The sequence below is a fragment of the Astatotilapia calliptera genome, chromosome 23, assembly GCF_964374335.1.
Source record: "Astatotilapia calliptera chromosome 23, fAstCal68.1, whole genome shotgun sequence".
NCBI lineage: Eukaryota > Metazoa > Chordata > Actinopteri > Cichliformes > Cichlidae > Astatotilapia > Astatotilapia calliptera.
Window position 1 is genome coordinate 24,853,557 of NC_137443.1, and position 130,335 is coordinate 24,983,891.

The window sequence follows — 130,335 nt, forward strand, 5'->3', positions numbered from 1 at the left end:
CTTGAAGCAGTCTGGCCAGTCTGCTCTGACCTCTGACATCAACATGGTATTTTCACACAGAGAACTGCTGCTCACTGCTCACTTTTTTCAGATCATTCTCTGTAAACTCTAGAGATGGTAGTGTGCGAAAATCCCAGAAGATCAGCAGTTAGTTCATCTTGACTGTGTCTACGTGACTAAATGCACTGAGTTACTGCTATGTGATTGGCTGATTACACATTTGCCTTTTTTAAGCAGATGAACACCTATTAAGTGGCCAGTGAGTCTATATTAGCATTTTGTGGAGCAGATAACCAGAAAACATTGTTAAAATTTGCATAAAATTTTAATGGGAATCTGGTTAATGTTATGAAGTGTGTAACTAAGGTACTGGACTTGCACCAGATCTTCCACATTAACTTTATACCTCATCATACTTCTTTGTTTTTGCCTATACATGAACTCTTAAAGACATTTGATGACCTCCCCTGTACCTTCAATAATCTCTAATAATTAATTATGGTTTTGACACCTAGGTCTATGTCAATAAAGTCATATTTCAGCAACCATGAGAACAGTTTACTGATTTTTCCAAGGGTAGCTACATAGGCTGAAACCACTGTCCCAACTTGTAATGCACATCCAGTCATTTTGTTCTATTAGCAGGACTGAAATATGATAAAAACTTAGTTTAGGAAAGAGCTTCAATGGTTACTGCAAGTAAGCTTTCAATGGGCAAAGAGTGAAAACCTGAACTCACTGTAGAAGCTTTACTGGCATTAAACTTTAAACACAGGTTCATTTGTTTTGTTTGTTGTTGTTGTTTTGGAGAGAGCTCATTGCGGTCCAGCCAAGCATACATTAAACTTCATACATCCACACAGGTTTTTAATACACCCCTCGTTGATCGTAATTTATCCCAAGAGATCTCTCATCCCGTTGAGTTATGATTTTATCTTACCGTCTTTGTAGGTGGAACAAAAGGAGACTGTGATTAAGATAATATTTTAATTCATTCTTTAATTAGGATGAATTAAAATCAAATTATAGTCAATGGTCATTAAGAAATTACAGTTATCCCTCATTTGGCTGCAGAACTGTAAGAAGACCTCACAGGGTCCCTCTAACCTTACTTTAGAACCATTTCTCTAAACAATAAGCATGCTGCAGCTTTGGTAATAATTAGGTGACTTTCTTTAATCTGATTTATGCAAAACCTAACCTTCAAAAAAGGACAGATGAGCTTCCCATTAAGATCTCATCATCTAATTATCGTAATTTCATTGTGGCACAATAATTAACTTCATTCAAGAACTTTCAAAATGTCTCTATGGGATTTTTATCAGCTGTTGTAGAAAAAAATAATTGAGAAAGACGTCAAAAGGCAAGTCACAGAAAGAAAAAAATGAAACTTTATTTGTTTGTATACTTACCAACACTGTAAAATTAAAACCTATGTAATTACTCACAACTAATATAGATCTGCACATAGCAAATAAATCAATTGAAAATAGTTACAAAGTTCTATCATTTTGTTCCCCCCCAAACTGCAATACACACAAAGAAAAGCTGAAAAACGAACAAACCCCCCAAAAAATATGTCTAGCCATTCTTTTTTCCCCGCTGTTGCCACCAAACGAAAAGTGGATAAAACTCAAAAAAACATTTTTTTAAACAAGCTACACCACTCTTCTGTATCTATACTAATAATAAACTGAATAAATAATTGCACATTGCACCCTATTATTGCATTAGTTGCAGTTTGTTTCAAAGTCGCAGTATACTCAGGCATATACACAAATGTAAATACAGTTTTCAAACACTGAGTAACACATGAAAATTGATGTTATTGAAGTCACACTGCCATCACTTACAAGTCAATATTCCTGCTTATTAATCAAATTCATAAAACACAACAAGATTAAATTTGTAAAATGCACACTCCGGCTGTCTAGTCATTGATTATTCACGTTTTAAGCAAACATTTCAGCATGCACTGATAACTGTTTTATAAGAGCCACAATACCCTTGAGGATATTTTTTCACCATTACAGTGTTGTGGGCAATTTTAGAAAGAATATCCTCTTAACAGGTATTAGCTAACAGTTCTAAAAAAAAAACCCCAAAAAAACCAAGTTTGCCAAAAAACAAAATTTCTTGTAATTTGACAAACATTCCCATTAGAATACAAGCTATGACAAGTGAAAACAAAAAGAAACACGAATCCCAAATGTCATTTCTATCACTACTACTTGAGTTCACATCAAAATGTAAGAATTATTGCAGAATTATCACTGACTATGCCTCCTTCAGTATATTGATACAGCATTTGGTCCATTTATGTCATCAACACACCTAAAAGTCTTAGGAATAGACACTTCTGGTAAATATGCTTATTTGTGTACTTATAGCTAGGCTAAGTTAGCAGTAAGCTTACTTAACCTAGCATGAAAAACAGAGACAACTAGATTGTCTATGGTTTCTTGTGGGATGAACTACAGGAACCACTGGTACATAAAAAAAAGAAAAGGGGATCTGAAACTTTAGCTTGGAGCCAGTTAGCTTAGCTTAGCAAAAAGATTTGACCATTTCTAATAGTATAAATAAGGTGCTGCATACAATTTAAAAGTCTTTATGTGCTTATAAGCTTCATAGACTTGTGCTAGTCAGTGTTTAGCATGCAAACATCAATTGTTCAATGTAAAAAGGCAGAAATAAGCATATTTCCCTAAAAGCTTTCCCCCAAACTGTTAAACTTCTCCTTTAAGCTCAGTGTAGGCTACTGGCAATAAAACAAACGTTCTGTGAATGCAGAAAGTTTCTGTGTTGGATGGCAGATAATGTGAGTCGACAATAACATTCAACAGCTGTTTGTTAGCGTCAACGCTGAAAAGAGCTTAGCTGAAACTCAGAAGTAAAGATGACCCAAAGCTGTCTATTATCTTTAGCGCATCTTCAGCAGAAGATGGTGGGAGAAGTTGAATTACTGAATCATACCAAATATCACCCACACCTCCCTCTCATATTAAGTACAATACAACAAAACTAACTTAGCTTAATGTTCATGATCAATGAATGAAAATTCATAAGTGCATCAACACACCATAAATAAATACATGCTGGCTTTACTAGAAAACAGCAAAGCAGGAATTGTCATCCAACCTGTCCTCTTTTTACTTTTAAAATAAAAACAATTATGTTGCTGACACAGTCGCGACAATAAAATGACATTCAAACCTAAAGCGTTAAAATCAACCGCATGACAATGAAAAGAACATGACGAGATGAACAATCGTGAAAAAGAGACTGAGTGGTCACGTCCGCCCAGGCCCCACGGGTTCCCCCCAATGAACCCCTGAACATTCCTTGGCCCAAAAAATACCATCTGGCTTCGTCCAAACGTCTAGGCCTCTGTGCCATTAAAATTCGGCTTCTTTCCCTCCAATTTCTTAGTTTTAATTTTTTAGAAACCTCTCTCAGCCTAGCAAGTTTTTTCCAAAACAAGGGAAAGAAGCCGAAAGGTTTGGACGCAACGCTTGGCTTTTAAGTCCAACTAATCCTCCCTACATCAGAGGCAGTCCAGAGTAAAGTGTTGAGTGGTCTATTGCATGAGCGCCGCGTAGTCGACTAATGTGCTAAGTCACAAGAGTCCTCATACAAAAACAAATACAGTAGAATAATAAGTTAGTAAACAATCATTTTAAATTTCAGTCAGTGTTTTAGCCACTGGTTATTCACTAATTCCCATTCATGCATCTATATACTAATATTCGGTGTTGATAGAAGGAGGCTGTGTCGGAAGGTTTTTTGTCTGGACAGGGAGTAGAACTAGACGTGAGTGGCCAAAAATGCTGAAAACAGTTTGCGGAAAAGAACAGGAAAACAAAGATATAATAATAACATCTGAAGTACACGGAACAGGCTTACTGAAATACGCGACAATACAACACTGAAAACATGCAATATAATGCAAACCTAGGAAATTAACATGAGAAGGGAGGCTCTAGGAGTGATACCATTGGCTTGAAAGGGTCATGTGATGCAGCAAAGAGTCATGGGTAGAGATTCGACAGAGATGCAAATTAGGACAAAAGCAGAACAGTCCAATTTTTTTGTCTTTTCAGAAATACATTATCAAAATTTGATAATTTGGCTACATCCCACCACGCACTCTACCGATAGCATCACTGAGCAGCTATTATATGCAAATAACTATGTCCTACAAAAAACGTTCAGTCTTTTACTAGTACTTTTTTTTTACTTTTAAATGATGTTCTATGACGCAGCACTGACAGAGAGAAAGCAAAAGCAAGAGATAGAGAGAAAAAGAAGAAAGAGTAACACAAGTTGTTCCTAATAAACATTCAACATGCTTCAACAGTTCTCTAAAAAATCTAAGCAACAGAGAATTTCTTTTTTGTTATCCATTTTCTTTTTTTCTTTTTTTGTTAATTTAATGTGGCTCTCTGAAACAAAAGTGAGCACCCAATCCTCCCTGAGGTGCTTTGAACCAGGGTGGGGAGGTGGTCAGGGTTTTCGGAGAGCCAGAGCCAGAGTCCGAAGGGCTTCATCAGGGTTGTCTGCAGTAGTCAGTCATTGGAAAGGGCCAAACGGAGGAGCCAGTCAGGGATCTCAGGATGTGGTCATGGAAGTTGGGTCAGTCCACATAGCCGCCACGTCTCTGAACCTAAAGGAGAATGATTGGAAATGATTTTCAGTCCAGTTCTTGTGTAATTCAGCATACCTCACCCCATTTCCCCGTTTCCTTTCCTTAAAAATGGCTTATTGACTGCCACCCTTCAACTGAGACCATTTCTAAAGGTCCAAATGTATCGCTCAGGTCCTGTATCAGGTGTTTACTGGATTTTTTACAGTTTCTTAAGGACATGATTTTCAGATATTGTTCATCTGCTGTAGATAGTTTTTAAAATTTTTACAGATGTATTTGAAGTTCGGTAACTCAAAAGTACTATTTTATGCATTTTTATGTTTTAAAATACCATTTTATATTTATCTTTGGTATTTTTCATAGATTGAGTTATAGAAATATTTGCCTTTGTTATAGGCTGCTAGAAACAAAGAGCCTAAATATACAATTTAAAATATAAAGAAATGGGGGATGGCTCAAAACTCTTGCACATTACTATTTATTTATGATGTAATTTTAAACAGTTATGGTAGTAAAACATGTGATGTTACAAAGCAAAACATTGATGGAAAGGCAATTAAAAACAAAGAATAAAATAAACAAACAACACTCACTGAGAGCTCATTAAGAGAAGAAAAAAGTGCTTTTGCAAAATCTTGACAAAGTGAGAGCAGCTAATTAGGCACTAATTCAAAAGATATCATCCATGTTCACAAGGAGGAAGTTTTTCACATTTTTCTCTTTGTTTGGACTATTTTTGCAGTCAAACAGTCACTGATCTCTGACCTTGCATTGATGAGATACTGGGCCAGGCTGATGTTGGCGGGAGTCCCTGTGATGGTAATCTGGCGTTCCGATGACCCTTCCATGGCGTTAGCTATTTTGATCTGCGCCCCAGACATCTGACGGATCTCGTTGATTTTGGTTCCCTGGCGTCCGATTATGCAGCCTATTAGCTGGGAAGAAAAGAGGATGGGACATAAAAGAGACATTTGATTGATTCTCAGTGGAGCGTGTGAGTACTGGCCAGTCTTTGACAGCTTTTCAACTATAACTTAGATGCTCCTTATTTAGGTCCAACAAGTCTTTTCCATTAAGGACATTCACTTTGCAAAGCTAACTGCCTTTGGCTGCACTTTGTCTATAATTGTTGCAGTTGAATTGCTGTCACATTGCATAGCTGGAAACTTCAGCAGGAAGCTATGTGAAAAGATGATAAAACAGAGCATGTCTGGGAGTTTGTGCTTTGATAACCAGTTTTACCAGTTTAATTCAGACTTTCTGTTGTTTTATTTATTCCTTTGTAGCAGTTTTGAGCATTCACCCCGATTATAGCTTTAGGGAGTGACAAAACAGCAGAAAGTGGGCCCAAATTACCCAAACTGCTGAATAAGTGTGACTGAAGAAGACAACAGTATTTCTGCAACAGCATTCACAATATTGACTTGCCTGAAGCCTGATAATGGATAACCTGATTCTCTGTCAGATTTCGTGAAAAATGTCTCATTTTAAACCACTGCTGTTTGCAAGTTTCGTTAAACCTTTTCGTCAGGAAAAAATGAAAGTGACGAATGGTGAGTGAAAGCGCATTGTTGGGTGTCTGCATATCATGACAAATGTACTCACATCATTGGGAATGGTGAGTTCATGAGTACTGGCCTGGTTACTGGCATCCAGACCTGCTGCTGAACACAGGAAGCAGACAGAAAGAGTGGAGGAAAGGGAAAGGACATAAAGTACAGTTTGGCACGTTAAGGAGGCAAACTGCGATTATCTACTATAAAATACTATGTTATCTATAAACCAGCAGCAAACGCATGTCACTGGGAATGTGGCTCAGCCCTATGCAGAGCCTATGCAATACACAAATTTGAGTTCTAACTTTTGAAGAAGAAAAATCCAAGACAACTGCAATTCTATACAATAAGGAAACTAAGGGAAAAACAAAAAACAAAAGAAGCCTCAACATCAACAAGAGCAGACCACCAGCAGGCCATGTCAATGGCAGTGAACCACAGAGACCATTAGGAGGAGAACAACGAGAAGAAGAAAGAAAGGACAGAGACAGGAAAAGAAGCGAAAGAGAAAAAAAGGAGGAAGAGAATGTGTTCGTCTCTACAGGTAAAAACGAGAGAAGGATCTTTGGTGAAGAGGGTCATTGTGTAGGTGGGTACGTACCGGGGAAGGCAGGGGTGGTCTGTCCGAGGGGGGTAAAGGGGGTTTGCTGCATAGCCAACTGGTGGAGCTTGCTCAACTGCTGAGGGGGGGAGGAGGAGGACAGCAGAGCTATGAGGTCATCGTTAAAAACGCACTCTGACACGCACACGCTCACCAGACACATACACGCACGCACAAAGGTCAGTCCGAAATGCTACAAGAGTAAAGTAAGGATCTGAGGAGAAGTAACAACACTGACAGGTGAAGGACAAAGACAGAAAGAAAAGAGAGAGACCATGAAAGAAAGACAGAAGAAGAAGAGGAGAACCTCATGAAGGACTTGGCCTGAGATTGGAGCATTTGGGAGGATTTCATAAGCCCCGCCCCTCATTGTTACTGTTGCTACACATGGAACAGTCTATGTTGAAACTGCAGTTTAGGGAATAAAATGTCACTGTGCTGTTCTGGCCTGGAATCCTGCACTTGCTAAAATAATTGCTGCAGTTCTGAAATAGACCTTTGCAGTTGTTAAACTAAACTCTTGAAACTCTGCATTTCTAGAATAGAACTCTGCAATCAATCAATCACTCTGCACAGGTTCACATTCAGAATCTGGTGACCACAGATGAGAGTTTTAGTAGCAGAAGCATTCTGGTTGCCATATGTAATGTGCTTCTTGTCTGATTTTTATTTGCCTTTTTTTTTTTAAAGCAGGTGTTGTTTGAATGCAGATAAACAGTCTGTGTGGAGAGCAAAAGAGGGTATGAAATTATGAAACTAGTGACTATCACTTAAAGCCATACAAACTGAAAGTGATTTGCAGCAACTTGCTGAGCAGAAACTGCAGAATTTGAATGACATTCCACGACTTCAAGCACCTGCCAACGACACTACTGGTGACGCGAAGTGGACAGGACCTGGGATAAGCTTTTCTCAACTTCCAAGTGAGTGATTAAAGCTACAAGCAATGAGAGAGAAAAATACCTTTGAGATATGACCTGGTGGTAACAACATTAGAGGATTATCTAGGCAACTGAAGCCTTGAATGTCCACAAGCGAACAACCAACCAGCTGAGTTGGGGATCTTGTTAGGATGCCAGTAAATGATCCATTTACTGGCAACGCATTACAGGAAGTATCCCCTCCTGTAATGCGTTGCCAGTAAATGGATATCTGGAATAGGCTGCATAGGTAACTGTGATCCAACTTTAGATAGTCGAGGATAGTGGATGGATGGGTGGATGTTTGCCAATGTAATCCCCTGATGTCACCTTCCCCTAATGCCTAATATCACCTTTTCATATGTCAGTCAATGATATTGTTCACGCTCACTGACTGTCAGTAAATCAATCATGCTCATGAGTTTACATTTTCTAACAGCTGTAACTTTACATTTTGAATGTTTACCACCAACTGGTCATGACAGATGGCTGCTGCTCCTTGAACCTGAATCTGCTGGAGGTTTCTTCCTTTTAAAAGGGAGCTTTTTCCTCCCACTCTCACCAAGTGCTTGCCCACAGGGGATTATCTTTAAGATAAATAACTCAAATTGGAGGTGAGTTGAACACTGAGAGTTTCAAAACCTTCTTGTATTCAAAGTCATCTTTACCATCAAAGCAGCCGTTTTAATCAATGAAAATTCCTCATTTTGGGATTCCATACAGTTTCCTTTCTACTTGCAAAAACAGCATTTTTCCTCTTCTTCGTCTTGAGCTTGTTTGAAGATGCCAACAAATGGAAAGTTTAATTAAAGTTAGTTAGTTTAATTAAAATTAAATTGTAAAAAGAAATGGAGTGGAGGTCAGGAGCCGATCTGAAGTCCATCAAGAACTTCAAGACTAATCTGATAACTTCTTCAGGCCAAGCCCCATGAGGTTTAATGCCAATCAGAGGGCACAGAGGCAAGAATAAGAAAAGTTAGAAACATAGGAAATAACATATCAGAATAAAAGCTGTATTAATATTAACAATTAATATTAATAAGGGTGGAAAGAAAGTAAGAAAATCTGGATGCAGCGAGACAGAGTTATAGAGGGTGCAAGGTTGACTGCCTCGCGGGGCACTCACATCTGGATGTGGGATGGCATACTGTCCTTGAATGGTATACGCCTGCAAACATGAGGAGAAGAGCTCACTGTTATGATCCCACAAGACACATTATTCAATAAGTTCTGAAAAGCTAAATAAACAAAAGTGGACTGAAACAAAATATAAATCAAGAAAAAAATGAACTGTCGACATTTCTACAGCTCAAGGACAACATAGACTTAAATGTTTTTTTATATCTCATGAGTCATATTACATGTAAGACATGCATTACAGATTTCCTGTCAAGTTCTCCTACAATTCATCAATCAAATCCAGTTGAACTAAATAAAAAAGGGACAAATCAGACAGCAGGAAGGTGATTGGGAGGGTGTGGAGTAAACCAGAGGAGCGACCCTGAGGGGAGTAAGGTGTCGTGTCCTATTGGACATGTGGTTTATAAGAGCCACAGAGGTCAGAACTGAGCAAAATTGAATTTTATCCCACAAGATACAAACCTGATTTTTAATATAAGAATAAAAACACACCAAGTCTGTGGCTTCTGCTTTAGATATTTTACTGCCTTTCTCAATAGTCTGACATCAACCACTAAAATCTAAAAACAAACAAACAAATTATAGATGCTATACAGGAATGTAGTTAAAGTGATTAATCAGTTAGTCAATCCACAAGAACTTTGCCTGCAACTATTTGAATAACTGAATATTTTAATTAAAAATCTGCCTCCGGACTCCTGTTATGGGTTCCTGTATTAAGTTTTTCCACTCTTAAAGGTAATTAAAGGGAAGTATTGAATCTTTTGACTCAAACCTGACCTGAATAACATAGAGCTGAAGCAGTTTTTTTATTCATAGACTTGTCAACCAGCAGTAATTTGCACAGCTGAATATAAATATAGCCAAGTTTCCACAAATTCAAGCTTTTTGGATGTGAATATTTATTAATTTAGATGACTCTGAAGATTTTTCCTTCACAATTTTGCCCTGTTTTATAATTGATGTAACCACCAAGCAGGGGTGCCAGTTTAACTCACAGTGTTTCTCAAGTGATTCATATACCTAAGGCTGTTGCAGAGGTACAGGTGTGAATCTGCCCCAGGCCATTTGCTGGGTGTTTTCACCATTGTCCTGTTATAGCAGAGGATAGAAAGCCTCCAACCTACTGATCAGCAAAGCTGAGGGGAACATAGCCTATAGTAAAAAATAAGCTCTAGTTAATTGGAGCTAAAGTAAAGAAAAGCAAGACCTGTGTTTGTGCGCGTGTGTCTTAATAATAATAATACTATTAACAAATATCAATATACATTTTTTTTGCTTTAAACAGACAGATTTCTAAATTATTGGTGTTTTCTTCCTTTTGTTATAGATGATCTAAAAATGTGTTTAGCACTCTACAAGTGAGCCAGACACACCTCACTTGTAGCCAAAACCTACAGCTCAAAAGCAGTTTTTGGATTACTCTAAAAACAAAAAAACTTGCTTTCCATTAGCCGCCTCTGAGCAGAGAAGCCCCACCCTACTGTTTTTTAATGAGGAGCGGCCAATCACAAGATAGCTTGCTTGACCAATGGATTTCCATAAAAGGAAAGGAGCTGCACGTGTCTCAGTATAAGATAAACTGGGATTATTTTTAACTGTGAATCATACAAAGCTGCTCTATTAGAGTCCAAAAATAAAAAATTGTACTTTGAAATGAATAAAATATAATTAATATAAGCTGCTGCTTCATTTGTTGTCCTGCCATACTACTCCTATCCACTAGCTGCTGCCACTGAGTTTCCCTTCCCCTGCAGACCACCTTATATAGCAACACACCTTGCTCCTGTGAGCCTCCCCATTGTGGCTGGCTCTGTTGCTATGAGCTCCTTTACTCCCTATGTCTGTTTATGGCTGAAGTAGAATTACAGTAGTATATTTGTGTATTTTTACTGCTGTTGGTTCCAAACTAAGAAAAAGCTGTGTTTCCAAGAGTATCTACTCTAGAGGATTTTTCCTGTCTTGGTCACTTGGTTACTGTTTTAGGCTTTAGAGTAAAGTTTAATTTCCCCAAGCTTCATCAAGCTTAACATTTGTTTTTCCTGATTTTCTTTTAGACTTTTAAGCAGAGTATTTTCATCTAGAAGCACCAGCATCCATTTTCACTAAATAAAAGGTAAGTCACCTGATGGATCCTCTGACTCAGATGAGCTGAACGCAATTGATCTCAGTTCTGGTTCGAGTGGCTGGGGGTGATGGATGACAGTTTTAAAACAAATAAAAGCAGTGAGGGTTTCATGCTAGTTGGGATTTGGGTGGGTGAGGGGAGTGAGGAAGGGAGGAAAAGTGAGTAAAACCTGGTGCGACACTAACAGGCAGTGGCTGGTGCTGCAGTAAGAGGCTGAGGTTGGCTGTGGACGCCCCCAGTGGGTCTGCTCTTACCTGGCCACCTGAAAAAATGACAGGGGTGGAGGCAGGCTTGGGGCGGTAGGGGATGGTGGCACCTTTCGGTGGGGACTGAGGAGAGCAAAGGAGGAGAGAGTGGGGGGAAGAAGAAGAAGGGGCGGGATGTGGAGAGAGTGTTAGAACGGGAAGACAGAAAATAATAGAGAGAGAGAAAGAAAGAAGTTGCATAAAGTGAGACCAGAAGGGAGAGTGCCTTAGGGAAGACAACCTGTGGACACCCACACAAAAAGTGCTCTTCACTGTGCGTTCATGCTGACATTACATGTCCAAATCGTGGTTCAGTGCACAACTAAACTTGGATTTACCTGGAACACCACTTTCAACTGGATAATGATGACTCAACATATTGTTATTTAACTTTTGTTTTTCTTAAGTCTAGAGACTTACAGTCATGTCACAAATGTCCTAGTATCCATGGCTGGTGCCATCATGAAGGCCCAATGGAGAACTGGCTGTGCAGATAGTTCAAATTAATGGTGCAAGAAAAAGAGAGACACCTAAATACCGTGTAGCCCTTTGATCCAAAGCATTTTTTTTTTCCATTTTCGACACAGAATTACAAGAAGGTAACAATACTTTTGTCAAAAACATCAAATATATGCCTCCTGCTTTGATCTTTTGGGTGAATTTTTCTTACTGATACATCAGGCTTTAACCCTGTCATGCATGAATTATGACAACCTCAATCAGGATGACACATCAGTGTCCAGTGTAGTGGTTAATGTGTAAGTACACACTGACACAAATACAAGAAAACAGTCTTTGAATAGCTGTCCACTGTAGTGACCACTGTGCGTGAAAGGGTTAATGCTATTTATGCTGTTCACAGGTAAGTCCAACACTTAATTATCTCAGCAACTATGAGACAGATTGCTGTGAAAGTTTGCACCAACATCCACCTTCATTAGAAGATGATATAAATATCACAAGTTAAAGCTTTCAGTGATCCAAACTAGCTTAAACACAATCCTGAGTTTAATCTTGGATTTAATAAACTACACTTCATGGCTATAAAAATTAAATCTGTAATTGTAATATCTTTAGGCTGACTCTAAAACTGAGGTTGGGTGGGATTTTAACACTTGACTTGTAATAAGGGGTAAATGTGAGATAGTGATCGATTGAGCTCAGCAGTGACTGCCCACTTTTTTAAGAAGTCCGGTTCCAGGAGTGAACTTTCTCTGTTAATGTTTCATAAGATCCTTACATAAAGAGTTTTAAGCCTTGATCTAAGCCATGACCACTGTAAAGCCATGCTGACCATTAGAAAATTAGATTTGGATAAAAAAAAAAAAACCCAGGAAAATAATAATAATAAAAATAGACAGAGGTACAAGACTATGTACATAATTACTTTTTAGGGTTAGGAAACAACTTATCCCATAATGCACTAGAAATGGGATTGGCTTCCAGCCTGTCTAAATCCCCTCCTTTTCATTGTCACAGCTTTCAGAGTTTGTAAGGTTGTAGTATTGTTTTTGATGGTGCTTAGTTCTTGGCTGCAGTCACCGCAAGTTTTACACTCACTAACCAACCTGATGTTCGTAGGTTTAAACAGTGACTTTCACAAAACAGAGAAATTGCTGTTTCAGTTCAGGAAAGTGGAAGAGTATTCTTTCCCCCCAAAGTTACGACTAAACTGTGTTTTTGCTAAAACAAAGTTGATCTCATATGTCAGTACTGGCATTTCTAAAGGCCTATACAGAACAGATGGGAGAAACACCCTTCAGCTCTGTTATGAGTGTTGCTGTTGCATAGTTTGTCCACCAGAGGGCACTCCACAACTTCCCTCTTGGCAACACATGTTTGGAACACCACAAAGAGATCAACCAGCTGACGAGCAGAATCAGACCAAGCATAATAATTCATGACTTGTTGTGACAATGACGCATGGTAACTTTTGAACTATACTGTCATATTATCTCAGTAAGGATTCATAAATAACGACACATAACTTCATAACTCTGTTTGAGTTTCATATCTGTGAAAGAAAATTTATTGTCCAATATACTGGGTTTCTACCAAATACAGTATCGGCATTGGTACTGGTATCAATATCACTACTGGTATTGGCCTTAAAAATCCTGTATTTATGGACTATAGGTGTAATGCCGAGTTATGGTTTCTAAAGGAGAGATTATCATCGTTTCACAGTGTCGCAGGTTGTAGTAAGTTGACTCACAGCATTATGGTAATAATCGAAATCCCTATGAACAATATGAATGGGAATGGGATTTTTGGAAGCTCACTGTTGAGCTCTATAAGGTTTCTTCACTGTCGGCTTTACCATACAATTCAAGTGAAGTAAACCTTTCCATTGTGACTGTGGTATTACTAGATTGATGTGTGGTTTATTTTCTGGTTTGGAGGAAGTCTGTACTTCAGTTTTTCCTGAGTGAAATTTTAGTGTTTTATCCTCAAGTTAGCATTTATTTAAAGCTATCCATATTTAAGTCCCCGGTCTTTGTATGAACTGTAATAACCCAGCTAATTAGCATTAGTTCACAAATTGGCACTACACCCCAAATTTGAGGCTTCAGAATAGGAGTTCACAAAAACAAAGAGTTTCTTTATGATGACTGTGTACATCTTTTATGTACAGCTTATGGCCTGAACCTATTTACAGATGTGTCAGTTCGTTATCTGTAAACAAAAATCACCCAAAAGTCCACACACGAGGTCTTAAGGCTGCTGTTTTCGACCTATGGAAACCTGCTTTCCTCCCGACTGTGCAAACATTAAGTCAGTGCAGGACATTTGCACGTCTCTGGCGTCATGTACTGAGTACTTGGTGTCGCATTTGCCATCTAAAAGGCAAAGAAATGTGTCTGCAGCAGTGCAGTAATGTTAATAATCCAGACTTGCAAACATAAACAATATAAAAACATGCGGATACATTAAATGTGAAAAATTACATTTAGAAACAAATCTTTGGATACAGCAGAAACTCTAGGAGTAAATTACTTTAAAAAGTGTAGTCAAGCCTCTGAATTCTCCGTATCAAACTAATTTTCAGCTACATAACATTTCTTTCATGTCCCCTGTGTGGCCACCCCACCCCCCTCACCGTACCTCGAGCAACACCACACATATCTGTTTGACACACTGGATGATGGCCTCGGGGGCCCCTGAGATTGTCACCGCTCTCTCAGTGGAGTTGGGGAGCATGTCTCCTGCCACCTGGACCTGAGCTCCTGTGGACTGGAGGCAAGAAAGAAACATTTTTTTAAAAATTAATATCATCTCATTACATGAGCCTGCATCCCTTCAAACTGAGCAGAAACCGATATGGGAGAGCAAAATGAGCTCTTGGAGCAGTGCACACCGGGTATTTTGCAAGACTGAACACTTAAATGGAAACTACATGAACCAGAAATGTGGGATTTGGGAAGCTTACATGGGAGCTATATGAGGGATAAATATAAGCATATCCTCTGGCAGTGTCATTATTTTAAAAAACATGATTGATTTTATGTTTATGGACATCGTTAGGATGAAAAATGTGCCGCCACCTCTCTCATTTCTTTGATTTTGGAGCCTCCTTTGCCGATGAGGGATCCACACTGGCTGGCTGGGACGACGAGCCTCAGGGTTACGGGGGGTTTGCTGGTGGCTGGGCTGTTGCTCATGGAGTTGATAATATCCTGCGGGCGAGGAAAGGCCACATTTTGTCAGATGCGATGACTTTCATAGTGTTTTTCTGTCTGTGAAGTGGAGGCTTTGTAATAAATCTACCTTCATGGTTCTTAACTCACCATCAGCGCTTTGAGAAAACTCTTTGCTTCGGCACAAAATGACCTTTAAAAAGCTAGAATGATGTTTACTTTTTGGCAATAACATCTCTTCATACTTTTAAGTTGCTGCTTTTATTAATATTGTTCTAATAAACAGGGTTAAAGCCTCTGTATTTCAGTATGATGCTACTTTAAAATTGACCATTTTATCTGTTGGCTATAATTATAATATTTTCCACCTAATCTATTTTATAAGGTACTGTACAGCCAGTGTACAGCAGTAGAAACTGACCAAAGCAGTATTATTAATATGATCCTATTTAATAATGAAGCACTAACAGAAGGTATCCTGTTGAGATGACAGTGCAAAAAGGCAAATTTGGCTGCCAGAGCCGTAAGAGAGTTTACTTAAATAAATCAGTGCCACTGAAGCATAAAATCCTGATACACTGTCCAAAAATCCTATTTCAAGAAATATAATTAAGTCTAGTTATTGCAAGAGAAAGCTCGTCCTTTGCATTTAGCTAAAATTAACTCCAAGTTGTTTATCAAGTAAAGGAAACTGAAAAAGAGTTTATCATAGAACCATGTAAATGTATGATTGCCACACATGGAAGTCTCGATTGTTTTATTTCTGCCGTCATGATCTCGTGTATTACCCCGGTTTATTATGTAATAGCATAATTAACATGCACCATTATGCCCTTGTGGCAGAGACAGCTGTGGTTGCTGTCACAGGCTGGGTCTCCGACCCAGCACTCTGAGTTTTCTTTGTATTTTTTGATATGTTATTAGTTTGTGTCATTTCCTATTTGCCTTTAGTTTAGGCAGTTATTGTTCCTGGGTTTTCTATGTTTTGGGGTTTTCTATTTATTTCATCACGTATTAGGTCTGTTAAGTTGTGTTGTCATTTCCTGTTTTATTCTGACAATGTCATGTGTTCTTTGTTCATTGTATTTAGCTTTCCTCTCCTGGTCCTGTCATTAGGTTTATGTCTGTCAGCTGTTTTCCCCCATGTGTCGCCACTTCCCCTGATCACCTCATGTCTGTATTTAAGCCTTTTGTTTTCTTCATGCCATTGTCAGTTCGTCTGTTTATCTCACCAGAGTTACAGTCATAGTCATAGTCTTAGCCTGTTTATTTTCCACCTCAATCATAGTTATAGTTTTTGGTCTTAGTACCTTTAGTGTTTTGTTTCTTAGTGTTTTGCCAGCTTAGTGTTTTGTTTCTTAGTGTTTTGCCTGTTTGCTTTGGTCTCTTGGTTCATTTCCTGTTGTCATCGCAATAAAGGTTCACTTTTCTGTTAATCATTACTATTCCTCGTCATCATCTGCTTTTGGGTCCTGTTTCCGCACACATCGGCGCACCCCGCCGTGACAGATGCAGGATTTTTACAAGTTTAATGGGCAAATGCATGTCCAAATCATGTGCATATGACTTCTTTTGAGGAGAAAAAAAGGTGAAAGGGTGAAGGTAGGGGCTTTTAATGATACAGTGGTCCCTTGTTTATTGCGGGAGTTACGTTCCAAAAATAACCTGCGATAGGTGAAATCCGCGAAGTCGCCAACTTTATTTCTTACAATTATTATAGACGTTTTAAGGCTGTAAAACCCCTCACTACAAGCTTTATACACTTTTCTCAGACAGGCATGAACATTTTCACACTTTTCTCTTTTGTTTACACACTCTCAAAGTTCAAACCTTCGTAGAAAAATAAGTCCAGTATTATAGAATGAAACCAAAGCACCCGTGGCTTCCTTTGACGGTGCAAAACGTTTCGTCGACATTGTTGTGTTTGTTGTGTTTGTTGGGGAGAAAACTTACAAACATACAGTACAGCACTTCAGAGTCACACTGCTAGCGATAGAAGATTTATGTAAATTTGACAAGCCGAACGCATTCTGTACTGTACAGGAGACACTGCACAATGGTCTACAGCCAATCAGGACGCAGAACACAATGTGCCGTAAAAAAACAAAAACAAAAACAAAACATGGAAAATTGCACAAAAAAAATCCACGAAACAGCAAGACCACGAAAAGTGAACCGGGTTATAGCGAGGGACCACTGTACCAGACTTCAAGTGTTTTGGCATTGAGAAGTCAAATTTCTGCAACTTTGAAAAGTTCTATGAAGATCTGCTGCTGGGATATGCGATTGTTGTTTTGCATATTCTTGCTGAAATAAGCAACAACGTCGGTGAAAAACACTTTGTCTGGCTGGCAGCGTTGCTCTAAAACCTGTGTGCTTTGTTTAGCATTAATGGGGCCTTCACAGATGTGCTGCATGCTAATACCACGTCCGCTGGCAGCAGTTTCAAGCCTCACCTGGCTGGAGCCTTTCTGTGTGGAGTAGATGATCTTCCTGTGCCTACATGTATTTCCCACAAGCTAGCTGTGAACAAAGTTCTGCATAATAGTGCTTTGAGTAAAGCCCTGTATAAATGCATATAAATTGCATTGTTGCAGGCACAACACTCAGTTAGCATCACAGATTCTGGCTTTTAAACTTATCATTGATAACAATACAGATCTTCTTATCTAGAGAGCGTGACATCCATGATTCCTAAAAAATAAAAAATAAAAAGCTTCTCAGTTTGCCAATTTAATATGCAGTCCGTGAAATATTTTCACTTAAATAGAGCATTTAAATGATTAACATTCTGTAGTCCCTGTTCACCTATAGTACACAGAGCAAACACAACATTTATTTTAATGGGGGTTGTAAAAGTACAAAGTACAGTGATTACTACCACCTGTCATTAAAGGAGGAAAAGATAAATATTTCAGAAATCTGTCAAAAACGCGTTTAAAACTAAACGTATCATTATTGAGCAAAGACTGTAATATTTTTTTTAAAAATGTGCTTTGCCTTTTTTCACCTTTTTTTGTAAATGGACTCCATTCATGGATAATTGATTAAGAGTGATGAAAATTCTTATTTTTAGCATTAAAACTATAATTTAAATTAAAGAGCCTGCACATGCTGGTGAATTAACCCTTACAGGGACATAAACCTTACATGGGGTGGGGTTCTAATAATTTGGTAAGCGTTGCATGTGCGTACCTTCACACTTACTATACAGTGAATTCAGGCATAATCGATAACACCTTGACTACACTAATATGTGAGTGTAGCTGAGTTGCAGAGTTAAACAAAATCAAGTGACTTGTGTTTGCGTCGTAGTACGACAACTGACCCTGAAATCTCCACACTTACTTAAAGCTGCACTTGTGTGCAGCGCCTGAATAATAAGTGGTTGAGTCTATCTATTGTATTATGGAGACACTTGGCTCGGTCGGGCTGAAAGTATGCTGATATGGCACCCAAATCAAAACACAGCACTGGCCCATTTTCAGAGGGTGTTGCAAGGTTAGATCAGCACATTTCTGTCCTACATATCAGGGCCAAAGCTGCTTTGTATTCCACCTGGAAATGAGTCAGTGCAGGTGCTAAAGCCGGCCTGTGGTGCTGGATTCTCTCATAAGTACGGTCGCACTCAGATGCACATAAAGCCTTTACGCCATTACTTTACATACAGTTGTAAGATTCTTGAATGCAACCACTAAGATGTTAAAGTAAAAATGTTGCTACATTTGCTAATTTTTCTTTTAAAATGTGCCATTTTAAAAAAATCTTATAGAGGAAAATGGTTCAAATTTGATTTGAAATCAGTGCTTAAATAATACCAAGTTTATTGTTGTTTTAAAAACAGATTCTTTGTGGTGTAAAATAATGAACGGTACCTCTTCAAACTTGTAGGCTATCATGGCAAAGGCCTTGAAAATGGCATCTGTTGGCCCGGTGATGGTGACTATCCGTTCAGGGCAGTTCCCCTCTGAGATGTTGATACGGGCGCCGCTCTTTAGAGCGAAAGAGAGAGCAAAAAAGCATTAAATACGTGATTATAGGACAAAAATAATTAACAAGAGTTTGAGAAAAATTCTTCTTACGTCTTCACGCATTTTCTTGACTGTCTCTCCTTTCTGAAAGCAAAGGGGAGAAAGAGCAGTGAGATGTTTTGTGCATTTCCCACCGGCGTTATCATGCTTTACATGCTCTGCTTGTTGTGCTTGTGATAAATACCTTTCCTATGATGCTTCCAACCTCCTGCAGAAACAACAGAAAGAAATGTTAGATGCCATGGGCTCCTTGAAATTAGTCTTTGTTTTCTTTGCTCTTTTTACAGATAATTGGAAGCAGAAGCAGAACAAGAAAAGACAAGTTTGAATTCGTGTGTTTGTACCTTGCCGTGCATCAGCAGCCTGATGGTGAGGGTCACATTCAGTCCACCTTCTGATTGGACCTTAATGGGCTCCATGTTGGGATTGGATGTGAAGGAAGGGGCGTGCTCACGTGACAGAGGAAGTCGAGGGCCAATGCGAGTGTGATGGTAGAGTCAGCCAACCGGTCACCTGCCAGGTAAAAGAAACGCAGACATGCAAAAATGCTTGATGCTTTCATTTTAATTTATTCTGCTTCAGTTAGTGTAGGGCAGCCATTCCCTAATTTAAATTTGACCTATCAGAGCACTTTCTACAACCCACACTGTAAAAGAAACAGAAAATGCCAGTAAATTCTACTTTTTTGTGTTAAAATTTGATGTGTGTTTAAAAAGTACGTAAAATCTGTAAAAATGTATTTTTTATTTGTATTTATTTATTTAAACGGGGCAATTCATGTTTAACGTGGTTTTAATACTGATGTGCTGCACGTAGAGTTTATAGCTGTAAACATGTATCCTTTGTTGGGCTCTTATATCCACAGTGAACAAACAAGATTTACAGCAGTCAGTTATTTAAAACCACAATACTCCGTAAATACAAACTGTGGTTGATACACTACATTATTCTAATATTTGTAAGATGGAAATGATGTTTTTTTAGTTGTGGAGGTAACTTTTATCCAGCCTTTGACCTTTACTGTGAAAAATTTAACATCTGTAATGAATTTGATATGTGAAATTCCTTTAAATTAAACATTACATTGTACTATATTTTTGTACTTATCATCCTTTTACGATCCTCTGAGGAGTTTTAACTCTTTCTGTGCCAATAACAGGTCAGAGAAATTAAAAATAATCCTCAGAATTATATATCTCTATCTATCTATCTATCTATCTATCTATCTATCTATCTATCTATCTATCTATCTATCTATCTATATATATATATATATATATATATATATATATATATATATATATATATATATATATATATATATATATAATAAGAAACTAAATATGTAGTAATAATATAACGAAACGACATGGCTTAGTTTTTGTGGTTTTACACTTTTTTAAAAATATTAACTCATAATTTAAAACAAGCCTAACTGCAGTGCCTTCTTGGCCCACTGGGGGCCGCTGTCGGACAGAGATTCAGTGCAGCACTTTTTTTTTTTTTTAATGGATCCAAACCATGCAAGTCTAAAGCTGTAAACATTTGCAGTCTTTGCCTTATGCTTTTATAAAAATGTAGGCCTGCATGAGAGCAGGGACCCAGCTCATTATGCAGACTGTGTAAAATCACCTGGAAATGTACATTTAAAAATACTACAAACATGGTTACATTCAGTATTTTTCTTGACTGTGTGCCTAATTTGTTCTTACTAAATTTGGGAATGTCGTAAAAGAAAAAGAAAGATGTAATTTAACAAAATGGATGTGAACTGCAGTTTATAGCAACCATCACTCAAACAGCAGCAAAACAAAACTGGATTTGTTGTTGACTATTTTTAGCTGTGGATTAATCCACTCTCAGTCTCTGTGGGACTGAGTGAAAATAAACAACAGTGTATTTGCTCATAATAATGAAGAAACAGGTCAGTGCAACGGTGTGGCTCAATCCTGTGTTTTTAATAGTCTTAGAAGTGTTATAGGAAGATTATCAGGGTTTTAATGTCGCTGCTTTGTCTTTTTTTTTTTTTTAAGAAAAACTGGATTTTGCAACTTTTTTGTGCAGGTTTTGTGACACATACCTCAACTGTATTTAAAAATGACCAGTAACCACTGCACACACAGAAGCAAAGATGGGAGAAGGGGTTAAATAATAGAGGAGCATCTTGTTATTCTCCCCTTAGGTATTAAATATATCGGTAATACCACAAATATTATAGAAGACATGGAAGTGGATGGATAAGTGGTCTCCTGATCCAATGCAATAAAAGCAGTTGAAATGTAGGTCAGCATATGTCTCCGCAGTCACGAGATGAGCCATCAAACGGCGAGCGCCATATTTATTTTTATCAAGCCCATTTCAGCCAGATCGCCTCTAATTCTGCCTGACAAGTGATGTAATGACTCAGGGAGGACTCGCAGTGATGAGAGCACGCACAAGATGGCGCTATGTACCTGAACGTGGCTCTGCAGGATTTCTTTCTTCTTCTTTTTTTCTTCTTTTTTTAAAATCCACAACTGGAAACTGTGCCTGCTAATAAATAAATCAGGAATATCTTGACGGGGAGAATTGTCTGATATAACAAGATTTAAATGATGATAATCCAATTTTTTTTCCAGAAGGGAAAGCCATTTTTGTGAGCCTGAATTATTAGGAAATCTATTAAAATAAATCAGAGGAATAGAAGTGTTACGCACTGCAGATGGAGAGAGAAAAAGGGGGGGGGGGGGGGGGAGAAGAGAGATGTCCCTTTTTTCAGATCAAATTCAGAGACAGGAAGTACAAGACGAGTTAACCTTCCCAAGTACGCTTTAGAAACCTCTGCTTTAGTCAGTATGAATATTTATTCTGGTGATTGACAATGCAGTCAAGAAAAAGACAGAAATATGGATGGGAGAGATCCTGAAGTGGCTGACCTTGAATACAGAGACAGTTAATGTCACAGTCTGCCAATCACAGTCATTATTGCTGTGTTTTATCTCTCTCTCTCTCTCATTTGTAGCTGTGAATCATTCAAATGAGTGTTGCTTGAAATGGTGACCCGACCAGCTGTGCCTGCTGGTGAGATGTTTGTCGAGGCCTTCAGTCGACCGAGTCGCAGTTGTTACGTGGCAAAAAAAATCTGCTTTTATGATGCCTCGCATTTCAGATGAGGCGGCTTTATTCGGTGCTCTGAGCTAAAGGACGGTATGTGACTCCCTTTTTAAAAATGTATGTAAAAATGTGCAAGATTTGTGTAGTTTCTTCAGGGTTTTAGCTGTTAGAGGTTGTACATTTTTCCTTTTTGGCATCACTTTATGTGGAAGATGTTATGTTGAAAAGTTTTTGTCTTTTTGTTGGCTGTGAATATGTGAAATAAAAGTCCAAGTGAGGGAGTCAGGGTGCTAGAGATTAGAGAGGTACAAAAACCAGAAGATTTTTTAGGTGATTTTCATATAAAAATTGACAAAAGCAGGAAATATTCACATTAAAAAAATGAATTAACTCCAAACCCTAAACCTTAACAACATGAAGTGCAGAACATGGCTTCACGTCTCTCATTTTGTTTGACCAGCAGTCCAGAAACTGAAATATACTGAGTTTATGATAATAAAATTAACCAAAGTATCATTTCATTTAGCATTTCATGCCTGTAAAAGCATTTATTTATTCCATTATTTATTTATTTTTTACTGTCTTAAACTGAAATTTCAAGCTTGGACCTAAGACTCATGGTTTGTGCTGGGGAAAAGAAACATGCCATGAACTGTGACCCCACAGGGTTTAATAATTGAATATATCAAAATTGATTAGTAGACTAAATGCCTCATCTTTCTTTTTGTAATGTACAGTTCTTATATCCTCTAACCTAGACAGACATATGTTGAAAATAATGCTTTTTTGTGAAACGGTAGCCGTAGATTCATCCTTTAATCTACGCTGGGATGCTGGTCGGAGGCCAGAGGAGGGTCGAGAGATAAGGACGGGGATTCTGCTGCCAGCTGTCTCTCCAATCTCCCAGAGGAGACCAGATTACATAAAAAGCTTTAATCCGGGTTTAAGACCCAAGCCAGCGGTGCAGGTCCTCTCCAGGGGCTTGGAGAGAGAGAGAAGGGAATAAAAAAAAGCAAAAACATTTAAGATTGACAACGGGATTGAAGATGAGCGAGGGAAGATCCTCATCCCTTTCTAAACTTCACATCAGGGGCAGGAAGGTGCTTAAAGAAGGGTCTTTGCTGGGAAGATTGATCTTTCAGATTAAATATCATTTTACATCCTTTCTTCTTTTTTAAATATTTCGGACAATACAGCTCCCCTCCCAGCAACAAAAAAACCCCCTCCTCGATGGAGGAGCCTCCTTCCCTGTGATTAAGACCGTGAAACCTCTCTGTAGATTTAGGTCAACAAAAATCGAGGCTGCCTGAACCTCAGAGTCGAATGGGGTCACAGCGCTAAGAGCTGCATTTCAGTAGTGGCTTTCTCAGACTGTATTCTACTCATGTTTCCTGTATAATAATAGAATTGGGTCAAGGCCTTGTGAATCATTGGTGCCAATGGGCAAAAACCTTGCAGCTTTTTAAAAAAAAAATTCCAAGCCTGATAAAAACTCTAATTTAAAGATATCCTGATAAAAGCTAAAGAAGGATTGGTCTCTGATAGGAGTCCCTCCTCCTGTGTCCATCATTTCTGCTGTTGCACTGATTTATATACTTTTATTTTTTATATATAATTCTGTTCTCCTTGTCTCCGTTGCTCAGGCAGGAAGTTGGAGAAGGGGAATGCAGAGAGGGAATTTTTCATGACATCTGATGGGGAAAGTGGGTCATGCTCGGTGTTGCAGCACTGCTAGCCTCCTCCTCTATGGCGGCTATTGAATTAATCACGCTTTACGCTCGGCTGGACAACGCAGTGCACAAAAATGCCCCCCACACACACACCTCCGCAAACACACTCTTCCCAACTCCCCTCTCCTCCCATCATCTCACGCTGCGACTGCTCGGCACTCGCCGCAGAAAAGGCTCGAGAGCTGCTCTAGAAGAACTCGAACTCCTCCTCTTTTATCTCCCGCCAACAATGAGGAGACACTGTTGTTGTGCAGAGCCGGTGTTGCGTGAATGATGGAAAAACACTCGCAGAAGTGAAGTTAAGGGGCTCTTTTTGAAAATTGTTTTAGTAAGGAGGGAAGCTAACTAACATTAACTGTATTATCTATTCTTAATTGGAAATTATTTGGCAGAGGTGGTTGCAGATCAAAGTGGACTTGGTGTGAGGGGTCAGAATATCAGATTTCTGCATAAAATGTTCAGCTTTAGGCCATTTTTTATAGATTAAAGATGCAATGTGAAACTTTATCTGGCCAGGAAACTCATGTAGTGCCTCACATACTGATTTAAAATGTAGGTTATTGAATTCAGAAGCTGTCGGTGCTTTGCATTTCAAGGGCTACATTATGGATGAAGTCACTCTCTGCGACTTTCTCTCATTCCACCCTCGGCCTCGACTGTGAGCTGTTTTTATTTTGCGGGGCTAAACTGACAGTGCAAACCGTCACCGAGACATCCGCCATAATGTGAAAGTCGAAGACAAAGAGGATAATTAATCAAACTCCTCCCTGTGGAATAGAAAAACAAGGCACTAACTGCTGCTGTTTCGTGTCACGAGAATAACAGAGGAGCAGAAAAAGAAAAATCATTAAATGGGCGGCCGGTAGTCTAATCTAGGCCAAAGCCTCTGTCATCTGTTCCATCCTAATCCACATATCTACAGATATGTCATTATGACGTTTCGACATCAAACAGAGCCTGAGCCAAAGCTGCACGGCCGAGGTTTGTGAAATTGAATCTGCAGCTTGAGACGGCAAGATTTTTACTGATTAGGTGGCAAGTTTCAAGCGAGTTGTGTGCAGTCTTCTGTCATTAAAAAGTGTTCATGGGATAGTTAATTAATTACCTTTAATATAATAATGCAAATATCTGGACATCTTTGTTCTGATTACCATCCAATTTCTTGTTTTGTGTTCATTTATGAGGTCTCCCCGAACTCTTTGGACAGCTGCACTCCCAACACTCCCAGCACTCCCATCTCTGCAACAGGTCTGATAAAGGTTAATTAATAGGGCCCGTTATTTTTACTGTACTTGTTGTAAACAGTGGCATCAGCACAGACCTGTCACCAGCTGCAGCGTTATTTTCATTGTTAGGTGTTGCCACAAATTCAAATTTTTATTTTTAACCAACATATTTTTACTATTGAATTTTACCATTTACAAAAGCTGCCGTAAAAAAGATAATGCACTTTTACAGTCTGCTGTCACTCTCGCTCTTGCCAAGGGCAACAACAACATATGCAATTGGTCCTTTAGTCGCCAGTCCTAGTTTCTCAAGCACTTGGTGGGTGGAGCTTATGTGGGTCGACCACCATATTGATAACCAAGAGAATATGACTAAAGCAGATTCTCTTTCCATTAAAATTTAGGGGTATTTTTTTTTAGTATTTTATGTCATAAAAATTAAACTGCATTTGGCTCTAAGAAATTTTGACAAGATTTGTTTAAAATTTTCTGACTTCTGTTAGCTCCACCTCCAGCACCAACCATGCTAACGTTGAGCCTGCAGCCCCATTCGTATCGTATTTGATGCATGAGTCTTTGAGACCTCTACATCAGTGTGATCTTTTCTTCCTTCTGAAAAAACAAAATTAATTTCACAACAATGCCAAACTGAACAAATATGATGCAAATTAAAATGTACATATGCTATTTAATGTTTATTGTATTAATTCATTTATATTTAATTTTTCAGAAGGTTCAGTAAACACTTGCGTTTCAGTTATGGGGTTAATTAATGCAGTGGTGCAGTATTTAATGATGCTGCAAACACCTTGACAGATGTGTGCAGGTGCATGTCAAGCAACCAAGAGAAAACGTGTATCCGTAATGTTGCCAATATGTTTGCCCAAAACCGGGTTGTTGGGCAGAGGGTGACCTCATTGATCCATATGTTTCCTGTGGATCCGCTCAAATCACTGTTTGGCAATTCTCTTCTACATTTACACCCACAAATCTCTTCTCAGTTGCAGTTTGTGATAGTTGAAGTAACAGGAAAATGGTGGTGTATAATTGCTAGCTGCTGTCAGAAATAGTAACTGTAGCAAGATCAAGTAGAAGAAATGGAGAAGAGTTGCTCTAAGTCCTGAGGTTTTCGCCCTGCGTTTCCTGGTATATGAGCAGCTCTCGTCTCGTCTGGCACAGGCTTTTGTTGTACGCGGCTGAGTGGGGGAGCGTCCGCCCAGTTAGCCTTCCTTTACGCCACTATGACAGTGCTCTCAAGAGCTGTCAGCCCACATCAGCAGCCCAGCATCCTGATACCTCAGCCCAAATCACAATCAAAACTCTGGCCACCACATCTTCACCGCGACCAGTCAAATCAGAGAACAAATTGAGCGAGGAAGACGTGAAGACCAAGTATCGCCAAGTGGCTTTAAAAATACCTCACGGCCTACTCTGCGTTCCCTTAAAATAGCCCAAGTGTCCTGGGGTGGATGGGGAGGGCGAGGAGTAAGCTTTACAATGCAGGCGCACCATGTTGTGATGTGAATGCGGTGCTAAGAGCCCAGCGTTAAGTCGGCCATTTTAGATTTGCCACAATTTGTAATGTGAGATCACTGCTTGTCACAAAGTCATGGCTTCCATACGTGGGGGCTTTCGCCGAGTGGTCGAGCAGAACGGCTTGAAATCGCATCCTCATCCAGGTCCTCATCCTCTTTTCTTTTTCGGCCTCTGTCACCTCCCAACAGAAAATTTCTGAGTGTATCAGACCTTATTAATCTGAGTGCCAAACAGAAGCTTTTCACCCAAACAAAGGAGTTATTCATCGCCGGTTTCCAAGTGCAACACAGAGAGCCGCTTCTGAAGTAATGGCAAATGACATTTTTGGTCTATGACTAGCTGCAAATAAGGCCATCAGCAGTGCTAATATCTATGTGACGATAATTGGAATAATGATCTTTTGTTGGGGGGTCGCACGGGGGCTGATGTATCAATTCCACTGAGCATCATTTCTACTATAAATTCGGGCGGTCCGGCTTCATCGTTAGCAGAATTTAAGCAGGTTTTCTTCCACTTACTATTGTTTTCGTGCTCACTGCTAATTCTCGAAACAATAAAATCGCTCATGCTTGAATCTAAACCAAGACAACGAACACCTAAACAATGTGAATCAAGAGACGCCTGAAAGCAAAATCGACTGACCATAAAATTCCCCAGGGAGAACCAAAATATTTCCTCCCGCATGGGTCATCTTATTGGCACTCACTGAGGCTAACTTACAAAAAACGTAAACTTGAAAGCATCAAATTAGGTAACAATAGGTCGATAAGTTGCACCATGTCACAGCTCATTATGTGCGTAATGATTTAATCCTGGCTGTGGGTAAGTTATGAAGTTAATTAATTATTGATGGCGATACCCAACTCGGCGAGGAGCGGCATTTTTTAAAGTTTCAACTGTTTAATGTGCCTGGAAGTCAAGCAATCAACTCAAGTATGTATTTAACTAAAGTAGAGAACAAATCATTTTTATAAGAATGCAAATTATTCATTATTATTATTGTAAAGGAAAAGGCTCACTCTGGAGCTTTAACAAGTTTTTCCTGAATAGAAGCAACAAGAAGAGGGTTTACCTTTATGCAGTGCAGGAGACAGTCGCTGACGACCACTTTCGGCGTTGGACGATTAAAAATTGCAAAGGGAAAATTATTTTTTTTGCCTTTTGCTCTGCCCAGAACAAACTCTTACACCCTATTGGTCCTTGCCGACAGGTCACATGAGCAACCAGAGGAACACGTGACGGACCTCGAAATTATATGATGAAACAAAACCGACTCCCCCGATGAGCTCAGTTTGCGTTTCTGCGCCGCTGTTTGCCGCACTGTTTGGTGTCAATTGTAAATAGGCCGTATGATGAGGCATAATCTGGGTGACCATCACCCACCACCCCATCAACCCCCAACACCCCCCACCCCCCTCTTTCCGTCAGCTGCAACAAAATAGGGACGTGCCCAGTGAGGCACACGGGCATCACCGGGGCATGTCTGGGGATGAGGCTGGTCTGAATCAGAACTGTAGCCTCCGGGGTGTTCATCTGTGCCAGGGGAGGGTCGAGCACCCACCAACCCCCCAAATCTCTGAAATCCACAAAGCCGGCGTCCTTGTCGTTGCCGATAACAATCGACACATGAATAACCCAGCTACATGTTCAAATAATCCCAACCTCAGATTAAAACAATGCTGCGGCACTGCTGCCAAAGTGCTTGTTTATGAGGGACTCAGCTCAGGACAGTTGAGGAACTTTGTCGGGGCTTGACGCAACCAGACACCTCAAAGCGATCGAGGGCAAAGCAAAATGCACCCGTGCCAAACTGTGCACGGCAGCGTGGCGGACCGACAGACTTCGTGGACTTGCGCATCCTCTGCTTTTTAATCTGCTTCTGTGAGTGTGTGTGTGCTGAATTACAGAGCTTTTGGATGGAGGCATCCCGTCCAGATTTTCAAATCCAGCACAAATCCAGCCCTCATGTCAGATGGACAGTTGTGCAGAGCTTAATCTGACATTATTAGGGTGGGACGGCAGCAGCGGCAGAACATTTAAGGGAGCTGCCAGGAGAAAGCAAAACAGTGGGGTTATACTGTCTGGATTAGGGGCAAGTGCAGACAATGAAGAACATGATTCACCTCTTTGTCTGTGTTTTTATTTGACACCGAAGCGCTCCATTGGAAAAACTGATTATGTATCAAATTACAAAAAGCGGGTTTTTGTGATGAGGCTTTTAATTTTTCTTCCTATAGACCACTAAATGGTAAACATGCCTACCCACCTACCCACCCGACTGTAAAATGGCCCATGGGATAAACTACAAATAGAGCATTAAATTTGCTCCACATTGAATCATACGAGGCAAAGAAGGAGAAAGAGTGTGGGGTAAAATGGAGCACCACGTCAGAGGAAATCTGCTCATTATTTGACACCCCCCCTCCCCCCCAAAAAATGTCTTGGCTCATCTTCAAAACTCCAAAAAGATCCAAGAGTAGTGGTAACCATCAAAAAAAGCTAGTTTATGTAACACCCTTGTATAATTAAGTCTAATCTTTGCTGGTTCTAAGTACGACAGTCCTTTGAGAATCTGTGGAATGTTTTGAGATGGAGTGTTAATGGCCACAAGGACCAAAAGGTCAAAGGTTAAACTGCTTACCGGTTAAGATGTAGGGATGCTCCTGATCAGGGCAGAGCAGGTTGGGTGCAGTCTGGGAGTTTAGGACCAAGATGGCAGATTTTGGGCACACTGAGAGTTGGGACAGCTCCCAAGGCCCTATAAGTAGAGTCAACCCCCCCGCCGCCTATGGCCTCCAGCAAGGTGATGAACCCAGGCTGATCCAGTAAATGTACCCCCACCCCTACCCCCAACACTCCTGCCAAACAGAGCCTGTCCTCATATCCACCCACATCCCCTATCAGGGTACCAGGGTCCTAATGGAGGCAGAGAGGCGTGAAGGAGAGAGTGAGAGAAGATCGCACTGACAGTCAATCCCACTGATTGTTGATGAGAGGATGAAAGTGGTCACACATGTGGGGAAAGAGATGGAAGAGCTGGCAGCATAATTCAACTTTTCCATGTTAGTTGTGAAACTCGGACTCATAAAGGGTTGTCCTGGTGGCTCAGCAGTACCAGTGTCTACCATCACTGCAATTATTAAGTCACAAAATACAGGAAATTCCAAAATGAATAGTGTTCTTTTGCTGTTTCAGTGTAAATTGCTACACCTGTTTTTCTTTTTTGGGGGGAAGAATATAAAGAAATAACAAGTGACTCGAGACTTTTGCACAACACTAAGTTGCAATATGCAGCTTATTGCCTCTCATGTTCCTTGAGTTTCCAATTCACAGACTTCAGTCTAGGCCATCTTGAGCTAAAGTAGAAAATCAGCATAAAAGACTAGAATAAAAGTGCTAAAATGACTCCGAGAAACACCACAACTTAGAAATGTAAGAATCTCTTTCATGCGGACAATAAAGAGGCAAAGTAGGAGAGTGACGATTCATATTGACTTTGAGCTACGCCTGTTATCCCTTCCTCTGCAATCAGTATTGATTTTCCGTGAGTAACAGCAACAACATGTAACCACTGACTGTCATAGACTTGGGCTACAGCCATTCAACTTTCAAAATATCCTCAAAATCTACACCGTCTGCTGATTATTGGAAATGAAACAAGTAAAGAATAAATAAATTATATCAAAATATTCTAATAAAACTTGTATGTGTCATAAAGCAATATTCTGGGCCTCCTGCATCTGTCTGTATGTGTTGTCACTTATATATAATCCTTATATGATATTTTTAAAAAGCCATATGGCTGTTTAAAGATGACTGCAGGCATGGTTTAGTCATGTTTATGAGAAATTACACAGCTGACACATCCATAGATGACCAGAATTTATTTTTTAATAAAGCTTTGGTGTAGCACGAGGAAGTATTCATGCCCCCCTGTAATTTTAGATTTTCACCTGTCTGTTATATTATATATTATTATTATTCTAATACTAGATTCTAGTGAGTTTTCAGATAAGTGTTCAAGGACACAATGTTGGTTTTACCATTAGCTAGATACAGATCTCAGTTTTTCTGCATCCCACATCAGATAATCTATATTAAGGTTAGCCTTTACCTTCTTTTTGAACTTTATGTAGGTTCTGTATCTACATTTATATCTTTTCTTGTTTCAGCTGAAGGCTGTTGTATATTGATGTTTTTATTGGACTTATTTCGAAATCAAACTGAGGTAAATTCCTCTGAGGCTTTAAATGTGATCAAGAGCTTTTTAAAAAAATACACTCAGCTTCTAATCAAAACTTTTTTACTTAAATCATTCTAGATCCAGGTTAGACTCCCTGTTGCCTTCAAACCTGTCTTGATTCTTCATGGCATAGATTCATCAATGCCACGAAGATATAGATTCATCTATGGTCTGTATTAACATGACAGCATTACACAGTTCCTGCAGATTTGTCAGTTACAGATCAAAAACCACCACATCTCAGCCCTGTTAGATTTAGATCTGGTGATTGTGGAAGCCATGTGAGTACAGTGAACTCATTGTCATGTTCAAGAAACCAGTCTGAGATGATCTGAGCTTTGTGACACCCTGCTGGAAGCAGCCATTAGAAGATGGTACACTGTGGTCGTAAAAGGGTGGTCAGCAACGACACTCAGGTAGGCTGTGGTACTTAAATGATGCTCAGTTGGTACTAAGGGACCAAAAGTGTGCATAGACCCATGCTGACCTACTATTCGAGCGTCACAGCAGAAATTAAGACTCATTAAACCAGGCAAAGTTTTCTTCTGCCTATTCTTCTCTAACCTCTGACATCATCATTTTCTCCCAGAGAACTGTTACTCACTGGATATATTTTGTTTTGCAGACTGTTTTGTGTAAACTCTACAGATGGCTGTGTGGGAAAATGCCAGAAGATCATCACTTTCTAAAATATTCAGACTAAATGCCATGCCACGTTCAGAGTCACTTTAATGACTTTTCTTCCCCATTGTGATGCTCATTTTGAACTTCAACTGGTTGTTAATACAGATATCTAATCAGACAGTCATATGGCAGCAACTCGTTGAACATGTATCTATAATGAGGTGGCTGGTGAGTGTAATTTTTAATTTGATGTTGTTGCTTTCATGAGCCCCTTTCCAAGAACTCAAATACATAAACATCAAAGCATTTCCCCCCCTGAAGTGTTAAGTTTGTCCTGCTATTGTTACCATGTGAGATTTGATACTTCTTTTTTAACCGGTGCACTTAGTGTTGGCTTTTTGTATTTCAAGCTTCTGTTGTCAGTGCTGTTAGTGCTGCTTATCAGATTCAACAGATAAACTCCATGATGAGAAGACGCAGTAATGCAGAGAAACCAGACAGGTATCTCCAAAAGAATTTCTCAATGCTGTCTGGCTGCTTGAATCTGTAAAATGTATCACTGGTCTCCTATATTGGCTCTCTGATATGAATTGAATCATTTTAGATTGCAGCCTAATGGAAGTTCTAATAAAATCGACCAACAAGCCAAACTAGGGACCAGGTCACACTACAAAAATCACAAGGCACAGTATTTACAGTTGCAAACCCAAAAGTGAAATCAACACATAACCATCACAAATATAATTAAGACACAATATTCATTTGAACATGTGAAAATCTTAGCAGGAATTGGTAATAAGCCAGTGTTGGCCAACTTTAGACTTCTCTAATCACCCTTATTGGGTGGATTGCCAGTTGGACCATCAGCACTGTAATCCATGAAACAGATTAAGATGTTGACTCAGAATCACAAATGTCAAGCTCCTCTCAATCAATCCACCCATCCATCCATCCACATATCTGTCCTTTGGCTACACATTTCAGGGTTCCTTTCAGTCACACCAAAATCAAATTACTCTGATGGTTAATCAAACATTTAATTCTGATGAAGGTGGTGCATTAATGCTGGGGATCTTTTTTTCCTCTTATAAATAGTGATTAAAGTAAATATTTGTTACAGGAACAGTTGATACACCCTCTCCGCTCTTTCTTGAAATATTTTAAATCTGGCTGAGGACATAAAAACCTCTAATAATTTCCTATTTTATTGGTATTAAAACATTATTTTTCTAAGCCTGTAGTGGGAAAAAAAAGAAGTAGATATACGGTTTGGTGATAAAGATGAAGCTTTGCTTAAACATAAATGATGACAAAAATGAAGAGCAACATATAAGCCCTTTTGAACCAATTTCCTTTTTATAACGTGCTCTTATCCTCTTTTATGTTGAGAATTTATCCCCGATAGCTCAAACCGGAGCACTCCTATGTCTTGGGAACAATAAAGCACTCATAAGTGTTCAGCATGCTCTAAAAGCCTTCGCCCTCAACTCTAAAGCTCCACGCTCCTAATGGAAAATACTGTCTGACCCTTTCTGTTCATGTGGTCAATGCGGCCCATAATGGGTACACATTGCCTCCTGGCAAAAACCGATGATGAATAGACTTTTGTTTGGTGAGGAGCTTTGAGTGTGTGCGACTCCTCTAGCCTCCAATGCTGTGGTCGTACTTTACTAGTGTTCAAAAACAACACAAATGCGAGATATGTTGGGCATTTATCTGTAAGGAAGTTTAGTTTATTTGATGGCACACAGGAGGAAAAAGAAAACATATTACACATTGATGACCAGAGTCAGGAGGGAGGCTTTGTTTCCCATCTCATTGTCCTCTGAAGGGGGATGCAATGAAATATTAACCTTGATCTCCTGGAGCGATTTTAACAATGAACACAAGTTTGTATGGAAAACAGGTCTCATAAGTTTCCGAAGTTGCACATTTCTCAACACTTGAACGTGGCCTTATCTTGACTCCAAAGCTGCAGATTACTTCAAATCTCTTATCAAAGTATATCCTCTTTAGAAAAACCAAAACGCCCTTAGGAAATGCAGATGTTGTCTACCTTGAAAGAAGAAGAGAAAAGCATGAATAAAAATAGACTTCAACATCTTAGGGGCTCGTTTCTTTCTGCTTCACAGTTGTCAGGGTCTAACTCGCTTAGAAGATAAACATTAGGATAAATTCTTGCCTCTTTTTTGAAAGAGGCAAGAATTTTTAAACTGACTGTTTAAAAAATGAAACATGAAACATCAGAACAAACATGACAGTTTGGAGGTTTTATATGAAAGAGAGTACTGTCGCCTCAGTTTTTAAGGACTTTAAAAGAAGTTGCTGTAGTTTTTCTTTGGCCTTTAAATGCTACAGAATTTATTATCAACACTGAATTAAATTTCTGGAAGAAGAAATAGTCTTTTATTTATAAAACACTTTATGTAAAAATCAAGTCGGTGCAACGGAGCTTTACATACATTGACTGACCACTTCATTAAATACACCAGTATCTAATTGGTCAATCACATGGCAGCAGCTCTGTGCATTTTGGTATGTAGCCAAACCTAAGTTCAAAGTGAGCATCAGAAGGAGGCAAAAAAGTGATTTAAGAGACTTTCAGGAAATGTCAATCTTCTGGTATTTTCCCACACAACCATCTACAGAGTGTACAGTGAAGGATCTGGAAAAGAGAAAATATCAAGTTCTCCAGGAGAAAATTCTTTTTTTTTTTTATCTCAGAGGTCACAGAGTTCAGAGTTCTTCAACAGTAACTCAAATAACCACTTGTTACACCCAAGGTATGCAGAAGAGCATCTCTGAACACACAAGATATTTAGACTTGAAGAGGAAGCAGAAGACCACATGCCACTCCTGTGAGCAACAAACTTAGGATGTTTTCACTCCTATAGTTTGTGTATTCTGGTCAAGATCAGTTGATTAGTTTGTAAACTTGTAGCATTTTTGCGTAGTTTGGTCTGTTTTTACACAGAGAAAAACCCAAGTGAACTCCAAGCAGACCAAAATGCATCCCTACAAACCATGTGACAATATTCACTCTTCTCAGTGACCAGATGTGTTTGAGGTGGGGGCAACAGCAGTAAGTACAGTAAGATGGTGTTGTGTTCTGGGCTATCGGAAAACACTGATAATTTACGTTCATTTCGCAGCTAGTTGCTAGCCTATGCAGACCATTGCACCATCCTGTATTGAGAATACAAAGCATACGTGGCTACGGGAAATCTTTTAGCTCAAACTTCTAACATACACCTGGTAGCTGGTTCAGAGTGGTGTTGGGCCACATTCACATCGTAAACGAGTCACTCTGAAGTTTGTTGGGACCGGTGTTGGTCAAGTTACTTGAAAAAAGTAATCAGTAACTAATTACTGATTACTTCCACAAAAAAGTAATCCCGTTACTTTACTGATTACTTATTTTCAAAAGTAATTAATTACTTAGTTACTTAATTACTTTTTAAAAACACGATTTACAACCTGAATAGGTGATAAAGCGATAGATCTTTCAGCCCAATTCTACTTTTTCTGCATAATCCATCATACAAAATGTAATCAAATGGAAAAGTCTCTTTTTAAAACTTGTTTTATTAGTTTTGATCTTTTAACTTTATGCATCAAGCAAAAATTAAATTATATGCAACATTCTCTGACTGGAAGAAATTTGTTAAATATTTAAACCTATTTTCTGCACATTCCAGCACATACTTTTTTTTGTGTGTGTTTACACTCACTCTTTCAAATAGATGCAAGTAAAACACAGGAGAAAATAAATAACATCAAAGACTAGCGGTCCTTTTGCTTTATTTTCACCTGTAAAGCAGGAGTAGGGTAGGCGGAGGTTTACCCTGGTGCAGGTGTGCCGCGGCGGTCAGCGGAAGAATCCGCGAGTTTCTCTGTGAATTTCCCATCACGTCGTTGCGCACTCGGTGCTTGCTTGGAAGTTTAGGGGTTTTTTTTCACTGTAAAAAGAAGTTTTCTTCCCACGCACAACGGACACTAATGTTTTTGTCACTTTTTATGGAATCAAACTCAAAGTAAGGTCAGTACTTCCACACTTTAAACGCTGCACACTCATACTCTCTCCTGCATTCGATATATGATCCATTGTTGATCTGCACACAGCTGTTGTCACAAACGTCGCACTTGCTTACGTCACTGTCGTGAGACATTCTCGCAAAAAAAATCACGGTTTTAGTAACGCAGTAACGCAGCGTTCCTACGGGAAAGTAACGGTAATCTAATTACTGTTTTTACAATAGTAATCCCTTACTTTACTCGTTACTTGAAAAAAGTAATCGGATTACAGTAACGCGTAACAAGTAACGCGTTACTGCCCATCTCTGGTTGGGACCATACAGAAAGCACCTCACCCAAAGGGGTCTCGGTGCAGTTATTTTGGTGCACACGCAAGTGCGATTACTATGTTCACGCCTGCACAAAAAAAACCGCACCAATGGTAAAAAAAAACAAGAGCTCAATTTAATAAGACCATGCTAGATTAGGATTAGGCTAAAATTCACACAAGCTCACCAAAATTGGTCAGTTGAAGATTAGAAAAACATTGCCTGCTCTGATTTGGTGTGACCATCTTTATTCTTCAGCACAGTCTGAACTCTCTTAGGCAGCCTTCTTTTCATTTCTTTAAGTCGTCTTCAGGAATAGTTCTCCAGGCTTCTTGAAGGACATTCAAAGCTCTTCTTTGGATGTTTCTGCCTTTTGTTCTGTTCTCTGTCAAGATGATCGCACACTGCTTCAATAATGTTGAGGTCCAGACTCTGGGGAGGCAATTCGTTTAGATGTCGTTTTTATGTTTTGGCCTTACTGGGGATTTACACTTCAGCATGAAATTGGTGACGTTGTTATATTGTAACCGCAAACTACTCAGAAACTCTACGTCATAACTTGACACGCACCTCCTGAGAAATGTAACCACACGTCGGGTCGATGCAGTGCTGTCAATTCATCTTGAGTATTTTTAGGTACTTTTCCACTACAGCTGTTAAATTTAGCAGTAAGAGTAATAGCATCAACTCACGAACATCAGCAATTGCTTGGAGGGAGACATCTGGGAAGTGACCTGAGGGAAATGCACAAATAAGTGGAAAAACTTCAGGGACAAATATGTTTGCCTTTGAAAAACACTGTCCCCAATAAATAGTTGTGAACCAGGAGGGGAAAAAGTCACAGTACTTTATTTGTCTCAATCGGCTGGTACCGCATATAAAACTCTGGGGCATGTCCACATGGTAATTGCTGATAATGACATCTGCCACATACATAGGTTAGAAGTCTAAATCAGACCTTATATACTTTATTTCCATGTATGTTTGCACAGGTTTGCTTAAATTGTTGCACCTTTTTCCCATTTGCCTAGCAAAACATGAAGAAATGAAGGGTGGCCCCATGATACTGGATATGACATTTCCCTCCTTTTTTTAAAAAATTTACATCAACAACATTTTGCATCAGTATATCTGCTGACTCCGTGAAATCGCGAAACAAAAGTCCTCACGCTCATTCCAAGAAAAACAAAAGGGCACAGTTTTTCTTGATGAACACTATTTTATATTTTGCTGTGTGAACAGGTTAAAATGAGCAGCAGGCCTTATTGCTGTAGCTTTTCCTGAGACTTAAAGGAAGAAAAACATCCTTTTTTTCTCAAGCATAAGATTATACATGAAATTCCTGCTTTAATTTATCACCTGTTATAACATTTATACCTTCTCGGAAATGCTAGTATCATAACATTAAACACATTTTTGCAGAGCATCAGACTTCATCAAATACCTCAAAGTCACTGTTTTAAGCTGCAAACCAGCCTTGATGGTGTTCAACTGATATTTGTCATTTCTTGAGGGCAGATTCATGAATCGTTTGCCTGTGCTGATAAAATTGTAGTATCTTATTAAAATCTTGCCCCGCTCAGCTTTAAAACCACCACGGCAGTTGTGTTGATTTTTGTGCTCCTTGCTTACATTTTCAGCGTGTGTCTCTCTGCTCCCCGCAGACACGCAGAGGCGTTGGAAGTGGCACAGTCTCTCTCTGAGGGTGTCTGCTCCAATCCGAGGATTACCTCGGTGGTAATACAGGACAGAACATTAGTATTGAGTCACGGCAAACACTCTATGACTGAAATCTATTTTAATCATCACAACTCATCGACACGTAGGCTCCTCCGGAACAGTCCCGATAGGATTTTAGACTCATGCCATTCGATGAGATCTGACGCGTTAAGATGCGGGGTATGTGCAGATGTGAAATCAGATGAGGATGATGATGTTGCAAGGGGCAACCATGTGCTGAACTGCAGTGATATGAGCCAGGGGATTATGGGTGTGGTAACTGCAGTGCAGGCAGTACAAGAATGCACATCTGGAGATGATTTAAAGCGAAGAGAACTCATGTTGGATAAATCAATGGACAGAAGGATCTATAGGTGGACGAACAGAGGATGCATGAGCAAATGGACGGATGACTGGTGCATTGCAGAGGCAGAGCAAACCATTTTTCTTAGCCCGTCCAAAGAGCACAGTGATAGAAATTGGACCTGACCATGCCAGAGGCTGGAGATGAGACACAACCACACACACACACACGAAGGAACATCACTGAACCTCAGAAGGACAGTTTTTGACGCTAGCAAAGTTAGAGGGCCTGTAATGCACAAACACTCCAGACAACCTCGGGGGCCTCAAGTACAGTCGACTGAAGCAGCCAGAGTGGCACGGATTTAAAAAAACCCCAAAAAACTCTCCTTTAATCTGCTAGTTATTTTCTTGATTATCTGCTCTGTACTTCCCAAATAAAGTCTTCGGATTTATTGCCTTTTTTCTCCATCAAATCATTCTGTTTGTTATAAATGAACACCAGGAAAAGCAGCAAATCTTCACATTAGAAGAGCAGTTTTTCAAAGGAATGATTGAAGCAAGTAATGTTTGATGAGCAAATGATCTCAATTTACTTTTTACAAACAACTCTGTAAATCTTAAGCCCCACTGAAAGACTTTGTGTGTTTGTATGTAGATGTGTGTTTGCAGAGATTATCTAGCCGTTCATTTTCTCCCACTTAAACAGTGCCAGCAAGAATGCAAGCTGTTATCAAGGCTAAAGGAGGCCATGCAAAATATTAGGTTTTTTAGATTATTATGTATTGTATAATGGATTTTTTTTTTAAATTACGGTGGAACTGTAACGAAAACCACTGATTTAACCTTAGGATGCTGGATGCTGGCGTGATGTAAGATTTGGCACTGCTCCATGACTCCAGATTATTGATAAGTGTTTTCTCAGTGGGTCTTTCTAATTAAATGTGGACGTTTCTGACATACAGCAATTGTTTTCCTTTTTTGGCTGCAGTCCCTGCCGGGAAAATGTTTTCAGGATAAGAGATTAAGTGCTGATGCATCTTGTCTCCGTTCTTGTTGCTAAGCACTAGCCGAGCAGCAGCTGTAGCTCACATGCTAATCAAACCTGGCAGCTGAGAGCACTTTTGCATTTGCATTTTATGCAGATTGGGTTTGTAGGTGTTACTGTAGACCTGCCAATCGAATACTGCACACATACAGTTATTTCACCTTCATAGTGTCTCTTATCCACAGACACACACACACGCACTCACAGACAGACACACAAACACACACACACACAGTCTGGCTGCCTTCTAGCTGAAGCTGCCATTGCAACAGAACCAGTTGCTTTGACAAAGGACACAAGTTCCCCTGGGTGTCAGTAGGACTGAAGCCTTGATGCCCTGAATATACTGGAAGTGTCACTGTTAGCGTGTGGGTGCACGTCTGAGTGTCTCCATACTGTATGCAAAGGGCCTGTGTGTGTGTGTGTGTGTGTGTGTGTGTGTGTGTGTGTACTCTTCTGCATTTACCAGAGCCAGCAGAAGGTGTACTGGGAAATACCTCAAACATGTGCACAGTTTATATGAAGTATTAAATGTTTATGGGAAGTGTTTCTCAGGGATCACAAATCCATGCAAGCACATTTAGATCAGAGCGCCTGGCAGATTTGAGGATTTTGATCAAAATCTATACAACCAAAGCAGCAGAAGGAAATCCTGATTTGAGGTATTAAACATAGATTAGACCAGATTAGGGGATGTTTGATAGTCGGACAGATATGAACAGTTTAGTGTCAGGCAAGATGAAGATGACTCACTTGGGTGAATTAGTTTGGCTTAATGAAGCTGGAGTGGCGCTGAAACTCTACTTCCAGTATGAAGGTCACGATAATAATGGGCTTAAACTCTTTGCACATTTTTTTGAGTTGAATGGAGCAAAAGCCTGTGAGCCAGCTCAGGCAGCTACATCACATCATACATGCTTCTCTCCTCATACAAAACACACCCTCCCATTTTGAAGTCTGTTTAAAGTGCAAAATGTCTCATTCATCTCTCCCTCTGGGATGTCATCACTGCTGCTTTGCATTGGTACCTGCTGTTTCGACCCCCAACATAAACCTGTAGTGAGTTTGGTCCACAATGCCACCATTGTTTGCTTCTGTACACCACCACAGTGGATTGTTTGAAGTGTAGACTTTTAGCCTTAATTTAAGGGGTTTGAGAAAACTATTGCATTAACTCAAACTTAAGGAGAAGGGACAGAATCGACTCAGCAAAGACTAGAGCTTTGGAACGGATAAAGACCTCCATCGTTGCCATTCATACTAAACCAAGTAAATGAGTAACAGATAAACAATTACATGAAAGAATAGTCATTAAAAATATAGCTCTTTTTAAACAAAGGGTCTACAGTTTTAAAAAAGGCATTTTCTGTGAATTAACAAAATCTTTTATAATTACAATAATTTACTACAGTGGCATTTCCTTATCATGAATAAAAACTGAAATGTTCTGTTGATGTTGCACTTCTCAGGGATTAAATGCGTAGTTAAAAAACTTTACACTGCCAGAAAAAGGAGTTTCACTGGTCCACCTGTATGTAGCCCACAATGTAAAAAGAGTTTGACATCCTTGCATTTACTCTTTAGGAATTACAGCCATAGTTATACACAGTCCACCGTAGTTACCCCAAAGTTGAGAGCCAGTTGAGATCATTAGCCTAATTATTCCATGACAAACTTGCATTTGGTAGCTGTTCTGTATTCTCAATATGAGGTCCAGAGAGATGCTGATGCAAGTGAGGGAGGCCATCATTAGGCTGAAAATCTGAAAGTAAAAGACAACAAAAACTTTATGTGTTCCCAAAGCAACAGGCTGGTTCCTTTTTAAAAAGGAGTGCGCTAGCACACCAAAAGGACTAAAAGACCATAGAAAAAAACTAAAGCAGATGATGACAGAATTATTTACACAGTTAATAAATACAACTTCACAACAGCTAACCAAGTCAAGAACACTGTGGAGCAGGCAGGGGTATCATTGTCGAGGCTTACAATAAACAGACGCCTTCTTGAATGGAAACACAGTGGAGTGCAAACCACTGGTTGCACTCAAGAACAAGAAGATCAGTTTAGATTTTGAAAGCCTGCATAGTTATAATCATTAATAAAGTAATAAATTATTTGGACATATTAAAAAATAAGATGAACTTGTAGCAGAATGATGGGAAGAAAACGTTTGGAGAAGAAGAGAAACGACTCAAGGTATGAAGAATATCATTTTTCCCAGTTTGATCCTAGGTGAAGAGACAAATCTCTTCAGGGTTGCATCAGAAACAGCATCTGGTATATAAAAATCTGCCAGATCAACCGTGCAGAGCTACCCACTGTGGCGACTGACCATGTTGTTTCTTTGAGAAAAAGGAAGGAAGGAAGGAAATTTTTTCTACATCTACACCATCTACAACAGGCAATCAACAAAAGTGCACAGTTAACCGATATTAAAGCTCAGCACAAGGGGGTGACATTAATGTTTGCATGAGGTAGCTGTAGCTGAGATCGGGCCAAATGAGCTGTCTGGTACTCATGCCTGTATGAAATTATAACTGGCTCCTCTATGTGTGGATAAAATGCTGCTATGGAGATAAAAGCCTCATTTATTTATATTTCTGACAACATAAAGTTCTGGGCAGTGTCTACCTCAGGTTTCCAGCCCCTCCATTGATTTCTTTTACTCTTGCAGATCATGTTGAAGCAGCGTAGTGAATCGAGCAGGACGGACACGCAGACAATTGCTGCCCACTAAAACTGACATTCCTCATGGCTGCAGCACCATATGCGGAGCTGCTCATTTAGTCCACGCATGACTGGCTTTCATCATTAGCAAAGGATAGAGGAAAAATAAATAAATTAGGCCTTGTAATTTCAAGCGTTTCTGTTCGCCCTCCAGTAAAGATCCAGCAGTTTTTTTTCCTCGAGTGGGCGGTTTCTGATTTGTGCTGGCTGCATAAATGTGTAAAATAGAGGAAAAAATAAGATAAGAAGGCAAATCAAGAAGCCAAAATCAAGTGAGGGCAATCTTTAAATAAGAGCATTAATTTCTCTATTAAACCCCAACAGGGAGGCTTTGTGATGCATAATTCTTGATGTTGTTTCTAATGTGTTATTATTATTTTTATTCACATCTCTGAGGGTTTCTTTTAGGTGGCCCGGACCGCTGAGCTGTGAAGAATGGGAATGAACCCTTCAGCACAGTGCATATCTGACAGAGGGGTATCTTTAATAAGTCATTGTCATGAACTAGTTTTGCATTTAATATGTTAAAAACATACAAACAAGCGTTTACACACCATGTTTACCTTGTATTTTATGCTGAACTTTTAGCATTTGTGTGATATTTTTAAGCAAATATTGGATAGATTTTAATCCTGAATCCTCTAGATGGCATTGCCTTGGCTTCCAGTAGCACTGTGAGAAATCTTTGAGTCATCTCTGACCAGGATATGTCCTTGTGCATAAAACAAAGAGAGAGGACTGTGTTATTTCATCTGCGCAATATCGCTAAAATTAGGAACATCCTGTCTCGGAGTTATGCTAAAAAACTAGTTCATGCATTTATTACTTGTAGGCTGGATTACTGCTATTTATTATTATCAGGCTGTTTTCAAAAACACCGCAGCAATAGTATTAACTGGGACTAGAATGATACATTCACTGGACACTTCATTAGGTACACATGTTCAACTACTCATTAATGTAAACATCTACTCAGCGAGTCACATGGTAGGGACTGTGCATTTAGGTGTCAATACATCGTCAAGATGACCTGCTGAACTTGAAACTGTGCATCAGAATGGAGAAGAAAGATCATTTAAGGGACTTTAAATGTGGCATGGTTGTTTGTCTGAGTATTTCAGAAACTCCGGGGTTTACAGAGAATGATTCAAAAAACAGAAAAATTCAATGACCGGCAGTTTTCTGTTGATATCAGAGAAGAATGGTGAGACTGCTTTGAGCTGATAGGAAGGCAACAGCCACTCAGACAATAACTTGTGACAACCAAGGTATGCAGAAGAGCATCTCAACAGTAGCAGAAGACCACACTGAGCACTACTCTTGTCAGCTAAGAACAGGAAGCTAAAGCCACAGTTCACCCAACTTCATAAAAACTGGATTAATATAAGGTTGAAAAAATTTTGCCTGGTCAACATTCAGATGGTAGGGTCACCATTTAGCATAAACAGCTTGAAAGTAATCAAATCTATATCAAACTGTATGAAGCTATTGTCTCAAAATCTCTGCAGAATATTTTCAGAACCTTGTTGAATCTATACCATGAAGAACTAAGGCAGTTCTGAAGGGCTTCAAACCAGTAGTAGCAAGTTGTACCTAATAAAGTGACCAGCGAGTGTATTTCTTTCATAATAGCTTCATTAAATCCCTTTAAATTGGAAGCCGTTTCCATAGAAGATGGGCTTCCATAGAAGGATTTCAAATAAAATGTTGGATTTTAGATTCAGGAGACAGACACTTTCTCTTCCCCTCAGATTAGGCTTAAAATGTCCTTTTTGATAAAGTATAAGGGCTGAACCATCCCCTTATTATTGCTTTATAGCCATCAGAATGTGCCTTCTCTCTCCCATGGTTTGTTTCTTGTCCTGCCTACCTATGCTCTCTTTTTCTTCCTTCTCTTTTCCCTCACCCTCTTCTGCCAGACATTTCTTTCTGTTAAAAGGGAGTTCTTGCTCCCCACTGTCACCAAGTGCTTGCTCATAGTGGTCATTTAATTATTGGACTTATCTCTCTAACACTGTAGTGTCTTGAGATGAATGTTATTGTGAACCGGATCTATATAAATTAAACTGAATTAAATGAAATAATGAAAAAAATACCTAAAAAGTAACATTAATGCTACCAGTCAAATTCATTTTTAAGCAAATTAATTAAACCAATTAAAAATACAAGTGCATGTTGATAAGAAAACAGTCTGCGAGTCTGCGCATTTTTTTTTAATATAATTATGCGTGCAATGTTGAAACAATGCTAATATTTCACTCTTAAATATAATAGTTGACAGCTATTGTGGATTAAATTGAAAATCCTCAAATCAGTTCAGATTCTTGACAAAATATCTGTAAAACTAAAGACCTTTCCTTCAGCCTCAGCTCACTTTCCCGTTGAATGATTTTGCTTTTTTTTTCAGTATTCTTCGGTCTTCGGCTCTTCTTTCTATTTCCTGCTTGTAAAGTCTCGACAAATCCTCTGGCTAATCCTATTGTGCGATGAGGCTTGGCCTTCATGAACCAGCCTCTCTTCACTGGATTTTTGTGCTGTGCTGAAGGAAAACATGATTTCAAGTTGGTTGACTCATAATCTTGGCACTGCCAAAGGACACATGATTAAGTGCAGGCTGCTAGCGCCCCTTGGTGGACAGAATGGGTACACTGAAACGCTGCAGGAGTAAACAGGAGCGTGCCACTGCTGTGCACCTTCATCTGGATTTAAAGCTCCCCCAAAATCTGCCATTAATGACCCATGGACATTAAAGTCAAAGGAGGGATGTACTCTCATTGCTATTATTCAGATTTAATTATCCCAGCACAAACACACAAAACCTGCCAACGTGATTGAGAGCTGCATGGAAATGTATTCAGGAAGCAAAATAATTAAATTCTTTGGTGCATCTTTAATTTTTAGGCCTGACTGAAAAGAAGCTTCAACAAAATTAGGTCAAATTTAAATATTCAAAGCCAAAAATCGGCTTAAAATGTGTCAAATAAGTTTACCCTGCATTGTGTAACAGTCAAACCAGAGGCATCTTTAATCCTTTTACTCTGCATACTCACTTAAGGGCTCTTTCCTTCTGCTTTTTTTCCCACGCAGCTGAAACATACATTTGCATTTTGCCATAAATAAGGAAGTAAAACTTAATTTTTGCTAGCGAGTCCTACCAGGAGCAGAGATGGAAAAGCAGAGCTCATCATTACGTCTTTAATAAAGCAGCTGTGTTTTTAATAGACTGTGATGATCACGGTTGTTACAGAACCTTTGTCACATCAGCCAACTCCAAAACATCCAAACCCATCATCTTTTATTCAATACAGAGTGGAGGAAGCAGGCCATCTACCAATCAGAAGGCTGCTGTTTTGATCCCCGGGTTCCTCCAGTCTGGATGTCAGAGTGTCTTCGGGTGAGATACTGAACCCCCAAACTGCCCCTGATGCATCCATCGGAGCGTGAATGTGTGTGACAGAAAGAGTGAATGTGGCTTATGGTAAAAAGTAGGGGTGCAACAATACACAAAATTCACGGTTCGGTTCGATACTTTGGTGTTACGGTTCGATATTTTTTCGATACAAAAAAAATGTTCATGCCTTTTTAATTTGTCATTTATTAAAATTATAAATATATATTTTAACTCAAAAGTACAGTTTTTAAATTTAACCCTAACCCTTGTGCGTGTTTTTTATTTTGACAGCGAATGCACACCTGCGGACCACTTATGTGCAGCCCTGGTTATTTAGCTCATCATATTGCAGCCACAGAAATTCTTTTGTCCATGAAACCATAAAGCTGCACTTTCTTTTTGCCTTATAGTCTGATTTGTCATAACTTCTCCGTTTTGTGGTAAGCTTTTCTTTGGCTGTCACTTCTTCACCCCGACCTGTCTTATTTGGCTCAGCAAAACTGAAATGCTTTTACACGCGCACTCACATAAGCTCAGCGATTCTCTGCGCGATCAACCTTTCACATGTTTAAGCTGCGGGAGATTTCACTTGTCATGTTTGCATAGTAAGCTAACGATTAATAAGACGATGTCAGAGGAATTGGTGCACAAATTATCATCACTCACAGATCAGTGCTGTCGCTCTCTATACACAGTTCGCACGATTGCAAAGTGAAAGCAAAAAAACAAGCGCAAATTCAAACGCGACTTCAATATGTCACATATTGACAGTGGCTCACCGATGCCAATGACATAATTACCCAGCTACATTTCTGAAAGAATGCAAAAGCATTGACATATATTTTTCCTACAATAGCCCGACGGGCAGGGCAGAGATAGATTTTGGTAGCCCGACTGGAAAGATCGCTAGCTCCGGGACGTCGGGCTAGCGATATTGCGAGCCCTGTATCTGATTGAGGAATCACTCATCTTTGGAAAAGAGAGTTTATTACAGAGAAATGGCTCTTTCCAAAATAAAAGCTATACTATCCGCTTCTTCTGGGCTATATTCTCAGCAGCATAAGGAGAATCATGTGCTAACAGCTGTCTAAATGACTCGGCTAAAGTTAGTAGCATGCTTGTTGTTTTTGTCTTTGCACTAGGATGATGTCGGCATAAATGTGCAGTCATATTCGTTGTGTTCCCACTAGTGCTTTCAGGTTAATCTCATTGAAATGACCTTAACGCCACAACACGGCAAATCTCCGTTAACGAGCTACCGCCGATCGCCCCGTGCATGGGGCTAGATGGCCAACATGTTAACGAGCTAACTGCGCTAACACACTAGCTCCCACCAATGTAATTGAGCATTGCATGGCACATCCAACATACTGTTTTACTTTAGTCCATGACTCGCTTACCTTCAGGGTCATACGTCACATGAAAACCAAAATAATTCCAAACGCCAGATCTGAATGAGGTTCAATTTGCCTGTTGCAAGGAGAGCTTAACTTCTGTCTCGCTAGCTTGCCCTGCGCTCTTCCTTCTGACTATGCTGTCTGTGTTGAGCGCTCAGTGGATCTGCGCTCGACAGTGCAGCCTAGGCGGAGTAGTCGAACACAGATTCACTGAGCGCTCAACACAGACAGCATAGTCAGAAGGAAAATTGATAAAATAAATTACAAATGTTGTATTGTTCGATACATATGCGTACCGAACCGAAAGCACTGTATCGAACGGTTCAATATCGATACGAATATCGTTGCACCCCTAGTAAAAAGGTTTGTAGATGTGTCACTTTTAAAGTAGTTTGTGCAAAAACCCTCAAAGTTGAAGCTTCTGCAGCAGCAGATTTGGGTTCTCTGCATTTTTTAGTCATGGCTCTCTCCAGAACATCACAACACAGCAATTTGAAGTGGGAAATTACAATAAAATCAGAGCCTGTAACGTTTAAAACGTGCATATGGAGTATTTCACAGAACTTTCCATTATCCCCACTGCAGCAGAGAGCCAGTTCCAGTAAAACTACGAGAAGCTGTAGTAGAAGCAAACAGACAAATTCTCAGTAGGAAACATCGTCATCATTAAAAACGTCACACAAGCATATAAAGTCGCCAGCCACTTTATTGCATGCGAATCTGATTCATTATGGAAGAATTACACCCACTGGTCACTTTATTAAGTATACCCTGGTAATACTGGGCTAGGCCCCTTCAGGACTGACTCAATCATTCGCGGCACAGATTCAGCAAGGTAATGGAAACATTCCTCAGAGATTTTGATATTTTAGCATCATGTATTTTGATGCAGATGTGCCGTAAGCACATCCCAAGGCAGGATGGATCCATGCATTCATGTTGTTTACACCAAATTGTGACACTACCATCTGAATGTAGCAGAAGAAATCAAAACTCATCAGATCAGACAATGTTTTTCCAAACTTCTGTTGTCCAAGGTTGGTGAGCCTACACCTCAGTTTGGTGTTCTTAGCTCACAGGAGTGGCACCTGGTGTGGTCTTCTGCTGTTCTTGAAATGCTCTTCTGACAAGATACTGAGGCCTTCCTGACACTTTAAAGCAGTTTTGTATTCTCCTCTGACCTCTTACATCAAAAAGACATCTTCTCCCAGAGAGAGACAAAAGTGCCAGAAAATCCCAGCTGATCTGGGAATTTCTGAAATATTCAGACCAACAACCATACCACATTCAAAGTTACTTAAATCACCTTTCTTAATCATTCAGGTCATCTTAATCTATGTACCTAAATACCCCGAGTTGTCTACATGGTTGATTGATTAGATATATACACCAGCTGAACAGGTGCTCCTAAGTGTCCAGTTGGAGTTATGAACAACTGAATAACTGGTACTATGTGCTTCTTTTGTGGGGTGAAATAATCCTTTGTAATGACATTTTATCTGTGGCTCTTTTTGCTGATTGACCTCAGATATTTTCCTCTTATGTGCTCGTCTTTGTTGCTTCTGTGGGCTCTCTCTCTCTCCCTCCCTCTCTGTCTTCTCTCACCTCTTTAGATCAAAAATCTCTCCAGCAGATGATTCAGTGTTTGCAGGGGGATCCCAGGGCGTTCCCATACCAGATGGGATATTTAAACCCTGCAGCATGCTTTTGATCTTCCCCACTTTTGTCTTCCTCCCAGTGGCTCAAAATAACCACCACAGGGAGGCGTCCTGGAGGCGTTGTAAGCAGATGTCTGAATCACCTCACCTGGCTCCTGTCAACAAAGCAAAACACTGGTTGTGTGTCAGGATAATTAGTTTAAGTTACTTTAAGACATAAAACATCTATGACTAAACTTTCACTCAATCCTCGAAAACTCCCCAAAAATTAAAGTAAAGAGATTTGTAACCCCACGTCCACACAACATACCAGCTCATTAAGACATGAGGCAAAGCACATATCTGCAATATGACAAAATTGGGAGGTACACTCAAAAAATTATCACCATCTTTTCATGTCTGGCATTACTCTGCACAGCTGGAAGTTTATTTTGCCTAAATTCCAGGCAAAACAGGGTGGTTTACTTTCATATTAACTCTTTAAACATTAGATGTTTCTTATCAATGTCTCACCGCTGAGAAAGTGACATTAATGCTACCGAATGCTTCTCCATGTGGGTCGTGCAGAAAGAGGTGAAACGGAGGCAAGACAGCACTAAACAACATATGAACGGCCTCTTGCAAGTGAGCAAGCGCACGTCTTTGCTACGTAACGACTACTTCCACCTACCCATCGCCTTGCTATCTGGCTATGCTCACTGTTTGCTGTATGACAAAAGGGGCACCATGCGTCATGCTCTCTCAACTTTGGTGCCATAAACCCTTAGCCTATCGTTTATGGCACTTCGAGATTTATATTCAGCAGATGCCACCTGGTTAGTTTATCTGTGATATATTCATCGACCTTCTAAGTTTTAGCTTTGCTGTCTAAGTCATGTTCATGGTCATAGTCCTTGTTTCACTTTGTCACTGTGCTCCCTGTTAAGCTTCAGTCTCAGTGTTAGGCATTCCTCTGGTATGTACTTCCTGTTTTACTTTGATAGTCTTTTGGTCCGTGTGCTTTGTATTTAGTTTTCATCCCCAGTCTAATTATGGCTGATTAACTTCATCTGTTTTCCTCAGTTGTGTCTTGTCCTTTGCTCTCTGTTGGTCTTTCCTCCCGTGTTTCCAGTTTGAGTTTGTCGGGTTCTGTTACTGGCTGCCTTTGGACTTTCTGCTCTCCCAAATAAAGCTTTGTTTTTGTTTAGTTCTGTTTATGAGTCTGCATCTGGGTCTAAATCTACACTCTTCATGACAACATCAAACTCAACACTACACTTACTTGTTGTCCCCACTGACGTGCCAACTTTGAAGCAGTTTGGATGAACTGCTGGAGACTGACTAAGAAGACACGAGCAGCAAGACTTCTTGAATTATTAGTAGGAAGAAGGGTTTATCTGCAGCTGAGTACATGAATTTCACTTTTCAAACAGGATGTGGCTCATTCCCAATACTGGTGAGCAGTCTGATTCTCATGCTGTTTCCCTGTATAATACACGTGTACTCTCCTTAGTTCACCCTTTCTGAGGTTTTTAAGACATTTGGCTCTGTTTGATCCCAGAAAAGCATGCGCTGCCTTTGATCTCGAATCAATAAATCATGTTGAAAATGTCAACCTGTGTAGTTTTGCAGTGAAGTTTCGCTCGCAGTGCTAAAAATCGAAATCTTCAGCTCAAGATAAATGACGAATGAAGGCTGTCAGAACAGACAGCTGCTGCCCTACAGCGTCTAAACAAGGACTTTATTAAAGAGGTATTTCACTGCTGGGTCCACAAGTATTTAGACCGTGACACAGGTTTCACGTCTTTGCCTCGGTTATTTTCCACAGTGGATTTGAACTGAAGCAATCAAGGTGTGGTCAAACAATCTAACAGCTTTAATATGCACACGTTTTCACACAGAGTGATGTAATTATGAATAAGAGCTTTGTTTGCATGTAAGTCTTTTCAAATTCTTGCTGACATTGTTTATATGTAAGTTCGAACTGTTTTTTTTTTTTTGTTTTTTTTATTGAGTTCCAAATTTCCAGCTGTTTCCAGAGGTTTGCTTCGGATGAAGCTTTTTTCCCAAATCTGTTCAATATGATTCTAGTCTTTGGTGCATTTTGCAAGTACCTGTCCCAGCAATCGACTCCAAAGCATACTTCACCACAGTGTGAGAACACTTTATGCCTACGATTGTCTCAAAGACCATCCAGCATCATGGAGTGCCTTAATACAAGTTTTTCCTTACCATTTATAGCATTTTTATCACTCTGACCTTCAGATCAATCTATCTTTCATATCCCTTAAAGGAGAGGTCAGAGGTCATATCGGATGTGGTATTTTAAACCTTTACATGGTACTTTTTATATTTTGACAACAGAGACCACACTTATAACTTAGAAACTATGATTCTTACAAGGCTTTTTGTCGATTTTCCATCAACAAATCATTAAGCTGACCTCGAAGACCTTTGTGGATATAAGCCAAAGTTTTTGAGCTCTCATATTTACAGGCAGAATGACCAATGACTTGGTGGAGGTAATAAAGACAAAGCACCAAATTTTGAACCTTCCTGATGTGCTCTGGGAGCCTGAAGCTCATAAATATTCAGTCTATGAAGGCAAAGCTTCAGTAAATACACTAAAGTTAATGTATACAAAAGAAAATTAAAATATCAGCTGAAAATATCGATTGCTTCACTTCGAGTCCAATATGAGTCTGAACAAAGTCAAGACCATGGAAATATATCGAGCTTTATTCTGACACCATCCAACATCTGGGAAGAACCATTATTGTGATATAAAGGCTTTGGAGAGGGCTGAAAGGCATGCACTCAGTTTACTGAGTAGGTTTTACAGCTTCATAGCTGCCATAACTCAAGCTTCAACGTAGGAAGTCCATATATGTCCATATACTCAGCCCTACCTCCCATAGTTAGCTTATTTAAAGGCAGCTTTTTTTCTAGTTACAGTTTTAGGATAACATTGTTATAATGAGATGGCTTTATAGTGTATTTCTATAATCATGCAACACGGAATTACAGTATTTCTATGTAGTTACGTCATTTTTTTCAGTAAATCTTTTAAAGAAAAAACTATTGTGAATTGTACATAATGTATCTCAAGAGACTTATAATTGAAATAAAGCTCTTAATAACAAACCCCAAGTAGTGGTTAAAATATTAAAGGACAATTCTGTGGCCTGTGAAAAACCAGCATATCAATGAGAAACTATATTTGCCTCACTACAGTCGGTACTGTGAGACATAATAGTGCAGTTTCATGGGTTCTGTCTTCCTCTGTGCAAGCTTTAATATGTATTCATGTGTTGAAAAGTATTTCAAGTCATTAAATCCATACCACATTTTAGAAAATCACTAAATGGTTTGTGCTATTTTTGTTCAGTATTGCTTTATAAAAGGGTTAGGGCTGTTTGCATAGCGTGTGATTCAAACATTGTGCAGCACACTTGCACGTGTACTTTTATTTTTTCTCATATTTGTTTGTCGAAACTGCTTCTAAAGTCATGAAAATGCTGAAAACCTGGTGCAAGTTATTATTACTCCATCACATTAGTGGCTGTAAGGCAGCTGGCAATAATCAACTCATCATCACTGTTCACTCTATGCTGCATGCGCGCGCAATCGCGCACTGCTGACACGGTCTCCAAGCACAGAAAATCTGTGCTACGCACAAAGAATTCCAACCTGAATTCAAATTAAAATATATACGTAACAATTCATTCTGTGCCATTTTGCAGTGTGAGTCAGTGAGTGACCGGTGACTGGCGGCTCCAGCCAAGGATTCACATTTGTATATACGCAGCTAATCAACATCATTGACAGGTTATGACACCGGTGTTTTAGGTAGCAAAGCGGAAGACACACTAATGACAACGCGTACAACCACTGGAAATGTGAGTAGGGAAGACGGAAAATTTAAGGTAAAGTTTAGGGTCTCAGTCAGATTTGTGCACATAGTGTCATTTATTTACAATTTTAATTTGTGGATACTGATCAATAAATACTGTCACTAGTTTATGAGTAGTAGAAATACAAATAATTGTGTCATTATCAGAGATGGGAATAACGGCCGTTACTTTTTTCAGTAACTAGTAATCTGAATAATTACCATTTCAATCATTACAACGCTGTTACTAACAAGAAAATGCGGTGTGGACTCTTTACTATGTTTCAACGCACAGACGCTTGAACTTATCTTCAGCTTACTGGGAGCTAGGAGGGGGAGACAATCGCACATGTGCTACTGATTAGCTGAGGAAGAATAAAGTAGTCATGGTAAACCAATCACATGACCAAATTAAGATGACATAGCAAAAAGATGTTATGTCAACCCAAGACAACCCCGATTTCCATTTTTGTCTTAAAGTGTGGACTTCAAACTATATACCAGTTTTTAAATTGTGTTGATGGGCCATGTAAAACCACAGTTGTGATTAAAATAAATATATGTGATGTTTATTCCTGAACACTATCGTTGTTTATATTTACTGCGGCAAGAAACTGTAAAAACTGCGTTTTCTAAGGAAAGCGCTCGAAAGCGTGTGAGCAAAGCCAAAAACCAAAAAAACCTCCGACCTTTCCTATTGGTGGAAAAATGTACCATGTTGACAAATCAACAAATGATATGGCAACATGGCATTTGGTTGTTTAGGAACAAGGGGACGTTGTAGGAGTGACTGCGGCAGGAGATGTGAGAGATTTGTGACGTTAAGCGTGTTTGGAGTCGAAAGGTAGTGTGTTGCGTTGTGTAATTAGTGTGTAGTGTAGTCGATAGTTTTGTGTGTGTAAATAATTTGTGTGGCATCTTATTTGATACAGACTGTAGCAAATTGGTACAGTTCAGGTTAGTTTTACTTCCAATAGTGTTAACATACTACACAGGTCATGAACAAGATTTTTTAAATTTTTCATTGTAAGTGGGATAAAGCAGTTAATTAAAAGGATTCTAAAAGAAATGTAAATACTGTAATTAGATTCTTTGATAAACCATGTAACTTAGATAAATGAGTGCAAACGTCTGCTGTTGCTCACAGTGGTCCAAGGGACCGCTCAGGGAGTTTGTGTGTTTGCTCAGACACATGAAAAATTAGAGGGAACATTGCTCATCATATAAAGAAAAATAACATTATACAACAATATTTGTTGTGTTTTATGTAAAAAAGAAGACAAACAGGCAGAGCTCACAAATTCATTTCCTGTAGAATAGTAAGAGGTTTGGTATCAGTGAGTTTCTTATACCAAAGTGCTTCTAGAAGTAAGTCTTGGCAGTAATACTTGGTAGTACAGCGTCTGTATTGGCTAATCACTTGTCATTTATGAGTCATCAGCCAGTGAGCGAGTAAAACACTCAGCTGGAGCTTCACAACTGGACTTCACTAACCAGAAGTGTTGGTCAAGTTACTTGAAAAAGTAATTAATTGCTAATTACTTCTCCAAAAACATAATCCAGTTTCTTTACTGATTACTTCTTTTCAAAAGTAATTAATTACTTTATTACTTAGTTGCTTGGGTGCTTTTTAAAAACATGATACACAACCTGAATAGGTAATAAACCATTTGAGCTGATAGGAATGCAACAGTAACTCAAATAACCACCTGTTACAATCAAGGTGTGCAGAAAAGCATCTCAACAGTAGCAGCAGACCACAGCAGATGCCACTCCTGTCAGCTAAGAACAGAAAATTGGGGCTACAATTCACACAGGCTGACCAAAGTTGGGCAACAGAAGACTATAACGACATCACCTGTTCTAATACCATCCAGATGATATGGTTAGAATTTGGCATGAACAACATGAAAACATGGATCCATCTTGCCTTGTGATGTGCAGCTGACAAATCTGCATTAAACTGTGTGATGCTACAATCTCAAAACCCCCAGGAATGTTTTCAGCACCTTGTTGAATCTATACCACAAAGAATTAAGGTGGTTCTGAAGACAAAAGAAGGTCTAACTCAGTACTAGCAAGGTGTACCTAATCAAGTGGCCAGTGAGTGTATAGCTAACCCTTTAAGACCTACCATAGAACCAAGTTCGCCAGAGCTTATATTATATTTTTACATGCTGTAGTGCCATTTATGGGAGCATTTCAAGTTGATATACATCAATACAACCATTATAGCCCAAAATTAACTATTTCCAGCAGTGCAATTTGAGTCCTCAGCATCCCAGGAACGATAAAGAAAGTCATAAAGTCAAACATAACTTTTAAAAACACCAGTATAGGCTCGTAAGGCCCTGAAGGTAAAAAAAACTGCATTTCTGCAAAATGACATCACTTCCGGTTTCGGGCAGGTCATGGCAGACATGCGATAGTTCACGCTGATGGACGTAGGAAGTGTTATGAACAGCTGATCGGATCGGCAAAGCATGTTTCTGGAATATTATGTTTTTGTTGCTGTAAGTGCTTTTTATGCCATTTTTGCAAAGCTATATGTGGAAGGAAACCGTGACATAGATCAAGCTGATGGCATAAGATGTAAGTACAACTCCTCCATTTCATAAGCAAAAAAAATTACATGGTTGCAGTTCTACCCGGATTTAAAAATAGTTACGCAAAACAGAGCGTGCCTGCTCTGACTGGCTTTAAAGGGTTAAGAGAAAAAAATAGTCCTACAAATGATATTTCTTTTCTTATTTTTTTTAATATTTTTTTTTAAATAAGTTAACAACTATTTGAAAATTCTGACAGTCCTCAGTGGTTATGTCCATCTTTTACATACAGGCTATGGCTAAAAGGTAACAAAACGGCAGCTATAGCTCAAATAGAAAACCAGTGAGTATGAGTCACAGACCACTGGGAGGCTGTGACTGGAATTGAGCGTTAAACAGCACCCAGTTTAAAACCAGTCAGAGGCAGATGGCCTCGTGGCTGTACTTGTTGATCTCTGAAGGAATGAATTCAGATCAGTGCTGCGAGGCTTATTACATAAGCAACAGTTGGCACTCAGAGCGCTCGTCTCTGGCAGCTTGCAGGTTATTCCGCGAACAGAAACGCACCTCTTTGTCCTCTCCCTCCCTCCCACCCACCTTCCCTCTCTCGCTCTCCTCTCCCCCCTCATCCTCATCATCCTCCATGCTCTGTGTAGTGACAGGATTTGTGTCGGTGCAGATCGGCTGTGTTTGCGGCTGACGTGAGGAGTTCCCGGCTGAAGCTCCTGCGCACACACACACACATATATTTTCTGATCCTCAGAGGTTCCCCGCAATCTGCCAGATTTTAAACCAGCCTGCTGTTCTCCGGATGAGACGGGACCACCTTTTGGGCTCCTGCGTCCTCCTGTGAGAGACGTCGGGAGCCTCGGCATCAGCCCCTCCGTCCTCTTATGTATCCACACGAACCCCGAATGAGCGCAGTTTCTCCTCATAAATGACCGAGCTCCGACCTTCCACCTGCTGCGACGAAATCTCCGACATTTAACCAGAAACCGCAAGACACGGAGACTACCTGTTAGCTTCTCCCACCCCCTCCACCTTCTTCTGCTCCTCCGGGCTCCGCTCTGCGCTTTTCCGTGCCCTCGGTGAGAGATCAGAGGCTGGGATTTAGGCTGCACACCTACTGACCTACTTCGCGCAAGTTGGGAGTCCGACCCGTGCGGTCTGGCAAAACGGTGCCCTCCACAGCAGCAGCACCAGCAGCAGCAGAAGATGACGGGTGATGTGGAAACAGTGGTGACCCCGTGGCGAGACCTTCAGTAAATAAGCAGCAGGGGGAGGTGGGGTAAAGGAGGTGAGAAGGTGAGGAAGAGAAGAAAGCGTGCAGAAGGAGCCAGAGGTGCTGGTGGTGGTGGTGGTGTGTGCGTATTTGTGCGTGGAGACACAGGAGGAGGTTATGACCGTGTCTCTTCACCTGGATCTCGGGCTGATGCTGCTGCTCCTGTTGGCCTGCTGGCAGACCCCGGGGATGGTCGGAGGAAGTGAGTGTCCCGTTTTCCTTCTCTGTGTGTCATATTTAATCTAAATATAAGAAACTTTAGGAAGCAGTGACAGGATTGGCACAAACAGCTGGCATAACTCACATAATTATGACATTTTTACGGCATGATGGGACACAGGTGTTTGAACACATGTCTACCACGCTGTTTCTCTCCATTTAAGCTCATTTGAAGCAGCTTTGTCTTTTTTAATCAAGCTGCGTTCAAAACTCCATTGGAAAAACATCGAATTTTTAAAAAGCCCAATGTCCTTGTTATATCTGAGCAAGGACAAGAGCCTCGTTTTGCTTTGGCTCTAGAAATACCTCCGTCTGACTGATAAGAAGTAAGAAGTGGAATGGTGATTTAAATGCAGTGTTAAAAAAACAAAAAACCCTACATATATATATATATATATATATATATATATATATATGTGTGTGTGTGTGTGTGTGTGTGTGTGTGTGTGTGTGTGTGTGTGTGTGTGTGTAGCTCTGCCAGGACGGCCTCATTATTTTCATTCTTTTGTATGATCTGAAAGCAATCATGAAAAGGCGATACTGTTCACGTGGTGTTCTGCACAGAAAATGGACAGCTGAAAGCCCACACATCATCATTTTTAAGCTGCAAAAGTTTGCAAAGATGCCAAACACAAATAACAACCATCAGTGTAAATACCATGTGGGACAAAAGAGGGAAAACCTGGATGTTAGCCTGTAAAAACTGGCGTTATATGCAGTAATAATAAGCTGTTGGCCCTGAAAGATGATCGATATTTCGTTATCATCTACAGCTTTAAGTACGTGACAGCGGCGCGACTCTACATTGACACACTGCTTTGTGTGTCCACCTGTGTGATTTGAGGTGAGTGGAGCGTATGCTGCGCTCTGTTTACGCCTCATATTTCAACTAGACTAACAGCTGTTGTAAAAGTGTCCCAACCTTAATTGAATGCTTATCGGGGGATTAGAATTTCAAAGCAATCTCTCTCTCTCTCACTCCTCCTTTGCTCTGTTTAATTAGCTGTTGCAGGAATGCACCTAAATCACCCAGACCACTGGTCACATCCCCCCTCCTCTGCACCTTCCCATGAGGTTTAATCCAAAGTAGCCTTTGGCAAATAGCACCGAATTAACATGCTTCTTTTTGGATGAATACCAAAGAGCAGCTAATCTGCGCTTACAAGCTTCTGTATCGATTTATCCAATGAGCTGCTATGTCTTTATATCCCCCCACACGGCCTTTACCTGCTCAGCTCACGTCACAGACGTCATGTCTTTATGGGAGCTCATCAACCACGCTTCGTTTTCCTGCTCTCTGCCACCCATTAATTTTAAATGCAGATTTCCAGTCATGACAAACAGCTGCGGGAGGAAGCCTTTTTTTCCCTCCTTCACCATAAATCACAGACAGCAGCACTTCAGGAAGCGACCGGCGTCTTATTTTAAAAAGATTGATTCATGACTTTGAAGCAGCAGGTGATATTACACCTGGTTATAGCTTTGTGTAAAAATATTTGTTCTATGTTTTATGAGATTGAAAATTGTGCTTTTTCAACAAAAGGCTTTGGCTAGCACAACAATCTGTGTTCAGTGTGAGTTACATTCTTAACAATGCATTACCCGTACACGGGGGATTATAATAAATGAGTTGCTTTATCCTTTATGATTATGTATGTTCTTGTTTTATAAGTATCTTCCTTTGCATGCCTTATATACCCACAAAGTCCATAAAAAGAGGTGGATGTTAGCTTATCCCAGACTCTGAGCAGGATTATAAGCAATGTTAACTGGCTGAAGAGTCTTCAGTCAAATAAAAAAGATTTTAACACTGAAACAAATGGAATTTGTTCACTGGGCGTTAAACTAGGGACCAACCTGAATCAGAAAATTAAAATTCCAACATGTGCAAATCTAAAATCTTTGCTCAACAGGCATGATCAGTCATTTTTGATCCAATTTATGTCTTTGTTTGAAAGTAAAAATGAAAAAATGCATCCCGGGGATTAGCTCTGCCAGGACGGCCTCATATTAGCTACTTGCTGATATATGAGTATTAGCCGATAGTAAAAATCTAAAAAGCAAATGATGTTGAATAGTTTCACAAAACGCATGTTTGGGAGACCACCAGCTGCCAACTCGAGCAGTTTCGGGCATAAACATGTAATCAACCACTTTTTGGGTCAGTAAAACAATTATATCATATTAGTGTTACGACATGTAAGTAAGAACTCATAAATAACTACACATATCAAAAAAATTATTAGCTAATGTATCGGATTTTTCACCAAGTATCGGTATTACGCTCAGTATTGGTATAAGGATCAATATCAGTATTAGGTATTGGTATCTGTATCGGTCTTAACTTTTCTATGTATGTTGGGCCCTACAGAGGATTATGTGGAATGAGTTACATTACCTACAGTTAATATTTTGTTGTGGTGGTGCCGTCATGTTGTCATCCTGACCACAGATTGAAGATGGACGTAGTCACTGCTACATCTCCCGACAGTTAGTGAAGTCCTGTTATGAAGGCTTGAACTGAGCATCTGGCTCTGAAGCCACACACTGCTCACAAGTCTTCATTTGAGCATGACCATCTCTTTTTGCTTTGTATGATTCTGGTCTGAAATGCTGATTTATCAGCTGCATCTCCTGATTTCAGGAATCTGCTCCCTGGTGTTGCTGCTCTAACACAGAGAGATAAAGGTCTTATTTTAGAGACCTACCGAGTCTGCCTTAGGAGGCTGCAGGTTTCTCAGCTAGGAGACAGTGCATCGTGTGTTTTCATTTTTGCTTATTTTGTTCTTCACATGCGTATTTGTTTTGTTTTTTCACTCACTTTTAACTTTTGCTTTCAGTAGTTAGCATTAGGCACTAAAACCTGACTCGGTTAGGTTTAGGAATATTGGCAAATGATGAGTTGGGAGTGCCAGATCCTTTTGCTCGATGTCACAACCCTGTCTGTCTGGGTGCACGCTCGAAAGGACACCTCATGCATGAACCTGGATGCCTGTGGTTCTGACAAAATAACGATATGCTTGGCCATAGGGGCATATTTGCATCACTGCAATGGATGCTTGACGGCCAGTACTACACAGTGATCTCCTTCTCCTACATGGTTGTATAACCATGCAGAGGAATAGCTTATGTTGATTGTGAGGTCCCAGATTTCAACAAACATTGGAGCTAATTTTCATCTTACGAATTAAGAAGATGCTTCAGCAAAATGTGTTTCTGAAAACCTCTGAGGCAAGAAATACGCATCGCTTAGCCGTCTTTTCATTTTAGCCAATTTTTTGCTTAAGTTGTCAACCTTCAAATAATATCCCACATCTAGAATGACAAACTAAAATTAGAATATGTTATCCCAAGTCTTATTTATTAAGGAAACTGAGAAAACAGTTATAGGTCAAAGAGTGTCTAGTCTAAACTAATTTGGATATTAAGAGTAAATGTGGGTGATGTGCAAGGTCAGTCTACTTACATTTTTTTCAAAAATGAAAATTTAAACACCTGCAGGTTTGTGTCCTTTGCTTGAGCCGCACATGCAAACGCTCAGCTGATATTTTGAATAGTTTGGGGTGACATTTTAGTCTTTGTACCAGCAGAGAATTCAGCAGAGGCCACTTTGTCGCTTTATTTGGCATGCACTCAGTGTCTAGTTCTGATTGGCACTACTTCAATATGAGTTTGTTATTGCATCTGTACTCTACAGTGATTACAAGCTAGGATTTCTAACAGAGGAAGGAGAGTATTAGCCACACTTTTTAATATAAGGCAGTCCACTGTGACACCACCAACAGCTCTGACCTTCATTATAAACTTATATTTAAAAGGCCAGTGTGTGTGCTCTGTAAAGGAGTCGCTATATTTGAGCTTTCTTTATCGCGTGGCAAAGCTCTTGCCAGCTTACGTGGGATGTGGCTAAAAAGTCTAGTCAAGTAACTGGACCTCGCACGACAATATTTTTAGTCCGTATGCTGTCAAAGCCAAGAATAAATTCCCAAGATTTATTTGCAGTTGTGTTTCTCTCTGTTGCATCTCGCCGCTCCCTGATGAAAACCTCGGGAGTGAGACGAAAGCTGTCCTACACGGGTCTTCAGAAAGGAGAACAAAGCAGAAAGATGAGCATAGAGCTTGTAGGGGGATCATAAAAATGCACCAACTGCAGACACAGGAGGTATTTATTTTAAAAGGAGCAGGGTAAAGTGCTGTTTTATTCCAGCAGCGAAGCCTCTCTTTATACTCAGCTCAGCCTCACATAACTGCCTCAGCTCAGTGCTGATTGTCCTTATCTTTCCATGGCAACCTGATGATTTAAATGAAAATTCACACAGAATTACCAAAATTAGACAATGTAACACTAGAAAAATGTTGCTTGGTCTGATGAGTCTCGGTTTCTGCTGCAACAGTCAGATGGATCAAAATTTGGTATAAACAAGATTAATACAAGGCAGGATGGATCCATGCTTTCAAGATTCAGGCTGCTAGTGGTGGTAGTGTTATGGTGTGGGGGATAGTACTAAGACTCGTTGCCAACCATGTCCACCCCTTTACAGTTTACAGTTGCTAGGCCAGCAAACGTAAATTGCCATTCTCATGAATGGATTCCTAATAGGACATGCAGGGCACACGCCCAGGGGTAAGGAGGACTCGTAGTGTCAGCCGCTAGGGTTCAATTAATCTTTCATAATCACGAAGAAACATAAATGTATGGAAAGCAATAAGCATAGCTCTGCCATGTAGATAGAGAAACAAAATGATCACAGAAACTATCACCTGGTCACATCCAGACATCCAGTGAATGACATTTACACAAATAGTAACAAAAAAGTCACTATTTGAAAATTTCCTCAAAGGTGACAATATAAAAGTTACACTAAACAAGAAAGTAATGCAAGAATATAATGGAAAGCACAAAATGTGTACAAAGAGGCACAAAAGTAATGGAAAACAACACAAATGCACAGTGTAAATAGAACATTTAAAATAACCACAAAAGCTGAGTGTCTCCGGATTCACTAAACAAATGAAAAAACAACAAAAAAATGAAGTGTCCTTGTAACAAATATATTGAAAATCAACACAAAAATGACCCTAAATTCATCATAACGAGACACAGAAAGCACAAAAAATATGGAAAAGAAAAACAAAATAATCACAAAAAACGTTAAAAAAAATGCACAAAGCAACAAAACAGACAGTTGTAAACAAAAACAAAAACAAATGAAAAATCATGCAAAATTATTACAAGAATGGAAAGCATCCTAAAAAATGAGTAGTGGCAAAGAATGACAACAAATAACAAACTGAGGCAAAAATGATGGAAAAATGACACAAAAGGACTGAAAAGATTTGCAAATGGTTCACAGAGAAGGAGAAAATTACGTTGCGGGAACACAAAATTATCACAAGCATAGCAGAGCCTCCATGGTACACGATGAAGACATCCGAAAACAACAGTCACAGAGTGACCAGAGAGAGTCACGGATGGATGAAAATTGGCACAAAATTACAAAAAATATTTTGAAAATGAACAGAAAGGAACACATACAATGTTGTGCAAAAGTTTTGAGCCAGCTGTCATTTCTTTATATTTTTGCTTCCAAGGGGCCAGACTTTCTGTCTCTGGACCAGTAGTTCTTAAAACTTTGTGGAGGTTTTCCAGTGTGTTTCTTTTGGCTACTTTTCCCACTCATTTTTAACCCAGTCCAGTCCCCCAAGTATTTTGGGGGGCTTTCTTTGTTGAGCCACTTAAAATTGATGAATTATGAACACAGAAAAGCGCCATCAGATTTTGATCCACTTTGTAATACCATCTGGAAAGTATCTGATGAACAAAAGCAAGATTTTTCACCATGAGAATGCAGTAAAATAATACCTGGATAGAAAAACACACTGTCAACATTATTGAAGCAGTGTGGGATCATGTTGACAGAGAACAGAACAAAAGGCAGAAACATCCAAAGAAGAGCTTTGAATGTCCTTCAAGAAGCCTGCAGAACTATTCCTGAAGACTACTTAAAGACATGACAAGAAAGCTGCCTAAGAGAGTTCAGACTTTGCTGAAGAATAAAGATGGTCAAACCAAATATTTACTTTCAGCTCATTAAAATTGCGCAAATTCTGTTGGGGTTTTTTGCCTTATATGTTTGTACGTTTCAATACATCCTAAGTTCCTGTTTTCTGAGCAAAACATAAAGAAATGAGTGGTGAATCAAGACTTTTATGGAAATCAACACAAACAGTTGCAAAGAGACACCAAAGAAAGTTAGTGCAGCACGAAATGACCTCAAAGGTAGCCAGGGACAGAAAAAAAACAAAGTGAAGCAACAACAAGTTTCATTCTGTCTCGCTCTTATGTAAGAGGAGTGAGGGGAACAATGTCTCATAATGCACTCATACTGTATATTTAATCAGTATGGAGAGGATGTTACTATATTAGATCGTGCACATCCACGGACATCCATCCATCTCAGAGAGTGGTAGGGAGCCATTAGTGAGATTAGGCTGTCTGAGTCAATCGTCAAACTGTTTCTTCGCTGTGATTTACAGCTGAACGTCCGACTCGAGTCACACGTCACAGAGTACTCCAGGACGAGCGGAGGTAAACAGCTGCCATCTCCGGACTTGTTTTTGTTTTCATCTTGTGGTCCTGCAGAGAAACACGAGGTCGGAGGCCGACGAAAAAATCCATGTTTAGTAGATTTGGCTTTCGTCCATTTCATAGTACAACACACAGATACAGCACCGTGTGGAGAGATCAAACCACAGTGTGGGAGGGTTGTTGTTGTTTTTTTTTACTTCAAATAAGGACGGGAAGATGAGGGAAATTCTCCAGAGTAAGCACATCCAGGCCGAACTTCACATCTCTGTTAAATTATCTTTTTATTTTCCTGTTAAAATCCGGATTAGGATTACTGTCTCCAAAACTCAGCACAAGCAGAGCTGTGAGAGAAACTCCAAGACCTGAAAAAGGGGTTATTATTCTGCATTCTGAGGTCTGCTTTGGAGAAATGCAATAACGTTTTGTGGCATTTATTAATTCCACGGCTGCTTTTGAAGGAACGTGCCACAAAAACTAATTACCTTCAGCCTTTAGCAGGTCAAACATGCTGCTGCAGGCTCAGAAGGACACTGTGTGCAAAAGGAGATGCCAGACATGCTTTGACAAAAGAAGGTATCTGAAACCCTGGGATTGAGAACAGGCTGCATTTTCTTGCTGATAATTGGCAGCATCAAACATGCATTTCTTTTTTACTTTTTTGAAAATCTGTAGAGGGAAAAAAAAGTTGTGCATTTTCTCCTTTGCAACAAAAACCTATTTTAAAATGTTGACTCCAGAACCAAAGAGATTTTTTTCAACTTATTTTGCTCCATACTGCAGTTTGATATGACAAGAACAATAAAAAAAACCTCCAATAAAACATAAACAAATGGCAGCAAAGCTGCGCTGCGAGGACCTGCAAGGAGGAGAGGAGGACGGCAGCAAAAAGGAAGAACCTGGATATAAGAAAGTATTTTTCAAAGAAACCTGTAAGTCACTTAAAGTCAAGTTCACTCATAAGATGTGTCATAATAACGTTACAGGCTATCCTAGGTTTTGGCCCACATCAATCTAAAAGTATATGTAACCATGAATAAGTGTTTTGGAAACTAACTGCACAACAGGCAGCACTATTAGTTATCTCAGTCTCAGAGTAGCATTTCTAATTTTGATTGAAACTGTCAGAGAGCCTCGAGCAAGCCAGGATATTAGTTTACAGAGGCTGTACCATGTCCACCAGGAGAGACTGGACAGTATAGATGTAAAACAAATATGGCAGCAGTTTATCTCAGTTAACAAGAGGAGAAGGCATGTGTTTGGCTCCTTCACATAGTGAACATTGAGTTGTGTCCATGTCTGTTGCTGTAACAGTAGTTCATGTTTAGAATAAAAAATCCAAGCTCACTGATTTGATAGTGTGCCTAAAATGTTGCATAATTTTGCTGACAGATCTTTTACTTTGTGGTAATCTTAGATGAGTAGTTTTATTGACAAAAACCACCAGATAATTCAGTTTTCCCTTAGTGCTAATGTATAAGACATGTTGGTGTACTATAACTAAAGTAATGTTGTTAAATCCTTAAAGTCATATTTTTATTGTCATGACTGTATTTGAAGCTATTTTTATTTTTGCATGATACCTGATTTGTATGGAATATGGCTGAAGTAAACTAAAGTCTAAAATACTTAGTCATTTGATTAATAGTAATTTAACATTATACACAGCAAATTCAAAAGTGTTAAATGTTTTGGTGTTAATAGTCTTCTTGCAAAAGTAGAGTTAATTTTACTCTAAGCAGAGTCACATTCTTTTAATGTAACTCTGAGGTGTAAAATGATAGTAGTTAAAATCGAGTGTTAAAAATGAGTGTTTCTCTGTCAAATCTGGAGGTGTTACAATGGAAACATTAACTCTTGACCTCTTAACTCTGAACTCCTACAGGGGCTATGACACCAACAGAGTAAATTCACAGACTCCGCCCCCAGCACGGCTCCGATCGAAGCTGAAGTGAAGCCGTTTCAGAACATTTTGCTCTACATATTTGAGTTGTTTGCCATGCTTGGTAAGTCATTTTTTCAAAGATTGTTTCAATTATTATTATGAGCTTTTACTTCTGTGGCTCTTTGGAGTTGAGACAAAGCTGTGTGAAAGGCATTAGCCATGTTGCTCGCTGATAGCATAATATTCTGTTTTAGCTAGCTGAAAGGTATTGTTTGCGGGCAAATACCACAGCCTTGAAAAAAGCTTGCATGTGAATTTTCAGTCAAACCTTTGGTCAAATACACCTAAAACAATGTCTAGAATGTGAAATGTTGGTATAATGGTGCTACTTGAAGCCTGAAAACGATCGCCCATAAAAAAAAAACGAGCAAACAGCAGTAGCAGACGTCCTGACTCGATTCTACGTTAGCATAGATCCCTCCAGAGTTTTGTGCACACGGTTTAGGTAAAAATGAAAAAGGTTGAGGTTTCACATTTAGTTCAGTATTACCTGTTGCCTGTGTCCTTGTCTTTTGGGAAAATACTTTACACAAGTAATGGCTCAAAGAGGATTCCTTTTTTTTTTTTTTACTGTGCTGCAATTGTTTACTGGATTATTTGTGCCATTAATTAGTGTCAACTAATTTTTATTCAATCTCCGCACAGGATATGCTTGTGAAGATGGAATATGGGGGAGAGCAGAAGTGTGTTGAAGTTCCACAAAGGGATGAATGAAGGACATGCATATTGTATTGAAGAAATAAGTGATGAGAATGCTGTTATTTGCATTTACCATGTCAGACCTTTTGATAAACAAAATTCTAATGAAAGTGAGAACATGTATACTGTTACGTCTTTCAGAAAATGTTTTGAAATTGTGGTGCACAGTTCAGAATAAATGTTTTTCAAAAACCATTGCGTCTTTTTAGTAAATGTTTATTTCCAAAAGAAATTTCTGGAAGTTCAGAACAGTAAAATTCCCGCTTTTTAGAATGAATTAGAAGATAACTCTTACGTAGTTAAACTAAAATACTCTTTGAGAGTTAATATATAAACTCTTAACACCAAGTGTTAAATTATCAACTCCAGACAGATTTGGTGTTTAACACTAAATCAGAGTTAACGTACCAACTCTCCAAAAAGAGTTAAATTAACACTCTCTGGTGTGGACCCATATAGACACTTTAATAGTGTTGAAATCAAATCCGACAGTGTTAATTTGGACATGCTGGATTTGCTGTGTACAATTCACATATAAAACTATGAATTGTAATTTTAAATGGTTTAAAAGCATGTAGAATAGCATATATAGTTTGGTGGTTGAATCATCCGTCCCCACCAATGCCAAAACCAAATCTACGCCCTTGGGTCATATATTTCAAAAATCTAATATAAATTTTCACTGTTATGCCGATGACACCCAGCTCTACATTTCTTCTAAACCCAATTCATCCCTCCCACCTACCTCCCTCTCAAACGGTCTTATTGGGATTAGATCCTGGTTCTCCTCCAATTTTCTCAAACTTACCGTAACAGTAATAAAACTGAAGTTTTACTTGTTGGTACACCATCTATCTTAACCAAATCCCACAGTTTTTCCATTAACGTTGAAAATTCTCCTACCCTTCCCTCCCCTCAGGTTAAGATTTTGGGTGTCATACTTGATAATACTCTTTCATTCCAGTCTCACATTAATTACATAACCCGGTCTGCTTACTTCCACTTATGTAATATTAACCGACTCCGTCCCTTCCTTACTCCCCATGCTGCTGCCATCCTTGTCCATAATCTTATTACGTCCCGTATTGATTACTGCAATTCCCTCCTATTTGGTCTCCCTGAAAGGTCCCTTCATAAACTCCAACTTCTTGATGGTGAGTGAGTGACAGGAGAATGGTGGCTAAGCTGTCATCCCTGTTGGACAACATCTCCCACCCCATGCAGCAGACTGTGACAGCACTGAGCAGCTCCTTCAGTGGGAGACTGCGGCACCCACGGTGTGGGACGGAGAGATTTCGCAGGTCTTTCCTCCCCACTGCTGTGAGACTCCACAACAAAGACTTTAACTGAACAAACACACACATCCACACATGTGCAATAACACTAAGTGCAATAATCTTTTCTGGCATCGTTGTATTTTTACTCAGTTGTATATAGCATTCGTATTCTATTTTTATCTTATTGTATATTTTTATTCTATTTTATTCTACTGTATATAGTATATTATTTTATTCTATTCTGTACAGCTGTGTACTGTATTTATTCTTATTGTATTCTAATTTTTGCGTCATAACTTTTGCACTGTCCACTTCCTGCTGTGACAAAACAAATTTCCCACGTGTGGGACTAATAAAGGTTATCTTATCTTATCTTATCTTATCTTATCTTATCTTACTTCTTAAAATTCTGCAGCTCGGGTCATAACTTGCACTCCGTTAAGAGCTCATATTACCCCAGTTCTTCAGCAGCTTCACTGGTTGCCCGTAGAACCCAGGATAAATTTTAAAATCTTACGTCTTACATACAAGTGTGTCCATAAATCTGCTTCTTCATATTGGTGTGACCTGCTCCATATCACCACTGTTTCCCGCCCTCTCAGATCATCATCTGCTATTCATCTTACTGTTCCGTCCTCACACCTTATTACTATGGGGAACAGAGCTTTCAGTCGCTCTGCTCCTCGGCTCTGGAACTCTCTTCCTCCAGCCATAAGAAATATTGACTCCCTCTCCGTATTTAAGTCACAGCTCAAAACGCATCTGTTTAAACTGGTTTATTCACTTTAGTGCTGATTTTATCTGTTGTCAACCTCTGTTTTGCAATTTTAACTTATCTTATGTATTTTATGACTACTGTTCCTTTTATTAATTTTGTTCTTTGTAAGGTGACCTTGGGTTTCTGAAAGGCACCCCAAATAAAATTTAAAAAATGCATTATGAAAATGAGCTGCAATTTTTCAAAAAAGAACCTGCTGTTCAATTGTGTCCATTGGATGGCGCAATAGCAATTGTGAGCTACTTAGTTTTGCCTGCGAAATTTAAACCTGATGTGCTTTGGCACCCTCATTGCCCCAATATGTCTCTGTCAAAAAAGAGAAAAGTGGATGCAGAGTGTTCCAAGAAAAATGGTCATACTCCTATTTATTCAAGGAAATGAATGGGAAAGCTGTATGTTTGGTGTGTTCCCAGCATGTTGCAGTGCTGAAAGAATATAACCTCTGTCGCCACTATGTGAGCCTTCATGCCGATAAATATGACAACTTTCAAGGACAGCGGAGAAGAGAGAAGGTGAATGAACTGTTGGCGGGTCTGAAGAAACAGCAGTCTGTGTTTACTCACAGCCATCAGTAACACTGCAGTGAAAGCTAGCTACCTCATTGCTAACAAAATTGCACTAGCTTTAAAACCATTTAGTGAGGGTGAATTTGTAAAAACATGTATGATGAAGGCATCGGAGATTGTGTGCCCTGAAAAGCGACAGGCCTTTGCAAATATCAGCCTGACAAGAAACACAGTTGCCAACAGGATTTCTGATCTTTCAGCGGATGGACAGCCAGTTGAAGCAAAAAACTAAAGTCATTTATTGTGTTTTCAGTTGCAATTGATGAAGGCACGGACATTACAGATGTTGCACAACTGGCAATTTTCATCCGCGGAGTTGACGACACATTGACCGTCACCGAAGAGTTCGTGGAGTTGGTGCCGATGACAGAAACAACGAATGCAGCTGATATTTTCACCGCACTCGTCGGTGTGCTGGACAGGGTCGGAGTGGACTGGTCCCGTGCTGTCAGCCTGGCTACAGATGGTGCGCCCTCAGCGATCGAGAAAAACGCGGGAGTTGTAAAAAAGTTCAGAGATAAAGTGCAATCTGCAAATGGAGGATGTGATTTTTGGACTTTTCACTGTATTTTGCACCAGGAGGCTTTGTGTTGCAAGTCACTGAAAATGGATAACGTCATGAAGGTGGTCATCCAAACTGTTAATTTCATCCGATCCAGAAGCCTCAATCACCCTCAGTTTGACAGCCTTCTCAGAGAGAAAGACCACATCATGCCAGGTCTCTCTTGGAAATGAGATTTTTAATCTTAATGAGATTTTTTTACCTGGATAAATAAAGGACTAACGTGTCTTTGATTTACAAGAAGAAATTGAACAGTTTACAGAAGAAAAGGGCAAACCAGTGTTAGAATTTCATTCCGCAGAATGGATGCAGGACATTGCATTTATGGTGGATGTTACAGAGCGCCTGAATAACTTGAACAAACAGCTGCAAGGACGCAACAAAGTTGTCACGCAGTATTATGAAAACCTACGTTCTTTCAAGTTGAAGTTGTCATTGTGGGAGACACAGCTCGCTGGTGGTGATGCAGCTCACTTCCCCTATCTGAAAAATGTGTGCACGACCCAAAGTGTGGCAGATACGAAGCGGTTCAAAGATAAAATAACGGGACTGTTAGTGTTCACCTGTTTGGTGAACTGGAGAAAGACTCACCGTGAATCCCTTTGATCTGCCCGTCAGGATCCAACTTGAAATAATAGACTTGCAGTGTGACTTGGATTTGAAGGCCAAATTTGCTGCAGCTGGCTTGAACACATTTTTATCAGAATCTCCTGCCAGGTTACCCCAGCTTGACAGCCCTTGCTGCAAAACTGTTGTGCATGTTCTGAACCACATATCTTTGTGAGCAAGTTTTCTCTGTAATCTCTGTAATGAGCATAAATAAAACAAAACTGCACTCAAGGCTCACGCACAAGCACTTGAATCACATCTTGAAGTTAGCTGCCGCTCAGGATGTGATGATCGATATTGATGAGCTGGTGAAAGCTAAACGATGCCAGGTATCAGGAGTCAAATAAACTATGCAACCCCACTGAAAGTGTTGCATGAGACACCCTGATGTAGTTCTGTGATCTGTGATATACTTCTGTGAATCACTGAGGCACTTTGTGCTTGTGTGTTCTTTGTCCTCAGAACTTTCAAATAGCTTGAAATGTTTTGTAATTAATAGCTATGTTGTGCCTGTACTATTTTGAACATACTGTCCACAGGCTCTAGCGTTATTTTTTATGTTGATCGTATTAAAACAAAGAAAACAATCTGAAGTTGTTGTTGTTTTTAAGTTATATATACAGTGATTTTACCAGTCCGGCTCACTTGAGAATAGACTTTTCTCCATGTGGCCCCTGAACTAAAATGAGTTTGACACCTGTGCTGTAAAGAGTTAGCTTATTCCACCCACCCTTTTTACATAGCATATTCTAAGCGGTGGCACTTCTATTAATATACAGGGTGGGCCATTTATATGGATACACCGTAATAACATGGAAATGGTTGGTGATATTAAAGTCCTGTTTGTGGCACATTAGTATATGTGAGGGGGCAAACTCCTCAAGATGGGTGGTGACCATGGTGGCCATTTAAAAGTCAGCCATCTTGGATACAACTTTAGTTTTTTCAATAGGAAGAGGGCCATGTGACACATCAAACTTATTGGTAATGTCACAAGAAAAACAATGGTGTGCTTGGTTTCAACGTAACTTCATTCTTTCATGAGTTATTTACAAGTTTCTGACCACTTATAAATTGTGTTCAATGTGGTGCCCATTGTGTTGGATTGTCAATGCAACCCTCTTCTCCCACTCTTCACACACTGATAGCAACACCACAGGAGAAATGCCAGCACAGGCATCCAGTATCCGTAGTTTCAGGTGCTGCACATCTCGTATCTTCACACCATAGACAATTGCCTTCAGATGACCCCAAAGATAAAAGTCTAAGGGGGTCAGATCGGGAGACCTTGGGGGCCATTCAACTGGCCCACGATGACCAATCCACTTTCCAGGAAACTGTTCATCTAGGAATGCTCGGACCTGGCACCCATAATGTGGTGGTGCACCATCTTGCTGGAAAAACTCAGGGAACGTGCCAGCTTCAGTGCATAAAGAGGGAAACACATCATCATGTAGCAATTTCAAATATCCAGTGGCCTTGAGGTTTCCATTGATGAAGAATGGACCCACTATCGTTGTACCCCATATACCACACCAAACCATCACTTTTGTTGTTCCAACAGTCTTGGAGGGATCCATCCAAGGGTTAGTGTCAGACCAATAGCGGTGGTTTTGTTTGTTAACTTCACCATTCACATAAAAGTTTGCCAATCTTTGTTTTGCCCATTCTACAAATTCTGTGCGCCGATCTGGGTCATCCTCGTTGAGATGCTGCAGTAGCTGGAGTTTGTAAGGGTGCCCTTTGTGAGTAGCTAATATCTGCCGAAGGGATGTTCAACTAATGCCACCCTCCAGTGACATGCGGCGAGTTCTACGCTGTGGGCTCTTGTTGAATGAAGCTAGGACAGCCACTGATGTTTCTTTATTAGTGACAGTTTTCTTGCGTCGACATTTTGGCAAATCCAACACTGAACCAGTTTCACAAAACTTAGCAAGCAGTTTGCTAACTGTAGCATGGGAGATGGGTGGTCTCGTAGGGTGTCTTGCATTGAAATCTGCTGCAATGACCCGGTTATGGCATTCACCAGATATCAACACAATTTCGATCCGCTCCTCACATGTTAACCTCTTCGACATGTCAAAGGCTGTGAACAAAGAGAAACTTGTAAATAACTCATGAAAGAATGAAGTTACGTTGAAACCAAGCACACCATTGTTTTTCTTGTGACATTACCAATAAGTTTGATGTGTCACATGGCCCTCTTCCTATTGAAAAAACTAAAGTTGTATCCAAGATGGCCGACTTTTAAATGGCCACCATGGTCACCACCCATCTTGAGGAGTTTGCCCCCTCACATATACTAATGTGCCACAAACAGGACTTTAATATCACCAACCATTCCCATGTTATTACGGTGTATCCATACAAATGGCCCACCCTGTAGATTATCAAAAAAACAAAAAACAAACAAAATAATAACTCCATTGACTCCAACATGGTTAGCCCTGGTTTTCCACATCCAGATGAGGTTGATTGGCTCTAAATTAATTCTCAACCTCCTTGTTCACATCTGTAATCCGCCTGCATTCTCACAGTTCATGTTTAAGCAGGTTTTGGTACGTGTTGACAAAAGTATTGTAGAGGACAAAAGAGACCCTTTTAGAAATCTACCTAAAACAGGGGTGGGGAACTCCAGGCCTCAAGGGCTGGTGTCCTGCAGGTTTTAGATATCACCCTGGGTCAACACACCTGAATCAAATGATTAGTTCATTCTCAGGCCTCTGGAGAGCTTCAAGACATGTTGAGGAGGTAATTTAGCCATTTAAATGAGCTGCGTTGGGTGAAGGACACATCTACAACCTGTATGACACCGGCCCTTGAGGCCTGGAGTTGGACACCCCTGATGTAAAGAGTGAACAGTGTACAGAATCTGAGGAATCAGATTTGAATAGACATTGTGTATTGTTTGTTATCCATTTACCGGATACCCTGGATTAATTGGAAGCCCCCCAAAATTGGCTGTTGGCTAGAGGCTAAAGAGGTGTCCACACAGGAAGTGACTGCTCATTGCGCATCACTAGTCTCTGGTTACCTATAATTACCAACCCAACCACAGATAAGCTGGAGAGGGATGGATGGTTTGTTGTATAGATGGTCGGTTGGTTGGATAGATGGATGGTTGGCTCAGTTGGATCATACCTCTTATACTTATAAATGGGAGAGTCACTTTTTCCTTGACAAGAAACTTGAAAATTCTAAATACATAATTGTGCATACATAATTGTAATTACAGCAATAGTTTATTTATTCTAAATTATCAGTAAAAATAAATAAAGCTTGACTAAGCGGGACTTAAATGTAGTTAAGCCCTTAATCAACCGCTGTTTAGCTCGTTTCCGCTTTAGGGGCGTTTTTGAATAAAAAGAGTTGAGTGCTATTGACATGTTTTTTTTATTAAGTCAGTTTATTTGATTGCCTGTTGTGTATGTATAATCTTAGAAAACAAATGAAAATCTCAAGTTAGGATAATTTGAAACACAGACTTTAAAAGCAGCCAGATGTGTGCTGAAATATTCCAGAAGTTAAAAATGGATGGTCATAAATATGTAATCAGACAAACTCGACTCAAACATGAAGGACAAACAAGGGCATGTAGAAACTGTGTGTATGTGCTCTAACATCCACCTGATCACTGCTGTATTTCATCATTTAATCAATATCCACATACTACTTCCCCACCCCCGTTGTCCCTCCACCCTCTCTCCATTTTTTTTCCTTGCACATTGATCTTTCTCCCCCCCCTCCATCCATCCATCCCACTTTGCCCTTCGTCTGTCTTTTCTCTCCAAAACCAAAGATTGAAAACCCCGCCGTCCCCATCTCTTGATATCTGCCCAGGATAATTGCTCTTTCTTCTCGCTCTCCCATCTCTTTTTCCCCCCCTCCTGACTCATTCATTCTTTGCTCTGTCATATTCCTGTCGTCTTTCATCCACCTCTCTTTCATCTCTCTCTTTTCCTCTGTCTTCCTGACTCCATCCAAGCCTCCCCTCTCATCTCCTCTCTTCTCCTGTGTATAATGTAATTGCAGAAGTCTATTCAGTGTGTGAGCACTCCATTGCAGCGCTGGCAGATGAAAGCAGTTGGGATTTAGCAACCGTAGCGCGATGGGAGTTCGGGGGGATCTTGGCTGTCACTGGCAGAGACAGGGAGGGTGTGAGGAGGAGGAGGAGGATGTGCTTTCACCGCATATTTTCATTACGTGTTCATTATGTGTTTGTTTTTTTAAATGCCTAAATACTGTCTATTTAAAGTCCTCATCTGGCATCATGTCCAGATGATCCATGTGGGCAAAGGTTTGTGGACAAATGTATGTGGATAATAAGGAAATCCCTTAAAATTAACTCCAGAAGAAGCTTGACATACAAGAACTTGAGTGGCCTTCAGTGTCCTGACCTCAACCCTTCATAGAACCATTGGGATGAACTAGAAAACAAACTGAAAGCCAGACCTAACCTTGAAATATAAGAGATGAAAGCATGAAGTGTTCATAAAAGTCACCAGTTGGAGACTTTACTGTCTAATGTTCAAGTTAACTTTAAGATGTTGAATGTTTACGATGAGGGTTTTCATCATTAACGTCTTGCTACACAAAATTTGATCTGGAAACAGTTATGCTCAGAAGTCTGCGATGGGTTTGAGTTCTAATTGGCCTTGAAATGACTTATAGAGTAAGGTGCCTCCATGTGAAATAAGCAGCTCCAAGTCACACTGATGGAGAATTGTTGGACTTTTCCTTTAATGACTCTGAAGCAGTCTTGGCAGGCAGGTCTGTATATATCCTGCAGAGCGCGGAGGAAGGCTGGCTTGCATAATGAGCTGTGGTTATTCATTCATGGTCACAGTCCACAGAGCCTGACAGGATGCTCTGATGGTAGGATAACTTTGTGGTGAAAAAAGCCCTGCACCTTTTTCAAGGTGGGAATCGCCAAACTGACATGGATAGCTGTGCTGCTGGATAAAGGCTGGACCCCAAGACTAAACCTACTACTGTACCCAACTTTAGACGTGAATTACTTAAATACAAAAAACAGATCGGCGATCGGGAAATCTTCCATGGGGGTCTAGTTTTAGTAGTGCGTATCCCATCCTGAACCTGTCAGTGATCTCACAAGAAACTCACAAGGATTTTTCCCTCAATTGCTTTCCTGTTTTGCTCTAGTTTCATAGAGCTCCTGTACAACCACATATATTTTTGCCCAAGTTAAAACATTTTCAGTGGATGTGTTTTTTCATCTCCTACAGCATTTTCTCATTGCCTTTGCTGCTTTAAAATGTGCATCTCATCTGAAGAATACCACAGGCTGCTGTGGCTCATTGAGAGAGAAAAAAATCTACAACTATGGTCACATATGTAACTGTAATCTTTGGATATTCACCTAAATGTTTTAGTTTTTTTATAAAGGAAGAGAAATTGAAAAACATCTGTTTTTTCAGGTCCTCGGCTGTAAAGTGCAAATGCTTTTTTCTGCACCCACAGTCTTCAGTTATCATAGAGGGAGGAATTTGTCAGAAAACGAGCACACTGGCCAACTCTAACGCCCACAGCATCAGGAAATAGACCAGAATTCAATGCAGGCACAGGACAGTTTCAGTAAAATGCTGCTTTTTCTCAACTGAAAAAAAAGACTCCCACCTACTTGTGCTTCTTGCCATGCTTTCATTCACTCCACCTACACATGATGGATGCAACGGATTTATAATCCTTCCTTGTCAGCTGTCAAAGGGCAACCAGGGAAATGTAAGAAGTCACAAATGGAAGCAGACAAGGGAGACAGAAGGAGCAGGATTCTGCCTTATCGCAGATTGATGATCGTTTTGCGTCATGCTACAGACACTTTGTGGATTTTTCCCTTTAACCACTCTGAAGCAGTCTTGGCAGGCAGGCAGGCCTGGGTGTCCTGCAGGGAGTGTGGGAAAGCTGGCTTGCATAATGAGCTGTGGTTAGATTGTTAGCCTGAGATAGAGCTTGACATTCATGGTCACAGTCCACAGAGCCAAGCCAGATGCTTTCGGTTTGGAGAGTTCTTGTCGCGCTCGGCTCCTCCGCCAGCCTGGGATTGAGTTGTGTCCTTTGTAGTTGTCTAACCACAAAATAAAGGCAGTGCTGGCATTTCTGTTTTGGTTGTCGTTCCTCCAGACAAGGTGGCACTGACATGAGGATTGCGTAATCAGGCTAGAGACCAGCGCTGTGAGGCTGTAGAGAACTAAAGTGGGTGATCGCCAGCTTTTTAATCACATCAGTCAACTGTCCCATTACTTTCTCACGCTATCGATGCAATACTTTTGTTAAGAACCTTTTTTTTTTTTTTTGCCTGTCCCGTTTGGCTCTTTTGCCATCAGAATTGTTGTCTAAAGGCAAAGAAAGATGCCCAACGGATTTACTTTACCAAATTGACCATCCCAGCCTTGCCGTAATGGTCCATTTGATTCACCTTTTATTGTTTATTTTATTTTCACTTACTGAATACGGGACAGACTTGACTGGGGGAAAGAAGGGGAGAAAGAAAGAGGGAAAGAGAAACAGCTGAGAAGAGGGACCGGGGAGAAGGGCAAAAAACAAAAACCAACAGAATGAGCAGAAAGAAAAAAAGAAATAAAAAATGCATATATCAATCACCTGGATCACCTGCTGAGAAAGAAAAAAGAAAACAAGCAGAAGAGAACAAGAGTAATAGAATAAACAGCATCACAATGATATATGGGAATATGACAGTAAATACTAAATATTAAACATTATTGTGCAGCACATAGGATCAACAGAACACAGTGTGCTTTGAGGTAGGAGCCAAAAAGGGTGTAGTTTGGGGGGGGGGGGGTCACCTGTGTGTACACCTGTGAGCATGGACGCGCTTGTTTTTTTGTTTTTGTTTTTTTTTTAAAAGGTTCCTTCATGTAATGATCTGCTAGAGGGTGTGGGGGAGCCACAGCCCCGTCCTCCAGGGCATGAAGCAGGTATGGAGGAGATCAAAACTCCAGACATCCAGAGGCCCCCAGAACACAAGAGACCAAGGAAGACCAACAGAGGGGCAGCCGCGCCACTGTCCCGGAAAGAGCTGAGGAGAGTCCCAGATGAGGGCTCACTCAGCAGCCGCGGAGCAGAAGCCAGGGGGAGTTGCAGTGACGCGCCCGTGAGCTCCGCCGGCAGCCAGCTGCGCCTGAGTGACCGAGCCCCAGGCCGAGAGGCCGGGGGCACCCCACCTCCAAAGGGGCCCGAGCGAGCCCCAGGCTCCAGGCCCCGATAAGCGGCCGCCAAGGAGTGAGCCGGTGTGTACCTGGACGCCCATCCCCGGACACAAAGAACCACCAACGCACCGATGTCTGAGGGAGTCCGCCACTGGCAGGGGAAGTGGTGGTGGGTGGAGATAGGCCTCCAAACCTTGGAGGGCCTGAGATGTCCCCAGAGAGGTGGCGCCTGACACCCAACCTGACATATAGACACAGACATACAGGCACACACAGATACAAACATCCCACCCTCATGCTCTCATATGCACTTACTCCACACTCAACCAATGTGGAGACAGACATAAAGAGACGCTGTACACACGATCACACTCCCCAAGCGTACTCTACGCTCTTTTGTTAAGAACCTTAAAGCTCACAATCTCCACTTGAATCGTGTTTTTATTGCTTTAGTAAAAAATAATTGTGCTGGTGTGAAGCTGCAAAATCACGAAAACTGCATCACTGTCCATCAATGGAGGACTTTGGTAGATTTACCGAACAAAATCAGGTAACAGACCAACCTGATATGGTAAAATTTAATCTATGAGAAGGCTCCATGTCCAACCTTCTACAGCTGTAACACTTGAAGTAATGCCTCCACCAGGTTTTTAAGTTATTGGCATTGATTGTTTATCACGAGGACAAGCACAAAAAGCTGGCAACAGAAGATAAGTCGGGTAATTATTACCCAGTATGGAAACCTGTTCATGAGAGAAATATCCAGTTATCTCAAATATGATGTTATTGTTTTAGCCCAGCATCACACAGAATGTGCCTAAAATGTCATTTGCAGAAAAACATAATGAATTAAATAAAGAGGATGTTTCAAAACATGACCTTTGTATGGAGAAAACTGCAGCCCTCATTAAACCCAATTTCCTTCGGGGTCAACCTTCAGGATCAATAAAGTTTTATTGAATTGAATAGAATAGTTTTGCCTCCTCTAAGCAGCAAAAATTGATGGCCTACAACAGCAGAAGCCCACACTGGATGGCACTTCTGTCAGCTAACAACAGATAAATGAGTCTACGGGTTAGCTAGCTAGAAGAGTGGAAAAAAAAAAAAAAAAGAGTTGCCTGGTCTGATGAGTCTCAATTTCCTTTGCAACATTCAGACGGCCCCGTTATAACATAAACTAATTGTGGTATATCACATCTTTGGAAAGCTGAGTTCAATTTCTGTAGCCACACTCAGGCCTGATTACTGCCACACCTATTCTCAAACCAAGAAATCATGTAAATAGGATCTGTTTGACAAAGTGGAGTGGACCAAAAGATCCTCAAAAGCCAGACATCATTCCATGCTGTGGTGTGCAGGGGGAGCAGCACAGCAAAGAAGGACTCATCCAGGCTGGAAAAACTGATCAGGAAGGCTGGCTCTGTGGTCGCATGAAGCTGGACACTCTGGTGACAGTGGCAGAGAAAAGGACACTAAAAAAAAAATTGCTGGACATTATGAACAATGCTGGGCATCCTCTGCACACGGCCGTAAACAACCAGAGGAGTCTGTTCAGTGACAGGTTGCTTCTCCCAAAGACAAGAACCAACAGACTTAAAACCTCCTTTGTCCCACACGCCATCAGACTGTTTAACTCCTCTCTGGAGGGGAAACAGGAGGACAAAGGAGGGGGGAACAACTAAGCTGTAGTGCCTCTTCACCTCACTGTGCAATACTTTTTGTAAATAGTCAACGGTGCAATAGACTTCAATACTTGAAATGTGCAAGTCCCTTGTATTCTTATTCCTATTTATCCCTTTCGTGTGTGTGTGTGTGTGTGTGTGTGTGTGTGTGTGTGTGTGTGTATATATATATATATATATATATATATATTTATTTATATTATTCTGCTCACGTTCTGTAACTCCTGTCGGTGCTGTGCTTTTGGAAACCGAATTTCCCAGAGGAACCCACCTGAGGGATTTATAAAGTTTTATCTTATCTTATCTAGGAACAAATGAGAAACAAAGTCACTGAGATCTTTTAGTCTGGAAAAGCCATTTCCAAAGCTGTGGGACTCAGTGAACCACAGTGAGAACCATTATCCACAGATGGAAAGGTGGTGAGCCTTCCCAGGAGTGGCTGGCTGACAAAAATTTCTCCAAGAGCGACTCAATAACTCATCCAAGAGGTCACAAAAGACCCCAGAACAACATCGAAAGAAATGCAGACCTCACTTTTTAATTAGTTTTTCTGCAAAAAATATTTGATGTCCAGAGTAGAGGTTTGCTCAGATTTAGTTTGAAACAGTAGCACAGAAGTCACAACATCCTGACCATGGTAGTATAATGCTACTTAAGACACCATTTCACACACCTTAATCTATAGGTTTTTTGAGTACTGCAGAAACAAATAAATGCTGGTTTGCAGAAAGTAAGAGTCATGGATTTAGTCTTTAGTTTGACTCAGTTTTGCATAAAAATGATTGAAAACCATAATTTTCTCCTCCGCCTGTCACGGTCTGGCTGGGGCAGACCGTATGTGTTGCAGAGGAGGACTCAAACGCAGACCAAAACGTGGTGTGGATTAACAAAACAAGCCGTTTATTGAGGCTAGCAACGAGGGTACAAAATAATAGGGCATCGGTGAAAACTAAACAATAACCTAAACTGGGAGAACTAATAACAAAACATAAAAAACCTTAACCATAGTGAAGTGACATGGGTACCTGGAGATGAGACATGGATGAGCAGACGACCTGACAACAGCATGCAGAAAACAAAGGGCTTAAATACATACATGAGGTGATCAGGGGAAGTGGAGACACATGGGGGAACAGCTGACTGACATAAACCTAATGACAGGACCAGGAGAGGAAAGCTAAATACAATGAACAAAGAACACATGACACTGTCAGAATAAAACAGGAAACACTAAAACTAGACATGACAACCCGAACTTCACAATGTAAGACACAGACATGAAACACATGAAGAGCAGGGGAGATTTACCATAGTTGGGAACACGTTTTGGGATTATTTTTGTGGAAGCCCGTATTAGTTTTTTTCTCGTGTGTTTTTGCCTTATTTTTGTTTTTCTACGTTGCACCCCGGTTGCCTAGGCCGGGGTGTAACAAGGGGGAAATGATAAGAACTAGAAACACTTAGGCATGATAACAAATGAACTTAGGAACCCGAAGGGCTTACATAAAACTAAAACTCAAAACGCTGGGTCAACAGACCCAGGATCGTGACACCGCCATGAAATAAGAGGTTGCTGCTCTTGAGTAAAATGCAGTTTAAACTGAAGCATAACAATATGCTGCATCATTTTTCAGAAAGGAATGCAAGTTAGTGCTGTGTAATGCAAAATCGCAGCATTTTAATGTCCTTTTTTTTAGCCTTGATGTCCTAATTGGCTGCTGCGCTGATTCCTTTTCCCTCATCATCGTGTATTTGTGTCTTTTCATACTACAAACACACACCAACAGACAAGGACACACACTCTACCAGCGGGTACTCATTAATTGAGGATGAGAAAACTAAAGAGAGAAATGTGGGGTGCTATTCCTGTCCCGCAGTAAAGGAGGAGGAGCTGGAGTGGGCAGACTAGACTCATCGATGGCTTTTGAAGTAGTTATTGAGTCCATTAGATGTTTTATCATCAGTAAGATGAAAGTAGGGATGGCTGCTCATCTGTCATTTCCTTTCATTGTTCCAGGGTTTGTCTTTGTGTCTCTCGCTTTCAAACTTTCTTTCTCTGACTTATTTAGAATTCTTCTTGTTTTTACTTTCATTTTTTTCCTGGAAGTTTTCTGACTCTAAATTTCACTTCTTCAGCTTTCTGTGTTGTTGCGTTATGTATTCTCTTTTTTCACTTTTTTGAAGCTCGTTTCATCTTGTTTTCTGTCTTTTTAACACGTTTTTCTTGTTTTTTAGTCTGAAGTATTGTGGAAAGTCTCAAGTCACCCGTCATTTCTTTGTGTTGTCCTAGGAAATTGTGGAATAGGTTCAGCAATGTATAGAAACATGTGCAAATTACATTTATATACAGTATATAAAGCAAAACCTAAGTTTGTACAATTCTATCAAGCTTGAAAGTCAACATTTAGTGTGACCACCTTTATTCTTCAGCACAGTCTGAACTCTCTTAGGCAGCTTTCTTGTCATGTCTTTAAGTCGTCTTCAGGAATAGTTCTCCAGGCTTCTTGAAGGACATTCAAAGCTCTTCTTTGGATGTTTCTGCCTTTCGTTCTATTTTCTGTCAACATAATAATGGATTGGATTTATATAGCGCTTTTCAAGGCACCCAAAGCGCTTTACAATACCACTATTCATTCACTCTCACATACACTGGTGGAGGCAAGCTACAGTTGTAGCCACAGCTGCCCTGGGGCAGACTGACAGATGCGAGGCTGCCCTATCGCGCCATCGGCCCCTCTGGCCAACATGATCCCACACTGCTTCAATAGTTGAGGTCTGGGGTCTGGGGAGGCCAATCCATGACTGATAGAGTTCAACTGTGTGTTTTTCTATCCAGGTACGACTTTACTGCATTGGCAGTGTGTTTGAGATCATTGTCATGCTAAAAAATGATGCCGGTGCCAATCAGGTGCAGTTCCAGATGGTACTTCATGGTGGATCAATATCTGATGGTACTTTTCTTTGTTTATAATTAATCAATTTTGACAAGATCTCCAACACCACTGGCTCTAATGCAGACCCAAACCATGACAGAGCCTCCACCTTACCTCCTCCATACATACTGTTAGTGATTAGTGACTCATCACTCCAACAGTTGCCACTGATTTTTCAGTCCAGTTCTTCCACTGAGACCATTTCTGATGAGGCTTTAGTGATATAGCTGAATGAGCTGAAGGTTCAGATGTGTCTCTCAGGTCTGTTTCAGGTCTTTGCTGGGGTTTTTCCTGTCTCTTAAGAGAGTGACTTTCAGAAAATATTCATCTGCTGTAGATAGTTTTTTGGGGTGTTTTTTTCTAGGCCTGACACATCTTCTTTTGTCCTTGACCTGTCAGGTTTAGACAAATGTTCAGCTAATAGCTTTTAGGGAATGATGGGAAAAATGTTACTTTGTCTGTCAAACTGTTGTCTTTGACTTTCTTCATAGATTTAACTAAATAAATGCAAACAAATTGTGGTCTCTGTAAAAGCTTAGTCCTTTAATAATCCACTTTCTGTTACTGTAACCATAAATGTTCATTTCCCCTGTTTTCCATTTCTGTTTTCTCCATTAAAAGCAAATATCCCTTTTTAAACTCCCATTTAGAGTTTACTTTCTCCCTGTCTCACTCTCAGTGAAGGTCATGATGTTTCCTGATGATTTAGTAACATTAAAATACAAAAAAGAGAAAAGAAATCACACACTTCATTTGTGAGTGCTTTAGATTTCCCATCAGTTTTAACCGGCCCCCAGAGAATCATTCACGCCTGTAAGTACAGTATGTGCGTGGGTGTGATCATACATTTACATTTCGATTAGATTAGATTAGATTAGATTAGATTAGATTAGATTAGATTAGATAGAACTTTATTAATCCCTCGGGTGGGTTCCTCTGGGAAATTCGATTTCCAAAAAAGCACAGCACCGACAGACGTTACAGAATATTATATATACATATATATATATACACACACACACACATATATATAAATACAGAGACAATATAAATAAAATATACGAATTTCAGCCATTTAGTTGGCATTTCAATCTGAATCAGAGTGCGGGAGGAGCGGTCGTACTAAAGAACACTGATGGAAGCAAACGATGAAGAATGCCTTTCAGTCTGGTTAGTTTTAGGAAGAAAGCTACTCAGTTTGGTTTAGGAGAAAGTTGTTTTGGGGACAAAAACATTTTTAACAACATCTTAAAAGACCTGTCTAACATAAGATTTTAAAGGAAATATTATCTCATGTTTCCAAGGTTCAGGTTAATCAGTTAGAAAGACTTTCAGTCATTTTTCTTACTTTTCTTTGATTTCTTCATCGTTCAAACTCAAAATACAAAACAAGAAATACAAAACAATACAAAACACTGTAAATATTTTCTTGCTGAGAGTTAGACGATTAGTTTGAGAGACAGGTGACAGGTAGCACTGTCATGATAATATATGAAGCTGGATCCAACAGTTTTGTAGCATAGCACAGCACACCCTCAGGGGGAAACTGTTATTCTGACTTTGTCCAAAGGTTATACAACCTGCGAGAACATCTAAAGTTTGGTAATTCCTTCCTGTGCCTGACTTCCTCCAAACTAAAGACTTCTGCAGTGGCCCTCCAACACCTAAAATCACACTCTGATCATCATCAAAATCTAACACAATCTTATAATTTGTTTTACAAAGCTGATAACCACTTACAGCTTTACCTAAGGTACCTTATAGGCACTATAATCCTTTCCTGCTATTGACAAGATATAAAACAAGCTCGAGATTATAAATCGGCCAGAAAAGCAGGAATAACTTGTGATATATAGAGAGCCATGACAAAGAACGTTTTTGCAGGTCTCTCTGCAGTCATGTGGAAAACTAATTACACCCCATGATTCAGTAGTTTGTAAACCACTTTTATCAGCAATAACTCAAAGTAATTGTTTTCTGCATGACTTTATCATTCTCTCACATCATTGTGAAAGACTTTTGGCCCAGTCTTCTTTACAGCATTGCTTCAGTTCATTGAGATTTGCAGGCTTTCATTTATGCACAGCTTTCTCGCGGTCCTACCAAAGCATTTCAGTCAGGTTGAGGTCTGGACTTTGACTGGTCCACTGCAGTACCTTGATGTTTCCTTTTTAATCATTCTGTTGTAGATGTGTTGATGTACTTGGAATCATTGTCTTGTTTCATGACCCAGTTTAAGCCAAGCTTTAGCTGTCTGACAGATGTCCTCACATTTGACTCTAGAATACAGAGGAGTTCATGGTGGACTCAATGATTGTAAGGTGCTAATGTGGCTGCAAAAAAAGCCCAAATCACGACCCCTCCACCACCGTGCTGACAGCTGGTATGAGGTGTTTGTGCTAATATGTTGTGTTTGGTTTTGTGCATTATGACCAAACATCTGCATTAACCCTTTCACGCATAGTGGTCATAACAGTGGACAGCTATTCTGTTATAGACAGTGTTGATGTTAATGTATGTTTGGGGGCGTTGCACCCCGGAACCTTTAGAGGTTTTTCAGGGTTTTCTCTGTCAGAATGTTATGTGAGAAACAGTTTCCTGTTTGTGTAGCGACTAGCTGTGGTTGTTTCTAAAAGTGGTCAGTAAACATCCTAAAAGTGGCACCTGAGTTTCCGAGCATTTTTATCCTGAAGTCATAACATATTCAAAGGCTGTTTTCTTGTATTTGTGTCAGTGTTGATGGTATACTTGCACATAAACTACTACATTGGACACTAATGTGTCACTCCATACCCTGCCACCCACTGGTCAGCCAGCGGACTGACTAAGTGAACATGTAAAAAACTATTTGAAAAGTACATGCTTAAAAAAATGAAGTTCAAAAATATTTTTTCATGCCTAAAGATGAATAAAAATACTTAAGAAAAAAAATCCTGATTTAGGTTGTCATAATTCATGCATGACAGGGTTAAGTTTTGATCGGCTTTCACACACCAGAGTGAAACAAGGGTTAAACAGATGAATGTTTGTTTCTGTTGACATCAAAAACTTGTCTCAGTTGTAACAAAATAGTTTCATCTTTCAACATCCACGAAGGGACTGGTTTTGGACATTAGCTTTGGTTATACACTCAACAAAAATATAAACGCAACACCTTTGTTACTGCTCCCATTCCCCATGGGATGGACGTAGAGACCTAAAATTCATTCCAGATACACAATATAACCATCCCTCCCAAACAGTGGTCACAAATCAGTCCAAATGTGTGGTAGTGGGCACATCTGCTATATTGAGATAATCCATCCCACCTCACAGGTGTGCCACATCAGGATGCTGATCTGACATCATGAGTAGTGCACAGGTGTACCTCAGACTGCCCACAACAAAAGGCCACCCTGAAATGTGCAGTTTTTTGCGCTATTGGGGGTCTGGGGACCCAGAACCGGTCAGTATCTGGTGTGACCACCATTTGCCTCATGCAGTGCAACACATCGTCGCATGGAGTCTATCAGATTGTCAATTGTGGCCTGTTGTTGTTGAGTGTATATAGACACAGTCTGTGCAGCTGTGCAGCTGTCAGCGTGTTTCTATGGTTGTCCTTTACAAATTATCCATCCATGTAATTTTAAACATATTTTTTAAACATAGACATTTTAAAATATCCAGTTACCTCCCAGTTAGCATATGGCCTCTTTAAAATGAAGGGACTGCAAATAATTGCTAGAATTTCTGTGAAAGATGAAATTTGGACTGGAATTGATCCATGGACCTCTCAAATCTGTTGTTTGATCCACTGGAGCAAGTCCTGACACTCAGGTGTGAACCGATCAAACAGCAATGAATACTTTTGTACTGTTGGCAGAGTACATTAAATTATTATCATAATAATGCTATTTTACAGTTAAATACAGTTTCACTTATAATTCTGCAAATGCACAGCTTCTGTTCTAGGTCATAAGCCATTTTTAAATTGTATTTCTTTATGAATAAATGGGAGAACGGTCTTTATGAAATGCCAGGGGGCTGGAGTACATTATTCATATGATTGAATCCATCCTTAATGGATTGATTTTCCTGACAGAGATAAAGACTTGAAAGCTTTTTGAACACTTCGCAGATGCAGAGATATTAAAATTTGACTTTAAACTTTTGGTTCAGTTTTACTATGGGAAAGATTTTAAATCAAAATCAGCATCAGCCTTCACTAATACCCCTGTAAGTAATTGGAAGCAAATGACAAAACATCTGGTGCAGCTGGATGTCTCTACACTGAAAAGGCTCAACATTATGACCACAGACAGGTGAAGTGAAAAACAGTTGACTTGTTAGAAGCAGGGAAATGGACAAGTGTAAGAATCTAAGCGAAGTTGAGGATGACTTAGACGAGTGAGTCAAAACATCTCCAAAACTGTAGCTCTTGTGGGGTGTTCCTGGTCTGCAGTGGTCAGTATCTATCACAAGCGATCCAAAGGAGGAACAGCGGTGAACCACCGACAGAGTCATGGGTGGCCAAAGCTCACTGATGCTTGTGGAGAACAAAGGCTGGCCCGAGTGGTCCAATCCAACAGACGAGCCACTGTAGCTTAAACTGCTGAAAACATTAATGCTGGTTCTGACAGAATACACAGAGCATCACAGTTTGTTGCGTATGTGGCGGCATAGCTGCAGATCACTCTGGATGCCCATGCAGACCCTTGCACAGTGTCAAAAGCACCAACAGTGGGCATGTGAGCATCAGACTAGACCACCGAGGAAGGTGTTCTAGTCTGATGAATCACATTTTCTTTTACATCATGTGGATTGCCAGGTGCATGTGAGTCATTTACCTGGGGAACACCTGATACCAGGATGCACTATGCACTAGGGCAGAGCAATATGGCCAGAAATATTTATCACGATATACATTTGAAAATTTGCAATAACGATATAACTGACGATATAATTGACGTGAGACAAAATACTTTACAACTCCACAACTTTATTAGTGCAAAAAAAAACCCCATCAATGTATTTTCACTTAAACAAGCAGCTGTTTTTTATGTGCATTAAAGCTATATAAAAATTTAACAGTGCAAATGCAAATTACTTGCCAAAAGGCATTTCCAGTGGAAATTGGCCGACATATCCTCAGCATAACCATGTATAATATCCACAAAACTTAAAAAGAGGTTATACACACACAATACCATAATTTTATGTTGAAACACAGTATGTATTACTCCGCGAGGCTCCCGACTACGGTAGCTGTAATGCTCCGACAATCCATCAGGCATAACAGAGAGTTCAGACTGTAGCTTAGCAAAGTCGTACTAAAACATTTTTTGACAGATTTTTGAGCGCCGTGTACCACATAAAATCGGTTTGGTAATAACAGTAATAACGACGGCCCGCTTGCATGCTCTACCAAAAAATGTGCTTTGGTGTGTATCTAACGGACAAAAGCCAAACCAGTTCCACACCACTGGAGCTGCGACGTTTTTACAAACCAATTCTGGTTCATCTGTTTCATTCAACAATCCGCTTTCGGCCTTCTCATTCTCCGTCTCTGCCATGCTTTTTCCGCCATGTGCGTATGAAAACAAAGGCACTGCGCATGCGCGTTTTACCCATATTCTATTGCGATATTTCATTTTCTTATAACATTATACTGGTATTACCGTGAACGGTATGATATGGCCCAGCCCTACTATGCACTCCACTCAAACATCTGTGGGATGTGGTGGACACACAAGTCTGGCCCCTGAAGGGCTCACTTCACATTTTACAGGACTTAAAGGATCTATTGCTAATATCTTGGTACCAGATAGCACAGCACACCTTCAGGGGTAAAGAGGAGTCCATGCCTCGATGAGTCAGGTGGACAAATGCAATTTTAGGCAGGTGGTAATAATGTTATAACTGATTGATATATATATTGAATGGACCAAAGGTTTAGGTCCTCCTTGCTTCGATTAAGGCTCTTGATCATTCTCCTTCCACTTGTTCTGTTTATCCTGATCAAATAAAGGCATAAATAAATACTTAAAAAAGGAGCCCATAAATGAATTGCAAGTAATGTTGGTGTGCCTACATATTTGTGATCATCTCAGTTTAAATGCTCTGCAGACTGCATGTGTTACCTGGCCTTCACTGACCGTCGCTAACAAACTATATAAATGTGTGTGTGTGTGTGCGTGTGTGTGTGTGTGTTAACAGCTGTGCCAGCACCCCCGGTGAATGTATCGGTGACCCAGCTGAGGGCACACTCGGCCATGGTGACCTGGAATGTCCCTCAGGGAGACACCGTCATCGGATACGCCATCTCACAGCAGGTACAATACAGCAGCCTCGTATCATCGCTGCATGCATACACTGAGCATGCACGGCCAATGGACCATGCCTTTTCTTCTTTTTAAACTGAATGTCAAATACATCCTGATGTGCCCTCTCATTCAGCTGAAGGCCGATTAATTTTGCAGGGATCCAAATTATGAATTGAATGCCCAGAAAAGCTGGACCGGTGCCATGCTCGGGGCTAGAACAGCTTTTCAAAGATAAATTATGTATTTCTCATGCTCATCTCGATCTCACGAGGGCTTACTTCTTTCTCTTTTGTCCTCCTGCTGCTGTCTTCTGGGATTTATTAAAATGCTGCGTCATTCATTAGCCGGGTAGGCAGTCAGCATTCGGCTCAAAGACACTTTGAGTCATGAGGGGTGGGAAAGTTTGGAAACCTCTCAGAGGAATTTGCTCATTAACATTTTACTTCTTAAGGAGCTCGTTAATGTCAAGGATGGCTACTGGTTGACGTAGGTAATAATAAAAAACCAAATCTCTTAATTACATAAGGTGCAGCCAAAAGAAGGACTTTCCAAGCATCCAATTAGCAAGAAAAACCTGATTATCGAATTAATCGATCTTTAAATATCCCCCAGGAGGAAAGATCCTGCCGTGGATTTGAGGGGGAAAAGATCGCTCACAAGTAAGACATCCACAGCTGTGCACTGGTGTGTCAGCTCAACTGTGTGAGGTTAACAAAAGTCATATGCTCTGCCTGTGTTTGGGGTAATTTATCATAAATAATTTAGTTGCACAGCTGTTGGGCCACATGCATAACGGTGTGTTAATGCAAAAATGGGCTTTAGAGATCTTCATAAGAAGTTGCAGGTATTTAATTAATTCAGGAAAAAAAAAGACTCCAACAAATAGCTGAAAGCAACAGACACATTGGTAGCACATGCTTTATTAAAGCCATGAATTCACTCATTACTGCTCTGTCTAGTATTATAGATACTATGTTCAGCTGTACTTCATACAGCTGTCTGTTTGCCTTTCAGACAGCTGACAATAGAACAATAGTGTATTTTGTCCTCTTTCTGACCCTAACATCTGGAAGAAGAAATACAGACTGCTCTCAGCTTACAGGTGTGGTCCTCTGCTGCTGTTCAGATGCTCTTCTGCATACCTTGGTTGTAAGTGGTTATTTGAGTTATTGTTGCCTTCCTATCAGCTCAAAGCACACTGGTCATTTTCCTCTGACATCAAAAAGGCATTTTCCCTCAGTGAACTGATGCTCACCAAATAGTTTCTCTTCTTCAGGTCACTAGTAAACACTAGAAATGGTTGTGCAGGCAAATCACAGCAGATCAGCAGTTTCTGAAATACTTAAATCATCAACAACATTACCACATTAACATAATCTTCCACATTCTGATGCTCAGTTTGGACTTCACTAGGTCGTCTAAACCATGTCCACTTGTGTAAATACATTGAGTTTCTGCCAGCTGACTGGTTAATTAGATATTTGCATTAATGAGCGGTTGAACAAAATATGATTGTTCAGAATGTATTTCTTTTTCTTCATGAATTCATCGATTCATTGCTTACATTTCATTTAATTAAACGCTGCAGTCCTTCCACGTAGCACCTTTAAAGAACACAACTGTCACCTAAAGTACAAGAAGTTTGCGTCACCGTAAGAGACGTTTCACATTAATTCTGCTGTTACATAACAACATTTTGTCTGTCTGAGATCTCTTAAAAACCTCGGCTGCTAGCTCAGCTTGGCTCATTTTAATCAGTCTTCACCACCTACAGTTTTGGCAAAAGGAGAATGAGACATTAGCTGAGCTCTGAGTGGGTGTCGTCTCCATTAGCGGAAATTATTTGGCCAGGATTCGTCTCACAGGAGAAACATCCACAGCGGTGTCGATGCCAAACAACTCTTATTCTTTCTTTATGGGTTTTTTTCCCAAGTCACCTCACATCTGAGTCAGAATCCATCAACCTTTTGGCATTTTCAAGAAAACACAGGATCGGGATTTAAAACATCTCCTGCTTTAACCTCAGAAAGCACTTATGTAAAAAACACTTACTCAAATATTAATCGGGGAGGTGATGGTAGCAGGTGGATGCAGCGGGTATCCGTGCTGCAGGTTTTATCTACCGAGCCCGTATTTTCCATTGTTAGTCATCAAAGGTTGCCTTGGATCAGAGTGAGCTGCTACAAAAGGGCAAAAAATGCTGTTATATAAAAGGCTGCTCTGTCAATCAAGTATGTTTTCTACCATTTCTATTTTCCTTATTGCAAGAGTGGTCTCGCATCAGGCTTAAGTCTTGATTAGGATTCAAACGTGGCTGCTTTGTGGGATTATTTCATTCACAGTATTTTTCGGTGACATGCCGAGCCTTCTGTTTGTGAAGGAGAAGCAGGACGAGTGAATGTGCCCAGACAAAGAGTTGCTTCACTCATCTAAAGTTGTTCCAAATCCCACGGTGCTGGCTGCCAAGATGCACGCGTTACACAACCTCGCTCCCAAGCACACAAACACATGAAGTAACCCAGTTTAAGTTTCTGTGTCTGAGACTCCCAGCAGTCCTGGTTTCTATGACTTCAAATATCAAACACACAGGGTTAATTGATGATTAGTGCAAGGGCAATGCTTATCAAATAAAACCTGCAGAGAGTGCCTGTTTTAAACTTGTGTTGTGATGTTTGTACCAGAAGAAGATTGTCAGACTGTGACAACATCAGAGGAGAGATTTGTTTTTCTGCACCACTTTCCTTCTGAAATGCATTAGGCTGCTGCTGACTTCTTTCCTGACCTAAAAATAGCGATGCACCCAAACTTCGTGTTCACCTGCAGACTTCACGGTCACATTTTACTGAAGTAAAGGTGCCTTCTGTTCCTTTTTAAAGTGTCTGAAGCTGAACCCTGACAAATCAAACTTTAAGACTGCTGCCAAAATTAAAAGAAAGCTCAAAACCCCCTGCAAGAACAAGAAAATATTTACTTCAATTGTCAGAGAACTTCCAAGAGCACACATTAGGGTTTGTAGCAGCCAGTTGTTGATAATCAAATCCATTTGATAAACTGATCATTAGTGAGTGTGAGCACCTCTATAAAAGCAGACATTTGGGCAGTTTGCTGGTCTTCAGAAATCACAATGCCACAGTCTTTCAAGACGTAGACGTCCCAGCAAATTCACCCCAAAGTCAGACTGTGCAATGCTCAGAGAAACTGCAAAAAGAGCTACACCACACTTCATGACAGTACAATTAGAAAGAAACAGAAAAAGTATGGCTTCTTTGGAAGAGCTTCCAGGAGAAAGCCTCTTTGCTCTTAACAACCCACAAAATCCCTGGAATGAGGCTAAAGTTTGTTATTATGTTTGCTCATAATGCACAAAACCAAACGCCGCGTATCACCACAAACACCTCATACCCGCTGTCAGCATAGAGGTGGAGGCGTAATGATTTGGGCAAGTTACAGTCGTTGAGTCAATCATGAACTCCCCTGCATACCAAAGTACTCTAGAGACATCTGTTAGGCAGTTAAAGTGTGGATCAAAGTAATGACCACCTCTAAGTGCAGACCTCGACCTGATTGAAATGCTGTGGCTTGGCAAAAGAGAGCTGTGCATAAATAAATGCCCTCAAACCCTCAATGAACCGAAGCACCGCTGCATGGACAGGAGAGCAGACCCAAAGTCCTCTACGATGTGAGAGACTGATATGACATACAGAAATGTATTGTTTCAAGTTGTCGCTGATCCCAAGGTGGTTCTACAAACTACTGAATTATGCATACTTTAAAAATCCTATTTTTTCCATCCTGTAAATGGATGCAGGGATTATAAAACACTCATGAAATCAACTAAAAGCAGAGAGTCTGTCAATGTAGAACGTTTGTTTTACCTACCTTGAAAATATAAAGACTGACTCTCAGTAGGCACCTCAAACCTGCAGGCTTTACTTTCTTCTGTCATCAAACAGTATAAAACGCTCATCATCAAATGCTCTTTTGCTTGTTAGGAATTAGAAAAAATCTGTTTTCCCATGGGTATTCCTATGTGAACTACAATTAGAAAATATATATAAAGATGACCAGCTTTTTTTAAAAGCGGTTATCTATTTTGGAGCTGACCTTTGTGGCACAAAAATATAAAGGAAAAAGGGGTGGCTCAAGACTTTTGCACAGACCTTTAGATGGCTGTGACAAGTGTCCATTAGTTTTGATTTCCTGGTTTACTGTCTTACTTAAAACTGCAGAATTAAATGTGCCTATGAGATAAACTGACAAAACCTGAAAATTAGAAAGTATCTTGAGTTACGTCAGCGGCACTTTTCAAAATTAGATGGTTTTGGAGTTTTTATTCCAAAATGGTAATGCCTCCATCACAGCTGAGTCACTGGTGCTGATTAACGATCCTTTTAACCCCCGTTGATTCAGTATTTACTTTTATATGACGGCCTTTTAGATCAAAGTGTCCTGGCTGACTCGCTGCCTGCAGGGCTGCCAGAGGAGCAGCAAACACCACTTTGACTCTCCACGCGAGACATCTGGAGAGCCTCGAGCGTCCTGACAGCTTTCTATTTATTGACTCTTCCTCAGCCTTCAGTGCTCCACAGGCACGTTCGCAATCTGGGAAACTTTCTCAAACTGGACTAGCTGTCGCTAGATGATGCTTACCAAGCAGTTGTTAAAAAATCCTCATTATGAGCTGTTCTGATGCCGAGCTGGTGGTTTTTTAGAATATTTGGTGTAATTGGTGTGTAATGGGCAAGTTACACACCAATGACAATAACGAAAAGCTTGAATATATTATGAGCCATTTTCTACAATCTCAAAAACAAGAATGCAGGCTGGTGCTTTTGTGTGAACACCAATTATCTCTGAGCAGCGCTCATCAGGATGTCTGCAGTTAAAAAGAAGACAGTTAAAGGTTCCTTCATACAGAGTCTCCAATCAGAGCAATTAAAGTCTCGTGCAAGTCTCGTGTTGTCGGGAAAACTTAGCCACACAAAAACATGATTTCTTTTTTTTTTTTTGTCACGCTAAACAAGATAAATACAGAATGCAGTTTTTAAATTATAATTTTGATTATTAGGAGAAGAAAAATTTACCCAAACTTACCTGGGCCTGTGTGAAAGAGTAATTGCCCCCTTAGTGTTTCTTCTTCACTTGATTTTTTCCCCACTTGCTATGTGTTTATACACCTCTCTGCATTTAATCATTAGTTATTATTAATCTCTGTCTCTTCTCCACAACATGTTTTCGTCTTTTTTTTCCCCCCTTAACCCCAATTAGTTGTGACAAATGGCCTTCCCTCACTGAGCCTGGTTCATGCAGAGGTTTCTTCCTGTTAAAAGGGAGTTTTTTCATCCCCATTCTCGCCAAGCCTGTACGGGGACTGATTGTCGTGTTTTCTCTGTTTTCTTTGTATTATTGTAGGATGTCTACTTTACAATATAAAGCACATTGAGGCAACTGCTGTTGTGATTTAGCACCAAATAAATAAAACTGAATTGAATTTAAATTAATTAAATTAAATCTAATAACTAGCTGTGCCACACTTGGCCGCAAGAACTGCAATCATGCGTTGCCACATGTGCAGTTTTATCAAGATCACCAATCTTAAAGGCTAAAATCAGGTCTCATTGTGTTGGCCTAGCAATTCCAGACACACAAACACAAATGCAAATTATGCTGGAAACTCTTAGCTTGTTTTCTGTGTCCGAGGGGGAATGAAGAACCAAAATGCATCTTAACTGCTGTTACCATGGTGCCACGTTAAGTGGAAGCCTTGTGTTTTCTGTTGTTGTTTGTTTTTTGCCATTTTCTTAATTTTACTGAACTACTAGTAAGTTTATTTACTCCATAAATATAGTGCAGATATCTGCCTGGCAGAGAATCCTCTGCAGACATTATTATTATTAACCATCCATTTTCTTCCTCTTATCAATTCAGGGTCCTGGGACTCCACCAGTCTTCATGTTCACATAACATGAAGGATTTGATTTGCAATTGTTACTTTGAATCCACATGCACAGTGTATTTACATATTACCCTCTGAATCCACAGCTCATTTTAAAGATATGAACTGTAGAGTTTGGTGGGTTACCTTGTGAAAATGTTCTTGCCTCGATTCTCGCAGCCCCTCATGGATGTATACTGCTTTGTGTTGTCTTTCCAGTAATTTTGTCTTCTTCTGCAGGCACCTTTTATCACTGGACTTTAAATAAACACAGTGAATGTGATCTTCTCAGTGCTAAAGCAGCTGAAAACTCAGATATTTCCCCAGGGAGGTGGTGGTGACCAAAAATGGAGCTAAAACTGATTAAATTGTGGACTTGAATTAAAGCATGGCTCTAAATTAATAATTATCTTTTTGTGTTTTACCTTCTGATTGCAAAAATGGAGATGATAATATGTCTGTGTTGTATTTACAATTTATAAATCCACCCATCCCCAAATTTTCACTAAATACAGCTGTTAAAAAGTAAACTTTATCTCCACGGGGTCACCATCTGTTTACCTGCTGATCCAGAAAGTGACATTTCTTCATTAATTCTGCAGCTCCTTATACTAACAGAGCATCTCTGCCTAAACATGTGTTTTTCTGTTTATTTTGAATGACTATTGCTGGTGTTACCTTGCCTGCAGACCTAATTTCTCCCATTGGGGCTGTATGGGTGTGAGGTGAATTTCTATGAGGCGAAGCTGCTTGTTACTGCAGGGATTCTGCTTGCATTTCAAGTATTTGCCTTTAAATGTGACATAATGATGATTTTTTTTATTGGTAAATTAGTTTAGCAAAGTTTACTTTAAAAGAAAACAGAAAAGATTCTTCTCCTTTTAAGACAACACTATCTGCCTCGAGCAAAGTACGAGGCCATTACTGCTTTTATTAGATCATAATACTTAAGCTGTCAGCCGGATATGCTGATCAGATCCCGAGATTTGATTTAAATTTGCCGTAAGTGTGGCACATTAATGTCTTTGTGTGTGCAAAAGCATCCACCACATGTATTCCTCATGTGTGCACGTATCCTGTCTCCAGAGGCAGGACGGCCTGATGCAGCGCTCCATACGAGAGGTGAACACGTCCAGCCGCTGGTGTGTGCTGTGGGACCTGGACGAAGACACACACTACAGTGTCCAGGTGAGAGAAAAACACACACAGTGTGAAGTGTAATAGCTATTACCTATTTAATGATAGCTATGTAATAGCTAATAGCTAATTAGACTGATGTATGTATTAGTTGGATGGTATCTTTTTCTAAAAGGCAGGTGTGTAATGGTGTAACTAACCATTTTTATTGGCTATGTAACCCATAAACACTGCCATTACAAAAGGTCTTATGCAAATGTAGGCTTACAAAACACAAAATAGCAAAAGAAGAAGAAGTTGATAATTCAGAAGTATTTTGGAGCAGTTGTGAAACCCAGGAGGAGGAACGACATGCAGGACGCACCGTGAACAGGACTGAAGTGTTCAGCCCACAGCTGTACACAAGGAAACAAGAAAAAACTCTGGAAAACCAGGAATGATGGCTGGGAAGTTTGAGGAATGCAACAAGGCAATCTGGCAAATTTAAGGAGGTTTCTCACGTGATGTCTCACTCCCAGAAACCTCCAGCAACCACTTGCCAATCAGTTGGGGAATACACACTGCTCCCTAGCAACCAGTGTTTACCGAGAGGGGGTGGTCTGTGTCCTTAGGTCTGTGTGAGTGAGGCCTAAGCTTCCTCCATTTGCCTGTATTTTTTCCATATTTTCCTACAAATCACTCACTGTTACACAACTTGATAATGTGCAATGTGAACTGAAAATGGAGAAGTTTCAAAGAGAAGCCAGCGTTCTTCAAAAGAGGCAACTTTTGTTTTGAAGGCAAACCTTCTCCATTTCTGGTCTGTCACACTTTTCACAGTTTCACGGCGCCTGAGAGAGCAGGTGTTTGTAGGCAAGCCCATCACTACAATTCAAATTACGGCCACAGCAATCTGCTAGCAACAAAATCAATCACAGCAAAGTTTTTGCCAGGTAGATGGGGAATATACATTTTCCCTTAGTTACAGATGGTTGCTGGGGGCTCACTGGCATGCCTGCCAGCTTCCACATTCTTGATATTGGAAGCTGTTTCTTTTAGGCTGTTATGATAGGAACAGTTGAAAAATGATGGAGGAAAACGGGCATTGAATGACACTTTTGCTTTAGCCAGGTGTCCAAAAATGGTGCACAAGTTAACATCATGTGGTTAGCGGTCACGTCTACAAAACCTCAAAAATTAAGAGATTGATTACTGATTGAACACAGGTATGATGAAAAAGCAGTTGAAAACAGGCAGGAAGTACGTCTGACTGAAGTGTAAGACTGGCTGAGACTTCAGAATAAAACAGGAAGTGGCTAAAGCAACAGAGAAATAGAAAAAGGAAGTAGGTAGACTTGACATCAGCCAGCAGAATAAAACAGGAAACAACTAAAGAAAAACTGTCTGTGTCCTCCTAACTTTGCAAATTTTAAAAAATTGACAACAATCATGGAAGCTAAGCCAAACCATTTGGGTTAAACAATAAAGTCCTGTATTCCACAAAAGTTGCTGCAAAAGAACTTTAATGTCTTCAGATTAATGCTCTTCTCTGTGCACCTTAAATGAATGAAGTTGTGTCACGAGAGTATGTGTCTGTCCAGGTCAGGACAATCTTTTAGATGCCAGACCAAAGAATTTTCAGCATGTTGCAAAAAGGGACTCATAGTTTTGAGCCATAAGGTAAGAAAATGTTCATCATGTTTGTACAAATAGACATGAGGTCTAAATGATATATTAACAAAGCCATACATTTAGAAATAAAACTGGACGATTTGGTCTTTGTAAGTGCTTTGAAATTGAGATTTCTTACCTCTGTGTATGGAAAAAAGAGACCTATCATCATCCTTTTCTTCTTTATTTTCATTCTATGAGTCAGCTAGAGTACATTTGCATGATTCACAGTTTAAAAAACTGTGACTGGTTGTTTATAGAGCTCCTCAGTTCATCCTCTGTCTGAAACAAGTAGTTTTACCTCCTGTTCTTTAAGACCTACACCTTGAAAGCTCATTTTAGCCTGTTTCATGGCTGGCCAAGGCTGTGAGTCTTTGCTTGGCAGTTTCCAAGGCCTCAGGTATGGACAGCTTGCTGTATTTCTTAGGCACCTTATTTGTCGCACCTTTCTGCAACTCCGTTAGTTGGCTAACCTCCCTCCGTGCTACTTTGATCTTGCCCTCTAGCCTCCTTCTCCATGGAGGGTACTGCCCCTTGTCGCTGTTCAACTTGTAGCCAAGCATCTCACTGATCACTGCTGCCGTATTGTAGATCAGCTTGTTAGTGTCGGTAATCGTGGTTGTAGGTATTGCCCGTAGTGCTGCATTAACATCATCTAGCAGACCTTCTGAGGGTACAGATGCCCCAGAGACAATCCAGCACATAACAGCAGGGTGCAAGATGCTAGCAGGCAAGGCATACATGGAACGCCATAACCAAGTGGCCGGCATAGTGTACAGGAACATCTGTGCCGAGTATAACCTGGAAGTCCCGAGGTCAAAATGGGAGATGCCCCCAAGGGTGGTGGAGAATGACCGAGCTAAGATCCTGTGGGACTTCCAGATACAGACGGACAAAATGGTGGTGGCTAACCAACCGGACATAGTGGTGGTAGACAAACAGAAGAAGACGGCCGTAGTAATCGATGTAGCGGTTCCGAATGACAGCAATATCAGGAAGAAGGAACACGAGAAGCTGGAGAAATACCAAGGGCTCAGAGAAGAGCTCGAGAGGATGTGGAGGGTGAAGGTAACGGTGGTCCCCGTGGTAATCGGAGCACTAGGTGCGGTGACTCCCAAGCTAGGCGAGTGGCTCCAGCAGATCCCGGGAACAACATCGGAGATCTCTGTCCAGAAGAGCGCAGTCCTGGGAACAGCTAAGATACTGCGCAGGACCCTCAAGCTCCCAGGCCTCTGGTAGAGGACCCGAGCTTGAAGGATAAACCGCCCGCAGGGGCGTGCTGGGTGTTTTATATATATATATATATATATATATATATATATATATATATATATATATATATATATATATATATATATATATATTTAGGGGTGCATTTAGGGGTGCAACGATACACAAAATTCACGGTGTCACGGTTCGATATTTTTTGATACAAAAAAAATGTTCATGCCTTTTTAATTTGTCATTTATTGAAATTATAAATATATATTTTAACTCATAAGTACAGTTTTTAAATTTAATGTTGCTGAAACAACAAAGTACTAAAAAAAAAAAATGTCTGATTGAGGAATCACTCATCTTTGGAAAAGAGAGTTTATTACAGAGAAATGGCTCTTTCCAGAATAAAAGCTATACTATACGCTTCTTCTGGGCTATATTCTCAGCAGCATATTAAACATATCAGGTCCCCATAAGGAGAATCAATTCAATTCAATTCAATTCAATTTTATTTATATAGCGCCAAATCACAACATAAGTCGCCTCAAGGCGCTTCATAGATACAGAGAAAAACCCAACAATCATATGACCCCCTATGAGCAAGCACTTTGGCAACAGTGGGAAGGAAAAACTCCCTTTTAACAGGAAGAACCCTCCGGCAGAACCAGGCTCAGGGAGGGACGGCCATCTGCTGCGACCGGTTGGGGTGAGAGAAGGAAGACAGGATAAAAGACATGCTGTGGAAGAGAGACAGAGGTTAATAACAGATATGATTCAATGCAGAGAGGTCTGTTAATACATAGTGAGTGAGAAAGGTGACTGGAAAGGAAAAACTCAATGCATCATGGGAATCCCCCGGCAGCCTACGTCTATTGCAGCATAACTAAGGGAGGATTCAGGGTCACCTGGTCCAGCCCTAACTATATGCTTTAGCAAAAAGGAAAGTTTTAAGCCTAAACTTGAAAGTAGAGATAGTGTCTGTCTCCCGAATCCAAACTGGAAGCTGGTTCCACAGAAGAGGGGCCTGAAAACTGAAGGCTCTCCCTCCCATTCTACTTTTAAATACTCTAGGAACAACAAGTAGGCCTGCAGAGCGAGAGCGAAGTGCTCTAATAGGGTGATATGGTACTACAAGGTCATTAAGATAAGATGGGGCCTGATTATTTAAGACCTTGTATGTGAGGAGCAGGATTTTGAATTCAATTCTGGATTTAACAGGAAGCTAATGAAGGGAAGCCAAAACAGGAGAAATATGCTCTCTCTTTCTAGTCCCTGTCAGTACTCTTGCTGCAGCATTTTGGATTAGCTGAAGGCTTTTCAGTGAGTTTTTTGGACATCCTGATAATAATGAATTACAGTAGTCCAGCCTGGAAGTAATAAATGCATGAACTAGTTTTTCAGCGTCACTCTGAGACAGGATATTTCTAATTTTAGAGATGTTGCGCAAATGGAAGAACGCAGTCTTACATATTTGTTTAATATGTGCATTGAAGGACATATCCTGGTCAAAAATGACTCCAAGGTTCCTCACAGCGTTACTGGAGGCCAAGGTAATGCCATCCAGAGTAAGAATCTGGTTAGATACCATATTTCTAGGCTTTTCAGGGCCGAGTACAATAACCTCAGTTTTATCTGAATTAAGAAGCAGAAAGTTAGCGGCCATCCAGGTCTTTATGTCTTTAAGACATTCCTGCAGTTTAACTAATTGGTGTGTGTTATCTGGCTTCATGGACAGATAGAGCTGGGTGTCATCTGCATAGCAGTGAAAATGTATGCTATGTCTTCTAATGATACTGCCTAAGGGAAGCATGTATAATGTAAACAGAATTGGTCCTAGCACTGAACCCTGTGGAACTCCATAATTAACCTCAGTGTGTGAAGAGGACACTCCATTGGAGTCTATTAGATAGATATGATACAAACCACTGCAGCACAGTACCTGTAATACCTACAGCATGTTCTAATCGCTCTAATAGGATATTATGGTCGACAGTATCGAATGCTGCACTAAGGTCTAGCAGGACAAGCACAGAGATGAGTCCACTGTCAGAGGCCATAAGAAGATCATTTGTAACCTTCACTAAAGCTGTTTCTGTGCTGTGATGAGCTCTGAAACCTGACTGAAACTCTTCAAATAAACCATTCCTCTTCAGATGATCTGTTAGCTGTTTGACAACTACTCTTTCAAGGATTTTTGATATGAAAGGAAGGTTGGAGATTGGCCTATAATTAGCTAAGACTGCTGGGTCTAGAGATGGCTTTTTGAGTAAAGGTTTGACTACAGCTAGCTTGAAGGCCTGTGGTACATAGCCGATCATTAGAGATAGGTTGATCATATTTAAGATCGAAGAATTAATTAATGGCAGGACTTCTTTGAGCAGTTTTGTAGGAATTGGGTCTAAAAGACACGTTGATGGTTTGGAGGAAGTAATTATTGAAGTTAACTCAGAAAGATCAATTAGAGATAAAGAGTCTAACTTAACATCAATGGTACTAAGAGTAGCTGTAGATAATATTACATCTGTGGGATGATTATTGGTAATTTATTCTCTAATGATAAAAATTTTGTGAAGAAGTTCATGAAGTCATTACTAGTTAACGTTAAAGGGATGGTTGGCTCAAAAGAGCTCTGACTTTTTGTCAGCCTGGCTACAGTGCTGAAGAGAAACCTGGGGTTGTTCTTATTTTCTTCAATCAGTGATGAATAGTAAGATGTTCTGGCTTTGCGGAGGGCTTTCTTATAAAGCAGCAAACTATTTCTCCAGGCTAAATGATGATCCTCTAAATTTGTGACACGCCATTTCCTCTCCAGATTACGAGTCATCTGCTTTAGGGTACGTGTTTGAGAATTATACCACGGAGTCAGGTACTTCTGATTAGAGACCTTAGTTTTCACAGGAGCTACAGTATCCAGAGTCGTACGTAGTGAGGAGGTGAAATTATTAACAAGATAATCGACCTCTGTTGGGGTAGCGTTCAGATAGCTGCTCTGCTCTATGTTGGTACAGGGCATTGAAGATGATAACAGTGGGTGGATTATATTCTTAAACTTAGTTACAGCGCTTTCAGAAAGACATCTACTTTGATAAAGTCTACTCTCCACCGCTGTGTAATCAATTATTGTAAATGTAAATGTTATCAGGAAATGATCAGACAGGAGAGGGTTTTCAGGAAACACTGTTAAATGTTCAGTTTCTATGCCATATGTTAAAACAAGCTCTAGAGTGATTAAAGTGGTGGGTGGGTTCTTTTACATTTTGAGAGAAACCAATTGAGTCTAATAACAGATTAAATGCCATGTTGAGGCTGTCATTTTTAGCATCTACATGGATGTTAAAATCACCCACAATAATTATTTTATCTGAGCTCAGAACTAAATTAGATATAAAGTCTGAGAAATCAGACAGAAACTCTGTGTAAGGCCCAGGTGGACGATAGATGATAACAAGTAAGACTGGTTTCTGAGTTTTACAGCTGGGGTGGACGAGGCTAAGCATCAGGCTTTCAAATGAATTAAAAGTCTGTCTTGGTCTTTCATTAATTAATAGGCTGGTGTGAAAAATTGCTGCCACACCGCCCCCTCGGCCTGTGCTTCGAGATTTCTGGTAGTTAGAATGACTCGGGGGTGTTGATTCATTTAAACTAACATAATCATCCTGCTGCAACCAGGTTTCTGTAAGGCAGAGTAAATCAATTTGTTGATCAATTATTAAGTCATGTACTAACAGAGACTTGGAGGAGAGAGACCTAATATTTAATAATCCACATTTCACTGTTTTACTCTTTGGTTCAGATGTGGATACTGTATTGTTCTTTCTTTGTAATTGTTTATGTTTAAGTTGTTTGTTACGGTGGCCCCTAGAGACAAAGCATGTACAAACTCCAAGACACTTACAAATTCCAAATAGCACGCACAAACTCCAAAACACGTACAAAATCCAAAACACATGCAAACTCCAAAACACGTACAAACTCCAAAACACGTACAAAATCCAAAACACATGCAAAATCCAAAACACGTGCAAAATCCAAAACAGGTACAAAATCCAAAACACGTGCAAAATACAAAACACGTACAAAATTCAAAACACGTGCAAACTCCAAAACACATACAAAATCCAAAACACATGCAAACTCTAAAACACGTAGAAAATTCAAAACACATGCAAACTCCAAAACACATACAAAATCCAAAACACGTACAAAATCCAAAACACATGCAAACTCCAAAACACATACAAAATCCAAAACACATGCAAAATCCAAAACACATGCAAAATCCAAAACACGTACAAAATCCAAAACACATGCAAACTCCAAAACACGTACAAAATCCAAAACACATGCAAAATCCAAAACACGTACAAAATCCAAAACACATGCAAACTCCAAAACACATGCAAACTCCAAAACACATGCAAACTCCAAATCACAACAGAAGTGCTCCAGGACGCTAGGGGCAGTGTTGAGCTCGATTTGCAAAATAAACGGCAAATTTGTTGCAAACACATGGGCTCTAGTCTCCGTCGCGCTTCCCAGGTTGCCTAGCAACCATGATACTAACAGCTGGAAACGTGTCATACAACTTTGTTTGACAGAAATGAAGGAGAACATATTTTTTTCATTTGTTTGTTTGTTTCTACAAGAGCTTTGTGTGATTTGATAAGTATCTGAGGCTGAGACCACAGGACAGTAAAACATGATTGTTGGGCTTCATTTCTGTACTGAACAGTCATTTAAGATTAGCTAGTAAATAACAATTAGCTAATGTTGTTCATGAGACTAAAGTCATATCACTTTGGTAATGTAAATATAATATGGCCAATATTATGGTTATTATATTAGTCATTATTAGCTATTACAGCAGTGAACATGAACTCTGTGTCAAATACTGAGCTTCAGTACAGATTCAAGTTGCAGTTATTTACATGTCTTACCACCTTAAATCTTCACTCAAAGACAAGTATATAGGAATGACTGCCAAATTTATTTGCCACTGAAGCAGAAGGATGGCATCTGAATAAAACCTCTTTTGACATGCCTATGACATTAAAGCTTGGTTGGCTCTAAACTTTTTAAATTTGAATGAAAAAAAAAACAGATTTGTTGGTGTTTGGACCCAGTGGCTCCTGTGAGTCCTCTTCTTTTCATTTGGAACCCCTGGAAGTTTATTTTAAACCTGTTGTTACTGCCTTTGGTTTTAAGTTGAACCAGTCCATATTTATCATTTAAGGCGACTGGCAAGAGTGAAATCTTTTCTTCCTAGGCAGCACTTTGAAACCGTGATCCATGCTTTTATTTCTTCCCCTGTGGACTACTGTAACGCACTTTATGTGGGGGTCAGTCAGTTGTTACTCTGACATCTGCAGCTGGTTCAAAATGTATATTGACAGTGCATATATAGGTGTATCATATATAAGAGACAAATGTTGTTCCTTCAGTATGTTGGCATTACTAAATTTGGCTCAATGCTTACATACATGTGTAAAAAGAAAATGTACAAGCTGTGGTAACTGTTTCTGATAGAATGAAGGGTAGACTGATATATTAAACATTCCTTTATTGGGTTAGAAAATCAGACCATGTCATAACTGCTTTAAGTCATACAGAATAGATATCAGAGCCTTAAACAGGCTGAATTCTGCTAAATGGGTCAAACTGGGCAGAAAGTATACAAACACATAACATCCTTATAGAATATGATGTGACACTATAGATCAACTTACCTCAGAATATATAAAGCATATAAACAATTACAGCAATATGATGCAACAAACACAGCAGTCCTACTAATCCAAAATACTCAAAGCTTCATAGAACTGAAACAAACATTTATTTTTAGCTCCATTCTGCTGCTGATACATACTTTATTTTTCTGAACATTAAACTTGTTGGTTCCTTTCATAGTGTGTAACCTGAATGCCCTGGGTACTTTCTCCCACACTGAAAACACTGGAATGATCAAATTATTTGAACATTACCTAATAAGACTGATTCAGGACAGACAATTAGTTATGTTAAACTTTCTTAGCAGTCCTTCACAAACAGGGAACAGTCTGTCTATTCTCTCCATCTGTCAGCTGCTGCTGGCTCTTCCTCCTCCTCTTCCTCACATACTGCTGAGTTTGTCCTGGTGGATCATCAGGGGTGCAAAGCCTCACAGATGATGTGCAGCAGTGGGTCCCTCAGTCTGTCCTCACTCTGGACACTTGCAGGTGTCACACATAGAAATCAAATGTGTGATAAGCTGCAGGATTCAAACACAAGTGTAACTTATAAACACATGTTCATACTTTTATTCCACAATCAGAGAGAAAGAAAAAGAGAGAGCAGCCTTTGAATTGGGACAGTCTTCGTCGTGTCGCTGTGACGTAATCGGCCTTAAAATGCGGCCTTTAAGGCTGCAGACCCCAAATCCGGTCATTGGTACTTCCTGGCTTGTGTAGTTACTAGGTAACAAAAGCTCAACACTGCCCCTAGCATCCTGGAGCACTTCCGTTGTGTTTTGGAATTTGCATGTGTTTTGGGGTATGCATGTGTTTTGGGTTTTGCAAGTGTTTTGTATTTTGTACGTGTTTTGTATTTTGCACGTGTTTTGTATTTTGTACGTGTTTTGGAGTTTGTGCGTGTTTTGTATTTTGTACGTGTTTTGTATTTTGCACGTGTTTTGTATTTTGTAAGTGTTTTGGATTTTGTACGTGTTTTGTATTTTGCATGTTTTGTATTTTGTACGTTTTTTGTATTTTGCATGTGTTTTGTATTTTGTAAGTGTTTTGTATTTTGCATGTGTTTTGGATTTTGTACATGTTTTGGATTTTGCATGTGTTTTGGATTTTGTAAGTGTTTCGGATTTTGCACGTGTTTTGTATTTTGTACGTGTTTTGGATTTTGCATGTGTTTTATATTTTGTACGTGTTTTGGATTTTGCATGTGTTTTGGATTTTGTACGTGGTTTGTATTTTGCATGTGTTTTGTATTTTGTAAGTGTTTTGGAGCTTGCATGTGTTTTGGAGTTTGTAAGTGTTTTGGATTTTGCATGTGTTTTGTATTTTGTAAGTGTTTTGGAGCTTGCACATGTTTTGGATTTTGCATGTGTCTTGGATTTTGTACATGTTTTGGAGTTTGTACGTGTTTTGGAGTTTGCATGTGTTTTGGAGTTTGTGCGTGCTATTTGGAATTTGTAAGTGTTTTGGAGTTTGTACGTGCTTTGTCTCTAGGGGCCACCGTAGTTTGTTGCTGGTTTTTAGTTTGTTTTTTGTCTGTTTGGGAGCTGACACAGTCTCTATGGAGATGGGTTTTTGGGGGGGTAGCAGGAGGAGAGAAGCTGCAGAGAGGCGTGTAAGACTGCAACTCTGCTTCCTGGTCCCAACTCTGGATAGTCATATTTTGGGGGTTTAATAAATTTGTCCATATTTCTAGAAATGAGAGCTGCTCCATCCAAAGTGGGATGGATGCCGTCTCTCCTAACATGACCAGGTTTCCTCCAGAAGGTTTGCCAATTATCTATGAAGCCCACATCGTTTCTGGGACACCACTCAGACAGCCAGCAATTTAAGGAGAACATGCGGCTAAACATGTCACTCCTGGTCTGATTGGGGAGGGGACCAGAGAAAACTACAGAGTCCGACATTGTTTTGGCAAAGTTGCACACCGATTCAATATTGATTTTAGTGACCTCCGATTGGCGTAACCGGGTGTCATTACTGCCGACGTGAATTATGATCTTACTGAATTTACGTTTACCCTTAGCCAGCAGTTGTAAATTTCCTTCAATGTCGCCTGCTCTGGCCCCTGGAAGACAATTGACTATGGTTGCCAGTGTCTCTAGCTTCACATGTCTGAGAACAGAATCACCAATTACCAGAGTTTGACCCCCAGCGGGTGTGTCGCCGAGTGGGGAAAAACGGTTAGACACATGAACGGGTTGGTGGTGTACCTGGGGCTTCTGTTTAGGACTATGCTTCCTCCTCACCGTGACCCAGCCGCCCTCTTTCCCCAGCTGCTTGGGGTCTGCCGGGGAACAGCTAGCGGGGCCTACACTATCTTCGGCTGCACCAGCTACAGGGGCCTGGCTAGCTATGGGTGAATGAAGGGTGCGAAGCCGAGTCTCCAATTCAGTAATCCTGGCCTCCAGAGCTGCAAATATGCTACATTTGTTACAGATATCATTACTGCTAAAGGAGGCCGAGGAGTAACTAAACATCTGACACAATGAGCAAGAAAGTGCAGGAGGGACAGGTGAAGTAGCCATGGTGCTAACGAGTCGGCTACGAGCTAAGCTAAGCTAGCGAAACAGTACAGAGACAGTGAGTGAATACTTTGGCTATAAATTAGGTAGTGAGTACACAGAAAGTGTGCTTCGGATGAAGCACGTGAAGATTATACTATGAAAGAAGAATGTATTTAAAAGTTGTTAATTAAATTGCTAAGCAAATAAGCTACTCAGAAACACCACTGTGTTTGAGCAGGAACAGGAAGTGATACTCTACCGCAGAGCGAGCGAACACCAAGTGGTATATATATATATATATACAGTATAACACCCAGCACGCCCCTGCGGGCGGTTCATCCTTCAAGCTCGGGTCCTCTACCAGAGGCCTGGGAGCTTGAGGGTCCTGCGCAGTATCTTAGCTGTTCCCAGGACTGCGCTCTTCTGGACAGAGATCTCCGATGTTGTTCCCGGGATCTGCTGGAGCCACTCGCCTAGCTTGGGAGTCACCGCACCTAGTGCTCCGATTACCACGGGGACCACCGTTACCTTCACCCTCCACATCCTCTCGAGCTCTTCTCTGAGCCCTTGGTATTTCTCCAGCTTCTCGTGTTCCTTCTTCCTGATATTGCTGTCATTCGGAACCGCTACATCAATCACTACGGCCGTCTTCTTCTGTTTGTCTACCACCACTATGTCCGGTTGGTTAGCCACCACCATTTTGTCTGTCTGTATCTGGAAGTCCCACAGGATCTTAGCTCGGTCATTCTCCACCACCCTTGGGGGCATCTCCCATTTTGACCTCGGGACTTCCAGGTTATACTCGGCACAGATGTTCCTGTACACTATGCCGGCCACTTGGTTATGGCGTTCCATGTATGCCTTGCCTGCTAGCATCTTGCACCCTGCTGTTATGTGCTGGATTGTCTCTGGGGCATCTTTACACAGCCTGCACCTGGGGTCTTGCCTGGTGTGATAGACCCCAGCCTCTATGGATCTTGTGCTCATAGCTTGTTCTTGTGCTGCCATGATTAGTGCCTCTGTGCTGTCTTTCAGTCCAGCTTTGTCCAGCCACTGGTAGGATTTCTGGATATCAGCCACCTCCTCTATCTGCCGGTGGTACATACCGTGCAGGGGCCTGTCCTTCCATGATGGTTCCTCGTCTCCCTCCTCTTTCTTGGGTTTCTGCTGCCTGAGGTATTCACTGAGCACTCGGTCAGTTGGGGCCATCTTCCCAATGTATTCTTGGATGTTCGTTGTCTCATCCTGGACTGTGGTGCTGACACTCACCAGTCCCCGGCCCCCTTCCTTCCGCTTAGCGTACAGCCTCAGGGTGCTGGACTTGGGGTGAAACCCTCCATGCATGGTAAGGAGCTTTCTTGTCTTTATGTCAGTGGCTTCTATCTCCTCCTTTGGCCAGCCTATTACCCCAGCAGGGTACCTGATCACGGGCAGGGCGTACGTGTTGATGGCCCGGATCTTGTTCTTACCATTCAGCTGACTCCTCAGGACTTGCCTGACCCTCTGCAGGTACTTGGTGGTTGCAGCTTTTCTAGCGGCCTCTTCATGGTTCCCATTTGCCTGCGGGATCCCCAGGTACTTGTAACTGTCCTCTATGTCTGCAATGTTGCCTTCTGGTATATATTGTACTATTCTTAGTTAGCGTATTGTCTGTCTTGTCTTAATGTTGGTTTAAAATGGAGCACTGTAACAAAAAATAATTTCCCCCAGGGATCAATAAAGTATTCTGATTCTGATTCTGATTCTGGTAGTTCAATCCCCTCAGTTCTGACTACCTTCCCTCTCTTTGTTACCATCCGACTACACTTCTCCAGTCCGAACGACATTCCAATGTCATTGCTGTATAGCCTGGTAGTGTGGATCAGTGAATCGATGTCTCGTTCACTCTTGGCATACAGCTTGATGTCATCCATGTACAGGAGGTGGCTGACAACTGCTCCGTTCCGTAGTCGGTATCCGTAGCCAGTCTTGTTAATGATCTCACTGAGGGGGTTCAGGCCTATGCAGAACAGCAGTGGGGACAGAGCATCTCCTTGGTAGATCCCGCACTTGATGGTGACTTGTGCTATGGGCTTGGAGTTGGCCTCTAGTGTTGTACGCCACATCCCCATTGAGTTCCTGATGAAGGCTCTTAGGGTCCCATTGATCTTGTACAATTCTAGGCATTCCAGTATCCAGCTGTGGGGCATTGAGTCATAGGCCTTCTTGTAATCAATCCAGGCAGTGCACAGGTTGGTCAGTCTGGTCTTGCAGTCTCGGCTGATTGTTCTGTCTACCAGTAGCTGGTGTTTTGCGCCTCTGGTATTCTTGCCAATTCCTTTCTGTGTCCCGCTCATGTATTGACCCATGTGCCTGTTCATCTTAGCCGATATGATGCCTGACAGGAGCTTCCATGTAGTACTGAGGCAGGTTATTGGTCAGTAGTTGGAGGGGACCGGTCCCTTCTTGGGGTCCTTGGGGATCAGGACCGTCCGGCCTTCGGTTAGCCATTCCGGGTGTCTCTCGTTAACTAGCAGCTGGTTCATTTGTGCTGCCAGACGCTCGTGGAGTGCAGTCAGCTTCTTCAGCCAGTAGGCGTGAACCATGTCGGGCCCTGGTGCTGTCCAACTCTTCATACTGGAGACCCTTTCTTGGATATCTGCCACTGTGATGGTTACTGGACCCTGTTCAGGGAGGTCGCTGTGGTCTGCCCTCAGATCCTCTAGCCACTGAGCATTGCCGTTATGGGTTGCGTCCTTCTCCCATATGCTCTTCCAGTATTGCTCCGTCTCCAGCCTTGGTGGTGCTGTTCTCTTATTGTTCCCTTGCCACTGAGAGTACACCTTTGCTGGTTCTGTGGAGAACAGCTGGTTTATTCTCCTGCCTTCTATCTCTCTGGTGTACCTCCTCAAGCGGCTGGCCAAGGCTGTGAGTCTTTGCTTGGCAGTTTCCAAGGCCTCAGGTATGGACAGCTTGCTGTATTTCTTAGGCACCTTATTTGTCGCACCTTTCTGCAACTCCGTTAGTTGGCTAACCTCCCTCCGTGCTACTTTGATCTTGCCCTCTAGCCTCCTTCTCCATGGGGGGTACTGCACCTTGTGGCTGTTCAACTTGTAGCCAAGCATCTCACTGATCACTGCTGCCGTATTGTAGATCAGCTTGTTAGTGTCGGTAATCGTGGTTGTAGGTATATATATATATACCTACTGTGTGTGCAACCTATACCTATATATATATATATATATATATATATATATATATATATATATATATATATATATAATATCTTCTTTAATATCAAATATCTTTACCTTCAAAACTCACCTATTATACTTTCTGCCAGCTCATTCTAATTGGATGGTTTCCTGGCACAGACCCGGCTTTTAAGCCCAGTTCAGAGATTTTCAACAGGATTGAGGTCGGGGCTTTAGGAAGGCCATTCCAGAAGCTCAATGCTAGCCTGCTTTATCTATTCCCAACTAGTTTTGATCTGTTTGGGATCATTGTCCTGATTTGAGGTGAATTTGAGGAATTTGGAGATAGTCATCCTTCTTCATTATTCCATCAACTTCTTGCAGTGTACCTGTCATGGTCCTGGGTCTTTTGACCCAGCGTTTTATGTTTGAGTTTATTTTGTTCATTAGGTTATCTAAGTTCATTTGGTTATTAGACTCCTTGTGTTTTCTTCCCCTGTATTTAAGCTTCCCCTCACCCTTTGTGTTTCATGCTGCGTGTCTTATGTTATCAAGTTTGTATTATCATGCCTAAGTGTTTCTAGTTCTTATTATTTCCCCCTCCGTTTCCAACCATGTTAAATCTCCCCTGCTCTTCATGCGTTTCATGTCTGTGTCTTACGTTGTCAAGTTCTGGTTGTCGTGTCTAAGTCTGCATGTTTCTTGTTTTATTTTGAAAAAGGGGTCTTGTGTTCTGTGCTCATGCGGTTAGTTTTACTCTTGCCTGTGCATCATTATGTTTATCCTAGTCAGCTGTTTCCTCATGTGTCTCCACTTCCCCTAATCACCTCCTGTGTATTTAAGTCCTCTGTTTTCAGTGTGTGATTGTCAGGTCGTCTGTTGTCCACGCCATGTTTCCTATGCCATGCCATGCTTCCAAGTTTCTTGTCTAGGTTTTTCTTATTGTTTGTTTAGATTCCCCAGTTTAGGTTTGTGTTAATTTTGCTTCAGTTTGCCTTGCCCTTTGTTTGTATCTCTTCTACCAGCCATATTAAACGGCTTGCCTTTTGTTAACATTTCAAGTTCTGTTCCCTGTTCCTTGGAGTCTGCGTTTTGGGTCCTTTTCTCAATTCATACAGTCTGCCCTCGCCAGACTGTGACAGTACCAGTACCACTGGCAGCAAAACAGCCCCACAGCATGAACCTGCCACCACCATGCTTGACAGCTGGTACGGCGTTCTTAGGTAATAATAATGTTGGTCCACGATCAACATTATTTTCATGATGTAGCAACAAAGTGGTGACACATCTGAATAACTTGTAGCCTACTTATGTACATTTGTTTGAATCACTGATCTTGGAATCTGCAGTTGTTTAGAAATGGCTGCAAGACCTTCACAACCTTCCCAAATCTACAGTTCTCCTTCTTGGATCTTCACTGAGTTCCTTGGACTTTCCCATTGTTCCGAGTATTGGTCAGCCTAATGAGTGCCGTCAAACAAATCCTTTTAATACTGCAAAGAGAAACTACCAGCTGTACACAGTCATGATCACTAACGAGAAGTTAATTGGCCTTGTGAGTTAAAAGACATCATAGAACAATCAGCACCATTTAGTAAAAGATTTAAGAGTGTATGCATATTTTTGAGCCTGTTTGGATTAGAAAAAATCCAAAATAAATAGATAACTGAATTGAAACTTACCCAGTTCTTGTTTTTCAAAGTCATTAAAGATTTATCCTGTACAATCATCCCAGCCTAGAAATAGAACAGTTCCAAGAAATAATTAAAAGCCCAAAATTACCACGACATTCATGCCTATGATGAGTGGATGTAAACGTCTGACCAAAACTGTATATCTATGTATTACTCAGTGTAATGAAGCTGAAAGCTGATTATAAACTCATATTTTAAGCACAAGTCCACATAAATGTAAAATAATTTGATATTTTCACAACCTGGCAACCTTACAAATTGCTTATCCATGGCTGAAAAACACTGCTGAACCTCTCATAAAAACATTAATTACCATTTTAATTATGTTAATTATTTCAGTATCATTTAATGCTTGGTTAGCGAATAGATGGATCATCTGCATCACAGCTGAGAAACTTTCTTAGATGATGACAAAGCATTTTTTCTTAAATCAAGTGTCAGTGTTTGATCAACCTAAACAGTGACACGTCTCTGTTCTGAAAGTTTAAACTAAAACTGCAGCTCCTCTCTGAAGAGGGAGTCTCTAATGTGACTCCATTATCGTGGTGCTATTAAAATTTTTATAGCCTAACAGACTGACGCAGACTGCAGACTGTCCTTCAGCTGCAGGACTTGCTTCAATGTGCTCGTCAGCAGACAGATGTCCTGCGAAAGTGTCATTGAGCAATGCATTGCTGCCCGGTGAGGTCCAGAGGGGGCTGAATTTGACCTCTGACCTCCCTTTGGCGTGCGGGGAGGTTAAAAATTAAAGGATGAATTTCCCAATGGAGTTGGGTGTTGTTATCCAGGATGAGGGGACAGATTAGAGCTTGCAGAGGACACTTTGCAGGCATCAGACTGTAGAATTAGAGGAGAACAAACACTCTAAATTCAAGGACTTACTTCATACACTCCACAGAAAACTTGCTGCATACTGCCGTTGGCTGTGTTGTGTAGGTGGAGAGAGCATCTGTGGCACATTGAGACCTCGTGTGGATGTAATTTTATCTCTGTGATTGATTGATTTTCCTGTGTGTGCATTAAACTGAGTGCTTCCTGTTACAAAACTCCACTGCAGCCCGATTTGAATGTGAAACACCATTAACACGTGTTTATTTTTTACACAAAGCCTAATTTTATAATCTTTCCCAGTGACTGAAAATGTCCCCAAATGAGCTTATAGCTTAAATTCATATTCTCTCTGTTGCCTTTCAAGCTTTTACTCAGCGTCCTCCAATGATCATTCAGGATCACGGCCAAAAGCCAAAGCACCGCTCGCTCACTAAATATACCCTCGGCAGCCAGTTTCTTACCATCGTTGCATAATGTTGTCCTTTGTTAATGCCACTGTAAGAATCCACCCAGAGTTTGTGCTCAGCTGTCATCAGCTTGGCTCTACCTTTGCTTAAAAATATCTTAACATTCCCTCTAAATACTTTTTTCCCCCTTGTTGGATGTAGGTGCAGTCCGTTGGGCCGCACGGTGACAGCCCACCCAGCCGTGCCGTCCACTTCAGGACTCTGGAGAGGACCGACCATTATCCAGCCGGAGTCCTGGACCACCGTGAGTGCTCATAAACACACTCCAGAGGGGAGCTTCCTAAAGTAAAACACATGACGTGCCGTGTTTCAGCAGCACAGACACAAATCTGAGGTATTTTATTGTTGCATGAAGTACGCAGAAGTTTGGTGTCTCAGAAACGCTGTTTTAAGTCAAGTTTTCAAGGTGTGTATGCACATGTTAAATACTGGCAATAATAGTCTGTGGAGCTTCGAAAGAAATGTGTCTGGACTTTAAGACCGACAAAAACTGGTTCATCCCGAAGACAAAACTCCTAAAAACAAACTTAGCAACATAGTATATGCTGTACTGTGTAGCGAGGAATGTTCAGACCTCTACATTGGAGAGACCAAACAGCCACTTCACAAACACATGGCTCCACCTCGACGGGACAAGACTCAGCGGTCCATCTCCATCTAAAGGACAAAGGTCACTCTTTTGAGGACGCCAATGTTCAAATTTTGGACAGAGAAGACAGATGGTTTGAAATAGGAGGAAAAGAAGCCATCTATGGCTACGTTCAGATGGCAGGCGAAAGCACATCAAATCCGACTTTTTTGACGCTGTGCGACCCATATCCGATCATGGTATGACAGTGTGAACAGCACAAATCCGATATTTTCAAATCCGATCTGGGCTACTTTCATATGTGTTACTGAATCCGATACATATCTGATGTTTTAGAAAGCGACTGCTGTTTGAATGGTCATGTCGCATTAAATCCGTGTCTTATGTCACTGACACAAGACAGACACCAATTATCAGCGCCGGAGAAGACATCGCGAATGCTTCCTGGCCATCCAGTGTAGATGTTAGTGAAACTGTTGGGAAGACAACGTTGGAGAAATGTGAACATTTTATTTGTACAATACAATACAATTTTATTTATATAGCACATTTAAAAAACCACAGGTACTGTATGCCAAAGTGCTTCACAGAACGAGTTAAGAGCAATAATAAATACAAGTACAAAACACAAAATACAAAAAACAAATAAAATATACTAACAGGCGGGAGACATAACTAACCAATAATACACCAGGCATAGTAGGCACAACCCAAAAGGCTGAAGGTTAAAACATTATAAACATTAATAAAGCGAAAAAGATAAGTTACAATACACTAAAAATGCGGGCTCTAGGAGGCGGGGAAAGCAAGGCTAAACAAATACGTTTTTAATCAAGATTTAAAAGATTGAATTGAATCAGACGCCCGAATAGCTAGAAGGAGGTTATTCCAGAGGTAGGGTGCGAAAGCGGCGAAAGCGGCGAATGCGCGGTCACCTCTGGTCTTGAGCCGAGATCTAGGTCGCACCAGGAGCATTTGACCTGCTGATCTAAGCGCTCTCCCAGGGGTATAAAAGCTGAGGAGATCCGTAAGATAGCTGGGCACGGTGTTATTTATGATTTTAAAAGTGAGCAATATGATTTTAAAATCAATACGGAATTTAATAGGGAGCCAGTGCAGGTCGGAAAGAACTGGAGTAATAGACTCAAACCTGCCAGTTCCAGTTAAGAGACGCGCAGCCACATTTTGAACGAGCTGCAGTTTGTGAACAAGGGCAGAATTGAGACCAGTGTAAAGGGAATTACAGTAATCTAACCTTGATGTAATAAAAGGCATGGATAAGTTTCTCCAGGTCCTTACGTGGTAAGTAGGGCTTGGCCTTAGAGGTTAGACGTAATTTATTGAAACTCGATTTAACTACAGAGGACACATGTTTGTGCAACTTGAAGGAACTGTCCAAGACAACACCCAGGTTCCTCACAGTGTCAGAAAGGGAGTCAGCAAAGGGCCTGAGAATACCAATTAGTTCAGCCTGAGAGGAGGGAGTATCAAAGATTACAATTTCAGTCTTCTTATCATTTAGAGTGAGGGAATTGCTCAGTAGCCAGATTTTAACTTCATTCATACAATCGGAGAAGTGTTGCAACGACAACGTGACATCCTCAGCCAGTTCAAAATAGATTTGAATGTCATCCGCATAAAAGTGAAAAGAAATATTGTATTTATCAAAGATTCGGCCCAAGGGTAACAAGTATAAAGAGAACAGCATGGGACCCAACACAGACCCCTGGGGGACACAGGGGTAACAGGGGCAATGGAGGAGGAGTAGGTACCCATGGTGACAGAAAAGGACCTTTCTGAGAGATAGGATTTAAACCAGCTAAGGGCACTGCCCGTGATGCCCACCAGATGTTTAAGCCTCATTAAAAGGACATTATGGTCCACCAAATCAAAAGCAGAGGACAAATCAAGCAAAATTAACACCACAGGGCGCCCTGAGTCAGCAATTGAGAGAAGATCATTAAAGACTCTCAGTAATGCAGTTTCCGTGCTATGGCGTGGCTTAAAGCCCGACTGAAATTTTTCCTCGATATTATTTGCATCCAAATAAGTTTGAAGTTGGGAATGAACAATCTTCTCTAGGATTTTAGACAGAAACGGGAGTTTGGAAATGGGTCTAAAGTTAGCGAGATAATTCTGATCAAGGGAGGTCTTTTTGAGTATAGGTTGCACTACAGCATGTTTAAAAGCAGCCGGAACACAACCCGATAACAATGACAGGTTAATTAATGATAGAATACAGGGCTCGATAATGTTAAACCCATCTTTAATAATACGAGATGGAAGGATGTCATGAGCAGCGTTTGAGTTGAGTGTATCTGGACCTTCAGTACTGGTGTACCCTCAAGAGTACTGTATAATCTGCAGATTCTGACAGAAATCTGTAACTATCCTTTGAAGCATCTAAAACAGCAATAAGGATAATTATTAGGCCATATGTAAATAACAAAATAACTTTATAACTTAAAGCAAAATTGGGAAACGTAAAGTCCAAAACAAATCTTTATAGTAAGGGCCATCAGTCAAACCATCTATGAACAGAGGGCGGGGCTTTACGACACCAACTGTCTGCTATCTAAAATTCAGTTTTGAGATCCCTTCCCAGACGCCTTAACGCCCACTCACATCCTGGGCCTTCTAAACTCAGGTACTCACATGATAGGGTGGGGCTAGGTTTCACAATGAGCCCACACGAAAGCCTGGCTGATTGTGAGCTACACCTATTTTCACAACTTGGCTCATGTGATTAGGTAGAGGATCATTAGGGCGTCCTTTGTCCCTCTCGGGGGGGATACTCCCACAGGGCTAAAATCTGGGACTCTCCACCATTTGACCCTAGAACTGAAGAAGCTTCTCGGTTGAGAGGTGAAACGTCTTGAAGCAACTTAAAGAAGTCCAGACGCTTTTCTTTCCAAGCTCCTTAGACTATGTTGACCTGGATGACTGAGAACCTTCACAGACACTGGCAATAATAATAAAATGATGTAGTTGTAATGTTGTACGCGTTATTCAGTATACAAAAGTCTTGAGCCACTCCTCATGTCTTTGTGTTTTACTTCAAAGGCATAGTTCTTTTGTATCTTTAGTTACTTTGTTATTAGCAACCTATCATAAAAACACACCATTTGTTTCAATTTCTTTGGTTGAATCTGTGAAAAATATCAAAGATAACACAGTTTGACAGACATAAAATAGTATTTTTGCACCAGAAAGGTGATTCACAAAGAGATATAGCTGAAAGCTTGGCATATCTCAGCATGGTGTGCACTGTGTCCTTAAAAATTTTGAGGAAACTGGACAAGTACAGCAGATGAATACTATCTAAAAGTCACGTTCTTAAGAAACAGGGGGGGGGGGGGGGGGGGGGGGAATCCAGCAAAGACCTGACACTGTCAGGTGAGGCTGTATGCAGGCAGGAGTGGTGGTAAGGAGGACCCAAAGTGCAGACTCACAGAGATGGAATGTAAACTCAAACTTAGATTTATTGTAAAATAAAAACCAAAAACTAAACTGAAAACGACAAAACCAAACAGGCTGACAGGCAGAACACACAGCATGATAAGACACTAGATCGTGACACAGACAGAGGAACACACAGGGCTTAAATACACAGAGGGCGCAATCAAGGAATGGAAGGCAGGAGGGAAACACAGCTGGGACAAATCACGGCTAACGAGACAAGGGAAGCAAAATCAGGGACTTTCAAAGTAAAACAGGAAACATAATACAGAGACGCGGACTTGACAAGGGGATAAAGATGACAGAGGAGACAGAGCAACTATAGAACACAGATACATAAACCATAGGACAGAGAACTCTAACAAATAAACCAAAAGACTAGAAATGATAAAAAATGGCTAAGTCAAAGTTCAACAATAATGAAAACTCAAAACTCTGGGTCAACGACCCAGGTCTCCTAACAGACACAGGACACGAGAAATGCATCTGGACCTTCAGCTGATCCAGCTACTGTTCATTGAAGCCTCATTGAAATGGTCTCAGTGAAAGCGTGGCTGTCAGGAAGCAATCATTAATGGAGGGAAACAGGGAGGAAAGGCTGACATCTTGGCGATCTTTGTCATAATTGTTGAATTATGAATTTTTGATCCATCATGTAATACCATCTGGAAACCATCTGATTGGCAGCAGCTTCATTTTTCACCATGACAATGATCCTAAACACAATGCCAATGCAGTAAAATAATACCTCGATTGAAAAACACATAGTGGAACACTATCGGCCATGGATTTAGCCTCCCCAGAGCCTGGATCTCAACATTATCGAAGCAGTGTGGGATCATGCTGACAGAGAACGGAACAAAAGGCAGAAACAACCAAAGAAGAGCTTTGAATGTCCTTCAAGAAGCCTGGAGAACTATTCCAGCTGCCTAAGACTGTCCTGAAGAATAAAGATGGTCACAACTCATTAGAGTTGTACAAACTCTGTTTTTGCCTCATATATTTGCACGTTTCAGTAGATCACATTTTCCTAGAAAGATATAAAGAAAGGGTTGACTCAAGACTTTTGCATAGCACTGTAGTATAAGGGTGGAACAGTAGCAGTAAAAATAATACCTGTAAAGTAGCCATAGCAACTACAAACATCTGGGGGGAAAAATCCCATTAAGTACTGTGTTTACAAAGTGTCATAGCGTACATGTTACTCCTGTGTGCCTCAGAGCTTCACTGTGGTGGTCATTAAAAACACATCAGTGAGTCACACTGTTGCACTGACTCACATGTTGCATTATTACCATGAAAACAACAGAAAATGTGGATCAATCCGCTACTAAAAATAGTCCACATTAAACGTACTGTGAGCCTTTCAGATTTTTTTATTTTTTTTTAATGGGATTTGCTGGTAGAAGATAGAACTGTAGTATATTCTGTTGAGTAGAGTTTGACCAGACTTGTCTTTGTCCTCAGATGAGCCAGCGATGGAGGGTCTGGGTATGACTCCACAACTGGAGACTGGAGAGCTGCTGATCATCACCACTGTGCTGTTGCTGTGGGCAGGTCAGCTTGCACCAACAGACACCATCCAATGGACACTCTAAGCATCTCTTCTGAATAATTTTCCTTTCTAACTCCGTTAACCGCCTTAATGTATTCAATAAAATTCATGTGTTAATTTAATATGACCTGAATCTAGTGCTTGAGACCGCAAACTCATCAAGCGAGGGATGTTTTTGACTTCTTTTCTCTTTGCTTTCCACACCGCCAGCCGTCATCGCCCTTTTCTGCCGGCAGTACGACATCATCAAAGACAACGACTCCAACGGCACCAAGGAGAAAGCCAAGCGGCCGCTGGTCCGAGCCACTTCCTCCTACTACAATGCCTCAGCTGGCAGCTCGCCCATCTACCACAACGGAGCCGTCCGCAGCAGCAGGGTGACTCATTTACTAAAACTTCCTCCTCTTCCTCCCCTCTTCGTCTTGCTGCAGAACTCCTCTATAATGCACGCTCGCGCCTGGCTGCCAGGAGTATTTTGTTTCCTCTGTAGAGTCTTTGTAGTTGCATCAGAGATCTCCTAGCAACTAGAGCTACTGCCATCGCAGCTAAATATAAAACAGCCGGGCTGAAAACAGAGAGCAGCGCAAACGCCCATTCAGTTGTTGCTGAGCATCTCCTCAGTTAAAGCGAACAGGCAGACGATTTGTTTTTGTTTTTCCACATGCGAGCAGCTTTAATTAGACACACCAGCTACAGGTGTCCTGGTTGCAGCGCCCCCTAATGGCCACATTTCATTTATCACCCATTTCGTCATCTGCAAGATTACTGGTGCAGAGAATAACATCAGATAGAAGAACATTTCTTCACTTGTGGTGTTGAGTAGAGAAAGCGAGGCTGTACGTTCACGGCCTCATTACAAACTCTCAGAGGAAGGTTACAACAAATCATAAAACTTTGGTCATTAAGAGGAAGGAAACAGAGGACACAGATTATGTGCGTTAATAGAATAAGGAACTATCCAGCAGCCTGAATCCCGGTGCTGTGAAAAAGTAACTGCCCCCTTTATTAAATCATGTATTAAGTCAGTGACATTTATCAGTCTGGAAAGGGTTAAAAAGTCATTTCTGAGTCTTTGGGACTCCAGTGAACCACAGTGAGAGTCATTATCCACACATGCAGGAAACTTGGAACAGCGGTGAAGCTTCCCAGGAGTGACCAGCCAACCAAAATTACTCCAACAGCTTCGATGGCTCATCCAGGAGGTCACAAAAGAACCACAACAACATTGAAAGAACTGCATGACTCACTTGTGTCAGTTAAGGTCAGAGTTCATGATTCAACAATAAAACAGAGACTGGACAAAAATGGAGAAAACCACTGCTGACCAAAAAGATCACAAAAGCTTGTATCACATTTACCAAAAACATCTTGATGATCCCCAAGAAAATATTCTGTGGACTGACGAGACAAAAGCTGAACTTTCTGGAAGGTTCAAGTCCTGTTACATCTGACATAAAACTAACAGCATTTCATAAAAAGAACATCACAGCAACCGTCAAACATGGTGGTGGTAGTGTGATGGGGCTGCTTTGCTGTTTCAGGACGACTTGCTGTAACTGATAGAACCATGAATTCTGCTCTCTACCAGATAATCGTGAAGGAGAATGTCCGACCATCAGTTCAAGACCTGAAGCTCAAGAGCACTTGGGTTATGCATCAGGACAATGATCAGAGACACACCAGCAGAAATAAACAAAATGTTTTTGGAGTGAAGTCAAACTCTGGATTTAAATTAGATTGCAATGCTTTGCACTGACCTTAAACAGGTCGTTCATGCTGGAAACCCTCCAATGTGTCTGCATTAAAACAATTCTGCAAAGAAGAGTGGGACAAAATTCCTCCACAGCGATGTGAAAGACTCATTGCCAGCGGATTTTCACGAAGCAGACGCTCTCATGACTCATTTAACTGCAAAATGATCTTGGTGCTCAGCAGCCTTGCTTTTACAAGGGGGAGTACTAGTTAAGTTGAGTCTCATGTTGCACAGAGATTCATGCTCATTTGGTGCAGACTGACTTAGATTGATTGAATGCTGGAAATCTGTGTTTCTGAATTTGCGTTTAGGATCATTTGCAAACTTTTGCCAAGTGGTCTCAGAGTGATTGCAGTCTGTTTCAAGACAGGTTGCCTCCCTCCAGGCAATCAAAAGTGTTCATGCTTTTGGTGTCGCAACTACTTGCAGCACTCGATCATGAAAAAATGCAGTGCAATCACCAGCTTTTCTAGTTTTCTAGTTCAATTTTCTGGTCGCAAAGAGGTTGACATGCTGTTTTTACTTTAATGTGACGGAGACAGTCAGTTTGGTTTGGGAAAGGTTCACAGCTTGGATTAAAATACGGCCCTTCACAAAATGAACCATGGTCAGCCAGTGCATTTAGATGCAATGCCACTGAGTCCTTTAAAAGCTTCTATGTGGCATGGTAAGTTTGAAGTGAGCGACAGCCTGTGTGACTCCAAATCATAAATGTGGAGTTTACAGATTTCTGTCCTCTGCTGTGCTCTGTTTTAAAATCTTTTCCTTTAATCCATCGCCTGTCTATATGTATCAAAGAGTGTTTGTGGAGAGAATGTCCCGGAACATTTTGGCAGGGCATCTGTCTGTCGGAAGTTAATTCACACTTCCCGTTCTAATTGGCCTCTCTCGCTGCGAGAACCTGTGACTTCACTGCTCGCGATGTACGGGTCAATTGACCGCCCACCGCGCGCAGCTCGCACTGTTTATTCATACAGGACGGCTTCCAGTGGTGTCAAAGTGAGAGAAAGGCAGCGTTACTTTGAGCGTTTACGGAGCTGAAACTGCACTGGCTGGATTTAATGGTTAATTTAATTATAAAAACACCACTCTTATCTTAATTTAGTCTTTTCTTATTGGCATTTCTGCAGCTTTTAAGTGTCCTTACAGTTTATTAGCTACTTCTCGTGAGTTTAATCCTTTAAAAAAATAATTCATTTAGGGCTATGTCTACTTTCCTGGGGATATATGTGCACACACAGATTTCTGCAGAGATTTAAATACCAAAGCCTAATGATGGATTCAAAATAAAAGCATCCTACTTTAAATAGGATAGTCTTTAAATAAAAAGCTCCTGGGAGCAGTTAGTTCTCTGCTCACCCTCGCTCATTGATTGGCAAGTAAATCTCTGACATGCATGACATGCTGTGGTCTGTGATTCACGTCTCATGGTGTGCTCCTTCTCTTTCAGCTGCACAGGGCCTCCTCCTCCATCAGCATCATCAGGGTCTGAGATGCGGGTGCCGGATCGGAGCCTCTTGGACAAGCGAGGAGGATTTACAAACTCAGAGTCCAATCTATTGTAAAATATGGGCCGAGTAAGGAACCACTCCATGCAAATCAGACTGAAATGAGAGCGAGGAGCCATGCTGCGGAGACCGTGGACGGCTGCTGCTCTCTAGTGGCCAGAGACTCGGGGGGCTCAGAAACAGCTGGAAGGAAGCTGGACTCATCTGAAGTGCGGCCAAACTAATCTCCCGTTTTCTTCTCTCTGATGTCAAAGACTGAAGTGTGAATATTTGCCAGCATGTCGGCCCGACCGTGTGCCAAGTCCCACTCGCCTCAGACTCATTCATTTTCAGCAGACATTCTTTCATCTCGGGTGTTCAGCTCATCCCTTTTTCTTTTTACCCGCTGTAGAACCACACGTTTGAAATCCTGTCTGGATGGTTATTTAATGGGATTAATTCACATTACTTTCATGTTCGGTAATTTAGCATCGCAATTCAAATCTGTACATAGGCTGAAGGTGATTGTAAAGGTAATTCACAGAAGCATTTGAATGTAGGAGGTGGTAGTGGGGAATTTACATTGTAAAACAATTCATAATTAGTTTAATTAAATCATTGAAATTGTGTGATCGCCTTTTAAATTAAGTTTAAGCTTTTTGTTTTCTCAGAGTTTCTAAAAGCAGAAATGATGTGAACAACTCTCAAGATATATCACCTGAAGTTTCCAGCAGCTTCTCTTGTTGTTTCGGATTTTGTTAAAAGGTTTTATTTCTATCTGAGCCACTTAAAAGTACAGCTCTAAACCTTGTCTGTCCCTCAAAAACACCTATTTTTACAGCTTAACTTACACTCAATGGCCACTTCATTATGCATGTCTGATAAACAGCTCATTAAGCATTAAAATTTCTAATTAGCCAATCAAGTGCAAGCAACTCAGGGCATGTAGACATGGTCAAAATGACTTACTGAACATAAGCTCAAACAGAGCTGGACAGTAGATGATTTGAAAAATGTTGCCTGGTCTGATGATTCTCAATTTCTGCTACAACGTTCAGATGGTTGAGTCAAAATTTGGTGTAACAACATGAAAGCATGGATCCATTCTGTCTTGTACTAACCGTTCAGGCTGCTGGTGGTGTCATGATGTGGGGGGTATTTTCTTGGTACACTTTGGGCCCCTTAGTACCAACTGAGCATAATTTAAACACCACAGCTTAGAGCATTGTTACTGACCATGTCCATCCCTTTATGACCACAGTTTACCATCTTCTGATAACACGCCATGTCACAAAGCTTAGATCATCTCAAACTAGTTTCTTGAACATGACAATGAGTTCTCTGTACTCAAATGGCCTCCACAGTCACCAGATCTCTATCCCATTGAGCACATTTGGGATGTGGTTGAACATCAAATTCTAATCATGAAAGGCCAAACCAGTGTACCCAATAAAGTGTCTGGTAAATCACAACATTAGCAACATCAACTCTAGGTAGAAAACCATTTGCAGTTGCGTTTGCCAACAGAAAACAAAATGTGAAGCAATTAGAGGTACTCTCTGAACACCAGACATCCCTGGACGTTGTCCTCTGGGCACTTTTAGAAAGACGTTTCTTTATGTCTAAATTTGTTTAAAAAAATGTAAGTTTAGTAAACATCTACAACACAACCAGCTGTTGTAGCTGTTTGTTCTCCTGCTGCAGAACTGTTCAGTTTTTAGTGAAACTCGCACACAGAAATGACCTGATCCTTGTTCCCAGTGGATCTGAATTCTTATTGGTTTGTGCAATACAGCCAACCAATGACAAGTAACCTCATAAGAGTAAGCCATATTTTGGGATGGATGATGTATTCTCAGTATACTGGTTGCAGTATATTGAGTTTAAAGCCTATAATATATCTGGATAGATGACATCTCATTGCCATTATGCACAATATGGACACTTAGTGAATTTTCTCGTGCCAAAAGCCAAACTTTCTGTCTTTGGAAAGGTCCTCTGAAAAAGCTTTTAGGCCAGGGTACATAATCAAACTGCATCAAATGCTATTATCTGCAAAGCCATTATTTTCTGTCATGGGTTCATCAAGCAGGAAATTAACATGAAATGTTGTCAGTGTGAGCCTACTGGTGCATTAGGATGATTAGCAGATCACCAGCTAATCAATAGGCACCGTTTGCAGGAGTGCAGATGTTAACATCAATAAGGTTTTGCATCAGTGCACACAAACACGTGACACTTTTGCTGCTCAAACAGAAAAATCCTTTTGATGGAGCTAAGACTGAGTTTGAAGCTTTTATCTGCCATGTTTTATAAATGGACTTAAACAAATATCAATTTTGATAACTGCTGTATGCAGATTGGACACAAGGTGGCGCCTGAACTCCATCACATACAGTTTTTTGTTCTGCAAGCTGCAGGGGTATTTGTGCATCTGCATCTCTGTCCGTGCAGGTAAAGCATCTAAGACGAGATCATAGATTTAAAATGAGCTTTTTTTTTCTTTGTTTGTTTTAATGCTATTATTGTACTGGATTGCTCTGATGCATGGAGAATGTGAGAAAGTTTTTTTCTCTAAGATTTCAGTGACTTCACTGATTATGAATCTAAAAACATCTATTTTTCAAAGCAAAAAGAATTTAGCTTAATACTATCCTCTTTTCAGAGGATTATTCATCCCATTCTTCACACGTTAGCAGATGAACAACACCATCAGAACCTGGCCTGCAGTTAACGAGAGGCAAGGTCTGCATATCATTCAGAAGTAAGTGTATATTTCTGCTTCATTTGAATAAAGGGAAATGTCACTAATTCACCTCACACAGAGCGTGATTTGCAGCTGTAAGGCTTTCCGGGTCAGAGGTCACAGGAAGGAAGGGCTTCCACCTCAGGCACGTGTCGACCTTCTGAGTTAAAAGTGAAATATGTTCCTGAAATGTTTTGTCCTCTCTTCCTAAAAACAAAAAGACAGGAGTGGAGGAATCCTCAGTGACTGCGGAGGTAAAGGGCAGGTCGCCTTCACCAACAGTCTGAAATATCACGGCTTGCCAGGGGCTCGTCATCCTCTTTGATGCTCTGAGGGAGTCTGCGACAAGTCTGTGGTAATACTGAGGCAGAGGAGCGAGGGAACAGGATCGATCAAGCGCTGCTGACTGAATCATTGACTGTGGATAAATCCTCTTCTTTAATGTTGTACTGACTCTCCCATCACATTTCCTCTTTAAAAGGGAAAAAAAAACATCCACTTTCCTGCCGGTGCCAGGGATTCATTCTCAGTTAATGAGATTTTAATCAGACATACATAACAGCACCCTCCACACTGACATTTAAAGAAGTCATTATGGTTTGCCTTTAAAAGGTGTTCGAATGTTCTCTACAGTACGCTCGACCCACACATATCCTGACCAGATATGTATTTTTTAAATTATTTTATTCCATCCAATTAAAATTCGGTAAGATACCCTCACATGTTTCTCAAGCTGAAGTGAAATTAAAGATCAAATTAACAATCTGTCATGCCACCAGTCAGATGATCATATAAATAGGCTAAAATATTCCAGAACCAGCACACATTAGCTTGCCCAATGGATACACTGTGTAGAGACTGCACAGTATCCATTGTACACGCTTATACACTTAACTGTAATGTGCAATTTTACACATGTTTTCTTCCAATTAAAGAGTTGTGCCGCCAGATTTCTTTCGTTTACTCCAACATTTGTTTATCATGTAGAAAACACTGAGATGTGTTGTGGAAATTGCTCTTTTTCCCTCATATTAAGGGTGACCTCAAGGATTAAATGTGTTGTTAAACTTCTTTATACTGACAGAAATGGGACTTTTACTGGTCTGAGTTTGAGAGGATGAAACTCACAAACATCCAAACTCCAAGTTTCTATAAGGTCTATAAGACCAGAATCTAACAGGCATTTCTTTAACTGCTAGATTCATTTATACAATTACTTCAAATTAGTTTCTTCCAGCTCTTCAGTCTTCATGATGTGTTTTGCCTAAAACTCATTGACGCACAGAAGAATTAAAACCCACAAGCTCCAGAGCAGGGCCTTACCTGGCAAAGCCATCTCAGCAAACTGTCAGACATACTTTTGAAGAAGTCTTTGTATTTATTTATTTTGCCTTAATATTTATCAAATCTCTATATTTTTTTCACCGTCAGAGACATTTAGTAAAGAAAATAAAGCCGACCAATGTTCTACCGGTCAAAATATTTAGTCCTGAACCTCTTGAGGAAAGAGTTAAAACTTAAACGTCCAGCAACAGGAAGTGTTACTGGATTGAAACCACAACTCTCCTGGGAGTCTTATAACATTTTGACCTTGCATGCCTCCATGAAAGCCTTGCAGAACTCTAACAAAATATGTCTAAAATGACAGTGAAGCATCCAGTCTCTCAGAGAGAAAGAGCTGTTTCAGTGTTGAATCTCCCAACACATTTGGTCAGCCCACTCAAAATCATTCAGAGCCAGGGACATTCAGCTGAATGACTCACTGTGCCGAGTCCAACGTGAAAGGAGGCATTGTTGCCAGGGAGAAACACATCATGGACACAGTCTGAGGAAGGCAAAAGATTAGGAAACTCTTCATAAAGACACTGCTCAATTTTCACTTGCGTAGGAGGAATCAGAAGTAGCCAGCATCACTAAACTGCAGTGCACATTCCTCTCATTGAGATATTTGGTCATGCCAATCGGTGGCTCTTTGAAACAAAAAAGCCTTGTTTGAGAAGAAGGGATTTTTTTTTCTTTATTGATGTTAATGTTCCTCTTCTCCTTTCGGCTTCAGAATGATTGTGGAGTTGAGATTCTCGGCTGACTGGCAGGTATCCATTGAAACGCAGCTAAAAGAACTTCCCGTCTGCACGCTGCGAGGCACAAAGCCTGCCAATGACCCAGGTAAATGTCAGGACACCTTTTGTTCAATGGGAGAAGGTTCAAGAGTGGCCCCCGAAAGGTCTGAACCATTATTTCCCCCATTAAATGAAGGTTTTTCACTTTCGGACGCCCCTAAAAGTCACCAAGAGCGCCCTGGAGAATCAATCAGCGACTGCAGGTAGTCATTTTAGTGCATCCGCATTTCAAAAACAACCTCAGGTTTAACGACTTCCACTTGCAATCAGCTGTACATCAAAAAAATGTTAAATAACAATATATTAAATTAGTCAGACCTGCCCTCTCATATCAATAATTGAACTTTTCCTTCCTCACAAGTGGTCGATGTGATTAATTTCTCCAGCCATCAGTTAATTATCTCCTTTCTTACCATAATTATTAAAGCCCTGGCGGGTCATTGTGGGGCCCTCTGGTCCCGGTGCACTCTAATTAAAACTCATCAAAAGGGCATTATTTTGAAACTTGTTTGTGCAAACTGGGCGAATAGCTGATAATTCCCACTTAGAAATTTCTCATTACTGACACTGGCGCTCAAGCTCGTGGGACTGAATAGATGCTAACACTGCTATCATATGCATGATGAGGCCGGATTATGGCAAATGTGATTAAAATAAACCCAGAAAAGCCTGTCAAGCACACGCATGATGTCATAACATCTAATATCAAGCTTTAAAAGATGTGAAACATCCACTTTATATCCTCATTTAATAAATTACAGAAAGAAAATATCAGTTTACTTGCTGGAACCTACAGCAAAGACAAAATATTGTTTTGTTTTTAAGTTTTATTTACTAGAGGGAAACTAGTAAAATAAATAGAAATAAAATCAAGTAATTGAAAAAGTAAATGAGATACACTTAATGTAAAGTTTTCTATTTAAAATAGGGAATTTGTGAGTTAATGTGACAAAAAACATCCATAACCTTTCAGCATGTTTAAACTCAAGTGGTCTCGCCAGCTGAGAAACATACTACAAAGAAAAGTTTGTGGGTAAGTGAGGTAAGCTGATCCTAAAGCCTGACTTTAGAGGGTCACAAAAGTGGCCATATTTTTACCTGAAGAACTGACCTGACAAGTTTCCTTTCAAAATCGCCTGAAAGAAAATCCTGTAAATGCACTATTATGTCTGTGTGTAGGCCGTGCAGTGTAACACTGCTCATGAAGCCCTAGTGTAAAGCTATGATACAGTCACACTTGGAAAAACAGTTGCTGGGGGGTTGTAGTTTAGCTTAGCCGGAGAGCAGCGGCCTAGCTTTGAGTGTGACCTGTGGTCCATTGCTGAATGTTTTCCTGCGCACTCTCTTCCCCACTCTCCTGTCTATCTTCACTGTTCAACTATCTAATAAAGGCAAAAATGCCACAAAAAAACAAGCAAACAGCAGCTGGGGAGCACAGCTGTTGCCATCATGTGCAATGATGCGCAACTTGAGATCTTTTTGTCTTTTAAATGATTGCTTCAAAGATGGGGACTCTGCACCTTTTTGTAAGGTTCTGAAAACGCTAGCTCATGATAGGAGACGCTGACCAATCACAGGTCATTTCAGATCACATCAGATGGGCCCAGCTGATCACACACGTTCAATACGAGACTTGCATTAAGAAGCATCCCAGAAGTGTCCACCTGGTCTGTGTCATTTAAGACGGCACTGATTCTATTTTCTGAGAAGACACATGAAGCTGTCTAAACAGCATAAAGAATAAGGCCAATTTTCAAAATAAAAGACCCCACCCAGACTACTGCTTCTAAAATGCTCCCAGTTTTATCTGGAGCCCCGCAGAAGAACAAGAACAAACATTAACGTTAACTCATTGTTCAAAGTTTAATTGTCCTTTCTATGGCAGATGGCCATCCTCCCTGAGCCTGTTTCTGAAGGAGGTTTCCTCCTGTTAAAAGGGAGTTTTTCCTCCCCGCTGTCACCAAATGCTTGCTCAAAGAGAGTTGTGTAATGTTGGGGTTTCTTTTTAATATTTTGGGTCTTTACCTTACCCTAATATACAGCACCTTGAAGTGACTGCTCTCAAAAGGATATTGACTTTAAGTAATTTAATTACATTTTATGTGTAATTATGTTACATATAAACATAAGTAGAATGCAAAATATTTAATTTAATGGAATCTATTCTGACTTGACTGGTATACAGTCAGTTTTCACCAACCATATTTTCCTTAACAATTAATCATTTGAATAAATAAACCCTTGATTTTATATATTTAAGTTGCATTAAACTCAAAATTATTACCTAATATAATAGAATAGCCTTTATTGTCATTGTACAGAGTACAACGAAATTGGAGTGCCACTCCCTTGGTGCAAGTTTCAATAATAAATATAAATGTAAAATATAAAAAGTACAAAAAAAACAATCGTAAGTACTCAAACAATAGTATGTACAATATATACAGGATAGCAGCATTAATATAATGACAGTATGAATAGCAGCATAATATAATGACAGTGACGGTATGGAATAGGTTCAATTGTTTTTGTGCTTATTTACTACGGTGATAGCTCTGGGAAAGAAGCTATCCCTGAATCTGTTTGTCCTGGTTTTATGTGACCTGTACCGTCGGCCTGACGGTAATAGTTCAAACAGTTGGTTGCTGGGGTGAGAGTGGTCCTTGATGATATTGCCAGCTCTGCTGAGGTACCGAGAGTTTGCAGTGACCTCCAGGCTGGGCAGAGAGCAGCCAGTGATCTTCTGGGCTGTGTTGATGACCCTCTGCAGTACTTTCCTGTCTGCAGCTGAGCACCCTGCATACCATGTTGTTATGCCGTACGTTAGGATGCTCTCTATGGTGGCTCTGTAAAATGTCACCAGCAGCCTCTCCTCCAGGTTGTTCCTCCTGAGCACTCTCAGAAAGTGGAGACGCTGCTGGGCCTTTTTAACCACCGCTGTAGTATTTGCAGTCCAGGAGAGGTCATCAGATATCTGCACGCCCAGAAACCTCATGGAGTGTACCCTCTCCACACAGCTCCCGTGAATGTAAAGTGGGGCCGGGTCTGCTCTGCCCTTCCTGAAGTCCAAGATAAGTTCTTTAGTTTTCGTGGTGTTCAGTTGGAGGTTGTTAACTGAACACCACTCAGTCAGTCTGTTGACCTCATCTCTGTAGTCCGACTCATCCCCCCTTGAGATGAGTCCAACCACTGTGGTGTCATCCGCGAACTTTATGATGGTGTTTGAGAGATGGGTAGGGGAGCAGTCGGATGTGTAGAGCGTAAACAGGAGGGGACTCAAAACACATCCTTGTGGAGACCCGGTGCTGAGTGTGATGGTGCTGGACCGGTGGGGGCCGAGTCTGACAGACTGTGGTCTATTTGTCAGGAAGTCCTTGATCCAGAGGCAGATTGGGGTGGAGAGTCCCAGGTGAGACAGTTTCTGGACCAGGATCTCCGGGATGATATGATTGAATGCTGAGCTGAAGTCCAGAAAGAGCATTCTCACATAGCTTCCTCGGTGCTCCAGGTGACTCAGCGCAGTGTGGAGTGCTATGGTGATAGCGTCCTCGGTGGAACGATTTGTCCTGTAGGCAAATTGGTGGGGGTCCAGAGTGGGAGGCAGACCGGCCCTGATGTGCTGACAGACCAGTCTCTCAAAGCACTTCATCACTACAGGCGTAAGTGCAACAGGCCTGTAGTCATTTGGGCTGGCCACAGCTGTCTTCTTGGCGATGGGGATGATGGTGGAGGTTTTGAGGCAGGGCGGGACGGTGTTTGATGACAAGGAAAGGTTGAAGATTTTAGTGAAGACTCCGGTCAGTTCGTCAGCACATGCTCTGAGAACCTTTCCATGTATTCCATCAGGACCTGCCGCCTTCCTGGGATTCACTGACCTTAGAACACACCTCACTTGGTGCTCGCTAAGTGTTAGTGTGCCAGTGCTGGGGGCGGGTGGAAGTGGTGTGGCAGCTGAGGGCTTGGTCGTCTCAAAGCGGGCGAAGAAACGGTTTAGATCCTCAGCCAGTGAGGCATCAGTCCTAGATGTTGCCTGGTTATTGCTTCTGTAGTTGGTAATGTGATTGATCCCCTGCCACATTTTTCTGGGGTCGTTGTCAGCAAAGTGATCTTCAATCCTCCTCCTATAGGCAGCCTTAGCTTTCCTGATGCCTCTACTCAGGTCTGCCCTGGCCGCCCTATACGCAGCCCTGTCCCCTGACTTGAAGGCAGTGTTGCGGCTTTTTAGGAGGGATTGCACTTCGCTATTCATCCAGGGTTTTTGATTTGGAAACACCCTGACCCTTTTGTTGACGGTGACATTGTCAACACAGTTCCTGATGTACGAGAGTACAGTGTCCGTGTACTCCTGGAGGTTGTGGCTGGAGAATAAATCCCATACAGTTGTTGAGAAGCAGTCCTGCAGTTGAGAAAGGGCTCCTTCAGGCCAGGTTTTTATTGTCTTTGTCTGGGGCTTTGTTTTTCTCAGCAGGGGGGTGTAGGTGGGGGTGAGGGACATGCAGAGGTGGTCAGATCCAGCCAGGTGGGGGAGGGGTGTCGCTCTGAAAGCATGCCTGATGTTTGAATAGACATGGTCCAAAGTGTGTTCTCCTCTCGTAGCAAAGTCCACAAACTGGATAAATTTAGGAAGCACAGTCTTTAGGCACGCTTTGTTAAAGTCGCCGGCGACAATAAAAACCCCATCGGGGTGGGCAAGCTGTTGTTTGTTTATAATATTATGTTCTGGGTGTTTTTGTTTGTTTGGTTTTTTTTATTTGCCTTTTTTTGATTTTGCTGGACAGGACCACAGCTAATTCTTATGATCTGCATGATTTACTTTTAAGCGACTGTAATTGTAGTTGTAGTGGAATTTTAAAATAATTTCTATAGTATAAGTTTTCATTTCATTGATGATAAATGCTGACTCTTCCACTCTTTCAGTTTTTTTTCTTTGAATTTAACTTTTTTTGTCCAATATGTGTGGATTTCATATTTCTTCACAGGCTGCAGACTTTCAAACCGCATCATCCTGATGCAAAATATCAGCACAAGCATTTTTCGAAGACATTCAGTCCATTAAATGACATTCAAACACCTTTTTGCTATTTATTAATTTGGTGACTTGTTCTTTTATTTCATTTTATGACCTCATCATTTAAAAAATAATCCCAATCTATGCTATTTTAAAGTTTACTAAAAAACAAGAGGGCATAAAAAAACCTCATCTTCTTTTGAATTAAGCAGAAGGCAGTAGTTGACACCATCCCTTGACATCCTCCACACATTTTCAATTAGCGTGCAGGCGGACGCTACGGTGTGGCTGGCA

At 40.6% G+C, this 130,335-nt stretch overlaps 2 protein-coding genes and 1 long non-coding RNA gene across 11 annotated transcripts; 2 read left to right on the forward strand and 1 right to left on the reverse strand.

Annotated features, from left to right (window-relative positions):
* Positions 1–4,406: 4,406 nt before the first annotated feature.
* LOC113016282 (poly(rC)-binding protein 3-like) lies at positions 4,407–29,268 on the reverse strand. 9 transcript variants are annotated; one of them, XM_026158991.2, is made up of 13 exons: positions 29,134–29,268; positions 19,252–19,420; positions 19,092–19,115; positions 18,959–18,991; positions 18,752–18,868; positions 14,784–14,915; positions 14,344–14,472; positions 11,179–11,322; positions 8,852–8,893; positions 6,806–6,884; positions 6,254–6,312; positions 5,414–5,583; positions 4,407–4,666 (listed from the first exon to the last, which is right to left on the reverse strand). In XM_026158991.2, exons 2-13 carry the CDS (start codon positions 19,324–19,326, stop codon positions 4,612–4,614), a joined length of 1,059 nt encoding a protein of 352 aa, XP_026014776.1. In that variant the 5' UTR covers positions 19,327–19,420; positions 29,134–29,268; the 3' UTR covers positions 4,407–4,611. The 9 variants fall into 9 exon arrangements, with proteins under 9 accessions (XP_026014776.1, XP_080153924.1, XP_026014777.1 ...); XM_080297798.1 differs by lacking the exon at positions 29,134–29,268 and adding an exon at positions 27,565–27,806 and having other exon boundaries at positions 6,254–6,309; positions 6,806–6,881; XM_026158992.2 differs by lacking the exon at positions 29,134–29,268 and adding an exon at positions 27,565–27,806 and having other exon boundaries at positions 6,806–6,881.
* A 25,704-nt stretch (positions 29,269–54,972) lies between these two features.
* Positions 54,973–120,794, forward strand: LOC113016113 (fibronectin type III domain-containing protein 4-like). Its single transcript, XM_026158669.2, has 7 exons — positions 54,973–55,846; positions 86,883–86,998; positions 94,011–94,112; positions 111,466–111,568; positions 116,840–116,929; positions 117,138–117,304; positions 120,131–120,794. Exons 1-7 carry the CDS (start codon positions 55,762–55,764, stop codon positions 120,170–120,172), a joined length of 705 nt encoding a protein of 234 aa, XP_026014454.1. The 5' UTR covers positions 54,973–55,761; the 3' UTR covers positions 120,173–120,794.
* On the forward strand, positions 56,742–65,288 carry LOC145423957 (uncharacterized). The gene is made up of 2 exons (XR_013904899.1): positions 56,742–64,455; positions 65,040–65,288. It is a non-coding gene; the product is annotated as an uncharacterized LOC145423957 (long non-coding RNA).
* Positions 120,795–130,335: the final 9,541 nt, after the last annotated feature.

Coding starts and splice junctions, on each gene's coding strand:
- LOC113016113 (XM_026158669.2), top strand. CDS start 55,762: ATGACCGTGTCTCTTCACCTGGATCTCGGGCTGATGCTGCTGCTCCTG. Junction 86,999..94,010: donor GATACGCCATCTCACAGCAG/GTACAATACAGC, acceptor TCCTGTCTCCAG/AGGCAGGACGGCCTGATGCA. Junction 117,305..120,130: donor GAGCCGTCCGCAGCAGCAGG/GTGACTCATTTA, acceptor CTTCTCTTTCAG/CTGCACAGGGCCTCCTCCTC.
- LOC113016282 (XM_026158991.2), bottom strand. CDS start 19,326: ATGGAGCCCATTAAGGTCCAATCAGAAGGTGGACTGAATGTGACCCTC. Junction 18,869..18,958: donor TCAAGAAAATGCGTGAAGAC/GTAAGAAGAATT, acceptor TTCGCTCTAAAG/AGCGGCGCCCGTATCAACAT. Junction 5,584..6,253: donor AACTCACCATTCCCAATGAT/GTGAGTACATTT, acceptor TTTTCTTCCCAG/CTAATAGGCTGCATAATCGG.